We start from the raw sequence: 130,747 nt of genomic DNA, 5'->3' as shown, positions 1-130,747 counted from the left end.
ATTGCAGAAATGGAAATTCACAGGTACGGCCCCAGCACCTAAGGAATGAGAAACTCCAGACAGTCTCGGACTGGGGCCCAGCAGTCTAGATCTTCAAGCCCTCCAGGTGATTGTGATGTAGGCTAAGGGTTGAGACCACAGCTTATCCTGAATTCCTCTGCTGAGCTCAACATTAACTCCTTGCGTGAGCTGAGCGAGTTATTTCACCCCTTTGTACTTCAGTTTTCCCATTTGTAAAATGGTATAATTCTGGCACCTGATTGCATAGGGTTGTCACCAGGATTAGAGTTAATACAGGTGCAGTGCCTAGACCAATGTCTGGCACAAAGTAAGCACTCAAATCTGCCCTGGTACAGAGAGTAACCAGTTGCTTTGAGCAAAGATTCAGTCTTCTACTTTGCAGAATGGAGATACTGGTAGCACCTCCTACACGAGCTTGTAGGAATTAAATGAGATAATGTATGCAAAGTGCTTAGCACAGTGCCTGCCCCCTGGTAATGCCTAACCTGTCCTAAGGACCGACTGTCTCTGGGATACTCTTGTCCTGTGACCTGTAAATGTTTCCCAGCTGCAGGCCCAGGGCATTTCAGAGGTCCAGGCAAGGAGGGAGGCCTTTTCTGAGATTCTGTCCTGTACTCTGGCAAGTATGTTCCCTCTGAAAGACTGTCTGTTTTATTGAAATGAAGATGGAAACAGCAGTAGGGAGGAAACTATGGGAGATACTTGAGTAACCTGCAGTGATAATGGTTCAGACTGGACAGATCACTCCTAGCTCTGTGTCCCCTCCTGATCACTGCCTGGAACCTTGTTAGCCATTTGTGGTCCCCAACTCTGCAGATAGGATACGCCTTTAATCTAATTTGTATCTGGCCCTGTTCATAGTTACTGTCTTCTAAACTGGATGTTGAAATAGCACTGGCCCAAGACCTTCTGGAGCATTTCTGAAATTTACCCTTCAGGGGAATGCTGGAAAATGATCTGGCTTGTGGAGATTGGTAAAAATGAAAAGATCAGAAGCAAACAGGTTTCAGAAGCAAACAGAGCTGTCTTGAGTTCTGGTTCTAGCATTTACAAGTGTGGGCACTTTGGGCAAAGTCTCCTAACCTGACCCAGTTCCCACCTCTTCTGCCATATAATGAAGATAATAATATTCATTTAATTGTGTTTTTCATGGTGTTCTTGTGTCACAGATGTGTCATATAATAGGAGCATTTACTCAAATTTGACTTATAGGTATACTTTTTTTGCATAAGATAGAATAGTATAGAGTCATACTTTGCATTTGCATTCATCCTATGCTTATATACTTCAAGCTTTGTACTATTTTACAGGGTTATTTCCACTCTTCCAGAAAAAACATTTATATTGTATCTTACAAGTATCTTAAGAGGATTTTCCATGGATCATTTGTTTTCACCTGACCAAACCTTACCGCCTCCCCAGCGCCTCCCCTCCAACACATATAGAAGACTGAACTCCAAGCAGTCTATACAGATTGCTTAGTAGGACAGTGGTACCTGAAGCTTTGGTGTGCATGAGAATAACTCATGCAGCCCCCTCTGGGAATCACGGGGCAGTAAGAGTCAGGTGAACCCTGGGATCTATGTCTTTAACAAGTCCCTGGGTGAGTCTGTGGTACCCCAAATTTTGAGAACCACTGACTTGGTGTGTGGCAGGACCCCAACAAATACTGCGTACCTTGCCTCTCCCTTCACCCTTTTTGTGAAGTCATCCCCATTTTGTAAGACATGGTTTTGTTAACATTTGATAATCAATGCCACCCAAGGAAGGGAGGAAGCCTGGAGCTCGGAGCCCCGGATGCCATTCCCTGCTCTCTGCGATGGCGCCATCGGCCTTCAGTGCCTGGCTCCTCGTTTCAGGTTATCAGTTTCTCAGCTAGACTAGAAGATCATGTCTACCCATGAGCTGCTGAAATGCTCTTGGTAGACTGCCTGGAGTTCGTCAGACAACGTTCCACTAAAGTGAGGCAGGGCCACCCTTGCGGTGGCTTTAGACACAGTGACAAGGACGAGGACTCTCGCACAGAACACGCACATCCCCTCACTGCAGGCTACCTATCAGACCACCTGGGAGCCCATCTCCACACTGGGGCCAGATTGGTCTCACCCTGTAGAAAAAGGTCACAAGTAGTGTGACAATCTCTAGTCTCCGTCACTTGAAAAAAATAGGCAATAGGGAAACATAGGGTACCCTTGGCAAGGCAAGGACTTGGGTTATTTTTTAGGGCTCTATAACCTTGGTAAAAACTCAGGACAGTGGGTGAAAAGGCACAAGAATGAATAAAAACTCAGACAGCCAGAGAGGTAGCCACTCTGCACTGGGTCTAGAAATCATTTAGGTGAGTCTTCACAGGGCACTAAGCTAGAAGGAGCCTCTTGACACCATTTTGATGGTACAACTTATATACCATGGATTCACTAAGAATTCTGGCCACTAGGTGTTCTATTTGAATTGTTTCCTTGGTTTATTAAAAGATTTGCAAAAATAGCCTTACTAGATTTTATGTAAAAGAGTACTAATGATCACACAACTAATTTGACTGATATAGCATAGCTTCTATTATAATTTCTCTTAATTCTGATCATTTATGAGTTTTTCTGAAAAAAATTTTCTTCCAACTTAAAAGCACGTTCTATGACGACCTCAATGGGACCTTGAATGTCACCATCTATTCTGATGCCCAGATTTCACAGAGGAGATGGAATTTGCTGTCCCACTCCTGCAACCACATTTCTCCCGTCAAGATTGCAGTGACCTCTGTCTTGCTGAACCCAGAGAAGGGGACAACCTTCTCTGCCTCATCTTACTTTCTAAAGCAGTAGCCTCCACCAAATGTAACAGTGCCTGGGAACATTCTCTTCTTACGGTCTCTGTTGTCCCCTCTCCCCTTCTCTGGTTCCTCCCCCAAACCCTCTCACCAGGACTTAGCTCAGAGCTCATTCCTGGGCATTTATCTATGTACACTCTTTTCCTAGGTCATCTCGTCCAATCCCAAGGCTTAAATAACATCTCCAGCCCTGACCTTTCCCCCAAGCTACAATTCTTCATTTGTTTTCTCCAGTATTCTTGATTTTTGAAAACTGCTCCCCTCCCAGCCTTCTCCTTCTTAGCCAACAGCACCACCATTTGCCCTGGTGCTTGGCCCCAAACCTGAGTTCCCCTTCTCTAGACCCCACTTCATCCTCCATGCATTGTACATGCAAGCCAGCAGATTTAACAGCCCCATTTCAGAACATGCTGGATCTTGTCTCCCCGCTGCCAGCAGGTTTGGAATAAAATTCACACCCGCTCCTTGGCCCTGCACGGTCTGACTCCTGCCTGCTCCTCCAGCCGCACCTCCTATCAGTCCCTGGGCCAGCTCTGCTCCAGCTGCCTGAGTTTTTGTTCTGTGAATGCATCAGCCTGTTTCTGTCGCAGGGGTCCCATACTTGATGTTCCCTCTGCCTGGAATGCACCGCCCCCTAGTCTGCCAGCCGGGCCTTTCCTTGTCTTCTAGGTCTTTGCCCCACTACTACCTGCTCTCGTGACGTGCCGCGTCTCCCTCACAGCCTTTCTCCTGACTGGTCGCTCTCATAGCCCTCAGCCCTCTGTGTAGTCTTGCTTGTCTGCATCTGTGTTTTCTGTCTCCTCCACAAGAACTGAAGCTCCTGTCTGTCTGGTTCACTAATGGGCTCTCAGCAGCTGAGACGGTGCCTGGTCCCTAGCAGATGTTCCGTGAATACTTGTTGAGTAGATGAAGTGAGTGAACACTGCTAGTTCGTACCCAAGCCAGTGCACTCATGTTAGTTTTCCTTCTATATGCCTTACTGTTGTCCTCCAGATTGCTAACCATGGGGACACCTAACTTACCTAGATCCAAGCTGTATGCAACACCATTGAAAACCAGATGACAGAGAAAATAAGAAATGTGTAAAAAAAGTCTACTTACGGCCTTCGTAGGTTTCCCTTAATTCCAATTTTAGTTGGGATTTTAATAAGTTTGCTTAGCTCTTTTACCAGGATACAGCAGATTCGGAGGGAGGGTGCAAGGTACAAGCTGATGCCGTAACAACTGTGAGAAGCAGTGCTTGACAGCAAAGAGGCAGAATAATCAGAACAGACAGGAACTCAAAGTCCAGCCGGCTGGGTCCACACAGCCCGGGGAGAGCTGACTGCATATTCCACAGGAGCCCCCGAGGGCACAAAATAGAGCCCAGGGCATTGATAGCTGTTCATAATGACCACTTTCTCAGGAAAGGGGTTTATTTATGACTCCTCTATACTATCAGAAAGCATTTTTTTTTCAATTCAAAACAATTATAAAGTGTTTTAAATCTTCAGAAAATAATTCAATACACAACTCTGTACCCAGTATCCAAATTTAACATGGTAGTATTTTTTCATGTTCTCTTCAGATGAAAGAAAGAGAGACAGAAGAATGAGAGAGAGAGAGAGAAAGAAGAGAAAAGAAAGAAGAGAGAAAGAATAAAAGAAAGAAAGGAGAGAGAGAAAAGAGAAGAAAGGACGGGAGGAAGGGAGAGGCAAGGGGCAGGAAGGGTGGCAGGCAAGAGGGCAGGCAGGGAAGGAGCCGAGCCCCCCCACACCCTACCCCACCCCGCAGCCCTCCGCAGAGGGCACCGTCTGTTTCTGTGTCTCTTCTCTGCAAGGCTTAATGTTTTATATGAAAAAAAGTACACTCATGTGAAACAACCAACTCCTAATAAGTAAGTTAGATGTTATTAATTAGGTGTTTGGTTGAGGTATATAAACTATAAACATTTAAAATTCATTATGAATTTTTTCTTCTTGCTTGTCAAAAGCTAACTGAATAAAGCAGTTAAGATGCTAGAAAGGCCCAGCATGACACACCTGTCTTAGCAGCTGTGTGGACTGCCATCCACTCCAACTGAACTCCTTGACGGTAAGGACAGTGTCTTCTGTCCCAGGATCTCAAGTTCCTAGAAGGGACCTTGTGCAACATGCAAGCTTGGTGAATATTTATTGGGCTGAATCGAACACAGAGCCCTGTATGTTCTCTGTAGTGACTACAAGACCTCATTGAGCACTCAGAGGTCTGGATCCTAGAGATCTGACAAATAAAACTGCAGAATTGCCACTTAAAATTTAGAAAAAGAAAGAAAGAAAAGTGGTGTGCTAACAGGGCAAACAGATCCTGTAGCAGGTGATGAATGTTACCTGACAAGCTGGATCTTCCTGAGTATCTAAAGGACTCACTCTGGAATGAACTCATCTTTAGAACCTCTTGAGCAATGCTTTAGGCTGAAACCACAAACTTCATTTGACAAATATTTATTGAGCTCCTACACCTTATCGTGCAAGGGACTACAGTAGGGAGCAAGACAGATGAACCCCGTGAAGTTTACACTTCATAAAATTTGGCATTTGGTGGCTTCGGGTTTATCAGACTTCCCATGAGTTTCTATGAAATTCTCATTGTCACTAGGCTAATCCACGATTCCAAACCATCATCTCAGACTGGGTCCTCAAGTGACCCCCACCAAATTGGTTCAGGAACACATGGACAGCCGGGTGGTGCAGTCCAAAGCCAACTGGACAATCTGGAGCTGGGTCCAGCTCTGCCATCACCAGGAATGTCATCACATCCCTTGGACCACGCAGCAGTCACAAGTGTGAGCAGAACAGGTGGTTCGATTACAGGAGGGAAGCAGCCAGACTATAGGAGTGGGGTCCCAGGAGAGGCAGGGCAGTCCCGAGGGCCAGCAACCCCTCAGCTTCTGCTGATGGCTGTTGCCATGCTAGAACATGGGCCCTATTCTGCCACATGCCTAACTTTCAAGAAAAGCTTGAAACCCTGATTTTATCTGCAATTTCCCAATTCTTAAACATTGGCAATGATCTTAAAGCTTTTTCTGCTCACTCTGCCAGCCAGACAAAACATGTCTATGAGCTGGGCACAGACATCTGCTGCCTTGTTCTCTACAGACTGGTTTTATTATCTGTCATACACATGGGTTAAACCTGGTGCCGTGTGACACCCTCTCAGCTCTGAAGTGCTATCACTGCAGGCATGCCCTTGCACTGCAGGTGACCCTGTGACGGGCTGATCTCTGTGTGCCTGGATGCAGTAGAACACACAGGCTGGCCCCATGGACAGCTGGGTGGTGCAGTCCAAATTTTTTCCATTCCTTCCATTCTGCACACACACGGAGTCAGTTCTTGTGGTCACACTTTCTACTTTAAGAATTGTCACAGTTGGTACCAAGGTCTTACACTTAAGGAATGTTCTCGGAAGGGGTCCCTGCACCTGTGTGCTGCTCCTTCCCAGCAGGCCCTCTCGGTGCCGACCGCCCAACCCCTTGCTCTGCACATCCTTCCTCATGCACACTCACGTGACAGGACACGGGGCCTTCCGGTTTTCTGCACATTTCCTTGCCAGCAGAGCTGTGTTTTGCATGCAGACCAGCAGTGCCCCGCCACCTTGCCATGGGCCGACTCTTCTGACTGCTCATCACTGTTGCAGCGGGGCCTGTGCCGGGAGTCCACAGGGACCCCCCCGGAACACCACGTGGGTACTGGGCGCAGAGCCCTCTCTGCTCCGGGCAGCTTCCTTCTTCCGAGGACACCTGGTCATCCTTGAGCTCGGTTCTCCACCTGCCGCACACTTGGGGTGTTGGCACACATTTCCTGAGACTTACTTTCATTTTGAAATTATTTTTATGAAAGAAAAAGCAAAGCAGCCCACCCACAATCAAAAAGCTATTTGAGCCCCAGAGTGGAGTCTACAGTGGGGATTACAATAAAGCTTTCAAGTTTTTCTCAGTGGTTTCACAGCAGGCCCAGGAGAGGTGCATTGTTTTAGGCTCCTTCAAACTACAAGTGCCTCTCAGCTCCCTCCCCGAGGCTGTTCCATGCAAGTTGACAAAGAATGATCATGACTCAAGGGTTATTTCAGTGCCATAAATTTCCTGCTTATGTTCTCTGAATGCCTTCAGGAACAAGTGAAACTTTTTATTAAAGATTTTGAGGTGCTTTCAGCCAGTGAATCTTATCTCTCTGCCTTTGGTCCCTGCAGGGTCTGAAGAGGTCTGGTCTCTGTTCTGCCTGCGGTACCTTGCCCTCCCTCTACTCCCTCTGCCCCCCGAAACAGCCCCACTCTCTCCTGTCTTCTCTCACCATCCCCATCAGGAACACCTATCTTCAGCAACTACATCTTTCCCCTGTTTCAAAACACTACTCAGGAATCAAGATTTCCCCTAAATAGTGAACTGGATTCCATTCTCTCTAGATGCTGTACCAACTCTCAAAACATTTAATACTTAGGTGCTCCACATATTTATGTTTATAGTTAGTTCTATCAAAGAGAAATTTTCATTCGTAACAGTGTTTTAATTTCAGACCAGAACTTGGCTATGGCTCCCAGAAGACACTGTCCTTATACCCCGGTGTCTACGTCGAGTCTGACGCAGGGCAGGCCTCGATAGACATTTTTATTCCATCAACATAGTGGAATGAACCTTTGTGACTCCCCAAAGCTCTAAGAGTTCTTAGCAAACAGTGGCAACCAAGATGTAGCAATGGGTAGCTCACTGAACATTTATTGTCAGAGACCTCTTACAGAAGATTCTACCTATTATTATTGAGCCCAGATCTTGATATTGCAATTTTTCCTTTTTATTCCCATTTTCCATTTTCTTATCATCCAAATGTGTTTATTGAATATCTGTTTATATGTGTTTTCTGAAAAATGTGTAGTTTTGTGTACACATATTTTTAATTTTTATAAATGATATGTGTATCTCCATCTGATTCATTTGTTTTCTCCACCTGACACTGCTTTTATTATTCACCCATGTTGCTGTGGGTTCATCTAATCCCTTCCTCTTCACACCTGCATAACCCCTCTGTGGGTATCCGCCACCTGTCACCTGTCTGCCCTCCCAGGATGGACACTCAGTTTAGCTCCATAAATGCACTAATGTTGCACACAGGACACTGTGGACCTGAGAATTTCATTGGGACATACAACCATGAGGGAAATTGTTGGGTCCTAAGAAGGTGGCCATATAATTGATCATGCAAACAAGGGCACTTTAGAGAAGGAAAAGGAGCATGATTAATAATTATTAATATAATCAATTATAAATATTAACAATAAAAGGATAATAGGCATAAACCAAGACTGTCTCAGGCACACAGAGACATCTGGTCATCCTGGTCAGAGGGACTGAGTTCTGTGACCTCCCTGGTAGGGCATGGGCCCACAGCTCCACACCCCACTGCATTTATTTGGTACCATGGCAGTAACTACAACGTACCTCATTAATGATTTAATCTGTGTTCCTGTGGTTGCTAACATGTTTGAGTGTCTCTACTATGCTTGTTGGCCTTGCAGATTTCCTTATTTGGAGATGTTTCCTTTCCTTTGCTTATTTTTGCTGGGGTTTTCTTGCTGTTTGCAAGAGTTTTCCTGTTTTCTAGTTATTAATCCCCAGCTTTAGATATTGCAAATATGTTCTCCATCATCTAGATTAATTTTGTCCTCGGTGTTCTTTCTAATCAAATTCATCAATTTTTTTGCCTTATAGTTTTGAGTTCTTGACATTCAATTTTAGAAGTATTTTCTTTCGCCTATTTCAGAAAAATTCTTCTTCATTTTCTGTTTTGCCTTCCACGTGTAGATCTTTAATTCTCCTGAAGTGCTGTCCACCCTTAACATGGAATCCAGTAGGGAATGTTTGTTTTTTTTCCCTCCACGCAGAGCAGTTTCCCAGCTCATTCGTCTCACGATCCATCCTTTTCCCATTATCTGTGGTGTCCCCGTCGTTGTCCATGTCGTCCCCGTGTGCCCCTGGGTGTGCCTGCCTGTTCTGTTCTCCTCCACAGGCTTGTGTGTTCCGCTGTCTCACTGTAGTGTGGCTTTGCAGTAAGCGTATCTTAATATTCAATAGGGCACTTTTCCTCTCATTCCTCCTTTTCCAACATGAATCTTCATGAGATCCCATTGTAAACAAATGAATCTCCTAAAGGCCTCTGCTGCTCATGCCCAGAATAGGCTGAGCTGCTCCATTTAGATATTTTACCTTAACTTTTGTCTCTATCACGCTTGTTGTTTGAGCACCAAACGTGACAGGTTCCTTACAAATTTTAAATTAAGTTATTAGAATTCATGTTGGATTAAGGGCTCATTTCTACTCAGTTTTAATGGCTGAGAACATTTTCACATAAACCTCTGAAGAAGTGAATGCAGCGTGCTGTATCATCTGGGAAAGGTGCTTTGGCTGCTAAGGGACCTGGGCACACAGCCTGGACTGTGCCTGGCTTGCCATCGTGTGGATCTCTGGGAGAGCAGCCTAGCCTTCTCTAGAGCCAGTCACTCCGGGAGTGGTACAAAAATCCTTGCTTCCATTCCAAGCCCTCTGCCAGGCAGGCCACAGGTCAGATTTCCTCTGAGGGCACTCTGCCTGCCTGGCACTAATGCGGGTTGTAAATGGCTGAATCATCCTCAGCTACCTTCCTCTTCCCCCTCGCCCTCTGGTCTAATCCTTCACAACTCCACTCATATCCACATCTTCTTTTCCAGGCTGACGCCCAGTGCTATTTTCCCAGCCCAATTTCCAGCCTCCATAGTCCTGTCCCCCAGCTAGAGACACGTGGCCCCCACTCACCGTCTGCCAGTCCCAAGGGCCAGAGTGGACCCAACAACTCGGGATTTGGCACCACAGTATGCATGAGGGAGTCAGGCTGGCTTTGGGCTTCTACTTCCTGTTCGCACATTGTACCCAGATCTGGTCATTCATGTAACTGGTCTTTGTTTCCTCACATCTTTACTTAGTAAGTGCCAGTCCCATGCATTGGACTGGTCCTGATTATTGGAGACTTATTTTATTTCCTGAGCCTGCATGCCTACGAGGCAACCCCTTCTCCAGGCATCCCAACCTTTAAGAACCTGGGTGATACCTTATTCTTTAATTCTTTCCCCAAGGAATTAGGATCTGGGGGGTGAGGATCGTACCCCCCCATGGATCCATTTCCCAGATGCAGATTGCCACAAACGTGAAATCACCTGTTCCACATCCATTCCTCCCAGTCACTCTGAGGGTGAATGTTGATATCCCCATGCCATGGGGGAGGAGGCTGAGGCTCAAAGGCAGAGTCACTTACCCACAACCTAAGGCCAGAAGGTGCCAGAGCCAGGATTGAAGCCAGACCGTTGAACGGCAAAGCTCTCACTCTATCCTCTGCACCAGAGAGGCTGCGGCCCCAGCTCCCACCTCCCTCCCCTGTCCTGCTGTCTCTGTATCTGAAACAGGACAAGGTCACATCGAGGCGCTCAGTACCTCTGTCCTGGACAATCACAATAATTTTCACATTGTTGCCCCTTTATCTGTTCTTTAACCAATGAATATTCACTAAGCACCCTGGTCCTGGCAGACACAGCTTCCCCATGATCCACTTTTCAGCTTAGTATGGATACAGCAGCCAGAGCTATGGCTTGGATCATGTCATGCTCCTGCTTGTAAACCTTCAGTGCTCTAAGGGCGGGGCCTGCCGGCGCAGCCAGGAAAACCTGGGATCTGGAACCAGGCCATGCATGGGGCCAGACAGGCTGGGTTGCTGCGTGGATCCCAGGTGGGAGGGCACAGGTCCATGCAGGAGCTGACTGGACTCATGGAAGGTCCAGGGCCAGACGCCAGGTCAGAAGAAGGACTCAGGTCTCTCTGAGGAGACTGGCAAATGAATGAGGGCCCGGCCCCAGGCTTCGAGACCCTGCTGGGGAGACCTATCTAGGCTACTAGACCGACAGTACAATGGGGAGCAGGGTGGCACTATCATAAAGACAGGCAGAAGTGGGTAAATCTCAGCTGCTTAGTGTCCCGGCTTCACAGAAAGATGGATCCTGGGCTCAGAGGAGACAACTTGGGCCTCTCAGTAAGGGGGTATGAGGAAACACTGGGAGCAACACAGCCTGACAACTGCCCCCAGCCCCAGTCCCCACTCGTCTAGCCTGCAGCCCTGCTGCATGCACACAGGCCTCTTCCCTCCCAGACCCGCCAGGTGGCCGTTGCCCTGTGCCTGAACTCCCACGGCCCTGCGTGCCCCTCATTCCGTCTGCGCCCGCCCATCACTTCCTGAAGCTGACTTATCCTTTATAACTACATGCTAAGGCAGAAGTGGTCTTTTTCCTTTTCCAGGCTCTCCAGTATGTTTCCCTGAGTGACAGACACATTCCTATTATACTTGCTGTCTATCTCTACTAAAACACTCTTCATTTCACCTAGTCTATTATTTTCCTGGCACTGCCCTAACAAAGTAACACAGACTTGGTGGCTTGAAACAATAGAATTATACTGTTCCATGGCTCTGGAAGCCAGAAGGCTGAAAGCAAGGCCCCAGCAGAGCCGCCCCCAAGAGACTTTAGGGTGGGAACCTTCCTGGCCTCTTCCAGCTCCTGGTGGCCCCAGGCATTCCTTGGCTTGTGGCCACATCCCTGCAGGCTCTGCCTTGTCATCAGCTGGCTGCCTTCTCTGTCTCTGTTCTCCATACAGGACAGAGGGCTCATCCTACATCAATCTGACCTCATCTTACTTTATGTGATTGCATCTGCTATAACCCCATTTCCAGACAAAGTCACATTCTGAGGTATGAGGGATTAGGACTTCAATATATCTTTTTGGGGACACAACCAACCTGTCACAACTGGTGTGAGGTTAGCTGTATGCAGGCCAATATCCTTCACGGTGTCCTATGCTCCTTGCCTGCAGCTGGGCAGTTTTAGAGTGAAACAGAACAGGGTTTGTCACTCACCCTCTTGTCTAAACCTGAGCCAGACCCTTAAGCCAGCTGTCTTTTCTCATCTGTAAAATAACCATAGTACCTAGAGTAACTGTGATATTTATCAGAGTCAGTTCACACACATAGTGAGTGCCCAGGAAATTTTAATTATTATTGTGTTGAACGGAGAAGATATTCAATAAATAAATGTTAGTCACCACTTCCTCTAATAAATACTAAATTGGCAGGCCTGCAGAGTACCTGAACCGATGAGCTTTTCCAGAGGAAGGGAGAAGCAATGTCCAAGAAGCCCTGCAGACTCTGTCCCATCCCCTGGCATTGTGGGAATTGCTGAGGTGACCATGTGGCAGCTGCCATTCCTGCTCGAATGGCAGGGGGATTCTGGCTCCCAGCCCACCACACAAGTCCTGACTGGCTGTGCTGGGAATGCAAAGGCAGAGCAGCAAGGATTCCACACCCTGTTCCTGGTTCTCTGGGCTGTGCGTGTGTGTATGTATGCACGCACATGCATGAGGAAGGGCCTGGGAGATGGGGGCTGAGGAGCCAAGCATCTTTCTGAAAGAATTGTTCAGATTGGAGTGGAAGACGGTAACCACAACGTGACCTCCCGCTCTAAGGAGCTTCCTGATTTCCGTGAAGACCAGATTCTCCTCCAGGAGAGGGCGGGCAGTGGGCACAGCCACGGAGATGGAATCAGAAACTTGGGTCTGAACTAGAACTCTACCTTGGGGTAGCTGGGGTGACCTCAACAACCACCATTTTCTGTTCTACAAGTGGGGCTGATAAAATCTGCCCTATCAAATAAGAACAGAAGAGGGCAAGGATAAGATGCACATAGATAACCAGAACATAGCACAGATCGAGAGGACTGCTGAGAGGTAAAATGTGTGATGAGGTCACAAAATAAAGAGCTTATGTTTTCAGGGGGGCATAAAAGAGTACCTGGTGTCCTGTTTCTAACAGGGGGAGAGATTAAAGCTCGATAAAGAGAAGGGAGAAAACTATAGTAAGCAGGTAATCTTAGGTAGAAAAGCAAGTTCTAACTAGCATGACCTAGGTCCTAATTCATACGCTGACTGCCACATTTGGTTCCCATTCCAGTTCTGAATTTATTTATTGCATTTGCATTTGCCCAAGTAAGGCAGTACAGGGCATACAATTACCTTGTCTAGTGAACTATGTAATCTTAACAGAATGTTGTAAATATGCTGAATTCTAAGTTCAGAAGCCTGATAACTATTAGCAAAAGCTACCCAATAATTTCACCAATAAACCATATGACAAAGGTAGAGATGAGTGGAGAGCATTTAATCTGTACTAAAAAGTACCTAAAACTTCACCTGTAGCTTGGATGGCAGCCAGGAAATGGAACTACTGTTGGCAGGCCCTGGTACCCATGAAGTTCATTACACCACAGTGACATATTAGGTGAACATGGTAACATGTTTTGGAAAACCATTTCAATATAAATTCAGCATGGAACCTTTATGTTTGTTATTTATGACTTCGTGGTGTGAAATAAACTAAAATACAGCTTAGACTGATTAAATAATTTATTACCTGCATAATGTAAGTGTTTTAGGCTTTGAGCTACAGTAATCCAAGCATTATAGTACTGACACAAAGACAACATATAGACCAATGGTACACAATAGAAAGCCCAAAAATAAACTCTTCTGTATGGGGTCAAATGATCTTCCATAAGAGTGACAAGGCTACGCAATGGGAAAAGGATAGTCTCTCCAACAAATGATATTGGGAAAACTGGATATCCAGATGCAAAAGAATGAAAATAAGACTCCTACTTTATACCACATACAAAAATTAACTCAAAAGCTAACTCCTTAAACACTTAAATGTAAGACCTGAAACTATAAAACTCTTAGAAGAAAACATAGGGTAAATGCTTCATTACACTGGTCTTGACAATGATTTCTTAGACATGACACCAAAAGTATAAGCAACAAAAGCAGAAATAGACAAAGTGGACTACATCAAACTTAAAAATTTCTGCACAGCAAAGAATCAACATAGTGAAAAGGCAATCTGTGGAATGGAAGAAAACGTTTGCAGACCATATATCTGATAAGGGGTAAACACCCAGAATATATAAAGAACTCCTATAACTCAACAACAAAAACAACCTGAATAAAAAATAGGCAAAAGACCTGAATAGACATTTCTCCAAAGAAGACATACAAATGGCTAACAAACATGAAAAGATGCTCAAGATCATTAATCTTCAGGGAAATGGAAATCAAAACTACAATGGGATGTCACCTCATACCTGTTAGGATGGCCCCTATCATAAAACAAAACAGAACAAAACAAAACAAAAAACAGAAAATTACAAGTGTTGGTGAGGATTTAGAGAAAATGGAACCCTTGTGGGCTCTTGGTGGGAATGTAAAATGGTGCAACCACATGGAAAAAAGTATAGAGGTTCCTCAAAAAATTAAAAACATAATTATTATATGACTCTAATTCCACTCCATTATATATAACTAAAAGAGTTGAAAACAGGATCTTAAAGGATATTTGTACACAGATGTTCACAGCAGCGTTGTTTATGATAGCGAAGAGGCAGAAGCAACCTAAATGTATCTCAGTGGATGAATGGATAAAGAAAAATGTATATGGTATATACATACAATGCAATAGCATTCAACCTGAATATTATATTACTCAGAGAAGGAAATCCTGTCATATGTTACAACATGGATGAAACTTGAGGACATTATATGCCAAGTGAAATAAGCCATCCATAAAAAGACAAATACATATTAGTGATTCCACTTATATGTGGCATCTAAAGTAGTCAAAATCTTAGAAACAGAAAGTAGAACAGTGGTTGCCAGGGGCTGAGGGGAGGAAGGGTAGGAGGAGTTGTCCAATGAGTGTGAGTTTCAGTTTTGCAAGGTGAGATGTTCTAGAGATCTGTTGCACAGTCATGTGCATCTAGCTAATGTTATTGTATTGTACTCTTAAAAACGGTCAAGATGGTAAATTTTATATTGTGTGTTTTTTACTACCTCAATTTTAAAAACCTCAAAAAATTAAATAATTTGTAAAGTTATTCCCTAATAATAATGGTTGGACTTCTTGTCCTTGTCTATTTTTGGTCTGTCATTAAGTGCATATGTAGGTGTATTTAATTCTGTCCTATATTTGGGGAATGTTAACTGTCTGCAAACCTATAAAGAAATTCTGTAACTTATAAATGTTAGGTAATTTCACACTTAAGATACCCGATCTGACTCAGAGAGAACCAGGAAGTGGTGTGAATGGAAAGTAAGCAGGCGGTCATCTCATGGTTACATGCAAGAATAAGCCTAACAGTTCTGGCTGGTATCAACTGCTATTCACTTGTTCAAAAATTATTCAGTGAGGGCCAGCTAAATGCTAGGCATGGTCCAAAGTAGAGAAGCAGGAGGAAAGAGGTAGCCATATCAAATAATCATGTTCCCTTCTTTCAAGAACTTTACAATCTAATAGGGAATAGAAAAAAGAAAAGGACAAAACAGGACAATTAGAGGAGCTGGATACACAAAGTGCTGTTTGAGCCAATCACGTACATTCCTTGATTCTTAGTTACCCAACGTCCTTTCTCCCTTCGTCCAGTAACAGAACCAATACTTGCCCTGGAGACCTGCTCACTCCTCATTCTCGGTCCGTGTGGGACGGTGAACTGACGGGAGGCCCAGCTCTAAGCCTAGGCGTGTGGCCCAGACGTGGCCAATGAGACAGAGGAGTCCCCCTGTCCAGAGTGACTGGCTTCAGTGCTGATCCTTGACTTCTCCAGGGGGACGCAATTCTGGCTTGTTTTATTTTATTTTTTTTAACTCTTGGGAATCTCAGAAATGGACTTTCACCTATTAGGATGCAGCTTGGCCCAGTTGAAAAATAAGGGAAAAATAGAAGAAAGCACAACCAAGAGATGAAAGAGAGGCTGGGGGCCAGATGCCTTTGAGCTCCGGGGTCCAGCCTGGCCAAGCCCCTGAATCCTTCAGTTAAGCGAACTAAGAAATTCCCTCTTCTTGCCTACACCTATTTGAGTTGGGTTTTATCTCATTCACAGCCAAGAATCCAGAATACTACAATGCCTTTAAAATTCAGCTAATTATAGATCATTATGACTGATCTTAACCTGTAAGTAAATGGGATTATTTACACAACCACTGAAACATCAAGACAGAGTGAACATTTTTGTGACCCTTTTTAAAAATCCTAAACTGTGATAGTAAGTAATATAGCTTATAGGTTCTAAAAAAAGGACATATGAGTGCTTACAAGTGCTTTTGTTGACAGAAAAGAGCTTAGACAAATAAATGATTAATTTTAATAGACTCCTATTTTGCCAACACTCCTTCCATTGTTAGAGTATTTGAAGGATGAAAGTAAACCAATCCTTTCAAAAATATTCTAGCCTTGAATTTGCCACACCAACAATAAAAATAAACCTAAATCTGCATGGTACTTTGAACTTTCTTACATACTTCATACATATTATTTAAATGTGTGAATAGTACAAAGTTTAGTATTATCTGTGATGTACTTCAGATTTCATTGTGATTATTATTTTTTCTCTTAGCAAATAAGCTTCCTAATTTACAACGAGGCTCAGATTCCAATTATCTTGAATTCTTTGAGCAGACAATGACTGAGCAGTAGGAGGAACTTTTTAAAAAGGATATAACTCATTGGGTGTTGATCATGTTACCCAGAATTTCCAAGAATTTTCTAGAATATTATTCAGAATTTTCTCAAAGTGCTATGCTGGCATTTACAGCAAGTCTTCCATCTCACACACATGTGAGAACAGGCTTTAATTCCTGACTCTTTTGTCTGTGGAAAGTTGTGCAAAGGCAGCTTTAAGAATTAAACCTGATGAAAGTGTTAGGAGTATCTACAACTGTACATTCAGTTTTCTAACACTTGAATCACTAAGCCACTGAACTACACTTGGATACCTGAGAAATAAGGGTAGTGCTGGGCCTGAGTCATTTTCATTTGCAGGTGGTGAAACTAAACTCGAGAGTCCATGTCAGGGTTGTCATGCCCCAGGGCACCCTGCTCCCAACACAAATGACTGTTCCCTAGCCATTGTGTAAGTGAGAGCAAGAACTGGATTCTCTTTCAAGGACTTTTTCCTTGCTGACCTGCGTAGCAAATGGGTTTTGATTCAGGCTGTTTTTTGGTAATCCTCCTGCACCTTCTATTAATAATGAAGCCCATCTTCAAATCTGGAAGCATACATCCCTGTGTAATAGTGTTTCAATTGGTATCTCACGTGGCCATGAGTAACAGACACCAGATAGCCTGGCTTAGCCCTGCCAGAGTTTCTCTTGGTTTCTTTTCCACACAGGCACAGGAGAAGTCCGTGGATAGATTGTTCCAGTGGTGAGGGCAGCCCGCAGGGCCATCAGGGTCCTGAGCTGCTTCTAGCCTTCTGTTTAGCAATCCTTTGCATGTGGCTTTTGTCCCCCTGATCATTGCCAGGTGGCTGCAAGATAAAAGCTCTGCCTCCAGCATCATTTTTGTGTTCGGGACAGGAAGTGGGGAAGGGTGGAGGGCCAAAGGCACATGAAAAAGGCCAGGTGAATCTATCCTTTTTTAAAAGAGTTTCCTCAGAAGCTCCATCCAGAAAATTCCTCTCTTTGGTCTGAATTTCTCCCAATTCCCTGCCCTCCTCCACACATAAATACCAACTGCTGGAAGGTATAAATTACTAGAAAGTAAATCATTTTTGACATTTCCAGACTGTCAAACCGATATTGCCCTCCTCTCATAATTAATGAAACTCTGAGCAACTCCAAAGTTGAGAAACGCTTGGTGTCATTTGAAATGAACTTAGAATGTGTTGCTCCTGATTTGATTAAAAAAGGAGAAGTTTCTGCACTGCAGATCTTGGACTCACTCCATCCACCATGCAGGAAGGATGTTCTTCCTCCCGTATTTAATGTCACTTAATCGTCACTTCCTCAGAGAGCCTTCCTCATTCACCCTATTTAGGATATCACCTCTCACCCTCTCTGACACTCTTCTCTGCTTTCAATTCTTCATGACACTTAATTCTACTGGACATTAGAGTGTACAGTTATTTATGTTCATGGTCTGTTTCACTTGCTAGAATGTAAACGCCATGAAGACAAACACTTTGTTTGCTGTGTTCTCTGCCCTTTCCCCAGGGCCTAGGACAGTACCATGCATACAGAGGGCACTCAATAAATACTGGCTGAATGATCATTTGGCTTATCATATAACTCTCTAAAATCGGCTGGGGAGTCATTGCTGGGGTCCAAGGAAGCAGCCACCTCCTGAGCAAAAGCAGTGTCATCTGCCAGCAGGTTGCTTTCATATCTGCCTCTGCTCTCAGGAAGAGACATGTTTTGTTAAATAATTACCTAACAAGAAATTCTACTTTCTTGAATTTATGAATGCAAGAAATTATGAATGCAGATACTTTATAGCAGTTTTATTTGCTAATATTCTTAGAACTTAATTGGACCTGGCAAATTAAAAAATAAATCAGCAGAAAATGTTCTGACTCACCTGAACGATTTTACACAATGGGGTCAGAAGAAAAGAAGCTAGTAATGAATTGTGCTTAGAACTAAAAGAACCATCGGATGGTAAAATAGTTTAATTTCCTATCCCAATTTCCATGTTGTTTAGATAGTTGTGTTATATGTACTACAAACCTACTTGAAAGACTGAGCCTGTATCTTAGGATTCTGACTTCTCCATCCACTCCAAATTCTTAAATAGCTAGACAGGGAACTGGTTATTTGTATTTTTAAGAAAGCCAAAAATCAAGGATACGCTGAAAAGTCAGGTGATTTAAAGAATATTATTTTGTCTCCCTTACGGAACTCAGTGCCAAAGGACAAACTATAATGTGGAAAAATAACTACATACTGGAGGAAAGTGCTGGTACACAGAGGAAGGGGGATAAGAACAAAGAAATGTACAGAGAGGAAGTGATTTTCTCGTGAAAGCTGGTAAAATCAGGATGCATTAACTTACTTTTTCTAAGAGGTGAGAAAGAATGAATATCAAATTATTTGTTCTCCTAATGGTCAAACAGTGTAATTAAGTTTTGACCTATTCAGTAAATCTGCTCCGATCACGATACTTATTAAAATGTGGGGTGTGGGCTAATTGTGTAAGCCTTCCATTTGCATCTGCTGTGTGCCGACCATGGCAGTTTGTACACACCTCTGGCAGAACTCCCCTTGCTGCTCCGTAACACTTATTTACATTTATGTGTCCTGAGGTAGATCCCTGACTCCTCACGGCTGAGCCTCTAGTCTCATAATCTTCTTTCCACCAGCACAAACCAGTACATTTGGTAGATCAATCATGGAGCACATGCACCTTTGCCCTACCATCATTCAAACTCACGCAGCATTCAATTAATTTAAATTAAATCGGAAAAATCTCGGAAATCCTTGGCCCAGCAATGAAATCAAGTGACTTGGAGTCTGACTGTTTAAAAAAGAGAGGACTAGAATTACTTAAAAATTCTCTAAATGTGCATGAGAGATTTTTTTAGTGAATGGAATAATAAGTAAATATTCAGGAAATCATTCAAAGTGTAAAGGGAAGAAATTAATTTTGAGAAATAAGAAAAGCTTCTTAACAGTAAACAACTTCGCAAAAAGTTTCCATGATAATACTCAAATTTGTACTGACCTTGCCCATATTCCCTAATACTTAGCTGTCTTTCAAATACTATAGCTGGCTTCCCAAGGAAATCCTAGGCACCAGGATAGACTCAGTCACTCACTTATTGGTTCATTCAACCAGTATTTACTGAACCCCAACCAAGTGCCTGAGCACTAAGGATATCACAGCGAACAGATAAAGACACACCTTCATACAGCTTAGAGTAATCAAACAAAAATGTAAACAAATACAAAATCTCACTGCAGGGAAATAGATGTACCTGGTGCTAGGGGGATTTTCCCTGAGTGGATGCTCAAGGAAAGCTCTGTAAAAGAGATGAACTAACAGGATCTGAAGGGAGGTAGATGGACCAGGTCAGGAGAGGAGGGAAGAGGAATTCAGGCAGAAAGCAGGCAGGCCCAGGTTCTTACGGGGGAGTCAGGCCCATGCGGTGCAGCAGGAGATCGCACTAGGGCACAGGCCGTCTTAGGGAGTTACACCTGTCTTTGGGAAATGGGAAGTCACTCTTTTGAGCCAGAGGGGGGTGGGGTGGACTGAACTGCTCCCAAAGACCCTGGCCCTGTGTGGAGGAAGGATTGGGGGTGCCTAGACTGAATGGGGAGTCAGATGGCTAGGAGAGCAGGCAGCACACTTGAAGGAGGCCCTGCTCCACTGCAGAGAATGACTCCTTCTCAGTGAAAGGCAAGGTTTTGATACCAAATTAAAATAAAAGCTGAAAGCTTATTTCCTGGCCAACAAGGAACTGGAACCCCAGCCACACTGAACCCAAATTATTTTTTAATGTCATTGTTTCCCCTGAAAGCCTACAAGCTTCTTAAGGGTTGAAAATGTACCTGACTCATCACTGTATCTTCAGGCCTCACACATCACAACAACTGACGAAATGACTGTCCAGTAAGTGCAGCAAGTGTATCAGTTTGCTAGAGCTGCTGTAGCAAAGTACCACAACTGCTTAAACAGCAGTTTATTTTCTCACAATTCTGAGGATAGAAGTCCTAGATCAAGGTGTCAACAGGACTGGTTCCTTCTGAGGGCTGAGGGAAAGATCTGCTCCAGGCCTCACTTTTGGCCTGTCCTTACATGGTCTTCCTATGTGTGTCCCTGGATCCGAATTTCCCTCTTTTATGACACCAGTCATACTGGATTAGAGCCCACCCTAAGGACCTCATTTTAAACTTGATTGCCTCCATAAGGACCCTATCTCCAAATAAGATCACCTTCTGAGATACTGCAACATACGAATTTTGGGGAAACACAATTCAACCCATCGCAATGGGGCTGTGCATTTTGGTAACTGGTCAGTGAGAGAATTCCGCTTAGCAAGGCAGCTTCTGCTCATTCCACTGAACAACGGTGCCAGCGCCTTCATGTGCCACCACCCGGAGAGCGAGCACAGAGGAGGGAGAGCAGAGCAGAGCAATTCCCTTCCCTGCCCTCTTCAGAGCTTACCTCACTTCCCCGACAGAGCCGCCCAAAGCAGATTTTCCAGACTGTTATGGGATGAATTGCATCTCCCCCCAGATTCATATGTTGAAGTCCTAACTCCCCAGTTCTTCCGCATGTGACTGTTTGGAGACAGGACCTTTAAAGAGGTAATTAAGTTAAAATGGGCTCACTAGGGTGGGATCTAATACAATCTGGTTTTCTTATAAGAAGGGGAAATTTGGACACAGATTCACAGAGAAGGAAGACCACTTAAGACCCAGGGAGAAGCAGCCGTCTGCAGGCCAAGGAGAAAAGCTTCCAAAGGACCCGACTCTGCTGACACCTTGATCTTGGACTTCTAGCTTCCAGAATTGTGAGGAAATCAATTTCTGTTATATAAGCCACCTTGTCTCTAGTATTTTGTTAAGGCATTCCTAGCAAACTAATTTACAAACCACATCATCCAACATTCCTATTCTTACAACCCAGTTTCACTTGATAATACCATACAATGGTTCATTTCTTATTCATAACAAGTAATGTTTCTGAGCACTTACCCTAGCATCAGGCACTGTGCTAGAGCTTTCTCAATGTTATCTTAGTTAATTTGTACAAACCTCCGGACATAAGGACTATTAGGACTTAATTTTTATGGAAAAGAAACCTGACCATAAGACGTACAGTAACTTGCCAGAGGTCATCCAGTAGGAATGGTACAAAGTTGGGGTTCCTTAATGCTTATCCTCTGGGCCCGTTTCTGGTGGCAAGGACCATTCTGGAAGGGGGAGTATATTCTATGAGGTTTAGAGGCATAGCTGAAACATCTGGGTGTTTAGATGATGAAGAGACTAACTTAGCTCTCCTAACTACTTTACCTCAACAATGAGAAAACAAACAGCCTGATTAAAAAATCGGCTTTCACTTTAAGAGAGACCTCACCAAAGAACATAAACATATAGCAAATAAGCATATAAAAAGATGCTCCACATAGTAAGTCATCAGGAAAATGCAAATTATAATGTAATGAGATACAACTGTATATGTATGAAAATAGCCAAAGTCCAGAACATCAACACACCATTGCTGGCAAGGGTGAGGCAACAAGAACTCTCACTCAGCACAGGCTGAAATGCAAAAGGGTCCAACCAGTTTGGAAGACAGTTTGGCAGTTTCCTACAAAACTAAATATATTCTTACCTTATAATTCAGCAATCACACTCTTTGGCATTTACCCAAATGAGTTGAAAACATGTCAATACAAAACCCTATATATGACCATTTATAGCAGCTTTATTCATAATTGCCAAAACTTGGAAGCAACGAAGATGTCCTTCAGTAGGTGAATGAATAAATAAACTATGGTACATCCAGACAATGGAATATCATTCAGCACCAATAAGCAAGGAGCAATTAAACAATGGAAAGATGTGGAAGAAATGTAAATGCATATTACTAAGAGAAAGAAGCTAATCTGGAAAGGATTCCTACTGTATGATTCCAACTACGTGACATTCTGGAAAAGGCAAACTGTGGAGGCAGTAAAAAGATCAGCGGTTGCCAGGCTGGGGAGAGTCGATGAATAAGCAGAGCTAGAGGACTTTTAGGGCAGTGAAACTACTCTGTATGATAGTGTAATGGGGGATTCACGTCCTCGAACATTTGTCCAGACCCATAGAATGTACAGAACCAAGAGTGAACCCTAATGTAACTGTGGACTTTGGGTGGTGATTATGTATCCATGAAGATTCGTCAATGATAACAAATGTTCGTCTCTGGTGGGGAAGGTTTATAATGGGGAGGCTGTGCATGTGTCGTGGTGGGGAGTAAATGGTAAATCTCTCTACCTTTGCCTCAATTTTTCTGTGAGCTAAAACTGCTCTCAAAAATTATGTCTTAAAAAAACAAACTAAACTCATTTCCCAGCCTTTTGGATCAACTTCTAGATTCTTAATTCTTGCAGAAATCATCAGCCTTCCATTAGCACTATAAAGACTATACCAGTTTCAGAGCCTGGATTAAATATTTCACCTTTGCCATTATCACAAGTCATTGGATTCCTATTACAACTGATCTTAAGAAGAGAAAAGAAAATGGAAGAAAATGATAAATTATCAAATCGCAAAGAAATTGGGAGAATATGTCCTTAATGACTGAAGCTAAATATATTCATATTGATGCCATAGTGGTATCCTTGTTTATTTACACAAGAGAACAGTTACAAACATTTAGATGGGGCATACACAGGTAGGGTATTCAGACTTCTCCTTCCTGTTAGGCCTTCAGTTAGCACTAGAGGTTCAAGATCTTGGAATGCTGACAAGAAAAATACACTTTAAATGTCTGTTTCAAAATAGGTAATAAATGGAATGGGATAACATGTTTAATCTTGTGGAATATTGAACTCTTCTTGAATATAAAACTGCTTACACCACTATGCATGAAAGATACTTGTTATTCTTGTTTTTGTTTCTAATTGCCAAACTGCTGAAATTTGTATTTTCCCGTAGTTCATGCCCCTGTTGATAGCTGAAACATGTATCACACTCTGAGACTTATATTAGCTGAAATTAATCACCCTGTGAGAACAGGTAGCCCCCTTCTACAGCCATCTTCTTCAAGCAGCAGTTTCTGCCTCCCACAACACCCATGCCACCACTCAGAAGAGTCTGAGACTTGAAGGAGAGAGAGGAAGGGTGGAATTTCTCCATACCTGGAAGGGTTAAGCACTGAGTCAATCTACAGCAAATGGCACACCCAGTTTGAGGTCCATGAGGGTACTTTATCTATGAGTCATATCACTGAATACACTCTGTTCTATAGAAGGTTGGTTAGCAACCCTCTTTCAAACATTGCATCCAATGGTTCTGTTATACACAACATTTGGAAGTGAGATGAGTTGCTCATTTTGACTTAGCATTAGTCAGTGAAATGAGTTGGGCACTGAAACGGACTTGGGGCTTCACCAATGCATTTGGAGTCTGAAAAGAAATGCTATGTTGCATGATTCAATTTTCACACTAAGCATGACATCAGAGGAGAAGGACTGCCCCGGTGCCCCTGGCTAAGGGGCAAGAAAATGACACTCCTGAGACATGGTACAGGAGAAAAGAAACTAAAAGGAACCCAACCCAAAGGCCCTCTTGTTTTATTATGTCATGACTTTTTCACAGACTCTGACTATATGATTAAATTCTTAGCAACTGATAGGACTTCATACTACTGGTGTTTTAAACTGGGACGTTCAAACCCAGTTATCCCAACCACAGCTCCTATTAAAAGAACTCTGCACTTTGAGTCAGGAGAAATGAGCAGGTGAGAGGGTGAGGCTGTGTATATCTTTGGCTGGGAGAAAGGTGTGATGAGTCGCTGTTTTGTTGCTTGGCAATAGGTTTTATGTCAACAGTTTATGACAATTCCTTTTCTCTAAAGAACGAGACTGCTTTTTTTTGCTTCATGAAAGCAGTGCATTTTCTTGGTACAGGCAGTACACGGAGTTTACACAAATTCGTGATGTTACAGTAAACAGTGTTTATGAAAGGGAATGCAATTCTGTTTTTGAATTCTTTTGCCTGTTTTCCACTGCTGCCTGAGAAATTATTTGTCTAAGGAGACATGGTTAATTCTTTTTCTCAGCTGATCCTCCTCATGGTGTATGTGTGGCTGTGGCTTGTATGCCTACCATTCTCACTGACCCTCTAAACTCCTGGGTTGAGTAGGTGGACGTGCCTGGAGCTTCTCAACAGAGAACATGGTTACATTTTGAAATGTTGTTGGATTTGATTTTATAATTTATAAATAAGATTAGCTAACTAATTATAGTATCTTCTATATTTCTTCTTCTTCTAGTCATTCTATCTTAATACAGTATAGGCATGTACTGCTCATAGTCTCTCCAACTAGAGCCCAAGAGCTCTTGTATCTTTACAGCCTTACTACCATGTAATATAACTGTAGCAGATGCTTAATAAATGCTTTCTGGATAGCTGAATGAAGGGACACCCAAAGGTTAATAACAGTGGTGCATTTTCCAATTACACTAACTTTAAATAAACTTAAGGCAGGCTCTGAAAATGCTTAAGTAGTGATTAGTATTATAGGTATTATAAAAAGAGACAGAAATGTAAACACACTTTATTTAGAGACCTGTCCTTCCCCCATACAGATATGTTTTACATAGAAATAGCAATAGAAAGCTCTTGGGTATAGTTTCAGAATGCTGATCTTCTTTTAATTTTGGGAGTTAACTCTAAAAATAGAAAGTACATAAGCTTGAGAACCAGCCCATAGTTTTAAATTTTTTCCCTAAGATAATGTTTTCTTCTAAAGCAGAGGTAGGGCTTTGCTACCACCCTTGAACATAATCTGAAAATGCATCCCCAGGAACAAGAAGTGATGGGCACTCGTCTTTCTTTCCTTTGTGATAGTGTAGAAAAATCGCTGGATGAATTTTGTTGGGTTTCAGAAGATTAAAATGCTTTCCCTGTCTCATCCCTGCCACTCTCGGGGACATTGATTTTTGTTCCCGAAGAATAATGATTAATATTCATTGAGTGTTAGTTACTGTCTGAGCTCTTTCCACAAATTAATTCCTTTAATCCTCACAACAATCCTATGAGGTAGATACTATTACTGTCTATTTTATAGAGGAAGAAAATGAGGCACAGAGATGTTAAGGAACTTGCCTAGGGACACTGTATCTATTATGTGGCAGAGCTGAGTTCGGAACCCAGACAGGCTAGCTCTGAACGGCATTCTCCTAACACATTTATGACACTACCTCTGAAACAAAGAAGCGGCAGTCCTAACACATGACTCGAAGTGCCACCACGCCAGGTGTGCACACCCAGCTGTGCCTTCCACCCCGCACTCCCTGGCCTTGTTCCGGGCTGCTCAGGGACGGAGGGCTCACTAACATCAAGGTTCAAGGGTCTTGCAAATGTGAGGGAGTGCAAGGGCCGGCTCTGCCCAGAGCTCCCTTGGCCTTGAGCTGGGCCTACGCTGCAGCTGAGCTCAGCCTCTCTGGGCGTGACTTGGAGGTCACCTGTCCAGACCTGCACCCTGAAAGCCTGGGACTGGCCCTTGCAGTGAGCTGGGCCAGGTACTCTGCCTCCACTGCCTCCACCAGAGGAGGTGCATTCCCCACAAGGCAAGCCTGGGGCTTCCCCCCTGGAGAGGTGCTGTCAACTACAGAGAGGGCACTCCAGTGTGCCAGCCCTGGCAAAGGCTGCCAGGGCACACACCACCCTCTCCTTCAAGGGGATGGGTGTGGGGTCAGTCACACACACACACACACACACACACACACACACACACACGATGTGCTTTTATGTAACAGATTTGCCTTACCACAACTTTCTTTTATCAGCAAACACTCTGAAGGTACACCCATACCTGCATTCCAAAGACCACACAAATCACTCCCCTCCCTGCTGAAAGGCCCTCACTCCCTAAGTGAATCAGAGCAACTGCTGAAGAGCAGTCAGAGGCGGGCCCCACCCTGCCCACAGGAAGTGAGAAAGAGTAAATATATAGTTCTTTTCAAAGGGCTAGTGCCCATGTTTACTAGGTGATTTTAAAAGTGAGAGCTGTTTAAGTGCTAGTGACAGCCCGGGAGAAGAACAATGAGCCAGGGGCCTGGCAGTGGCCTGGCAGAGACCGCAGGATTCCTATCAACTCTTTCATGAACAGGCTCTGAAATTCCAGAGCCCGCAGGACGTGGCTCCCTCTTTGTCTCATTGGCTGTGCCACCAAGAAGCACAGAGGGTTTGGTGGAGGATACCTGTCGTGTAGGGCCAGAGAGGTAGCCTGAGGGGAGAATTCCAGGGATGGGGCCTAGTTTTCTTAGCATCAAAAAAAACAAAGGGTCATTTCTCTCCTGAACCTCTTTATGCACCTTTATGTGCACTTGTTTATGCAACTTGAGGACCCAAACAAAGGCTCAGGAGCGTTGTGTCTGGAGGCCATGGCACTGCTTGGGATGACACAGACCGGCAGGCTGCCATTCGGCAGGGCTCACCATGCAATCCCTCTGGGGACAAGGATCCCCAATTACCAGCTCTAACCTCAGTATGCAGTTTGGACGGTAGCCAGTCATTGCGGCAAACCAACATCCCACTTCTAATCTCTCCAACAAGACAAAGGGGCCACCTAACAAACAGCTCTAGAGCCAGGTAGAACCACTGATAAGTTAGGAAGCCACAGACTACAGAGGACCTGCATGCACTGGTGTCACCAGGGGTCTTGTTAAAATGTGGATTTGGATTTGGGGTAGGGTCTGAGATTCCAAATTCTCCCAGTCAGTGCCCAGGCTGCTGGCCCAGGCATTACATTTTGCGTGTGGGCGTACCAGAGAAGTCAACTCTGGGGGAGTCGGGGGATTCTTCCTGGAGCTTGGGGGGTTGAGATGGGTCCTGCTGGTGACACTAGATGGGGAGGAGAGTAAAGATTCCCCAGGAGGTGATATACCTGGTCTAGAGCCTGGCCCAGCATCAGCCAGCAGTAAACAGAGGTGTATTGATATTATGATGATGGGTATTATTAATAGCTGCAGCATAGGAGTGGCAGTGTGTCTCCTGGTTACCTCTCAGCTCTAGGCCAAAACATCCCAAAACAATATCCCAAAATGGACCTTCTCCTTGGGCTATATATGTATCTTAGAGGCTGCATTCATTGGTTCATTTAGCAAATAACCCTGGCTGAGGCAGGAACTCCCTTCTCCCCATTTGTGGCTTTCAGGTGCAGGGTGGCCCTTGCTGCTGGGATGGACAGAACTGGACAGCCTTGACAAGAGATGAAGGGCCTCATTCCCAGGGCCTGGGGAGGACCGAGACTCTCCTGCTTCTGGGCCCAGACAGAGGAAAGGATTCAGGGAGATCAGGACTAATTTGTTGGTGCAAAAATTTATTCCAAAATATTCTGAACAAGTTGGTCTTTGCACTGAAATGTCACTGTTTTGCAGACTGTCTCCATTTCGGCCACACTACACCAGGACGTGTTGTTAGCTGAGGTGCAAGCAGAGTCAGGATGGAGATTCACTAGGGCGGGTTTTCTGGGCAGGTAGCTAAGGGCCCGCTGAGCCGCACAGGCCCGCCCCCACTGACAGCCGAGAGCTGTGTTGAATGTAGGCATGAGGCACTTTCAGCAGAGGGTGGGGAGTTCACTTTTCCCAAATACTTCCCTCTGCAAGATAAACCAGGAGATAAACAGAAGGTATCAGGCAATGCCATGCTCCACTAGGCCTGACCTCTGGAGAGCAGCTGGGAATGTTGATGAAATGGGCAGTATCTAAACAGCAATGATTTATTTTCCAAAGTCTCTGGCATTTTCTAATCCTTAGTTTTCCTCTCCTCCCCTTCCCTTTCACAGGGCAGGGCAAGCAGTCTTAGGGCCAACTGGGCACACTTAGTGTTCTCCTCACATGGATTTGTCTGTGCAGTGATGAGGTGTTTCCCACGGCCAGTATTAGTGAACTGATGCTACGCCAGTTCTTCCTCTGCTCGTTCAAGCAGTTAGCCAACATGCAACAATGTTTCCCAGTTTTAGAGGTAAAGGGACACAAGGTCACCCCTCCTCACTAAGCTATGTCTCCTCTCCTCCCTGGCACTGGCTGGAGGAGCCCTATCACCTATAAGCGGCTCTCCCTGCCCCACACCTGCCCCCCTCCCCACGACTGGGGGCTCCCACGGTGGCCCCTGGCTATCCAAGTTTACCAGGTGTGAGCCCCCACCACTGTGGAGCTCCTCGTCCCAGGTCTCAGTCCAAGACGACAGTTAAGTCACCACACTCTCATTTACTAGAGGGGGGAGGCCTTCCAGAGACCCCCACCTTCTCCTTGGGCCATATATGTATCTTAGAGGCTGCATTCATTGGTTCATTTAGCAAATAACCCAGCAGAGGACCATCATTCAGTGAATAGCATACTTATTAATACTAGTATTAACAACTGCAGCTTACTGGAACAATTGAGTGCCAACCATATGCCAGGCACAGATATGGGTCTACAGACAGAGTTCAGCGAGATTTGGTCTCTGCCTCTGGCTTTTTCCAGGCCATCAAGGATGAAGCCGGTGAAGCGGGTAGAAGCAAGGACGGAGTGCTCCGTGCCCCAGAAGCACGTGAGGGATCGGCTGAGCCTCCCTCTGAGAGGTCAGGAAGACGCGCAGAGGAGCTGGCATCTGGGCTGGGCTGTGGTCTGAATGTGTCACCCCCAAATTCATATGCAGAAATCCCAACCCCCAAAGATAAAGGTGTTGGGAGATGAGGCCTTACAGGGCGACGCCTCCTGAATGACATCAGTGCCTCCTGAATGACATCAGTGCCTCATGAATGGGATCAGCACCTCCTGAATGGGATCAGCGCCTCCTGAATGGGGTCGGTGCCTCCTGAATGGGATAAGTGCCTAATGAATGGGATCGGCTCCCTCGCTCCTTTCACCACGTGAGGACAGGCAGCAGGCGCCTGCTGTGAAGCAGGAAGAGAGCCCTGGCCAGAATTCGAAGTGCTGGCACCTTGACCTTGGTCCTCCAGCCTCCAGAGCAGTGAGAAATAAATTCCTGTTGTTTACAAGCCACCCAGTGTATGATATTTTGTTACAGCAGCCTGAATGGACTAAGACAGGCTGTTTCTTTGGGGCCGGGTAGAAGTTTGCCACGAGAAGTGGGGAAAGGAGGTGTCAGGCAGTGAGAGAAGGACATGAAGACAAAGGTGGTCACGGCAGTGCAGGGCCTTTTAGGGGAGGGGAGTAGAGCGGTTCGGCTGGGTGAAGGTGGGCAGGGCTAGGAGCGCAGGAAAGGTAGGGCAGCTTGGGAGGGGGTCTGTGCACCCTGGGGGGCCGGAAGCTTGTCCTGTGGGCAGGAGGAGCTGAATGGGAGCGGGGACCTTTGAGGACCACTTGGCTCTAGTGGTGGGGCCCTAAGATGTGATAGGAGGTGGGGTGGTATGGGGGAGGGTCAGGTGAAGAGCAGGCCTAGGGGTTCCCTTTTGGGGAAGGTCTGCTGCAGGTAGCGTGGTACCACACACATCCTGATACTTCATGGATTTTGTGGTTTAGGTGATCCTCCCTACCTGGTATAGGTGAGCAAAGTTTTGCAGTAGGTAGTTACTATGCCTCACGACCTTGTAACATTGTCCAGAGTAGCTACACCAGTGTACTGTAAAGTCCACAGTTGTTCTGTATGACTTCATTATATGGTCTCTGTACAGGAAGCACGACCCCAAAATAAATGGGTTAACAAATCCATTAGTGTGCTGGCATCCCACTGAACATATTCTCCTCCAAAAGTGGGTATAGCATTCTGCCTGGACCAAGAAGGTGCCTGAAGGGATAGCCCAAACACGGCCTTAGGTTTGTCTTCATAAAAAGTCCTAGAAGAATCTTGATTCAAGCAGATTTAAAAGACATCACCATAAGGGGAGTTACTGGACTTCTTAACCCTCAAGAACAAATAGATGTGTCTGATTTGTGTAAAGTCGATGTGGATTTCCTGAGAGGGAAATGACTTGAGCTTCAGGGCCCTTCACTTGCATGGCCCCCTTCCAAGTTAATTCATAATTTTCTATTATTTTTCTTGGGGGATGGGGGAAGGCATAAATATAACCTGGATTTGGCCCTGGGTAATTTCTAATCTGAAAATGACAGAGCAGTAACCAATTTGGGCCTTGGCAATATTTAAGCATTTTATGACTCAACATGGCTCCTAATTGTAAGGCTGTTTCAAGGGAAAGAAAGTGGTTTGTGTTCATTGTGCTGCAGATACTGACTTCAACAGACACTAATTTCAAAAGTAAAGTTTTGATGTCAGGCCCAACCTTTCAGAATCTTGTTTTTCAGTGGGGCAGAAACTGTTTCAGTAAGGGTGACGGGACACATTGCCTTGCACCTAGTGGATGCCGACTACATGTTTCATGAACGAATGGTAGTAATTGTGGTTAAAAACTTAATAGCTCCATGCTTGAAGTCTTCAGGTTTTTGTTTTCTATTAATAATTTCAAAATTTAAAAATGTTCCAAGAATAAGTCAAAGAACTTTTTAGTTCTTGAACAATTTGGGAGTAAATTGCAAGCATGATTTTCCCTTACCCCTAAAGACTTCAGTGATTATGGCCTACTAATGAGGACAGTCTTCTGCATAACCACAATAGAGCCATCAAGACAGAAAATCGACATTGCAACATTACAACATGGAACTACCACCGACCCCACTCAAGGTTCACCAAGTGTCCAAACAATGTTCTTTACAGCTAAATGATCCAGTCCAGGTGTAGGCATTTCATTTAGACATGGAGCTTCTCCAACCTCCTTCAGTCTGGAACAGCTGCTCAGTCTTTTCTTGTCTTGCAAAACACTGACATTTTGAAGATTACAGTCAGGTTGATACGTAGCATGTTCCTCAATTTGGGTGTGTTCAATGTTTTCTCATAATTAGATTCAGTTTAGGCATTTTTGATGGAAATTTCATAGAAGTGATTCATGTTCTTACTGCATCCTATCAGGTGACACATGACTTCATTTGTCCCATTATCAATGATACTAATTTTTTTTTTTTGACAGCTCTTGCCTCAGGTTTAGTTGTACAAACAGCATGAGCAGACACCGGCCTGCTGCAGACAGCATGCCAGGGAAACACCAGCACTTTCCTCACATTGGACATGGAGGCTGCTACCTCGGGGCTTTCAGGGGCCTGAGCTCGAGCCAGAATGGGAGCCGGAGCTGGAGCCTGGTTTGAGCCTTGGCTTTGACCTTTGGCCAGCAGAACCTGAGACCCTTGATGCTGAGCACACCAGCACACTTCCTAACCTTGGGATAGGCAATGTAGACAAGTCAACTTAACTTGTAGCTGATGCACTTTGGTATCTTGGGCTTGGCGTTGGGCTTCACAAGAACTCTGATGGGTGGACGTGCACACTCATGGCCTTGGCATCCCTGACCTGCATCTTCTCTTGCTTCTTGGTGAAGCACATATTCCTCATGAATTTGGGGTCCACCCCACTAAGAAATTCATATTTTCATCGTTTCTTAATGCCAATTTCAGGACTAGCTGTGCATAGTGTGGTTCTTGGACTTGGCATGTCTGCTTATCAATGATGTTAACTTTGATCTCTTGATTTAGGTGGTATCTGTCAGGTTTTTCCACCATCAGCTTACTTCTTTTCTCTTTGTTTTTAATAAGGACTTATTTGAGATGATGCAAACATCTCATTCCTCATCAAGCTTTCATTCACTCGGTTTAGCATCCATTGAAGTCTCTTGTTTAAATTGATTATTATTATGATGGTTACTAAAAGGTGATTTTCTGATCCTATCATTCCATCTACATTTATTGGTTGGCATGTTACTATAAGATTAAACTGTCTCTTCTATCTATCTATTATCTATCTATCTGTCATCTGTCTATTTCAGTATGAACTCTTGGGTTCCTATTTTATTCAACAAGTTTGTAATCTCTTACTACCATTAGATATTTTCACGCTTGAATTGTCCCACATTTGGCTAGTGAAAGCCCATTCAGGTTAGCTTCTGTGTCCTTTTGACTTACCTCCATCATACTTTGAGTGCATCCTTATTTTCTAGATCAACAAGATGTTCTAGGTTCATCTTATACTTTCCCCAACTCAGCCCTGGAATCAGGGAGCCCTGGTTGATTTTAATGAAGAATGGGTTGTAGAAACCAAGATTTTGGTGCTAGGTGTGCTCATTGCTATTGGGGTCTCACTGCTTTAGACTCTCTCAATAATCAGAAGTAGAAAATACATGTATACATACACACTCATGTACACTGAAAACCAAGAGTACATATTCATCCTGCCAATTCTGATGCAATATTACATGGCTCATTCTGGCTCTCCCTTTTCCATATTTGTAACTCCTTGTTTCAACAGTAAGAAACCTGACTCCCATTATCCTCAACATACTTATTTGCTCAATGTCTTTGTATGAAACCAGTCTCCTAACTCTGACAGGCCACTGCCCTGCCTCAGCACCCCTGTGTGTGGGCCACTGATCCCAAGGGCTTTGGAACTGAATTAGTAAAGAAGGAAGGCCTTCCTTGGTTTTTAGAATAGGGGAATATGATGGATTGTATATACCTTATATTTGTAGATCAGCAACATCAGAAACATGGATCAGTTTAAGGAGACTTCAGAAGTTCTGGTTTTATGGTCTTTCACTTTTCACTGACAAACTTTATTTGTATGGATGATGTAGGTCTTCCTAATATCCCCAAGCCCTTAGGTTACTGAGACAATCAGGTCTTGCTAGTTAAAACATGCATTTAAAGAGAAATTAGTTGTATTTTATCCAGTATTTTTGGCTGTTTTGTAGTGAAAGTGTTTTCAAATTAGATTGTCCAACTTACTACCAGAAATTTCAGTCCTGAACACCTAGTTTGAAAATAGCTTAATTGAGTAATTACTCTGAAAGAACTATTCTACTGGCAAGTGAGTTGTGCTCAAGTCTAGAACAAATACCACTAACTCACCCTTGGAAAGTTTCCGCCTTTGGAGAATGCCTGTGTTACCTCTGGAAAATAGACAGATCTCAGGGTTTTTCAAGGTTGGCCAGTCAGGACAACCTATTCCTAGTGGTGTGAACCAGCTCCTTCCTAAAAGGCTTTTCATGTACCTGGTGAAGCTGCCCTATCTATCATCTATCTACCTTTAGCCAAGAGTCCCAGGACAATCACTACAATATTTTAGCCACTGACCTCTGCAATCTGAAGTGATATAAGGACTATGTGACCAAGGATTATGTGAATGTATCTAAGGATTGTTGAATTTAGCTGGAGAAGGGTTTATCTTGCATTCCAGGTATTTTTAGGATTCCTGCTGCAAAATATTACTGTCGTGAACCATCCTGCCCAGATCTATCTGATGTCATATAATTCCTTAGTTTATCATCAAGAGAATAACCAAGATTCGCCAATGCAAGGCACAGAGAATGGCTAGGAACACGTCTGTGTTCCATTCTGATGGGTTTTGAATAACATGGTCTTCGGACACAGCCATTCTTGCAGTATCAGTAACCAGCACCTTCCCTAACACAGATGTACCTCTGAACTGATCTTTAGGTGTTGATTCCATGGTGTGCATTTCTTGTACTCTACTGATTCTTTTAGCAGGAATACCCAGTCTTTGTCGTACAAATAGTGTGTCATTAGAATGTGCCCTTTGAGTGACTGCCGCATTCTGTAATGTAGGCTTGCTAGCCAGGGCCTTGAATGAGCTGTTACAAGATCCCAAGTAGGTGCCAGCAGACAGCCTTGTCATGGGTTTCCCTGTAATGTGAGCAATGTCAGTAAAAAATCCTCAAAATTGCAGTTTTTAGACAAAGAGCCAAGTCTAAAGGTATTATAAGATTTTATGTATTAAATGTGGTAATTATCCCCCAGGCTGCTGGAACCATTTGTTTACTACCAGAGAACAATGCCTGATGATATCTGGCAAAGTAATTACTCTAAAAACTCCACAAGTTCACCTGAAGTTCTAATCCTGGGTAAAGCAGAGACAGTAAAATCCCTTACGTGGTAAGTGTTAAGGTCAATACCGCTACTCAGGAGACTGTCATCTGAGTTCTACATTTTTCTTTTTTCAGTACAGCAGGGAAAGCCAGTCTGCAGACCAGAGGAAGAGGCTTCTGACATCCATTTAACTTCCTTTCGGCTCCACAGGACCTGCAAGAGGGTGGTCAAATGCTTTGGTGTGGCTCTCAGACTGCTGTGTTCTGACTGCCTTCATCTGCCAGCATCCCACATCCTGAGCCTTTGTGCTCAGTGTTGCCTACAATCTCCATAGCCTTCTCCATCCCTGCATCCTTGCACACAAACTTAACTTCCTCCATTGGAGTAATTAGTTCTCAGATGCATTATTTGTGTACTCATCTCTCACTCCCTCTAGACTGCAAGCCAGTCATAGCAGGTAGCACTTATTCATATTTTTTTGTATGCTTGGGACACAGGAAGAGATGGGGATTTGTTGAATGAGTGGATGAATGAATGAACATGTGCATGCTTCAAAGAGGCCATTTAAAATGTAGATTCTCATCAGCTCAGGTTCCAGACTGGAGACTGTGTTCACTTTTTAGCAAGAGTAGAGATAGAGAGCACATTCATTGTCTGCTACTGTTTGGTTCCTCCGTTTTGTCAACAGAAGATTGGGGCAATAGTAAAGAGTTAGGGGACAGGCAAGTTTTCAAAGGCAGCCCTTTATTGGAGCAAAAATAATCTGAGTGCATCACACCCTAAATCACTCTAGCTGGCAACGAAAGGAGTTAAAAGAATGAATTGAAACCACTGTATTGGACCACATTCTCATCCGGCATCTCTTATATTATGCCCTCAGTTCATATTACTATTTTTGTAGCTAATAGCTTATCAGTTATTTGCAGTAATGGATCTGGTACATTATATGTTATATTTTAATTTATCATATTATATTACATATAATTGTATGTTAATTCTCATCCCTGATACAAATTCTGTTAAAGACTGCTAAGTCTGAAATTATAGTTTTATATGGTCTAAAAAAAGTGGGTTTGTCTAATTTCTTTTCTATTGAATTGCCTACTCTTTTGACTCAACCAAATAATCCAAGCAGGTATTTGGGTGACAAATACCTGTTGCCCAAGTCACGCGCTTTCGCGTTAGGAAAAAACAGCTCCACTTAAATTCAAACTATTTAGTTAAACTCTTTGCCAGTTTCTGGAAACTCAGTTCACTTAAAACATATTTGGATGTGTAATGGTTTGCAAAGTTTGCATTTTTGTAATAATATCCAGTAATACCTCACATGTGCAACATGCACAAGCAGGTAGCACATTTTATAACTTTATACTTGAGGAGAGGACTTAAAAGTCTCCCTTTGAGTAGCAGCGATGAAAACAATCTCTTAGTTGATTATGCAAGATCAATTAACAAAATGAATGCTTTTAAAAGGTAACAGCATCCTCTAAATTATATTTTAAAAGAAATGCCTTTAATTTTTGTTAACACCTGGTTCTGGTCTTAGTTTTGTGTGTTTTCCTTTTTTTTTCTTGCCGGATCAAATCATTTTTATTAATTACGGTCAAAGTTAGAACTTTTGATCAGTAAGAAAGAACAAATTATTATTGCCATGAAAGTACAATCGGTTTCCCTAGTGCCTATTTATGAACCAAACTATTTTGCTGAAATGTTTTCAGAAAGCTCTGTTACAGAAGAACCTAATAGTTTCAATATCTGTTAAATGAATGATAGACACAATTAAAACTGTAGCTGATATTTGGAAAGGATATCGCTGAAGTTTCAATATGGACGCTTAAAGTTATAGATGATGATAAATGGTCTTAATGTAAATTACTACGTGACTACGAAATTCAGTATGGTCAATGCAGCTCTGTAAAGGGAACAATAAAAGTAAAATCACTGCAGCCAAATGCTTTACTTCTTAGACATTAAAGGGAAGGGGCAAAAAAGAGAACTAACATTTTTGAATATTTATACACTATAAACTAATGCAGGAACTTCATATATTTTACTTGGTTACAGCAAAATAGGTTAAAGATATGGAAAACAAGATTCAGAGAAGTCTGGAAACTCACATACCATTAAATGGAAAGAGAGAGTGGTAGGCTTGGGATTACACCCAGGCCTGCCTGGATCAAGGCAGTCCCCACTGCTGTGCCTATTGTATTTGGAACTTCCATCAATCAGGCAGTTCTGGTAGCTCTGTGGAGGAAAGTGTAGAAAAATGTTTGAAAGTCATTCTTTTGACCAAGCTTCTTCCTATTTCCTAACTTTACCAAGTTAGGCCATTTTGTAAACAGTCTAGTCTCCATATCGAGCAGAGCAGAATCCAAAATCTTTTCAAAAACTTTGTACTGCAGTTTAATATAGTCTGTTTTCCAGGGGATGTAGAAACCAAGACCCCTGGCACATTATTTTCCTTTAGTGGCAATCCTTTTCTTAAACCACAGCAGAACAAACATCTTCCTGGGAGATTTATAACACTTATTGACTGATTTCAACTTCTTTTGTGCCAGCCTAAGACTGAATTTCCAATTAGGTAAGACAAGGAGACAAGAAACTATACAGCTTAATAGTTAAGGTCAGAAATGTCAGCGTCACACAAACTTGGGTATGAATCCTGGCACTGCTATTATACTAACACATGACTTCAGTCAAGTTATTTCATCTCTCTGGACCTTAGTTTCTTTTTCTGTCAAATGAGTATAATGATGGTATCTGAGTCATGTGGATTTTGAGTCATGTGGATTTTGAAAGGATTAAATGAAACCCTCTTAAGCCTTGATGCCTGACACATTGAGTACTTAGTAAAGGACAGTTTTTATTTATGTTCACATTTAATAGTTACCAAATTATGTTCTTTCTACATTCCACCTGCAAATGATCTTCAATACTGAGCTCAGAAAATCTCAGAAGCATTTACAGGCTTTGCAACCAGAGGTTACTTTTGTGAATGCGAAGAAACAAAACTCATAACAGCTAAGTTCCCACACACAGGCAGTGACAGCTTCAAACGGCCTTTCTTGCTTATCTTTTTATGTATGATCAGGATGTTTGGTGAATCACACTTGGTAATTTAGTTGGTAACTTTCACCAAAGAAACTAAAAAACAGTTTTATCACCAAAAGAAATTGAAGAACCTTGTAACTCAGAGAAGTAATGCCGCCTTTTTGATGGGCACCCAGGATGCAGAAAAGGCCAGACGATCACGATACGGGAATGCTGTGAAAACGACATCCTATTAAGATGTCTAAAGGGTGTTTTTTTGCCTTTGGCTTCAAAGAAGGGTGGGTGATAGCACTGAGGGCAGAGAGGCAAAAAGGCCGGCAGGGAGAAGCACGGAGGCTTAGCAAAATGCGAGGCACGGATGGCAGAAAGGCAGGTCTGCAGAGGAGGGCTGACAAGCGTTCTAAGCAGGGAATGGCACTTCAGCAGGGTCGGGCTGGCATGACAAAGTTCGCACTGCGTCCGCCGTGAATGCCAGGCTCGAATCCTCAGAAGCCTGAGTTATTTCGGTTCTTGCAGCCCCTTTGGGCCACATGGACTCTTTCATTAAAATATAACCCAACCGACAGATTGCTGAGCGGGCATAGAGGCCGCCCAGGGCATCCATAGAAGCGTCGGGGATGGGGACTCGGCAGAACACGACAGCCCAGGCCTGGGGTCGCGCTCTCTCGCCCGGCGCCCATCCTCCCGACCTCGTTACGGCCCTGCGGCGTGAGGGCGTGTCGTCACTAGCGATCGGCCAATCAGGGAACGCGACCAAAATAGCGCCATATAAATGTGTTCGGGCCGGCGCAGAGCCGCCGGCTGGGCGCGGTTGCGCGCGCAGGTGAGCGGGGCGGGGCGGGACAGGCCCTCGCGCACCTGCTTCCGCCAACGTGGGCGGGCATGTCGCACGCCGCCGCCCCCAAACTCTGGCTGGGCTTGGAGTTTCATTGTGAGTTGGGGCGACGCGGCTGGGCTCAGTTCAAAAGAAGTCATCGGTGCACTCGTCCAACTGGCTTCCTGTTCGGAAGGAAGCGCCGACCGCATCCTGCGGCTGGCGCAATCACAGGGCTTGTTCAAAGCGCAGACCGCGGCGGGCGACATGGCGGCCGGCTCCAGCAAGCGTTCCTGTGCCCGCCGCCAGGCCCAGCGGAAGTCCGAAGTGAACGTCTCACCCTGTGGGAGCAGGCTTGCAGTCGTGGGTGGGAAACAAGGGCCTACGCGCCACTGAGGCCAACGATGATAAGACGGCCTTTCCCGGGGGAAGAGGTCAATTCAGGGTGGGAGGCATTTCTCCCGGTCACCTTTCTAGGGGGAGGTGACTCGAGCTAGCAGGTGGAAACACGAAGGCTTTGACGTCGTGCACATCGGGGTTCTAGCCTCAGGTCACACACCCGCTCTGACACTGAGCACGGGAGCAAACCTCGAAGTGCTTCCATCTTTAAGATGTGGACAACAGTACCTGCCAGCTAATGTATTTTGAGAAGCGCGCCCTGGGTAATCGTACTCATTTCTTCATTTCCCTCCCTCACTTCCTTGCTGCCTCCCGTTTTCTTCTTTTCCTGTATAACACGCAATAAAAGGACACTTAATATTCCTTTTAAGACAATAGCTGGGTGAAATGCTACGTGTTTATACACATGTAATCAGCTGCTAAAAGGAGATAGAGGACATTTCTATTCAGGTTTCCACCTGCTCCTTCCCAGTCAATAATCACCGCAGAGACAACCGCTATTGTAACTTCCATTACAATTGTTAAAAAGAAATACACAGGCCCAACAGGATGTCACTTCTAGGCCAAGTCACCACACTGGGGCTTAATACCTAAACCTAATTGCAGTTTCAACCTTCCTCAGAAATGTAGTCAGTCAGGAATTTTCTTGGCATTGATAAGCTAATGTCATGTCCTCCATCCCCCAAAGGAATCCGCCTAATGAGACCCTTTTGTTCAAAGATGAAGGTGACCTCACCTGCAATAATTCTTTTTTCTCTTTATAACTTCCTTGTCCTGCCTTTAAAAATCTCTCCTTTTCTGTAGCCCTCCAGAGCGTCTATACTTGTTAGAAGGGATGCTGCCAGATTCACGAATTGCTTAATAAAGCCAACCAGATCTTCAAATTTACTGGGATGGATTTAGTTTTTTAACACTATATATTAATTTTGCTTGTTCTTGAACTTCATGTAACTGCAGTCAAGCAGTGTGCTTGTTCGTTTATTTTGCTTTGTTTTGTTTTTCCTGCCTGGTTTCTTTCACCCAATCTCGTTCTGCAAGATTCATCCATGGTATTGCATACATCAGTTGTTTGTTTATTGCTGACTAGTATTCTATTGTATGAATATACTACAGTTAATTTATCCATTCTACCATTTATGGGCATTTTGGTTGTTTTCAGTTTTTGGCTATTATGAATGCACCTGCTGTAAACATTCATACCATCTTCTGTTGAATAAAGGCAGTCACTTTTATTGGGTATGTTAGTAGATTTTTTTGGGTCATAGGATAGGTGAATGTTTAGTTTTAATAGACACTGCCTAGCAGTTTCCCAAAAAAGGTTGAGTCAATTTATGAAAGTTACTTCACATCCTCACCAACCGTTGGCATAAGCTGGCAGGTCTTGTTATCTGTATCTTACAGATGGAAACACAGACTTTTTAATTCTTGGCAAGTATGTAGCAGTATTTTCTTGTGGTTTTCACTTGTATTTTCCTAATCAATGATGTTGAGCCCTTTAAAAAACTTATTAGCCGTTGGGTAACTTTTTGTGAACTGATTGTCCCAAGTCTTCTGTTTTTTAATGGGCTCACCTGTCTCTTCCCTGCAATTTCTAGGAGCACTTTGTATCTTCTGTATCTGAGTCTTTTGCTAGGCGTATGTATCATGAATATATTCTCCCTGTCTGTGCCTTGCCTAATTAGTTTATTATGATGTCTTTCTTTTGTTTTTAAAATGAACATATGATAACAGAGTTGTTCAAAAGTTTATAGTTCTATGAGATGTGACACATTGTAAACAGTGTAGCCACCACTGGAACAGTTCTGTCACCTCCATATCTCCCTGCGCCGTCTTTTAGGTCAAGTCCTTTCCCCGCCTGTAACCTCTGGGAACCACTAATCTATTCTTTGTAGCCATAGTTTTGTTTTCCAGAATGTTATAGAAATGGAATGATACACTGGTAGCCTTTGGGGTCTGGCTTCTTTCACTCAGCTTAATGAAAGAAAGCCTGTACAATTCATCCACATTGTTGCTTCTTTCAATAGCCCATTCCTTTTTGTCACTTAGAATTCCATTGTATAGATGTACCACCTTCATCTACTTTTTGAAGGAAATTTGGTGGTCTCCACTTTTTGACAATTACAAGTGCACTGCTATAAATATTTGTGTGCAGGTTTGTGTGGGAACATTCATTTGAATTCTCCAGTCTAAATACCTAGGAGAGGGTTGCTGGTAAGGGTATGTTTAACCTTATACAAATCTCAAAACTGTTTCCCAGAGAGGACCATTTTGTGTTCCTGTCAGCAGAGTGCTAGAATTCCTGTTGCTCTGTATCCTCACCAGCACTGGTTATTATCATTGTTTTTATTTTAGTGGTTCTAATAGGCGATAGTGGTATCTCTTTGTAGTTTTAGTGTGCATTTCCCTAAGGACTAATGATGTTGAGTATCATTTTATGGCTTATTTGCCATACATTTTTCTCATTGATTAAAGATCTGTTCAAGCCTTATGCCCATTAAAAAAAAATCAGGTTGTATTCTTAGTGTTGAGTATTGAGAGTACTTTCTGTATTCTGGATACAAGTCCTTTGTTAAAAAGACTGCCTTTTTTCCACTGATTTGACTTTGCACCTTTGTGAAAAATCAATTTGCCATATTATGTGTTTTTTACTTATCTGTTCTTGCATGTCTACTTTTTCTTTGAAGCCCCAACTTATTAATCATAGTTACTTTAAATTCCCTATCTGGTCATTCCTAACTCTGAGTCAGGTTCTGATACCAGCTTTGTCTCTTCAGACTGTGTTTTTTCTTGCCTTTCAACATGCTTTGTAATTTTTTTGAAACTCAGACATGATGTATCAGGTAATAGGAATTGGGGTGATTAGGCTGTTAGTGTGTCAAGTTTTTGTTAGAGTTAGCCAGTGTTTAATGTTTGCGGTAGCTGTAGGTGCCAGTGGCTTCTTCTAATTTTCTTGTTTGTTATGCTTCTCTCCTATCTCTGGGTTGTCCTAGGAACTCCTTAAACAGGGTCTGTGTTTCACGGCTAGCTTTCTCATTTGCAATCTCCTGTTAGTATATGCTGGGGCCCTGTTGATGTGGTGGTGAAGCTGTGAGGGAAAGGAGATGGTCTCTATTCATATAATTAAATTTCAAATAATTAAATTTCAGTATTTTCCATAGTCCTTGGGCTATGACTTTCAGAAGGAGTTCTTAGTCAGTTTTTAATTAGTAAATTTTTAATTTAAGGGGTTGGAGTTGGCTAATTGCCACTTCTCCAAATGAGATTAGACTCTGGTAGTTTCCTTTAGAGGGTAGGCCTTTGTTATGGAGAGCTCTCTGATGTTTTTCAAAATGGTTATTTTTCTTCTTCTCTTGCCTGAAACCATGATGGGGCCCCTGGAGATAAAACCCGTGAAAGTGTGGGAGGAGCCCCTGTAAGACTGGCCTCCCAGGAGAGCTGAAGTCAGAAGTTGTGTTGATTAATTTTTAAGTTTGAAGATTTTCCAGTTTTCTTTCTCTTACTGACTTCTGATATCCACTGTGGCCATAGAACATATTTTGTATGATTTCAGTTCTTTTGAATTTATCAAGGTTTGTTTTATGACCCTAGATACAGTCTGTTTTGGTGAATGTTCCTCAGAAAGAATGTATTAAGTGAAATATTCTACAAATATCTATCAGCTTAGTTGGTTGATGGTGTTTTGTAGTTCCATGTCCTTGCTGATTATCTATTGCTGATTATGAGAGAGGAGTGTTAAACCCCCCACCTGTAACTGTGGATTTGTCCATTTCTCCTTTTAGTTTTGTCAGGGTTTACTGCCGGTATTTTGAAGCTCTGTTGTCAGGTGCATACACGTCTAGAATGGCTGTGTTATCTTGATGACCCTTTTATCATTTGCAAGGACAGTGAAGCGCCCCAGGTTTTACCCTACTGGGAAGTTACAAGTTAGGCTGCCACAGTGTCATGGATGCTGACAGAAGAGACAGATCCTCATGGGCCAATCACATAGGACTTTATTAGAGCAGTAGCCATACTGTCAGCATCTGCACTGGTTCCTTGAGTCCATTTCTCCTGAATGATGCACCTGTTCATGCAGTGAGTTGCATCATAGCAGAGGATCTGTGAGGCTAGGGAACCCGAATCTTTCATCACGGGCAGGAAGCTTTCTTGACCTTTGCTCCAAAGAGAGATGTTTTCATTATTATACCAGAGAAGAAACAAACCAGCCCCTTGCTTGGAAGGGAAGCCCTGTTTCTATTTCTAGTGCTGTGGACTATACAAATGTCCTTGAAAAGATACTCCACGTCCAAGACTGTCATTGACTTCACTCACAAGATGTTCAGAAATGTGAGAACCTTTGGGGAACTGTCTTTCAACATGAATGTCTTCTTTATCCCTGGTAATTTTTCTTGCTCTAAGGTCTACTTTGATATTAATCTAGCTGCTCCAGCCTTCTCTTGGTTAGTGTTTGCATGGTACACTGGTTTTTATCCTTTTATTTTTAAACTACCTATATTGTAATATTTAGGATGATGTGTGTGTTGCGTGTGTGTGTGTTTGGTAGACAGCATATAGTTTGGTCTTGAATTTTAAAAAAAAATCTACTCCAAATATCTCATCTTTTCATTGGTGTGTTTAGACCAGAGGCCAGCAAATTATGCCCAAGGACTAAATCTGGCTCGCTGCCTGTTTTTATAAATAAAGTCTTGTTGATACACAGCCATGCTCATTTGTTTCTATCTTTTCTATGGCTGCTTTTCTCCCATGAAAGTCAAGTTGAATAGTTGCAATGGAGACCATATGGCTGAGAAACCCAAAGTGTTTAGTCTCTGGCATTTTATAGAAAACATTTGGTGACCCCCTCATGTAGATCATTTACATTCAATAGAGTCATTGATATATCTGGATTTAGGTGATTTTTTTTAAAATTTTACATTTCTTTTCCATTCATTCCCTCTGTTTTTCATTCCTGTATTTTCTCCTTTTCTGCCCTGTTTTGTATTTGAATATTTTTTTAGCAGTCCTTTTTAATTTTTGGTTAAGTTTTTCATCAGATCTCTTTGTATGTGTTTTTAATGCTTGCACTAAAGATTATAATGTATATACTTAACATTTTACAGTCTAATTAGAACTAATATTTCATCACTTAAAGTGAAATGTGTAAATATTACCACCATAAAGATCTTTCTACCTTTCCTTCTCTATGTTGGCATATGATTTATGTCTTCTTAATTTCTCTCAGAAATGTTTTGCAATTATTAGCATAGAGATTGGGCACTTTTTGTTGTTAGACTTATTGCTGGGTGTTTATATTTGTGATGCTATCATAAATAATATTAGAATTTTTTTCATTTTCAAAATTTTTGTCCTTAATATAGGGAAATATGATTTGATTTTTGTATATTGTCCTTAAAGCCAGTGACTTTTTATTTACTCTAACACTTTGTTGGTTAGCTTATTTTTTCTATATTTATAATCATGTCATTTACCAATAAATATAGTTTTACTCCTCTCTCTCCAATATTTATATTTTTATTTCTTTTTCTTAACTTCTTGCATTATCTGATGCCTCCAATACAATGTTGAATATAAGTGGTATAGTGGATACTCTTCAAGGGATTTGGAAGGATGAGAAAGATTCCTCTCTACTATGTTCTTTTAAATTCAGTACTATGTTTTATCTGTCATGGTCTGACAAAATTGGAAGGAATGAGGGTACCATATTTATTTCCAAAGCATCCAGCAGTCTCTTATCTACCAGGGAGACAAGAGGTGGATAGGTGCCCCTAATCTATCTATCTTTTTGTTTGTTTGTCTATCTACCTATCTATATCTTTGTTCAAATTAGAAACAGACACTTCAGACCATTAAAAAAAGGTGCTTTTTTTCTTGTTGGTGTAGACCTGGCCATGACTCAGGACTTGGTGAGCTGAGCATGAGCTGATTTCAGCCTTGCTGTCCTGTTGGCTGGGCCTCTGTGCAGTGCACACACTGTACACTGTCTGGAGAGGAAGTCAGGTCAGAGGACCAGAAAACAGTGAACTTGCCCTGGGGACGTGGGTCGCAGTTCATCTGTGTCAGCGCTGAGGAACAGGGGGCCCATCTTTTGACACTTCCTAGGGTTTCTGAACTCAAATCACCCTTCCTCGGGTTTTGGATCTAAACCTGTGATACACAGCTGACATTATGTACCATATTGCATTTGTGAAATACTGTAAGCCAATCCCATTATTAGGAAGGAGAAGTGGAGGACATCACCCCATCTTGTGTTTCTTTGTTGTCCTCTTGCCTTCCCTGTCCTTTTCTCCTAATTATTTCATACACCCATCAGCGTGGTTCATGTGAGAAGAATTTGAATGTTTAGGGCCAGCCAGGTTCAGAGAAAGCCCAGGAGGCAGCAGCCTGACTTTGGAGGGTTAAATTGGAGAAGCTCTCACTCCCCTCTGAAGATGGCTCACTTGCTTTCTGCTTTTATCTGGTACTATCCACCTGGGGGCATGCATTCCTTCACCCGGAATTCTTGTTAAGGGTGTTTAAGAACTTTCTACTGTAAAATGTAAATGACCCCAGAAGGAAAAGCACATTAAGTTATTACCAGCTCTTAACACTATTCTGTGACTTCATTAACACATTATTATGTTTTCACTTAGCTTTCTAATGACCCAACAGAGTTAGGTTTTGCTGATAAGAGCAAGTGGAAACGTGAAGAACAAGGAACATTGCCAGGGGAGTTTCTTCATCTACAAAATAAAGTTACATATAGTAAATTTTCTTTTCCAACTCTAACATCCAGGATTCTCAGTGTTATCTGAAGAATAGTGGGAGGAAGGGTGGTGAGAAGCTAAGCAGGGATCTAACCACATGTGCAGTGACTCGGTACTGCTGGGATCCACCCACCACACCTTGTGCTCAGGAAAGGGAGACAGGCTTCTTGGGGTTCCTTCCCATGCACAATCCTCTCCTTCCCACAGCCCCCAGAGAGTCCACCCTCCACCCCTGGGAACTTTCTTCTTTGTCTCCATTTTAAAGCCATGACAGAGTGAGCCAGCGTGGGGGAGATGTTGACGGTGGTAAGGGATTAAACACCCTTCTCCATGCTCTGCAATATTCTAAGCAAAGTGCCTGCATGTCCACATCATTATATAGCTGTTGATTCTATCTTCTTTTGCACCAGGCTGAGCTTCTTGAGCAGATACCTTCTTTCTTGCCCATCTTTTTCATCTCCAGCTCTTTGCACAGGGCCTGCCACCTAGTAAGGGCTCAGTTGAAGTGCAATGAATGAAAGAATGGGAAGTGGGCAGGGGGGTGAATCCAGCTTCCCAGGATTATACTCAGCACTTTCTTTGATTCTTTCCTCATTTGAACCTTTCATGTTCAATCAGGCACTAACTTCCAATGACTGATATTTCACAATGTCTGATTCGGCGGCTGCCCCACTAGTCCTTTCTCTCCTGGGGAGTAGCCTACAGCCTCTTCCTGGTCACCACTTCTCCTTCCTTATCTGTCCTGCACAGATCCAGCATTCTAAAGTATACTTTCAACTTATCACGGTGCTGCTCAGAGCATTTATTTGGCTCATTATCACTTATAAGATAAAATCCAATGAATGAGTTCATTCTTCTGTATCCTACCATCCCATCCATCCTATCAATAAACATGTCTTGAACTTCTATCAAGCCTCTGGGGAGAAGGAGCTCCACCTAGATTCTCTGCTCCAGCCAGATGGGTTTCATCACTGTCCTGCCTCTGAGCCCCTGCAAACTGACTCTGCCTGTCCTGACTACTTGCATCTTTCCAGGACTTAGTAAGCCCACCTCCCTCAGAGAGGCCCTTGGGCATCCCAGGCCACCTCAAACTTCCTTTTCAGTAGCACTTGGTCACCCAACTCAGTGTATAATGGGTTCGAATAAATGTTGACATGGTTTTCAATTGTGGCAATAACCATGAGCCATTCCAAGCAGAAAGAGGGAAATGAGAGCAGTGGCTGGGGTGGGAAATGGGCTCAATCGGGATCCTAGAGTGGCTGAGCAGGTGGGAGCTTTGCCCAGTGGTGTTAAAGGCCTTACACAGGCTTCCTACCTTGTCATTAGAACACCTGTTTACACTGGCTTCCTAGCCTATCAATAGAACACCTGTGCAGCAGTTGTTTTTGTGGAAATCTACAATGAGAGAATATTTCCTTAGACTCTGAGCCTCCTGAAGGCTCTGATCTTAAGTGCTTTTCAACTTAGAGGGAAAGAATCTACAGTCTTTTCCTGGGAGCAAGTACTGAAAGGGAGGAGGAGCAGGGAAAGCTGAGGCCATAGTGGTCTCAGGTGACCCACCACTCTGCAGCTCCGTGCCCAGGACCCACTGTCCTGTTGTATGTGTTAGAAGAGAGAATCCAGCACACTGTGCTCATATGTGCGCCAGGGCACATTTTTTCTTGATTATGTCTTATCAAGAAAAGAGACTTCCAACAAAATCCTGTTTCTTGCACAATCCTGAAGGTGATAAATTATCCAAGATGATCATAGACCAGGTGGTTGACCCATGGTCACCTAAGGCCAGGGCGGATTGACCTAAGAATAAAACTGAGCAGGGCCTGTTGGAACTGATGAGAATTGCGCACTTCTTATTATGGTGTGTAGTTGAAGTACTGTAAGCACAAACAAAACATCCTCTTTTTCCATACTGCAATACGCATTTGTTGTAAAAAAGTTAGAAAATACAGATAAGCAAAAAATAAAAATCATCCAAAACCTTGTCATGGTTTCGTTTACTTCTTGTAAGTCTTTTATGCTCCTTCCTTCCTTTATAACCTTTACAGTGGAAGGTACCTAACTGCTGTCCCTGCAGAGGAATTCCGTGAACTAGATCCTTTCAGTGCGAGGGCTCCCCACCCCTCACCCTCATCCCCCACCTCTCCTAGGGCATATCGTGCTCCCTGCCTTTTTATTGCCCTGGGATGATTTAAGATGGGGTCACCTACATGCGTAGGGACAGAGACCAAGTCCAGCCCCAGTTTGAAGGTGGCCATTGCTGTTGTCCTAAGGTGCGGCTCTCCCTGGACTCTAAGGGCAGGGTCCTGGTACAGCCCTGGACGCAGCTCAGGAAGGAACGTGGACGGGAAGAAGCTGGAGCCCCTGGTGTTAGCTCTGCTGCCACTCAGACCACCGCTCTGTTACACCGCTTCCGGACAACACGTGGCTGCCTGTCTGCTCCAGTGTGACGGTGGTGGTGCTGGGGGGCAAGGGAGGGCATACACTGGCAGAAAGATTTTACTTTTTTATTGCGGTTTAACAGACAGACAATAAAGTGAATGAAGAACACTCATCTTAAGTGCACAGCTAAATAAATTTTACGCTCGTGAGCACCTACGTGACTGCATCCCAGCTCAACATGTAAACCATTTCCAGGATCCTGGAAGTTTTTCCATGTTCCTTCGCAGTCAATATCCATTCTCACTGAATCTGCCCTTTCCCCCTACCCTGCCCCCAAAAAGGTAAGCACCATTTTGGCTTCTTTTAGCATCCCGTTTTGTATATCTGGCTTCTTTTGCTCAAAATAATGTCTAAAAGATTCATCCATATTGTTTGTTAATATTTTGAAATTTTTAAATCAACTTTAAAGTTTATCAAAAATGGAATCCTCCTGTGCACATTGTTTGTAAGTCTCATTTAATATGTTGGTAACAGTTTCCCTTGTTATTAGCATTCCTCTACTGCAGATTATTAAAAGGCTGGTTAGTGTTTTATATTATGTATGTGCTATAATTTATTTGACCAGCCCTCAATTGTTCAACATGAGGTAATTTCCTTTTTAAAAAATTACAGACAATAATTCATTGAACATTCTTGCAATTAAATCTTTATGCATATCCTCAGTTATTCCTTTAGGATAAACTCTCAGAAGTAGAATCACTGGTCAAAGGTCTTACGCATTTTTAAAGCTTTGTTATCCAGAAGGGTTGTACTAATTTTATATTAGCAGCAGCCATGAATCTCTGCTTCCTCAAATCTTTACTATTACCAAGCATTATATTTTGAATGTTTGCCTATGTAATAGGTGAACTATATTAAAATTTTTAAAACACATCTTGTTTTAATTTGCATTTCTTCAGTTACACATATGGTTAAACTCTCCTACGTTTGTCTTAGACTCTTAATGTCTGTGTTGGAGAGTTCGGTAGCTAACAGAAACTACTCTTCCTATTTTAAGGAGAAATGAACTTTGACAAAGGAAATTAGCTTCTTACAAAATCACTGAAAGGCCTGGAAGAGCAGGACCTCTGCTGGGTTTCCAGGAACGACTGCTGAGAACAACATCCCAGCACCGGCACCTTCAGAGCGGCTGCTCTTGCTCCCATCAACTTCACTCTACATACTGGGCAAGTGCTGCCACAGTGCTGACCCTTAGAGCCATGCTTGGTCTGCTAGAGCTTCACCAGCAAAAACTAGTGCCCTGTGCCCTGCTCTGAAGACACATCATGCTATACCCAGGCTGGGCATCTCCTTCCAGCACCAGAACAAACAACAGAGTGAAAACAACCCCAGTGCAAAAGACCTAGAGATGCTGGGTTAAATGTAACAAATGCCTTTTAAAATACTTATTTCAGGTCAGAAGAAGGTCAAGAAATGTATTTTACCCACAAATATTAATAGCAGCTTAGAGAAAGTTAATACACAAACTATATGAAGAACTAATCTTAATAGAAAAGACAACCCACTAGAAAAGACAGGTGATTCACTGAAGGAGAAAACAAAATGTAAATTAACATAGAAGAGTTCCTAGTAATCAGGAAAATGAACACAAACACCACACTGACATATCTCATGCCCTTCGGATTGGTGAAAATTCAAAATCTGATGATACTAACTATTGGTGTGGAAAAGAAGCAATTTACACCATTAAGAGTGTAATTTGGTAGCCACTTGGTAGAATAATTTGAAAATACCTAACAAAATGGAAAATACACATATGATAAGATATGGGTATGTACCCTAGACAAACCCTTGCATGTGACAAGGAGACATGTACATGAGTATCTGAAGTATCCTTTTATAGTGGGACATTGGAAACAAATGAAATGTCCATCATCAGGAGAATGGGTGAATAGTCTATTCACAAAATGGAATACTAAACAGCAATGGAAATAACAAGCTAGAGTTATGGTAGTCAACATGGATGGATCTCACCAGGCTGAGTCAAAAACATGAATGGCAGAAGTACATACTCAGTACACCAGTACCAGTCCTGGACGTGGGCGAGCAGGGCCCCTGTCTGGGTCCTCCTGTCTGGGAGTCCCTGCACTTCAGAGCATCTTACATCCTCCTCCAGTGCCTGGGACCAACTGGGCCGGCTGCTCTCTGGACAGGGTGCTCTGAGCTTGGATAAAGACCCCCGTGGACCTGACCCCTGGGTCTCCTGCAGGACAGATTGGCTTGACCAGAAGCCCTGAGAGCTTCATGTGCCAGGCCTCGACGGCAGGAAGCAATCTGTCAGTGCATTGCTTCTGCCGGCTGGTGCGGGTTTTCCTCTGTGGAAGACTGGGCTGCCAGCGGGGTGCTGACACACTATTTTCAGCAACTCAAATTGTTTAGATAAACAGAGACTCTGCAAAAAATATTTGCCCAGGACACCACACCTTTGGACAGCCCTGAAGTATATCGCATTCATGGGAAGCTTTAAAATGCACAAAATAATCCCTACATAGTGTTTAGTAATACGTACAGATTTAGCAAAAGAAGTCTCTGGAAGTGAGGACCCTCCATTCAAGATAGAATTTGCTTCTTAAAGGAAGAGAGGAAGTTAGGTTAGGATTGGGTTATTCTGGGAAGCATTTTGAAAATGCTTTACTTGTTAAACTGGGTCGCGAGGACTTAAAGTATTCGTTTGTGTGCCTTTATGTTTGTAATATTTCATTAAACACAAAAAAGGAAGAAAGAAAAGCCACTCAGGCCCCTCCCTCTCTCTCTAGTGCCCGATGGGTGGGGTGACCTGCGGGGACATAGTGGTGCCCCCACCCTCTCTCCGGGGCAGATCTCCTGCTCCAGCCCAGCAGTTTCGTGTGCAGATGCTAGTGTGACTCATCAGTGCTTCTGTTAGTCCTTCCACCAGCAAAGACTTGTTGAACACTTAAATCTTGCAAATGAAAAGAAAATTCCACAGTAAAATATAAGTCATCCAAAATCCTGAGTCTTGGGCAAGACTGGTGAAAACAGTTCTTCATTGAAACAGTATGTTGAATTCAATCATAGGCTACTTTCACTGCTTTGATACGCATCTTAAATGTTTAAGTGTAGGTGTTTTCATTTGGCTATTCTTTCCAGTCTCCTATGATACTGATATGTGTACAGGGAAGAAATCCCCCGCGATAAATGAGCCGTGCTGGGAAATGGGCCCCTTACCAAGGTCCTCCTGGAAGTGACGCCTCCCGATATTGCAAACATTTCTCTTGTGCGTGGTTTCAGGTCCAGGCCAAACCAGTTCTGCCGCATAGCTGGCTTTTGTACCTTTCCAGAGACTGATCTGAATCAGCTTGCCAGGGCTTTAAAATCCATTTCTTTCATTACCTAAAAGCCTCTTTCTTTTGAAAGCCTTTGAGTGAATCATATAATTAACATCTAAAAAGACTCAGCAGCAACAGAACCCGGGAAGGCTGGGGGCTTTTGGACCAACCCCACCATAACTGACCTTCCTAAGGACGTTGGACTGGGCAGCGGCTTTGCCGATAGAAAAGGGTGGGTCCTGAGAGGTGGTAACCAGGCGGGGCAGCGGTACCCCTGGCCTGAGCCCCACAGTCCCGCCCCCGGCCCCTTCTCAGGACAGCTGATCCCAGAGCAACGCTCCCTCCTTTGTGCTTAATCCTTTCTCTGGCTAGGTTTTAAGCAGACATCAGCAAACGTTGAAGAAAAGAGTGAGGAAAGCCTATTTGAGTTACTCTCCCTTCTCCCAGGTTTTGATTGCTTCAGTTAGGTGTGCAGTATTTTGAATTTACATTTTCAATTCTTTTTTACTCTTGTTCTGTAAAATCTTAGGCTGTAGACTTTTCAATGAAAAAAGCAAAGATTGATTTTAGGATTTACATTCAAAGTATTTGGTCAATCAGGACTTAGTTTAGATTCCAGAACATTCCCATAAGGTTTTTTTCCACCTTGTTTTTGCCTTAGGTTTTTCTTTACCTCTTTGTCTCCTGAATCTTCCTAGCTCTGTGGAGAAGGGGCTACAAGGACTTTAGAAAGAAAGAAAACTTCTTCTCTGGTCATTTACCACTATTGGGACTTCTGATTATTGCGTTTCTTGTGTGATTAACCCCTCAGGAAAAACCTGAGCATACCTCTACCCTAATAAATTCTGGTGACCCGGTGGGGGTTGGAGGGGTGGTAAAAAAAAAGTCCTGTTTCTCCTTCCCCTGGCTTTGTTATGCATCGTGGTCTGTAGAATGCTTGTGCCCAAACTGCAGCCTGCAGTTTAGAAGGGGGGCAGTTGTACCGGGAAGCTGCTAGCCTCGGTGGGGCTCTAGCAGGTGAGTGGCTGTCAATCTATGTGGGTGCATTTTGTCAAGGATGTCTGCTTTCTAAAGACTAACACACTTCAGCTCGAGGGTCTGGGAGATTAGATTTGTAAATGTGAAAGATGTTTCAAAGGCACAAATGCTGCTTACATGGCGCATTTATAGAAAAGGTCTTCAGTGGACACATGAAGTCTGAGAAGCAGCGCAGAGCGCCGGTTACTACAGTGAGTGGCACGCTTCTTCCACACTGCCCACTAACAGGAACAACGCTGGGTATGGTCGGGCACAGTGCGGAGGCACTGGGGGGAGCTCCCTTGCTGGGTATGCATCTGGTGGCCTGGGTACCCAGGGAGGGAGGCTGTTTCCATTTCAAGTCTTCAGATACATTGGAAATCCAGATACATTGGAAATCTCACTCCCTAGACCTAGGCCTGTGTTGTTCTGGTGAAAGTAATGAGATGGATATTGGATGGTTACCCGAAACCTTTTAACTGTATGCATTCTAATATTTTCAGGTGATGTGTGATACAACCTCCCACCTTCAGCTGTCGTGTAACACCTGTGTGGGCTGTGTGTCCACTGTGGACAGTGCTAGTGCTGAGCTCCTGCCCCTGTCAGCTCAAGGCTGGCCCTCTCCTTCCCATAGTGAGATGAACCCTCCCGATCACTTTTGCTCCCAGGGCTGCCTTTTGCAACGCCTGCTCCCTGATGTTTTGGGAATTTTCACATTCTCCCTTCTCTTCAGTCTTAGCTCCTTGAATTGCAGGAGAAAAGGTTGGCATTTTATAGATGTTGCCAGTCAGTGACAGTCCTGGCCTTCCAGGGAGAGAGCCGTCTATGCGGAGGGTAAGTGTGTGACAAAGATTCTTTCCCTGACCACATTCTAGTCAGGCTTCTCTGAGCACTCTTTCAACTAGGCCTGGGCTTTGGGCATATCTGATCACCCTGGATATCTGACCAAATTCCTCATTCTCCCAGCCAGCAGGTGATTGGTGGCTGGTCTCCTGGGCCTGCCTTTAGCCAGACTCCTGTTAGGTCCGTTTAGTTGGCAGCCACCCACCCCTGATGTTTCCTCTTAGTAATTTCTGACAGACCTACTCCCATTCTGCTCCTTGACTATAAATTCCCTTTTCCTTACTGTATCTGGAGTGGAACCCAGTCTCCTCTGTACTGCAAAACCCCCCTGCTGTGGTTCCCCTACCTATTGTCCCGACTAAAGCCTGCCTTACCATTTGAACGAGTATCAAGTGATTTTTTTCTTTAACACGTGGATGAATGAGTTGCTGCATGTCAGGTTGCTGCATGACTGGAAAGGTTGTGGTTGCTGATGTTCAGCCTCTCCTGTGCTTTGCCATCAAAGGACTTATATTTGTATGTGAGTGATACGATAAGCTATTCAAACATTATGTTTTGTTTTCTTCTTTGGGAAATCTGAAAGAATTCCTTCTCCTGTTCCTAGATAGGAATAAGTAAATGTTCCTTTTCCTATTCCCGGAAAGGCAACCAAACACTTCTGTCCTAAGGCCTAGATCAAAGATTGCAAACTTCGATTCTCACAGAATGGGAATGTAAGTTTGTGAAGTGGCCTTTGTGCAACAATAGGGAGTAGTGGAGACTGTGGCAAGGCAGGAAACACACGTCCCATCAAAAGCCATTAGTCAGCTCCAACCAGTTTTGACATGTGGGAATGTAGGCCCGCTATTTCCAGAGCACTTGATTTAATGGAAGGTAAGAAGCTGGGTTTTTACATGAAAATTCTAGATGTTTTTAAGTATTAGCTAGACACAAAAATACACAGAGTGGGGACAAAAGAACTCAAGAGTTTTACCTTCAGGCATCTGGTTTGTAGTATCTGGGTTAGAGTCTTGTTAGCCCTTTAGTTGGGGGAAGGTGGTTATGAGGCTGAAATTGCCCGTGTACCTCCGCCCACACCGGTGGAGGGAAGGAGGCTGTGGCTGGGACAGAGAGGAGTGGTACGACCTGGACAGGGGTGGAGAGCTTGAGTTCAGGCCTTTGGGGTTTTCCATCAAGGGGCAGAACTGTGCCCTGCAGATCCACAATATCTTCCATGACTCACCTGTGTTGTGGGGTCCTGGGCAGTAGCCAGCCCAGCCCAGAAGCCTTGGCTCAGCTCTTCATGCCAGGAAGGAGTGTGCAACCCACCTTGCTGAGGACCCCATGGGTCACTGGCCGATCCCCACAGCCACAGGCCTTTCCTCCTGTTCTCTGGATACTCAGGCCCAGGAGTTCCTGTGAGAACCCAGGGGGAGGAATTCCCAAAGTCCAGCTCAGGCTGGATTTTCTGCCAGATTGGTGGCTCAAAGCCAGGACATATTTAACTGGTTTAGGAAATAGAGATATATGCTGGGTATCTCTGTATGCCAGCACGTGTGTGCTTAATATCTTTTATTTGGGACCCAGTTTGGAATCTCGAGAGCTATGAAGACATGGATGCCTGAGAGTTAGGGTTTCACCATGCAGATTTTCTCCTCTTTAAACTACCTGTAGTTGTTATATATTCTAGGGACTGGGTTCCATGTCACTTTCTTCAGTGAAGGCAGAATTTAGGAAACGGCGTGCGCGTTGGTTCTCTGTGCAAGCATGTGCTGGCTTTCTCGCCCTCTGCTCATTGAGCCACGGAGTTTTTATTGCTCTGTCATTTATCTTAACTCTTCCTCTTCCCTTGACTGAATCTTTTTTTTTTTAATGATTAATGTTATTTTATTCAGATATTTTGTCTTCTAATTTAGAGACTTATTTTGAGAATTAACTTTAAAAAATTCTTGTTTATTTTCATACAGTTATCTGTTTGAACTTTTAGCTTTGACTGAGTCTTTTCTCATGAACTTAGGATGTTTAAAGTGGAATTTAGAAAGGTTTTCACACAACCTTATTTGGAATTTAGAACTTTGGAAGCCAAGGTTTTTAAAATAAGGATTTTATGCTTCTCAGCCTTCTCTGCACACTTGGAACCTTTCATGACAGAAATGAATTTGCTGTAACCTGTCAGTAGAAAATGCTAAACACATCATCCTCAAAAAAGGCTGTTTATATGGAGAATAAATGAGGCCCGGAACACTGTGTCCGTCTTGTGACAAAATGCACATTTCACATCAGGAGGCAAATCTTGCATTTTCAAAGGCTGAGTGGATGGTTCTTGAATGGTAATTCCAGCTGTTTGAATTTAGGGCCCTGGAAAGATTCTTTGGAAAGGAAGTCAAGGGTGTTGCCTCCTAATGGTCGGGTTGTGCGCCTCAGATGAAGCAGTTAAATAAGGGCCAAGAATGCCCTACTTTTCTTGAATTCTGAATGTCAAAGGTTACCTCCATGTCTTATGTTTGTTACTGCACTTTGGTAATTGATCATGCCAGGGATGTAATGGTATACTAAACTGTGCCCTCGGCCCTTCCATTTGGCTTTCCTTTCTTGATCACCCCATTGCAATCTTGCCTTTTCAGCTCAATTTATAACTTATTGGACATAAAATATGGTCAGTGAGTTAAAGGAAAATTCCACTAATGGAGGAAAAACCATCTCCAATATGGAACGGTTGGCTATTAATTAAAGCTGGCACATGCCCTCAGAGCTCTTCCTTCAATAACGCCTATAACACATCCGGGCCAGCCTCACACACCCAGCGCAGTGGCTTTTCCAGGCATTCTCACTTGCTTTTGGGCACAGGCTGTTCCTTCCTTCTCAGTGTCCGTATTGAGTGTCCTCCCAATGAATCACTTTTGTCTCTTTTATGTGTATTTTTTACAGGGTGTTACCTCTTAGGAGTCTGAGCATCAGGGGGCTGCTGCACACAGAGGCCAGTGTGACCTCCAAGGCGACCCCTGGGACTCTAGGCCGGGACATGGCGGCCGTGCGTCTCACCACGACGCCACCTGGACCCTGACCGTGTGAATGGGGGAGGGAGGGAGGTGCGATGCGATAGCGGGGAGTCCGAGAAGACAACCCCCTCAAAAAGTACGGGTTTTCTGTCTTGAAATTCCTCTATCAGAAACTGATTCCTTTATCCCAGCTTTCTATCTTTGGAAGTTTTGTGGTTTTGATTATTTTTAACAATTTTTTCTTTCTTTGAAAGTGTTACATATTCATTGCAAAAATAATTTTAAAAATTCATAGAGGTACTATGAATAAGCCACTGAAATAATTAATAAAGTACTATATACATATAATTACTATTTAATCCAAGATAAATATATACATACATACATACATATATATATATAGAGAGAGAGAGAGAGAGAGAGAGAGGGAAAGTTTTATTTCATCTTTATAAAGTAGTATTGCACAATACCCACATTTTCACAACTTTAACAAAATTTACCATGGAGTGAACACTTTTTCAATAAATATCAATCTATATCATCATTTTATGGGCCTGTCAAAAGGTATTTAAACAACGAAGTTTTTTAGAGAGTTCCCAGTTTATGCTGGGGTGCACATCTTTTTGTTTTTATGGCCTTATATAAGCTTTATAAAGTATAGGCATATAAAGCTAATTTCTTTTAGAATAAGCTGAGTATTCTTGCAGAAGAAGTGGAATACCACAGGTCTGGGGACTGCCGATGGCCACTGGGGCTAAACCAGACCGAGGCCCCCTGCTCTGGGATTAGTACCTGGGCGTCCCCACCCCACCACTTACTGCCTGGGGGCCTGTTAGGATTCCGTGTTCTGTCCCTCCAATTCCCTGATAGGGCAACCCTGATGATAAGCACTGTTTCCTGTGTAGGAATGTTGGGTGGGACAAGTCTGGTTGGGATAAGGACCCCCCTACCCCTGCTTAGTGGCTGCAGAGGGCGAGGTGGAGAACAGATCAGTTCTGGAGGACAGGGTCCCTGTCTCCATGGTATCATTACATAAGAAACAGCCAGAAAACAACAATGGAATTTAACAACACACACACAATTTTGGTTCCTGCAATAGGGACTCAATCTCTGAACCTAGGGGAGCCGCTGCCTGGGGCAGTGATGGTGTATATTGGGGCTGGGAGAACATCTTACCTCATGCAGAGTAAATATTTGACCCAAATTTACCTGTTCGGTGAGAATTTCTTTGGGAATCCTTGGCCATATTTTAACTTGCATTAAGACAGTGCCAAGATTATAACTTGACAGATGCATTTGATTCAGCTCCACGGTGCCGACTTCTGCAGAAAGGGTAGTAACTGCAAACACTTGCAAGTCATTGGGGTTCTGACCCTTTGGGGCTCTGCAGAAGTAAAGCCATTTGGGTGATTACTCAGGGCGTTAGCCTGCCTGGTCCATATTGCTAAAGGAATTCAGTACTCTTCTTTTAACTAACAATTGTATACAATTTCAGCAAAGTTAGGGATCCATAAAAACATGAATAAACACAGCGTGTGTATTACTTAGTAGGATGTATCAGGCTCCTCTCTAAGTGCTTTTTGCCTATTGACTTAATCCTCATAAAAACCCCCGAGAGGAAGGTGATGTTATTAACTTTATGCTGTAGTTAACATTATGCACCCAGAGGTCCGTGAGCACACGGCTCGGCTCCTAATGGGCAGAGTTGGGCCTGCTGCCGAGGCAGCTGGTCTAACCGCTCCATTGTTTTTCTCTGTGCACCCTTTTGCAGTCACTAATTCACCTAAGTAAACTAAAGCCTTGTGTTTTAAAAAACTTGCATCCACTTTGCACCACAAAAGTGATTGGGTTGGTCACATAGTAATGGCTCTTCCTTCAGACTCAGAGAGAATCTTCTCATTCTGAATTGATTCATGTATTCAGTAAATAGTCAATGGGTATTTGTTACATGTCAGGCAGTTCTAGACACTTGAAATACATTGTTTTCATATTAAATATATGGACAGTACATAGAAGCTACTCAAAACAGCAATGATACCTGCCCTCTTAGAGCTTAGTTCCTGGAGAATAATTTATCTGACAGTTGAAAGGTGGAAGCACAGAGGATCCCTCAAAGCAGCCAGTAATAGACCGCTGCATAAGAAACCAAGAGCCTTAGGGGGGCCCCACCCAGCAGTCCCCTGAGTAACTGCGATGGAGAACTTGCACTTCAGTCCCTCTGCCAACTCTCTTTAATTTTTGTTTGATTCCACAAGTCCTTGTTTCCTGTTTCCCATAGGCCATGCTGTCTTCCTGACTTATCCCACCTCTTGATGCCAGCACCAGACACTTCCTTCCTTCCTTCCTTCCTTCCTTCCTTCCTTCCTTCCTTCCTCCCTCCCTCCCTCCCTCCCTCCCTTCCATCTATCCATTCATCCAGTGAATTTCTTTACTCACTCGTTCAATAACCTTTGCCTGAGTTCCTGCTTGGTGCCAGGTGTTGTACTGCATTCCAGAGACAGATAGATAAGCAAGAGAGCCCATGACCCTCAGAAAGCAGGCAGTAGGACATTCAGATGGCCACACCATGCATGTACAAAGCAGTGATGAAAGTGTAATGACGAATGGTGATAAAAATGGAACAGTTGTTGAGAAACATGATTAAAAACAAGGTCCTTGCAGAATTGTTTCTCATTTTTCCAAGTCTCTTCCTTGTCACATTGTAGAATGTTAGAGCAGGAAGGGGATTTGCTAGGTCATCCAGCCCACCCCCTGGCTGTTTTACAGAAACTTGAAGATGGTATGAGATTGAGAACCTCTCCTGAGATGTTTCAGAGGTACAGTCTACCCAGGGAGAAGGCTGCTCTTGTCCAAATGGATGTTGACAATGGGTGGGCTCCACCGTTATGTCTGACCAGCTGTTTCCAATCACTTTCATGTAGGAAAACGGTAGGATCTCTGAAATATACACTTACCAACTTACAATTCTTTTTCAATTAAATTTGTGGTCCAAAGAAAGGAACAGGGGTAGAAGATGATAAGGGGTGCACTGAAGATCATTTGAAGCTCCTGCTCCTCCCCCTCCCCGTTTCCCCTTTGTTCTCTCTCCCCCTCCCCCAGGGCAGAGCATGGCGAGAAGGTCTGGGTAGTGAGAGTGCCCCTGACTTAGAGGCTCTGTTATTGTCCAGGGAAAGGAGAGCTCCCCTCAGCCTGCCTGCCAGACATCCCATAAGTAGATTAATCTTAAATCAGAGGTAAAAACAAATGGAGAGACTCCTCTTCTAATATTGCTTTTCCTTAGGAAACATGTGGGAGTGGCTGGCTATGACTACTTGGGTAAGGATCAATGCTAAAAATCGCTTTAGTGTTAGAATTGCTCTTTTATTGCGGTAGACCATTAAACAGCTGTATCAACTTTCCCATTTGAATTATGCACTGATCCTGGGCTTATTATTTGGGGCCTGGTGGCTACTGCAAGACGGACTGTACAAAATCAAGTAAGGGTGTTTTCATGTGAACTTTGCCAGCCGTTTCTTGGTAAGAATCTCATAAAGCAAGAACTTATATTTCTGTGAGACACACACACACACACACACACACACACACACACACTCTCTCTTTCTCTCTTTTTCCCTTAAGCATATAAAGACGTTTTAGAAAAAATAATAGCTCACCTTCACAGAGGAACAGAGAAATTTACACCTGAGCTTGGGGATCAGAGACAAGCACAGATGGCGCATCTCTTCCCGGGCAGCGCTCTTCTCCTGAGGGAACCTCCAGGCTGCTCGGTCCTGTTCTCGCTGGAGTGCGAGCCTGCGGAATATCATGCCGACCTTGACGTCGGGGAAAAGTACCGGCCGTCTCCCACCCCGCATCCGGGATACGGGTGTTGTCCCCATGAGTTACAGGAAATGTTATCATTCCCATCTTGGCGGACTTATTCATCAGGAAGCGGAAGCTCACATCTCAGCTAAGGACTGGACCGGGAGGCCATGGTCCATCAGCTGGTGACTGGATAAATGAATGGAGGGGTAACCATGTATGGGGCCACCTCACCAAGAAAACAGCAGCTACGGCACATACAACATGGATGAATCCTGAAATAATTACATTGGGTAAAAGAAGCCAATGTAAGACAAACAACATATACTGTGTGGCTCAATTCTATAAGATTTTAGACAATGCAGATATATCTACAGTGAACAAAAAAACAGACCAGTGGTTGCCTGGGGCTGGTGCACGTGGATTACAAAGGGGCAGGAGAAAAGTTTGGAAGGTGATAGACGTGTTCATTATTTTGATTGTGGTGATGATCACGTGGGCATATACATATGTCTCAGCTCATCATATTGTACACCTTAATTACGACGTGCTGTTTATTGTATGTCAATTACACCTCAATAAAGATGTATAAGCAGAAAAATATCTTCATGAGGATAATCTGCAAAACTTTTTAAAGAGATAGGAAATGTCTATGAAAATCTTTTGTACTATATAGATAGATGCTTACTAGTTCTCTTAGAAAATCCATTAAAAAAGGTTTTGGAAATTAAAGATGAGTTTACACAATTTTCTTATGTAAAAAGACAGTGACCCAAATTTGCTAATGTTTTCTGACATGGAAATTGTTTCCAGAGATACAATTCTTTATGGTTATTTTTGAAAACAAAACAAAAAATGCATAATCTGATTCTTCATGGTTAAAGGAGATATTTTAACAGTGAGTATGTCAGTAATTGCTTTTTAAAAGAAACTTTAGACAGAGCATTTTAAAACAGATGTTTGTAACTTTTTCTATCATTATGTGATTTTGTTCTGAAAATGATGTAACTTTTTAAAATTTTCATATTTTCCTGCTTCTAACAGAAACAGAAATTTCTAACCTGCTTAAAATGTTCCAAATGAAATTTTTAGACTTTCAAACCATTTATTAAAATTATTAAAACAGAATATCCTTTGATTAGTTTGTTAGAATGACTGATGGGTGTCAGAGAGGATTTAAATTTACTACCTGAATTTCACCAAAAACTTTTGTGTAATTGGTGAATGGGATTGATAAAGAGTACTGTATTGAATCAACACAGTCAATGCTATCTTTCTTCAATTTGGCTCTACTCATCTTTGTAAGACACCTTTTTCAGCTAAAGGCACCATCAAATGTCAGTAAGGAAATAAAATGAACTTAAAATCAGACTTTCAAATTGCTCTATCATAAAGAATTAAATCAATATTTTAAAAAACTATGCAAAACTTTAAATCACATTGTCTTTCTAAAATATCATTAGTATTATATATTATATGAATATTTTTAGTGAGGATAAACCATTTTTTGGTAACATTAGCAAGTAAAATGAAACATTATTTTAGAAAACCCACTAACAGGGATGTGAGATTAAAAAAAAAATGTGGTGACCTCTACTCTAGGGATGTTTCCTAAGATGCTCTCATTCCTGACACTTTTGTCATCCTCTGGGTGCTACTCTCCTCCCACAGCTAATGACTAGGATTCATAGGAACTGGCCTGGCTTACTGCTCAAACCCAGTTTTGTTCTAAGGATAGTTACAGGGTTTCTAATACGTAACTTCAAGGTGCTTTCTTGGTTCTGTTGGAGCAGTTTTAGACCTAAAGAATCTCCAAAGCAATCAGTAATCACACGTTCATGTTGTGTTAAAACATGTGGTTATGGTATAGTTTAATCAAATGACCTTCAAAAACAGAGAAACACTCATGATGACTGTAAATTATTAATCAAGTCAATGTGGACTGGGAAGCACAGGTCCCAGAAGCAGCTGACCAAGCAAGTACTATTACAGGAAATAGTGCTCTAGCTGTCCTTGTGCCATAAAAAAAGCTATGAGTACCCTCTTCACAGGCTGATTCAAGAAAGCCAGAGTAATTGAGGGGATTAATTTGCATCAAGGAAGAACAAGAAGCCTAAAATTTATGAAAGGGAAAAGTCAGAGGAGAAACACTGTGATGTGCTTCAGGATGTTTCTCAGCCTTGGCTGCACTTCAGGGAAACTAGAGAACTTGTAAAATATCCTCTGGGGCACCAGTATTGAAAAAAAATCCTTAGGGTATTCTATTGTGCAGCCACGGTAGGACCACTGTTTTAGAACCATAATAATCATTGCATCTGCTGGACTTCTGATTCTGGTCATTATAGAGAAGCTTGCAGTAAACTTGTCCTTCTGCTGAGAACAACTATAAAAATGGACAATATATGAGTCAACTGTTTTGAGTCATTGACCAATAGGCTGTGTAGGACTGTGTGCAATCTTGAGATATGGGAAACAGACAAAGACAAATGATGACTCTTGCTTTCAGCCTGCTGCTCTGCAAGCAGGTGGAATTCAAGCTGAGCAGTGACCTTACTGAGATGAGGAGACAGAGACTGGGGTTCTTGGCTGCTGAAGCAGCTGAAGTTTACAGAAGAAGAAAACAGAAAAGGAGGCTGTGCAGGGTACTGGGGACAGAAGTTTGTATGGGGATTCATTGTGTGAATCCTTAATCAAGGACTAGGCTGTGTTTGTCCAATGTTAAGATTTCAAAGGACCTAAGAGATTGTCTGTTGTGGAGCTGAGAGCAGAATAGTAATACTAGAGCTGTGCCTTATGGGAGATGTTTGAATTGTGGCCTGAAATTTACTAAATACCTTAACCACTCAGGTGAGACCTAGGAAGTCTAGGCGTAGGGAGTAAGGACTATGCCAAAGAGTAAGGGTGACACTTCAGTGCTAAGTTCAAAACGAAATTAGATTCCTCCCTAACAAGGAATAATATTAGCCTATCATGATCAAAAAGATACATGCCTATCAAAACAAAAACTCAACATCTTATAAAGGAAGATGACATAATCCAGACTCCCTATAACATATCATTTACAATGTTCCCCATACAATAAAAAATTTATAGATATGTGAAGAAACAGAAAAATGTGATCCATGATTAAGAAAAAAAATAGTCAATAAAAACAAATTGATATAGATGTTGACATTGAATGTTGACATTAGGTGTTTCAGACAAGGCTTTTGAGCAACTAATATAAAATATCCAAAGACTTAAAGAAAGATATGGTCCAAATGAGTGGTCATAAAAGGAATCTCAGCAGAGAAATGAGACTATAAAAAAGAGCCAAGTGAAAATCTTAGAACTAAAAGTTACAATATGTAAAGTGAGAATTTAACTACTTGATGGAGAATACAGAAGAGGGGATTAGTAAATCTGAAAGTAGATCAATAGAAATGATCAAATCTAAAAAATAAAGAGAGAAAAGATTTAAGAAAATCAAGCAGACACTTAGTGACCTGTAGGGCAGTTTCAAGCAGTCTAAAATACAAGTAATTAGAATGCCAGTGGAAGAGGAGTGAAAATAGCAGGAAAATTATTCAAAGAAATGGCACCAATGTTCCTAATTTGATGATAAAAATCTCTATAGATCCAGGAAGCTCAGGGAACCTGAAACAGGAATGAAATTGAACCATGAGGCCTATCATAATCAAACTGTTGAAAACCAGAGATAAAGAGAAAACTTTAAAATCAGCCAGAGAAAAAAGAAGTATTACACATAGCGAAATAATGCAAATACGTGTTGATTTGTGAGAAACAACAGAGGCCAAAAGATAATGGACTTAAATGAAAGAAAAAAGTTGTTAACTCAGAATCCCATCTCCAGTAAAAACATTCTTCAAAAATGAAAGTCGGGAAAAAAAGGCATTTATTCAGATAAGTAAAAGATGAGAGGATTTATCACCAGCAGATCTACACTTTGAGAAATCCTACAGCATGTTCATTAGGCTGAAGGGAAAGATATCAGAAGGAAACTCAGATCTACTGGAACAAAAAGCTCTGGAAATAGCAAATATGTAGGTCAGTATAAAACACTTTTTTTCTTCCTTTAATCATTGAGAAACAACAGACTTTTGATCACAGTGGTTAGCAAACTTTTCCTTCAAGGGCCATATAATAAATATTTTGGGCTTGTAGGTCATATAGTTTCAACTCTGCCATTGTAGCAATAAAGCAGCCATAGACAATATATCAACTTTATTTACAAAAATGAGTGCTGGTTCATGGGCTATGGTCTGGTAACCTCTGGTTAAAGCAAAAGTAGTAACATTGTATGGTGGGGTTTACATACACAGATGTAAAATATATATATGAAAATAATAGCATAAGAACTGACACAGGGAATGGAATTTTACTTTTATAAGTTTCTAGATTTATGTGAGTTGGCAATATTAACTCTAAGTGGACTGTAATAAGTATACATATTGTAATCTCAGAATAACCACTAAGAGGTATAGTTAAAAAGGCAAGAAAAGACTTAAAATGGAATATTAAAAAGATATTTTATTAACCCAAAAGAAGGCTGGAAAGGAAGAACCAAGGTACAAAAAAACCAGATGGCACAACCAGAAACAAATAGGAAGATGATTAGGCTTAAATCCAGTCACATCAATAATTACATAGATGTACACTCATCAACACAATAAACTACATTAACTATAAAAGGAAAAAAAAAGGATTAAAACCTTCAATTAAAATCTACAGATAGATTGGATAAAAGGAAGACTCAGCTATATGCTGTACTTGAGACATACTTTAAATACAGAGATAGGTTGAAAGAAAAAGGATGGAAAAGTTATACTATGCTATCAGTAAGTGTAAGAAAGCTGGTATTTTATTAATATCACATGAAGATGACTTCAAGGCAAAACGTATTACCAAATAAAAAGTCAGAAGTTTTATGATAATAAAGGATCAATTAATCAAAAGAGATCTAACAATCGTAAATGTATATATGCCTAATGATAAACTTTCAAAATGCATGAAGCAAAACCTGACAGACTAAAGAGAGAGCTAGAACAATCCACAGTTATAATTGGAGATTTCTAACACTCCTCCCTTGGTAACTGATAAAATAGGTAATCAACATGTTACAGAAGATTTGACCAACACTGTCAACCAACGTGACTGATACTTAAAGGACACAACATCCAACTGCTACAGAATCACAATTGTCAACCTCAGCAGCTTCAGCAGCAACAGAGAAATAAAACAACTATGATCAATTCCAGTTTTTCTGCTAACAACTGCTCAGGTAGTTGTTAAACTCTCTGGGCTCCACCCCAGACCCACTAAGTCAGAATCACTTGGGGAGCTGTGTGACTAACAAGCAACCAGATAATGCTCAATATGGGGAAGTTTGGAAAGTTCTAGAAATCCCTTTACTGAGGAGTGGCCCACCATGGTTATCTTGGAAAATAAGAGTGGCTGTATTTTTCTCAATGTGACAAATCTTAAAATATCCTGTTAAAACAAATGATATTTGCTTTATTTAAAAAAATATTTCAGAACTTGAGGTGGCTGAATTAGGCAGAAGGATTGATCTAGTACAACTTTATTTAGTAGGTGGTATACATAAAGTGATCATTTAGCCATATTTTACAAAAATTCAATACGCTAAAATTAATATATTTTGGATGGAGTGTTCTAATTCATGCATCTTACCCAGGAAATATAGCCAAGCATTTTAATAGTGTGTAAACGTTTCCTTTTACCAGAAGTGGAGAGAGGCACATAGCAAGATTTTGTGACCAGCTAAACAACATAATAAGGGCTATATCTTTTTGTTCTTATTTATGTGAAACCATAGAAGCCAGACCTATTGTTACTAAGAAACAATTCCTTTACAAATATAACCAGATTGTGTTAACACACAAACAATGAAAGTATGACCAGTATGGGAGAACACATTTGAGCCACGTCTATAGTACTGGGTTCAATTCTCCAAAGGGGATTAGAAAACTATTTCTGTTTGAGAAGATAATGGCAGGAGGTAGAGGGATAATTAAATGACTATTTAAACCATTATTACAACCAACGAAGATGTCACTCTCCCCCAGTAATTTCTGCATTCATTGCATTTCATGTTTTTAAGTCTTGGAGTAATCTGCTTGGAATTGCTAAGGTAGTCTGGGTTTCAAGTATCAGAAACCAACTCTCTAATTTTTTGAATGAAAAGAGAATTTGTTGGAAGGAGGCCAGGGGATTTCAGGGAATCTGAACAACTGTACTTTGGAAAAGGCAGGGCCAAGCAAGGCTCTAGATACCCAGAAAACTGGAGTCCCTCTCTTCAGTGCACTGCCTTTAAAGTGACTTATACTAGCAATTGCCAGTCTCCATTTCTATCTCTTTCTTCAAAATTTCAACTTGTGTGAGAAGTGACGACCCTGGGTCATTGTTTTCTAATGGATAGGCAGCAGTGGTGGGGGGTAGGGCACCCGGGATCACACAGCAGTAACATGGTTGTTGAAGACACCTGATCTCTGTTTCCTGTTCAAGTCCCCAAGTAGGCGTATATGGCAGGAAAAGGGCACATTGATGGAAACTCTCAACTTCTACAAAATGTTCTTGCTCTTTTCGGCCTTGACACCTGGTAGGAATTTTGTCCTATGAATAATCTTTATTACGGAGTTGGTAATACTGACATGCCATTGAAATAAACTAATATTAGATTATTATTATTCTCAAAATCTTGCAATATTTCTCTGCATTTCACCAAAGGAAAACCAGTGGAGTCCTTCCAATAACCGGCAAGACTGAACATGATTTGGTCCCATTACCACTTTGACCTCCTTTCTTCCTACTCTTCTCACTTCATTTCAGTCTCATTGACCTTTTTATTCCTGAAATGTCAAATTCTTCACTTGACAAACGTCTGTTCAGATTTTTAAATTTCTTCTTGAATTTTGTTAAGTTGTGCCTTTCAAGGAATTTCTTCATTCCATCTAACTTACTAAACTTGTTGAAAAACTTTTCATAACTTTTCCTTTTTATAATTTTAAGTTCATTAATATTCTTGATTATCTTTTTAGTGATGTCCCTTCTTCCCTTCTTTTTTCTTGACCAGTCTAAAGATTTTTTTTTCTTTTTTTCTCTTCAGAGAACCAACTTTCTGTCTTTCGTTGTTTGTTTTCTTTCTCATTAATTTTGGCTCTGATCTTATTTTATCCTTTCTTTTACTTTGAGTTTAATTTGCTCGTTTTCTAATTTTTTAAGGTATACGCTTAAATAATTGGTTTTAGATCTTTTTCTATTATAAGAGTTTAAAGCCACAAATGTTTCTATAAATGGTAGGTAGAGTGTACATACTTTGATATGTTGTTTTCAGTTTAGTTTAGTTCAAGATATTTTTTAAGTTCCATTGTGGTTTATTCTTTGATCCATGGGTATTTAAGTTATATTTAGTTTTCACTAAACAGTTTTGAAACAGTTAGCTTACTTTAAAGCTTTTATGTTGAAAAATTTCAGGTCTGTAAGAAAGCTGAAAGAATAACAGAAAATAAGCCCTTTATCTAATTTTGCTATTAATGTTTTACCACTTCTCTCCCTCTCCATTCTATTGTTGGTATTGCTTTCTTCACACCCATATGATTAGTATATTTGAAAATATGTTTTTCATATCCTATAACCTACTTTTAGGTTAACATCATAACAATTTTACCCCTAAATACTTCAACATACATGTCTTAAGAATGTTCTTAAGACATATAGAACTTATATAACTACAACACAATGATCAAATTCAAGACATTTAATACAAATATTATACTTTTATCTAAAATACAATTTATATTAAAATTTTCCCAGTTTTCCCAATGATCTTTTTGTTACAATCTTTTGTATTTTTTTCCTCACCCCAGCTCCATTCAAGGTCATGTCTTGCATTTAGTTGTCACGTCTCTTTAATTTTCTTTAATTTGAGACATTTCCTCATCCTTTCTTTGTTTTCATAACATTGACAATTTTGATGAGGATGGGTCAGTTGTTTTATAGAAGGTTTCTCAGTTTTGGTTTGTTTGTTTGATTAGAATCAGGTTATGCTTATTTGGCAGAAATACTGTATAACTGATGTTGTGTCCTCCTTAGTGAAGCACTAAAGAGGCACATGATCTCAGTCCCATCTTTAGTGATGTTTATTTTGATCATGTGGTTAAAGGATAATTCGCCAGATTTCTCCTATGCCCTGGTTATTTTTGAATGAGTGCCAAATGTTATATACGACTCTTTCAGTGATAATTTGAGGGTCTGCATGATGTTATTTTCCTCCAAAGATTTAACTTTGTTTCTGGCAGATAGCTGGGCTAGGACAGATCGCCTGATTTTTGCCAGAGGTTGAGATGATTCATAGCTGGACTCCACTCTTTTTAGAACTTGTCTACTTTTGGTTTACTCTTCTAAGGATTTAGGACTTAGGGATCCCCACCAAATACTTAGGGTATTTACAGGGGCCCTTCCTCCTGGGTAGACTCAGAAGTCCAAGCTTAATTCTCCTAAACCTTTAAGTGATCAAAAGCTCTGCTCAGCTTCTTAACTTGTAGGCTAATGCTTTTGCTTTCTGACTTTACGGTGGCCTTAAGGGGAGAAGGGGCCCTGATGTTGGGCTTCCTTCTCTGGACTTCCTACCTCTCTTGTATCTTAGCTTTGAGGATACTCACTGCCTTGGGAGATCTCTGATACCTTCAAACCCATTTTTGTTATAGTCTGCCTGGGTTTTCTGATTGTTCTTGGTAGGAGTGCTGGTCCAAAAATACCTCAGTTTTGCCACAAGTGGAACCTTTACCACCATTTTTAATGATTATTGATTTCACCTAAATCCCTTAGGCTGTGTGGGAATTCCAAGGTAAGTTCACCTTATATAACAAATGCAATTAGAAAAGTAATAGTGTATTCAAAAACAATAAAAAAAACTACTGTTATATGAAAACTGAGATTCTGAAGCTTAAAATTCAAGTGAAATCTTCTTCAGGGATAGCAAGCTCATTTAACCTGACTACCACCACCTAGTTAATAAATGTACATAAATCAATGGCTTTGTCTGCATTCTGGAATTGCATTTCACAAGTGTTGACTGTTACACTTTTCTCAAAAGCAGAAACTCCACCATGAATTTGTTGCCAGATAAGGGTATTTTCTTTCTTTAGTAGCATTAAATTAATTGCAAGGTAGGAGAGAAAAAAATATTCAGTTTTGTGTGTTCTTTTACAAGCACAGTGTCTCTACAGTATAAAATGCATGTAAGTTTAATTTGTATGTATAGTAAAGCTGTTGGATTTTCCAGGAAAATCCTCGTTTAAAATACTTTGTCATACATTGTCTGATCACACAATGGAGAGTGTGGTTATGCAATGCACATAATCATTTTATTAGTTTTCCTTCATCTGTTATGGCTGATTATAGTTGATGTTTTGCATTATCTATTCAGAATGACAAAATAAGATTGTCCTTGAAGCATTCAAAGTCCTTCAGCACTCCTCTTAAATCAGTCCCTCAGAATACACATCGCCACTCATGAGAGAGGAAGGATAGGAGGTTGGGAGTGTTCAAACCTTGTCTAAGGAATGGACTGAAAACCTCATTTATGTTTTTGCAATTTACTATTGGTTTCAGTTGAGATGCTAGACCAACAACTTTTTTAGTAAAATCTATTAACTATTTTTATTTAGTACCAGGAAGAGTAAGTACTCAAACTTAAAAAAAATGGTACTTTACAAAATTGCTATAAAACAAGTTGTGGATTAGGCTGTCTTGTTAGTAAATCTAAAATTGATTCTATTATTTTTACATCTGTAGAGACTCAAAGTATTTATCAGAGCATTATTACATAATTTCAGAATCTTTAGCCTCAGGGGTTTCAATGGCAGCGGCAGGAGGCTGTTATCCGTGTGCTGGTATTTCAGCGTCCTGGGACTCGGGCTGACTAGTCCTCCATCCACGTTTTCTGTGAGGAAGCAGGTAACTTAAGCTGGTTCTTTTGTTAACCTTGCTCTGAAGATGACATTGAATTCAATTAAATAAACTGTCTGAGGCCTCTTTTCCCAGAATGTCCCAGCACTCAGTCCTCAGTGCTGGATATTGGCTAAATGCCCACCTGTGCCCCTGGTTATGGGGTGTGTTCACACCCTGGGCAGGTTTTACTCTGCAGGAAAACATACTGAAGTTTGAGGCACAACTCTAGCAGTCTCAGCTTTGGAAAGGTGGGGTCCTGTTTGCCCTGGTCATCCTTGTATCTTGAAAGCCTAGGAGCCTAATAAAGTTTGTTGAAGGAAAGAATGAATGAGTGGAGAAAAGGAACTCAACTCACTACTGGTCTCTGGGAAATTCCAAACAAATTATGGAGACACAAATGGTTTTTATTGACTTGTATCCTCCTTTGTTCTCCCAGACAGCAATAAAAAATATATACTCTGTTTTGCTTAATGTGGAAGGTCTTGAAGGATAGAGATCCTATCTTTAAAATTACTATATTCTGCATTGAGTGACTTGTAAAATAGTTCTAAGAGAATATGATACAAGGTTTTCAGTGGATAAGCTAAATGTCAGGATTGGTCAGACCACACTGTGAGGTTTTCCACCCTATGAGCTTTATGCAACTTATGGTACATTATCAATATCAACTTAGAAGCTCATAAAGTACCTTTTATTAAAATTGCATTTTCAAAGAAACCAAGTTATGGGACATAAAAAGCATTGTAAATAAATGATAAATGTGTGAGAGACACAACGAAAAAACTGATTAGAACAGATATCTCTTACTTAAACTTGAAGCTTTAAATACTTCATTGCTTTTTATTACATAATACTTTTGTAATATTTGCTTTGGCCAATATTACCTGACAATAAATCCATGACTATTTCCTAAAGTCTAGAGCTCATCTAAATTTCTGAATAAAAAGGGATACATTTTTGTTTGGTGGTAGTCATTTTAATTACAAAGATGACACATTTTTGCCATTTTCCCCAATGGGTATGGACCCTCACCCATGCTTCTAGCTGAACCCTTTGGCTAGAGAAGGCGGAGGGGCACTGTCTCCTGAGTACTGTGTATATGGCCTATGCCCACACCAACCCCTGTACTTTGGGGGTTGAGAGATGCAGGGATTCTAGGGTCTGGTGGCAGGATCTATGGTCTAATTCACTGTGTCCAATTCCACTTTTTCTGGAACACTGGGAACTATATTTTGGGTCATATGAGAATAAAGAAACCACCATTTATGAAAGAACCCAGAGAAGAAACAATACCCAGAGATTTTTCAACTTCTCAACTGTGTGTGTGGCTGGTTGCATATTCCACTGACTTGGGGAGCTTTAAAAAAATGGTATGTTGGCCCTGCCCCTGACTGGCTGAATCACAATTTGTATTCACTGAAAAATGCATTGTTATAAAAAGAACTTTTTAAAACAGGTGTATCTCATAATAATCATAATGGGGATGATGCAGTTTGCTAATGGAAAGGAGGGCAGGCTTTCATTTGTTTCCTGGAGATGCAAAAGTCAGGGCAGCAACTTTAATCTGTTTGTTCACAAATGTGCTCCTAGTCACAAAACAGAGCCTGATACACAGTAGATACTAAATAAATACTTACTGAACAAATAAGTGGCAAAGTATAAAGACCTGTTTCCTCCCCATGGTAGGGATGTGCATTCCAGGCTCTTCCTTCAAAAGTTCAGCAGACTCCTCCCCAACTACTCCGCTAATAAACTGCCCTCTGTGTGACAGGCCATGTCCTGAAGTCTTTTTGTGCTGAATGCTATCTGATTATGTTGTTTTTTATTTTGGAAGGAGTAGATAATGAGTGATGTATGTTTTTTCTGACACAAATGAAAACAACAGTGTTAAAAAAAGGGGTTTATGAATAACCTATAAATTGAATAGATAAATTAACCACAGAATAGAAATCCTCACATTTTTGTTTATCGCTTATGCCCCCATCCAAAAAATAAACAGATGATTCAAAATGTTGTGGCCACAATCTTCTTGATAAAAGAATGAAGAATGATCTTGGACAAAGTAGGTTCCCTGTGAAGATACACATACACGATATATAAAAATCACATTTAATATATGGCACTTATCTAATTAAAAAATTTTAGAACACTGACTAAACAATATGATTTTCCAGGGACCCACTTTTCAGATACAGGAAAAATGTGCCATCTGACAGAGTCCAATGGATATATGTTGGCTGATGTGCCCCCAATAGAAAGAAATGCATGATGTTTTAAGAACTGATTGAACATTAATGACCAATGCTTTATACATGAATAATATTATAATACTGTAATCTCTAGATCTACAAAAATTATTTTATAACTTACAATAGGTATACCATATACATATATTTCACTTATTTGTGATTTGTTAGGAATAATTTTAGCAGGTACTACACAAAAATTGAAAAGTATTAGAAGTAACAAATTTATGTATCTATGAGTCTTTTATATAGTTTGTACATAAGGCACTAGAGATAGCTTTTATTTACTATTAAACTAAAAAATTTTTTTTCTAAATGGAGGAAATAAGACTTAAAAAAAATGATCCGGAGTATGTGAGTCATTTCAGGGATAGTTTATTGTCTTTATTAATTGAAGAATGGGAACCTGAACCTTAAGACAATTTTAAGTGATAAATTTTCATTGGAATTAGGGACATATTTGTTTATAATGCCTCTAGGAAAAAATGCAAGCATAGCCATGTATTGGATACTACTAAAATAAATAAATAAAAGGAAACATACATTACATACACGTAAACCAAACTATTCTCTCCTGACATTCTGGGAAGACTACAATATTCCAGTGTTCAGAGTCTCTGTCTTAAACCCACTTACTACCTGCCACACCTGACGAAGCCTCGCACACGTCTGACTGCATTTCCCTGGGCCCCTGGCTCCTTCAGGTAAGTGTCTGGGACAGACATCTATGACTGCAGCAGCCAGGATGGAGCCCCAGTGCACTGCCTGTCCGGGCCTGCCAGGAAGGCTCCTGCCAACAGGGTGTTCAGGAGGCTTGAAGCAGATGACATTTACATGGACTTAAAACGTGGGTATTTGAGGGAGGGTCACAGATGAAAATGGTGCAGGAGTTGTGACACTACCTTTTACATCCATCACTGACTGTGAGAAGTAAACAACAGTGAGCACGATGCTGTCATTCTCAACAATCAGATATTTGGAAGGCTTTAAATGGATCAGTGGAGAGAACTGACAGGCTTTCCCCTCCCATAGCAGCCGAGCAGGGGCCAGGACAGAGCCCAGGGCTCCTTACTGGGCCTTACACTGCTCTTCAACTCAATAGACATTATTGAGCACCCACTGTGTGCAAGGCTGTGCTGACAACTTGGTACAGCAGAGGGAGCAATCACAGACACGGTGCTCACATCCAGTGCATTCTGCATTGAAATGGGTCAAGTTCTTGCATAATACTTGGACTTGGAGGAAGAAAGGCATCATATGAATCTGAACAGATATGAAAGGTAAAGCAAATGCCAACACCTGAGGGTTTCTAAGGCCACACATGCACAAAATTCTCCTGGAATAGGCTTGATGGTGGCAATCAGAATGCCACTAACAGCATAGCAGGCATAACAATAACACTGACAGGCATGTCAATTATCAGTGTGCCCCAGAGCATAGGTTTGTGATTTATGTTTTTAGACAGTCTATGCAAGAAATCCCTGAAGTTTGAGGAATTTTGACAATTCACTAATCTGACTTTAAAGGACTCTCTTCCTCTCTGTTTATTGAGTGTATTAGTTTCCTATTGCTGCTGTAACAAATCACCACAAACCTAGCAACTTTGAACAGCACACATTTATTATTTTAAAGTTCCAGAGGTCAGAAGCCCAAAATGAGTTTCTAAAATCAAGCTGTCAGCAGGGCCTGTCCCTCCTGGAGGCTTTAGAGAGAATGTATTTCCTTGCTTCTTCCATCTAGAGGCTGCCCACATTCCTCGGCTTGTAGTTACATGCCCACTACAACCTTTGCTTCCATTGCCACTTACCCTCCTTGGACTCTGACCCTCCTGCTTTCCTCTTATAAGGACCCCTGTGATTACACTGGACCCCCCTGGATAATGCAGGACAATCTCCCCATTTCAACATCCTTAGCTTAATTGCATCTACAAAGTCTCCTTTGCCACAAAAGGTAACATCTTTACAGGTTCTGGGGATTAGAAAGTGAGCACCTTTGAGGAACCATTATTCAGCCTGCAACTTCCAGCATTTCTTTTTTTGGGGAACGTGTGGTAGGAAAATTCTGATAGACTACTATGCCCTGAATGACGGAAGGCAGCGCTCTGTTAAATATATCACAGAACTGCTGACAACTGCTTCCAGAAACCATTTATTCAGGTTTTGCTATCGTTTGAGACTCTGATATTCTTTTAATATTCTATTCTGACTTTATTTTGATCCAAAAATATGAAAAATTCAGGTATGATTCTCTTAGATGAAGCTTATCTATATCTAGAGTCTGTATCAAATTTGATTTTTACAAGTATAATTTTAAATTAAGAAGAAAAGATGCCTAAAGGAATCCTACAATGATTTCTTAAAAAGTAAGTCTACTCTCCTATTCTCCCATCCTGTTTCTTTGGTGGTCCTCCCGTTTTTCTGCCTGTCATCTGTTCCCTTCCCTGTTTCCCCTCCCTTCCTCCTGTCTATTAACTGCATACTGTACAACTACCCGCCCATGGATTTCTCTCATCCTTCAACCTCTGAGGCCTTGTTCATGTTTTTGCTTTCAGTTCTCCCCTTTATGAGCTGGTGCCCCCAAACCACCCAGTTTCTCTGGCCCAAACCATGTCACCTCAATAGCTTTTTTGCTTCTCTGAGAGTGTTTCCCCACAACTCCACTGAACAGCTTCCAGACCGTAGCCGCCCTGTGCCTTCCCTGCAAACCAGCAGCCCCACTTTTTGCCTGTTCGTGTCACAAGTGCCATCATTCTTCCAGTCTCCCGTGACTCTACTCAGAAACAGGATAGGTTCCCAAAGGCTGTCCCTGTGTCTCTCAATACTTACTACATGAGGGCAGGGCTCTCGTCTGTTTTGACACCGCTGTATCTAGTAAGAGCAAGATGACTAGAAATAGCTCTTTGAAGATAAATATTGAGAACTCTCTTATCTAAATTAACCCACTCCAGCATTATGCAAAATGCTATGGATTTCTGTCATTTTGGGAAGCTTTTAAACTTCTAAGGACACTTTCTAAAAGATATCAGAATAAAAGATGTGAAGTCACTACCTTGTATTTTCTATTGATTACAGTAGTTTCACTTGCAGTTCAGGGACCTGCTGAGACCCTGCTGGCTGCCAAAGTACTAAAATTACCATGGCAAGGAGGCAACCAGGTCGTCTGTCTGTCCAGAAACTCAATGTTCTATAAACGTGTATGTTTGCATTCCTTTTGTGTTATGTTTAGAGAAAGATAAACAACTGTGAAATGGAAAAGAAACTACAGGATGGCATGTCTGAGAAGTTCACCTTCATAGCATTTCATGAATACGGTTTCCCCCTGCACAGCAGAACCCGATTACTGAGCAGGCTGGACTGGAGCCGGGGCAGGAAGAACACAACTTCATACTTCCTCCACTGAGGACTGGTTTCTCCTTGCTTTGTGGATGAACTCTTGGGCAGACTCAATAGCTTTCCTAGTCATTCTTAAGGAAATTAAACCTGCAATCTAATAATCGAGTGAGTCTAATGCAATGCAAGAGTCAGAACTCCAGACTCACACGCACTGGAAGCTTCGCCCCTTTGTGGCTTGGCCAGCCTCAGCTGTGGTGGTCTGCGGTGGGATGGCAGAGGGCTGTGTGTGTGTGTGATGGTACGTGTGTGCGTGGGAGAGACTGGCTCCTCCTCTTTTCTCTCAATTTCCCCACTGCTGCAAACACCTGTTTCTGGCCTCCTGGAGGCCAGGCCTGGGAGAGGGAGAATCCGTGAAGGCCTGCGTTGTGGTCTGCCGTCAAGACCCTCTGATGGTGGGTGTAAGTCTCGGCCGTTCCTCTCTAAGAGAACTTTGGGAGCTCCTCACAGACCCAAGAAGGGACTGACTGCGGTGGTCCCTCTGAAGCCACACAATGACTAAAGACATGTACTCAGACATTAGTGGCCAAGTGCTCTTGGGGCCGCTGGACACGTACTTGGTGCTGTGCCTCTGAGGGCTGCCCAGCACACCAGCTGGCTTTCATCTGCTGGCGTCCCGAGTCTCTGGGCTGCCGGTGGGTGGGGTCAGTGGGAGCAGGGGAAATGGTAGGTCTTGTCCTGGAATGTCCCGATGGGAGTCCAGATGCTCTTGTTAGTGTCTTGTCATGGATGACCTGCTATCACTAAGCTACTTCTTTAAGGTTGCCTTTGAAGGCAATTAACTTTAGTCCAGGGAACACAGGTCAACCCCCTGGAAGCCTCTTTCCTGCCTAGACACTGCATAGCACCCCAGTAACTCCCAGACAAGCCCCCAGTAGAACACTGCAGCCCCGACAGCTTGGAGGGCGAGGGCTGGCAGCCTCCCTTGGGCCTGCTTGTGAGCACCTTTCCGCGCAGGGCACTACTGTGCTCTTCTCAGCTGTGCAGCCTTGGCCTGACCTCTGAGAACGGACTCCTGTTTACCATCCTGCCAGACTCTACACAAAACAAAGAAACTAACCCAAGTAGCAGTTTATAAGTCTACCTGTAAAGCACTGAGTAACTCCATTTTATCTAACAAGATAACTAATGAAGGAGGCACTGGTTAACTTAATTGATATAATTACCTTTGAAAGGAACCTTTCTAGTTAATGTTAGCAACAGCATCTGAAACAATTTATCTTACAAATCCATTGTATAAAACAAGTGACTGAATACTAGAAATTCAGGAAAAAACAAAATTATGGGAAAGGCGTGGGAACCAGTGTTGACTGGCTGCCAACCACGTGATCCCTGTGACTATGCATGGCACTGTCCACATAGCCATCCCCTGACCTCTGCATGAACGAGCAACCTTCCGGCATGGAATATGGTGGACTATTTTCATGGAATATAGGAGACAACGAGAATTTCTCAAGTACCTTCATTCCTGGACGGGAGTCTCATGGAGCTGTTGCTGTTATGAGTCTGTTAGTTACATCTGGCCAAAGGGCCAGGGAGACCTCTCATGTTACGGAGATCCCCCAGATTGCCTGCCTCTTTGACCAGGGTGGTTCTAGATAACAGGATCACTCCTGGCTTTATGATGGCCAGCTAAGGGTGCAACTGCCTGCTGGCCAATATATTGTGTTGAATATGGATCAACACCAGTAATGAGGTAGAAAATCAGTCTCCCACGTACCAGAATGAGAAGGGCTTCAAAAGCCCTTGTTGAAAACGTATTAAAAATTTCAAGATGGTGAATGCTCAGCAGAGCATTAAGTCCAGCTCAGAGGCCCTGTAAGAAGTGGAACCTGTGTAGCTGCACAGGCTCCACAACCACAATGCCAGCTCTGAGCTTGAGGCCTCTCTTTTTTGGCTGGATCTGGATCCTATGGCCTTTGGTCTGTTCTGCAAAGCCTCTTGAGCTATGTGAGGACTGGCCTCTTAATCCTTGTAGTTGACATGGATGAGATGCTGATGGAACAAAGGGATGAGGCACCCTTGAATTCAGGGAGGTGAACTGAGAGGTAAAGGCCAACTTGTCCAGGGCTTATCCTCCCAGGTTGGCCTTCCAGAGATGGACGTGGCCTCCTGTGGGACAGCATCACTCGGATCTGGACTCTACCCATGGAAACCGGCTGTGGCCGAATGCTTAAGGCAGCACAGTCAGACCTGACAGCACACTGAGTGGCAGATCAGGGCAGGAAGTCACTGGTCCACACATTTGATGGCTGCAACTACAAGGCTTGGGTCCAAGACCCTAAGCATGCCAGGGGAGGACCTGGTACTTATCTTACTATGCAGTTGCTTGGATACAGGACTAATGTAGGGCTGAGGATCCCCCCCTTTACTCTCATGTCAGCTCTGCTCCATCTGTCAGCCACCACAGGCGGTGATGGGGAATGGGGAAACTGCACTGGTAACTACCCCATCTCTAAGTTTTCCTCCCACAGGTACTAATCGGGTCTGCCACGTGTGCTGCTAGAGCCCTGGAGCCCTGAAGAAGGGCTCATAAAGTGTGGACACTTAAGCTGAGTATTAAGGATGAGAAGTTTGCCAAAGAGACAAATATTGTGTGTGTGTGTCAGGGGATGGGAGAAGACTATAGGCAAGAAGAATATCAGGTGTAAAAGCAGGGAAAATAAGAAAATAAAAATCAGGAAACTGTTGGGGATTTGATATGGTAGGAATAAAGGGGGTGTGTGGGACAGTCAGAGCAGATAAGGCTCAGAAGATAAGAAGGGACCAGAACATAGAGGGCCTCCTTTTATTAAGGAGTTTGGACTTTCTACTTTGTATATAATGGTAAGACAATGAAGGACTTTGAGGGGAATGTGACACAATCAGATTTAAACGTCTGGATTGTTGGCAGAGGTAAGAGGATGTAAGACTGGGGGCAGGCGGTGCAATGGTCTAGAGGAAGATGGTGAGAGGGAACCCTGTCAAGCTGAATGACTGCACACGGGGTTATGCCAGAGAGACCCTGAAGCCACAGGCTGGGGGAGCCACCAGGCAGCAGCGGCCTGGATACTTGATTTATTTTTCAGAAGGGAGCTGCTCAGGAGGGTCACCCTCCCAGGAACATCTGAACTGGGTTTTGCACAAGAGTAATATAAAGTTCTGTCATGTTTAAGCCATTGAGATTTTGGGATTTATCCTGTAAGTATTTCTTCAGCCTTTAGCCTATACTGATATATAGAAGTAAGGAAATCAGTGGTAGTACCATTAATCCAATACAGTGAAGATAGAAAGGAACAAACTCAGAAGATGATAAATTTGGTTTATGTACTGAATTTAAGAAGCTAGTGGCATAGCAAAATGGAACTTGTCGAGAAACTGTTATCCACAAGTCTTTTGAGTTTCTGCACATCTTGAGAGCGAGGCACTAACAGCCCTGCGTTCTGAACTATCTTTTCAGGGATATATGTATAGCAAACCACCTTTGAAGGAAACATGAACAACTTTTGAAGAAAAAGATAATGTCTCCCTCTGGGGCAAAAAGCAGGTATGCTTGCTGTCCACTATAAGAGATGTGAGTCTTCTAAGCTCCGGGTTCTTCCCCTATAAGGCAACCCATAGCATGTGTGTTTCATCTGGGCTTCTTCATTTTGCCTGGTGGCAGTTAGAGCTCTGAGAACCAGCACAAGAATGCTGCCTTCCAGGGACCGCTACTGCTGTGAGTAATGCGCTGGTCTTTAATCTCTGACCCAGGAGTTTCATGTCTTTTGTCAGCATGTGTGAAACTCTGGCAGGCTGACTTGTGAACCTGGAAGGAGATAAAATCTCAGATTCTTCACAGTTCTGGACAGAGCTGTGCAGACATGGTTAGAGATTTAGGTTTGGAACCCAGGACTGAGGTCCCTCCTGGTGCAGGTGGGTTGGAGTCATGGAGCTGATGAGGTTAGCTAGGGCTGGGGGAGCAGTCATGCTGAGTGAGGCGAGGAAGCAGAGATCCTAGAAACACCCTGCCTGCTGAGAGAGAGAGAGAGAGGAAGAGGAGCATATGAGCAGAGCAAGACAGGGCATCTGAGAAATAAGAACTCCAGCTTCAGACAGTAGATAGGAATGTTAATTACTGTGGAAGTCAATCACTCTGTTTTCCACAAATATTTTGTTGTTTTAGACTTATCCTGAGTTAGAAATGTTTTTAGGAGCAATGATTGAAAAGACTGAGAATATGGTGCTCTTTTTTTGTGGGATAGCAAAAACTGGTTTATTTATATAAAAGTGTCAGTGAATGAACGTTGGAACATTTTTTGGGCAGAAAAATAGTGACATTTCATCTATCTAGAAAGACTGAAGAATGAATTATTGTGGATGGCAAAATTGTCCAGATGTTTGACCCCCTTATACATATTTTTCTATAGAGCATTATGCAGTTAGAGTCTTAAAATGCACTGAACATAATTTCACTAATTTCTTGATGATTCAAGGTCATCTTTACAAACATAACTTTTTTATGAGAGCTTTATGAAGACATAATCTATAAGAATAAAATTCCCCCTTTTAAAGTGTACAATTTAGTGGTTTTTAGTGTATTTGCAGAATTGTGCAATTACTACTACTTAATTTTAGGACATTACTTAAAAAATTGATTCCGTACCCATTAGCAGCATTTCCAGTTTTAATGCGACCTTTATAACTGGCTTCTTTTACATAGTACAGTTTTCAAGGTTCATCTGTGACAGAATATAGTACCTCATTCTTTTTATTGCCAAATAATACTGCACTGTTTGGATATACTACATTTAGTTTATCCATTCATCAGTCAATAGACAGTTCATTTATTTCCATTTTTTGGCTTTTATGAATAAAAACGTACAAGTTTTTGTACGGACATGTTTTCATTTCTCTTGTGTATGAATTGCAGGGTCATAACTGGGTTTAACATTTTAAGAAATGGTCAAACTATTTTCCACAGTGGTTGTACCATTTCACAATCCCCATCAGCAATGGATGAGCTTTCCAGTATTTCCTCATCCTCACCAACTCTTGCTATTGTCTTTTTGATTTTAGCCATCTTAGTTGGTATGATATAGTATAATAATGTGATTTTGATTTGCATTTCCTGGATGACTGATATCGAACACTTACCATGTGCTTATTGGCCATTGTTTAAATTCTTTGGAGAAATGTCTATTCAAATCCTCTGCCCATTTTTAAATTGTGTTGTAATTTTATTGTTGAGTGTGAGTTCTTTGTATATTCTGGATATAAGTCCCTTATTAGATACATGGTTTGAAAATATTTTCTCCCACTCTCTGGTTTGTCTTTTCACCTTCTTGATGGTATCCTTTGAAGCACACTTAAAATTTTTGTCATTTGTGCTTTTGGTGTCATCCCTAAGAAACCATTTTTCTAACCCATGGTCACACAGTCATACTCTTACATTTTCTTATAGGAGTTTTAAAGTTTTAGCTCTTACATTAGGTTAATGATCTGAATCCATTTTGATCTAACATTTGTATATGATATGAAGTGGTGTCCAACTTCATTCTTTTGCATGTGGATATCCAGTTGTCCCAGCACCATTTATTGTTCTTTCCCCATTGAAGTCTGGAAAACTTGTTAAAATCAACTGTCCACGGATGTATGAGTTTATTTCCAGACTCTCAATTCTACTCCATTGATCTCTATGTCTATCCTTATCCCATACCACACAGTTTTGATTACTGTTAGCTCTGTAGTAAGTTTTGAAATTGTAAGTGTGTGTCCTACAACTTTTTTCTTCTTTTTCAAGATTGTTTAACTTTTTGGGTTCTCCTGCAATTTCATATGAACTGTAGGATTGGCTTTTTCATTTCTCCAAAACAGATTGTTGGGATTTTGACTGGTATTGTATTGAATATGTAGATCACTTTTGGGGAATATTACCTTCTGCCCAATATTAAGTCTTCGAACATGAACATGCTATGTCTTTCTATTTATTTAGGTCTTTAATCTTTCATCAGAGTTTTATAGTTTTCAGTGTGTTAAGTTTTGCACCCCTTTGGTTACATTTATACTTAAGTATTTTATTCCCTTGATGCTACTATAAATGAATTGTTCTCTTAATTTCCTTTCAGATCATTCATTGCTAAATCACAGAAATATGATCTTTGTATACTATTAATTTTTTTGCCTGAAAACTTGCTGAACTCCTTAGTTCTAATAGTCTTTTTGTAGATTCCTTAAAGTTTCTGTATACAGGAGCACATGTTCTGCAATTAGAGGTAGTTTTACTTTCCCTTTCCAATCTGGATGCCTTGCCTGTCTTTGCCCTTTCCCTTCCTTTTTACCTTAATTGCATGACTACAGCTTCTGGTACATGTTGAATAGAAGTGGCAAGAGTGCACATTTCTGTCTTATTCCTGATCTTAGGGGGATATAGTCAATTTTTTGCATTAAGTATGACATTAGCTGTGGGGTTTTCCTAAGTGCTTATTATAGGGCTAAGGAACTTCCTTTCTATTCCTAGTGTTGTTGACTGTTTAAATTATGAATGTGTATTGAATTTTGTCAAATGCTGTTTCTGCAACTATTGAGATGATCTTGTGGTTTTGTCCTTTATTCTATTAATATGGTGTGTTACATTGAGTGATTTTCAGCTTTTACAACCTTGCATCCTGGGATAAATCCGATTTGGTCATGATATATAATCCTTTTTATATGTTGCTGGATTCAACTTCCTAGTATTTGTTGTGGATTTTTGCATCTGTTTTTAAGGGCTGTTGGGGTGTAGTTTTCTTCTGATGTCTTTGGTTTGGTATCAAGATAAACTAGTCTCATACAATGAATAGCGAAGTGTCCTCTCCTGTTTTGAAGAGTTTATGGTTTGGTATTGATTTTTCCTTAAGTGTTTGTTAGAATTCACTAGTGAAGCCATCTGAGTGTCGGGTTTCCTTGTGGTAAATTTTTAAAAATTAATAATACAATTTCTCTATTTGTTGTAGGTCTATTTAGGTTTTCTTTCTTCTTGAGTCAGTTTTGGTAATATGTGCCTTTTAAGAATTTGTTCATTTAATCTAGTTTACTTAATTTGGTGGTATAGAGTTGTTCATAATATTCCCATAGTAATCCTTTTTGTTACTATAATGTTGGTAGTGATAGCCTCTCTTTCATTCCTAATTTTAGTAATTTGAATCTTCTTTCTTTTTTTTTCTTGGTCAGTCTAGCTTAGGGTTTGTCAATTTTGTTGATCTTTGCAAAGAACCAACTTGTGGTTTCATTGATTCTATTGTTTTCTGTTGTTTATTCCATTTATTTCTGCTCTAACCTTTATTATTTTCTTCCTTCTGCTTGCTTTGGGCTTATTTACTCTTCAGTTAGTTTCTTAGGGTGGAAGTTTAGATTATTGACTTAAGAGCCCTCTTCTTTTTAAATGTAGGTGCATCCCATAAATTTTTGTATTTATATTTTTATCATTCATCTCAAATCACTAATTCTCTGTAATTTCTTCTTTGACCTATTTATAAAGGAGTGTGTTTAATTTCTACATCTTTGTGAATTTCTCAAAGTTCCTTCTGTTGTTGATTTCTAATTTAAGTGTATTATGGTTTAGAGAACATACTTTACATGGCTTTAATATTTTAAATTCATTAATGCTTTATAGTCTAACATCATCTATCCTTGAGAATGTTCCATGTGCACTTAAGAAATGAGTATTGTGTTGCTGGGTGGAATGTTCTATAGATGTGTAAGGCTAGTTAGTTCCTAATGTAGTTCACATCTATTTTTTTTGTTGATCTGCTGCCTAACTGTTCTATATATAATTGAAAGTGGGGTTTTGAAGTCTCCAACTATTGTTTTTGAACTGTCTATTTCTCCCTTCAGTTCTGTCAGTTTTTGCTTCATGTATTTTGGGGCCCTGTTGTTAAATTCACATGTGTTTATATGTCTTCCTGATGACTGATTTTTGTCATCATAAAATACTCATTTTTTACCTCCTGGAATTATTTCTGTCTTAAATTGTATTTGTCTGATAGTAGTGTAGCCACTTCAGCTCTCCTTTGGTTACTGTTTGTGTGTCGTATCTTTTTCTGTCCTTTTACTTTCCACTCACTTGTGTCTTTGAATCTCAGTTATGTCCCTTGTAGAAAGTATAGTTGGATTATGTTTTTTTTTTAAGTTCATTTTGCTTCCTTGCTTTTTGATTGCACTGTTTAAACCATTTAATCTGATGTAATGACAGACCAGTTAGTATTTCCTTGTGCTACTTCATCCTTTGTTTTACATGTCTTATGTCTTTTTTGTGCCTGTGTTCCTGTTAGTGCTTTATTTTGCATTAAATGGATATATTTTAGTGTATCATTTTGATTTCCTCTTGTTTCTTCTACTATTTTTAAAAAAGTTATTTTCTTAGTGGTTGTTCTGGGGATTATAACTAAAATCTTCATGTAACACAGTCTAGTACAGACTAATACTGTTTAATTTCAAAAGTATATAAACTTTTTCATCAATATAATTCTGTTCCCTAACTCTCCTTTGTAATATTATTGTCCTACAATTTGCACCTTTATACATTAGAAGCCTATCAACACAGTTTTATGATTGCTTTATGCAGTTGATGATTAAATGATAAAAGAATGACAAAGAAACATACATTTGTATTGTCTTTTATATACATATGTAGTGTCTTTATTGCTGTTCATTATTTCTTCAAGTGGATTTAAGTTACTGTCTAGTGTCTTATTTCAGCCTGAAGAACTCCGTTAATATTTCTTGAAAGGCAGGTCTGCTAGTAACAAGTTCTCAGAGTTTTTGTTTATCTGGGGATGTCTTCTCATTTTTTTGATGTCAAAAAACTATAAAAAATAGATTTTTTGAGTTTTACATTCTCAGCAAAATTGAGGGGAAGGTACAGGGACTTCCTGCACATCTACCCTGCCACCACACAAGCAGAGCCTCCCCCATTAACAACTTTCCCCACCACAGCATTATATTTGTTACAACTGATGAATTTACTTTGACACATCATCACCCAAAGTCCACAGTTTACATAATGGTTTACTTTTGGTGTCATATATTTTATAGATTTAGACAAATGTATAATGACATGTATCCATCATTATTGTATCATATAGAGTGTTTTCCAAAAATCCCTAAAAATCCCTAAAATGCCCTAAAATCCACTGTGCTTCCTACTCACTCCTCCCCTCCAACCCCTGGTAACCAGTTTTTTTTACTCCAGTCTCCACAGTTTTGCCTTTTCCAGAATGTCACAGTTAGAATCACACAGTATGTAGCCTTTTCAGATTGGTTTTTCACTTAGTAATAATGCACTTAAGGTTCCTCCATGTCTATTCATGGCTTCACAGCTCATTTCTTTTTAGCACTGAATAGTATTCCATTATCTTGATGTACCGCAGTTTATTTAACCATTCGCCACCCCAAGGAGTGTGATTACTGTGTCATATGGTAAGAGTATGTTTAGTTTTTGAAATAAGCTGCCAAACTGTTTCCCAGAGTTGCTATACCAGTTGCATTCCCCCCAGCAATGAATGAGAATTCTTGTTGCTCCACATCGTCTTCAGCATTTGCTGTTGTTAGAGTTTTGGATCTGGCCATTCTGTTAGGTTGTAGTGGTGTCTCCTTGTTTAGTTTCCATTTCCCTGATGACATATGATGTGGAGCATCTCTTCAGATGTTTGTTTGCCATCTGTATGTCTTCCTTGGTGAGGTATCTATTAAGGTCTTTAGCCTATGTCTTAATTGGGCTATTTTCATATTGTTGAATTTTAAGAGTTCTTTCTTTGTATATTTTGGATAACAGTTCTTTATCAGATGTGTCTTTTGCAAATCTTTCTCCCAGCCTGTGGCTTGTTTTCTCATTTTCTTGATACTGCCTTTTATAGGGCAGAAATGTTTAACTCCAAAGAAGTCTAGCTTATCAATTCTTTCTTTCATGGATTGTGCCTTTGTTGTTATATTAAAAAGTTATCACCAAACTAAGGTCAAATACATTTTTTCATGTTATAGGGAAGTTTTATAGTTTTGCATTTTATGTTTAGATCTGGATCCATTTTGAGTTTGTTCTGTGAAGGGCGTAAAGCCTACATGCAGATTCATCTTTTGCATGTGGGTGCTCGGTTGTTCCAGTACCATTTGCAAAAAGGGCTATACTTTCTCCATTATATTTTACTGCCTTTGTTCTTTCTGTCAGCATCAGTTAACCATATTCACATGGGTTTATTTCTGAGCTCTCTATTCTGCTCCACTGAACTATTAGTCTATTCTGTCATCAGTACCACATTATCTTGATTATTGTAGCTTTTTAAGTCTTGAAGTTGGGAAGTGTCAACTTTGTTCTCAGCCTTCAATATTTTGCTGGCTCTTCTTGGTCTTTTGTCTGTCCCCTTTAGAGTCAGTTTGTGGATATCTAGAAAATAATTTACTGGGATTTTAATTGGGATTACACTGACTCTATAGATCAAGTTGGGAAGAACTGACATTTTGACAATATTGAGTCTTCCTATCCATTAACATGAATGTTTCCCCATTTATTTAGTTCTTTGAGTTCATTTATAAGAGTTTTGTAGTTTTCCTCATGTAGCTCTTGTACCTATTTTGTTAGATTTATACCTAAGTGTTTCATTTTAGGGGTGCTAACGTAAATGGTGTTATGTTTTTAATTTCAAATTCTCCTTGTTAATTGCTGGCATAGATGAAAGTGATTGACTTTTCTTGCTAACCTTGAATCCTGCAACCTTACTCTAAACACATTAGATTCAGATTTTATACATAGATAATCATTGGCCTCCATGGTGTTTGATGAGAAGTGAGCTGTTTATCTTATTGAGGAGTCCTTTGTACATGATGAGTTATTTTTATCTTGCTGCTCTCAAGATTCTTTTTGTCTCTACTGACAGTTTGGCTATGATGTGCGCAGTTGTGGATCTCTTCAGTTTAACCTACAGCATTCACTGAGGTTCTTAGATGTAAATATTAACATTTTTTACCAAAGTAAAGAAGTTTTCAGTCACGGTTTCTTTGAACGTTTTTTCTGCTCTTTCTTTCCTCTCCTGAGATTTCCATTATTTGTCTGTTGGTATCCTTATAGTGTCTCACACGTCTCTGAGGCTCTGCTCATTTTTCTTCAAATTCATTTTTCTTTCTGATCCTGAATGGATAATCTCAATCGACTCAACTTCAATTTCATGGATTCTTTTTTCTACCAGTTGAAATCTGCTATGGAATCCCTGTAGTGAATTTTAAATTTTGGTTATTATACTTCTCAACACCAGAGTTTCCATGTGGTTCTTTTTTGTGATTTCTATCTCTTGATATTCACTATTTAGAGAGACATCATTCTCATACTTTAATTCTTTAGACACGGTTTCCTTTAGTTCTCTGAATATATTTATAATAGCTGACTAATATCTTTGTCTGTTCAGCTCAAGAACAGTTTCTATTGACTGCTTTTTTCTTCTGCATGGTCCATACTTTCCGTTTTTTTTGCATGTTTTACTTTTTTTTTTTTTTTTTTGGTTGACAATTGGACATTAAAGAATTAAAATTGTAAGTCTGGCCATCAGATTCTTGCTCTGTTCCCCCAACCTGGGTTTTTGTTGCTTTTGCTGTTTGTCTGCTTAATGACCTTCCTGCACAAATTCTGTAAAGTCTGTATTTATTCTCTGTTGCGTGCTGAAACTTCAGTCTCTGCTCAAGCAGCTTGGTGGTCAGCTAATGACTACACGATTTCCTTAAATGTCCTGAACCACTAAGTTCTTCAGCCTTTGCTGAGGGGCTCCATGTGCTCTGGGACATGCCTTCAGTACTTCAGCAGTTCACAACTCTGACTTAGCTTTGAATTACTGTTTGTGTGGATCTTCAAGGTCAGCCAGAGTTGAGAGATTAGGGCCTTTTCAGTTCTCTCCTGGGCATGCACATAGCCCTACAAAGCATTCTGTGTATAGATTCCTAGGAATATGTTGAAGCTTTTCAAAGCCTCTTATGAACATCTCATTCCCCAGATTTCCCTTTCAAATTTTAGCCAACATCCTGTTTGCTCCAACTGGTATTTCTGCCTCGGGCAGTTCTAATGTTAAACAACTGCTACTGAATATATTCTTCTCTTTTTTTTATAAATGCCCTGGTGTTAGGACTTTCCTCACTGAGCCAGCTCTGAGTCAGGTCAAAAAAGATAAGCCCTGCAAATCAACTTTTCAAGGGAGCTGCCAGGTAGGTCAAATAGTGACAATTTTCTTGGGATGTGGCTTTTTGGGGAGATCTAAGCCTGATTTGCTTGCTTCAGTGGCTGATAGGCTGCTGGTTTTCTAGTTACTGTAGTCCTGAGCCTGCTGGTTTTCAAGGCTACTGAGCTGGGAAGAATGAGATGGTAACAGGGCAAGTTAAAGTACCATTAAGCTTACTGTTCTGAGATTCAGTCATTTTTCTTGACTAACTGCTCTTCATTGTTGCAAGCCTTTGGTTTATTTCCTGAGTTCTGAAATTGTTGGTTTTGACACTTTTTGTGTGTGTTCTCATTGCTTTTATGGGGAAACAGATTTTCAGAGGTCCTTACTCCATAATTCTAGAAGTGCTTCCTCATAAACATTAATTTCTGTACTAAGCTGTAATACAATGATGTATTCAGGACTTGCTGAGGAATATTCAATTTTGTTCCAGACTGCTGTCTGTCCTCTTTGAGTTATTTATTTTTTTGTCCTGCCTTTTTTACGCTTTTCTTACAAATGTTAGCCTATGGGTTTTTGCACAGCAGTCTCTCTCTTCTTGTTAATATGCTACATCTACTATGCTGCAGAATTAATAATCAAATAGCCAAACTGGTTAGCAGTCTGCTGGAATAGCTTTGGATGGTCCACTGCAAAGCGGGTGCTCTTTGAGACACTGTGACCGCTCAGAAGTCATTTTGGCTTTTTCTCTCTTATGTTCTAAAAGTGAAGTTTCCAGATACCTGAATTTAGAGGAAGTGGGTTGGTAATATTCAAATCATGGAAAATAATAATCCCATAATACTCCTTGCTGAGTCAGATTATATCTATAGTAGTATACCTAATTCTGGGGAACATGTTTTAAGATGACTCTGAACAAATAGGAGTTTTAAGGTAACAGTAACCAGGATGGAAAGTAAAGAAGTTCTGAAACTATGTCCTATGAAGAATAATTAAGAAGAGTGGTGATACTTCATTGAGAGAAAGAAAAACTTATTGGAGTATAGGATAGGACTGATGTGATAATAAAACTATTCTGTCTCCGTGATTATGACCAAAAGGACTAGGTTGTAGTGTGACAGATTTTGGCTCAGTATAAAAGAAATTTCTAATGATGAGAAATGTCCAACAATGTAATTGACTAAGCATTTAACACAGCTTGGACTTGGGGAGACAAAACAAAGTAAGACAGAGTTGCTATTCTAGAGCAGCCCATAAAGTGAAAGCCCTGTCCTTAGTGATTAAACACAGACTGATGGATCACCTGTTAAGGATACCATATTGGATAGAACACTGGAGTATATGACTGCTAAGGTCCACCTAAAACTATCATTTTAAGGGTCTGAGACAGAGGTTGAACTTCACTGGTACCCTACTGGCAGATGACTTTAGAGCAAGTTAAAATATTCAGTGTGAATCTAGAGTCTCCAAGGAGTGTAACCTATTTTTGAATTCTTTGTCTACCAAGATGAAGATGAGTTAACTTTACCTCAGGGTTTTAGTGACACCTACTGGCAAATATGGATATCAATACAGTCTAAAATGTCAGAAGATAATATGCACAATTACTATCACAAATAAAAATGTTTAATTTTTGCAAAAAAACTTTAAGATTTACAAACACTATAAATGCGTATAGTCATAAAACTTTATTAATCTCTTGATTTCTATTTTCAAAAAGGATTTAAAATTGTTTAAACATTTTTTAAGCTATTTTTATCCTGAAATTTCAAACTCTTCAGTATCTTGATGGTATTATTTATAATCAAACCTATAATGCCATTACTGTATCTTTTAACTCACATATATCAGTTATTCTATTTTCATGATTTATTATAACAGAGAAGTGTCATCTAAACTATCAACTTATTACATTTTAGTTTGTATGTTGATATCACTAAAACACAAAGATAAATACACTCCAATTCAAAGGGAGAATTATAGACACCAATTCAATACCATTAAAAGCACCTTTTCACAATAATGACATCTGATTTGTAACATTCTTGTTCAGGTTTCTCAGTGCAACAACAAGCTTGGAAATGGTTGGTTCTGGTCAGAACTAGGATAGACATCACTAGACCTGGTTAGCCCTGAGATAGACCTGTATAGACCTAGTTAGACCTAGTAACTATGGCAAAGAAACAATAGGTGTCAACTGGTCTGTGGGGAAATTAAACCCATGTTTGGGCTTCTTTATAATGCCTTTATGCTAAATAAATTGAGATACATGGCCATGGCCATTGAGCTACAGAATACATATGAAAACTTTCTGTGATTTACCTATAAACCAGAGAAAAGCAGAATGTGTAAAATTTTCCATAGTAAGTAAAGCATATGAAAATTAAGATTAAAGATGAATAATTACATGGTTGATAGGTTTAATCAACATGATAAGAAAAGTTTTCTAGGATAGAAGAAGTGGAATGGGTACCATTAACATTTTGATGGTCATGGTACCATAATATTTTGATATGATATATAAAATGCTACTTCTCCCATTCCCATTATAATAGGATTATAATCTCCAAATACTTTTTTCTATGTTGGTCCTCTACCTTTCCATGTTTTAAAAATAAAACACAAGAGTGATAAGCCAGCTCATTTTCCTAATTAAAGAGTCAAACTACCTAATGTGTGGTGAAGACTATATCCTTGTAGATGAACACTCACACCAGGTGGATTGGTCCCGTGCTTCCCATCACCAACTTGTGCTGCTCTGACTTCCCAGGCCATACCTATCTCTCTCCCCTCAACAGAAATCAGGATGGCTTAAATGCCATGATGCCAACACTGGAGAAAATGACTTCAGACTCTCTAATCTAATCTAGTGGTATGGGAATTCCTGTCAGGGATGATGATGTCTATAAATTACATATCATCCCTTTTATTACTACTTAGCTTCTGTTAGTTTAGCGCTAGGTGAAACAATAGAAAGGAATAGAATTCATAAAGTATTAGCAAATATGGGCAAAGCCAATTTTAAGTTTCCATTCAATAGTTTTTTCTCCAGATAACATGTAACCTATTTCTTTGTTTTCTCACAGGGACAGTGTCCCAATCTCCCAACTATTTTGTTTCTCTGTAGGATGGAAAAGGATGGCAGTTAAGGTTAACCAGTTTCAGCATGTCATCTATGGGTTTCCATATATTTAATAAGTTGAAGTAGTCTGTGGAATTATGGAGCACAGGTCTGGATGTTTAGCAAAGTATCTGCAAAGTGTTTAATGGGCTGGATTATATAAAGGGGAATTAGAATTATAGGATGTAGGTAACCTCAAATCCATTTAGAAAATATTCTTAAAATTGTAGGTATTTAAAAATCAGAAATAATAATAATCCACACCAACCTCAGTTTAAAAAACTTCTTGATCTTCTTGCTAAAATTAATTATCTTTTAAATTTTAGGATAATCATAAAGACTGTTTAATAAGATGGAACTAACCTAACAAAGGATAACAGGTGTGACTCCATTTTTTAAGATGCTGGTAAAGCAATAATTTGTTTAAAGTTATTCTTTGTACCTCACAAAGGCTTCATGTTGTTTAGAAGGAAGTACAGCAGGTGAGAAGGAAGAAAACTTGGGTTCTAGCTTTCGTCACATTACTTAGAAGGCTTGTCACCTATGGCAAATCACTTCCAATCCCTGGGCTGTGGTTTCCTCATTTACACCCCTCTTCACTTAGCCCCACGGCCAGGCTGCCAGCTAGGGATCTGTCTCCTCTGGCGTGGTACCCAACACACACCAGGCACCCAGTTAATGTTTGCTGACTGACTGAACTAATGACTGACTAAAAATGAAAATAAAAATATTGTCATGCATACCTTGGAAGGGTTGCTATGAGGTTTAAAATTATTAAGTAACATATGGGAAAATGGTTGGAGAACCAAAGAATGCTATACTGATAAATAGAGCAGTTCTTTTTACAAATGTAGAAAGACATTCTTTCTTGATTTTTAAAATATGGAAATATTTTTGGTACCTAACTAAAAAGAAATTAAGGTAAATGTGTTAATAACTGCAAGTTATTTCAAACTACCACAGCTTATATATCTACAAATATTCTGAGAAAAATAGGCTATATCTACCTAAGCCTCAGAAGATTTCAATGATTGCTTAAGATTAACATGACTTGAGAGATAAAGTATCTGTGATTTTTAATAGAGTAGGTAAATTACACAAATTCAGATTAAAAAGTCAATGTGAATTCCCTGTAACACAGTCATAATATATAATACCTTACCATATTTTAAAATGATATTTATGTGTACTAACATTGAAAAGTCTAAGATATACTGTTAGGTAGAAAATGCACATAATACATTTATATTTATATAAAGAAACATCAACCCATCAACCCATATATTGCTAAGTGTTCTATATGTATATTAAAAAAACTTGAAAAAGGCCCAGAAATACACAACTTATCGATAATAGTGGTTATCTTTGAGGAGGGGAGTGCAATGAGTAAAGACAAGTTAGGGACTTCAGTTTTATTGACACTGCTTGAAAATTTTTTAATTGAAGTATAATTGAAGTATAAAATTTTTTAATTGAAGTATGATATGTTAGTTTCAGGCCTGAATATTTTCAATAACAGGAATGCAAAAAAATAGATGAGAGTACATTACTAATTCTCAGAATCCTTTGAGCCTTACTTGAATTTTGATGATGAAAGGGGTAACTATTTAATCTCACACAAATGAGGGTGTAATTCCTGGTCTGGCAATAAGGGAGCTCTATAGCTCTCAGTGACACACATCTAGGTAGGTATTCTTTCAGAGAGTAACTGAGACAGTTTTCCTGTGAAGAAGAAAGTCTCAATGGCTGACAAAACCAATAGCTAACAATAAGTATCATACTTACTAAAAGAAGAACTAATCTTGAAATTATGAAGAATAAGGAAAAATATATTTGTTAGTTATATTGAGTGGTAATGGGAAGCCTGCAATTAATAATTCTCATTAGAGTTACATAGTAGCTTTTAGATATTCTACTATTAAATAAATGAATTAAATAGGTTTCATTTTTAAATTGTATTATGTCAACATATTTGATTTGCCCAGTCTGTAAGACTAAATCTAACATAATTTCCATCACCTTAGGGGACTCACCTGTCATTACCTGATTGCTTGCAATGCTGATTGCCTGTTGACTGGTTTCATGGCCTCAAGGTCCCCTCTGCTGTGACATTTCTTCTCTCCCAAAGGATTTCCTCATTTCTATGGGTTCCTCCTCTCCTTCTTCCATAAGCTTCCTTTCTTGGGAAGACACGTTCCCCATGTACCTTCCGTCAGATGGGGTTCCTTGCAGGAAGTCCCTGCCTGGAACTGGCCTCTGTGACTGTGATACACCTTGTTCCTGGAAGTCGTCACCCATGAATGGCTCTCTCATTGCTCCAGGACCACTGAGCCTGTCCCCTGGGTGCTTGTCCTCGTTCTGCTCATACATAGTCAGTCTCTTCTCCACCACCTCACGAATCAACACTGAAAAATTACATGTACAGAAATCACTGATTTTTCATATTTTAGTAGTTATAATGCTGATTTGCAGAGAGTATAGAATATTTACCAGGCCTCATCCCTTCCCTAGATCATAATCTTTTCTACAAAGTCAGCACACTTAACTTCTGTGTCACTTAATGCATTGAAAATGAATTATATTCAATGCCTGTTTTAATATCATTTATAAAGTCATGACAGAAGATATTCTGACCAAATTATAGAAGAATCAAAAATAATATTGAGAGTAAAAATTTGTACCTTTTTAATATAATTGAGGAAATGAAAATTTAAGACCTAAAACTGTAAAATTAACATCTTCTATTTATTCTTTCTACTGAAATATTTCAGAGATGACTTATAAATAAAATAAAAGAACTTACTGTCAAGCACTGTTCTTCCCACCATGTTGTATTCCATGGTTTTGTCAACTTCATTCATTAGCCATGGAAGGAATCCTATCTCAATGTCTGTAATACAAAAAGTTAGTTTCTAAGTGATTTTTCTGAATCATTACAGATAGGAAGAATCTGTGCTTTTCCCTTAATGTTAGAGACTCACCAACATTTTTTTCTTAATACAAAATGTCAAACAGACTCATACAGGATTACTTTTGCCATATCCTCTGTATATGTTCTGGTTCATTTCCTTTTTATTGCAGAAGGAATAGTATTTTCAGAACTATGAGGCCTTCCTTGGAGTCAAAGCCTTTAGAGCTGACTTTATGGATGTAATCCAAGATGGATCAAGTAGGCATGGGGTAGGGAGGAGTGGCTGGTGCGGGCATGTGGCTCTGGGAGCAGAATTGTATCCAAATGCAATGCAAATCCGGGATGGAGTGATGCTAAGTAAAAAGGATGTCCCCACCTGAAGACTAGGGCCTTGTAACAGCTGATCAAAATTAGAGGCTAAAAGTCAGAGAGCATCTGGAAGACCATCTAGAAATGGGTCATAAACTAGGTGTTTCTATTAGTGATAAATTGGTTCAAATCAAAATGGAAATCTTCTCTAATGTGTGAACCTTTAAAAGATATGATCCATTTCAATATACACTTTAACATTTCAAATGACTTTTTGGGGGGGTCAAACAAAGTTATTTTTCAATGAGTGACAACAGGGAATGTGATAGAATATTATATTCACTACTATAAATACTTTTAATCTGAGGCATGAAACTCATTTTCAAGCTGATCTGTAACTGACTTTTTCTCCAGTTCCTAAGAGGAAAAAGGTTTCCAGCCTGTGTGGCCAGCAGCAGGAAGCCTAGCTAGACTCCAGGAAGGGGGCCAGGCAGCAGGCAAAGAGTGCGACCTGGAGTCAGAGTCCAGTCAGTCCAAGGCCTAAACACTTCCCTGCATTTCATGAGTAAGATGTGTTTACGGAAGTCCCTGACGTGTGTTCCCTGACATGCTCATGAACAAGGCATATAACCTCTCAGCTCCAGTTTCTACCTCTTAAAAATGGTAATTGATCTGCTCTACCTACCCCACAGGATTATTGGGAGGGTCAGATAGTATCATGTATGGAAAACATGGGAAAATTGGAAAGCACAATATAAATGTACTGTAACCTGACCTCTATGTATTGAATTGAATACGTAATCAGTGAAAATTAACATTACTAACGTCTGCCCCAAAATACTATTAGCCATTTGAAATAGGACTTGTATACAAAACAATGTGGACTAAAGTGTTTTTGAACTTGAGGAAGGAGGGTGGCAGTGAGAAAATGGGAATTTTTACCCTTCATTTGGTCAGACAGGCTACTGAGAGGTGGCCCTAAGGGGACATGAACAGAAGCTAACAGGTATGGGGCCTACAAAGGCAGACATCAGGCCTCCTTTTTATCTCCAACACCTAATACAGTTGCTGGGGTGGTGGCAACAGCTAAATAAATGAATACATGACCTCAGGACTGCTCCCAGAGGGTTTCTGATTAGACTAGGAAGTCAGCTGAGAAAAAGTTAGTAACTACTTACATATATAAATTACATGTACTATGTTTCATACATAGTGACATTTAATTCCTAAATAATCCTCATTTCACATGTGAGGAAACTGAAGGTCATAAAGCTAGTTAATGATGAAACTGGAACCCAAACTCAAGTTTTGACATCAAGTCCCTATGTGTTTCTACTATCCAATGCCGTTTCTCAATAGAGACAAACTAATATACTAAAATCAAGATCTTTATAATACACCTCTCATTATAATACACCTCAATTACAACACTGTAATTGTGTTTGTTTCAGATAGAAAAATTCCAATTCAAAATAAAAATGGGCACGAGATAAATCTGAACCATTTACAGGATGCTTATTGTAACAGAGTTAATCTAACAAAAACTTCCAGTAACCTCTTTCAATGGGATCATAAAAGTAGCCACCATCCCTGAGACTGCCAAAAACAGAGGGGAGAAGGTCGGCCAGGTAACGCTGTGCAAATGCTCGGGCGGCAATTTTCTCTGCAGTCTCCTTGTGCTTGTGGGTCACTTGCCACTGCTGTTGTCTACGACGTTCCTGTCCAGAGAAAAGCACCATCATAAATGCTTAGTTATTACATTCTTTCTGGATACTCTATCTGGTGAGCGGAAGAATCTGGGCTTATATTTGTATCAAAACATGGGCAGTAAGGTATCTATAAACAATTGGCATTTTTCAACAAGATTTTAATGAATTTAAACAATTAGCAGGTACTGATTCAGAAAAGGGATAGAGCTTAAGTAAATTTCATCTCCTGATCCATTTTCAAATAAAATAATCTCAAGTTATACATGCTCGACTGCATGGTTGGTATCAAAGAATAATAACAGTTACATGTAGTTTAAATTGGTATTCTCATAAGGTATTGCTGATATGAAAAATTATTGTTGCTTAGACATCTTCAATTAAGAACTTGGGCCAATGAATTATATCATTTGTAATGATTCTTTGAACTCATGAAGTTCTGAAAATTATAAAACCCGTTTTTTGTTGTTGTTTCTTGTAGACTATATATCAATAAAGCTAATGAACCATTTTCTTTACCTTCATGTGCAAGTGGGGGCATTAATATATTTTCTAAGTAAGTCTATTTTCAAAGTTTAAGCAAATATAAATCTAGATGATTTGTATTCCCTATTTTCTCACAATATATTTCCTAATAGTAAATGAACAAATAAATACTCTTTGATAAAGAGTTCTTATCAACAAAACTAATTGTGTCAATGTTCATTTTATATTTGTAAACAGTCTTACATTTGCAAAATCTTTACCATAAGAACTATTCTCTTTACACAATTATTCATTTTGGAGGAAAACTGAAAGTCCATTTGATTAGGCATTGGGTAGAATATCCCAACCACTAAGCTAGTCTGTGTAGTAATCTAGACTCTATGGGAAATTATTTGAACCCTCTTAAATATTCGGCCCTCCTTTATGGTCTGTCCACTTAGTATACGGCATAGGGTGGCAGTTATTGCCAGACCCAGAAAGACTCTTAAAGTGTACTGAGCCCAGTGTTTCCTAACTGGAGGCAATTGACATATTTTAAAAACTGGATTCTAAAACTTTTCTTATTAAAGGTTCTAAAAACCTATAATCGAAAAAAATATTCTATAAAGATCCAAGAAATTCTGGGGTGTAAAGAAGGTCCTGATCACTAAGGAAAAGATCTCGAATTCCATCCAGACCCTCTGCTTCTTATCCCTCTCCAGTTCCCAGTATACCACACCTTTTCCAGTTACCTTTTCTGCCACTGACTTATGGCACGTTGATGCATTTCTTTCTCTAAGACTCTTGGTAGTTAAGAATGCCTTTCAACTGGGACATATGCAATTAAAATTATTACATTTAGGAACTTTAGGGAACTCTACTTAGGTAGATTTACATAAGGTGGAATTTTAAAAAGGAGGTTTGGTCCATGAAAGATCTATAGATGAGGGGAGACCTGAGAACCAAATATATATGGGCCTTTTCCAACATATTTCCAAAGATCTTGAGCTCTACAATGTACCACATGTGACTTTGAACATAATCTGTCAAACAGCAAAAGACTAAGAAAGAAATCTAGATTTCCATACTTTTTCCTCTCGGTGTCGTCTCTCTTGCTCTTCAAGTCGTTGAACTTCAGCAAGTTCAACGTTGCGTAGCTCTTCATATGCATGCTGACTGGCCTTCAGGTTAGCCAACTCTTCTTCTTCTGTTACTTCCAGAAGCGCCTGTTCAATGGTCTTTCCCACCAGAACTTCTAACATTGGTTTAACTTCAAGATCAAAGTCAAAGAGCTTAAACACACAAAACAAAGCAAATTAGAATTTTTAATCACGAACCAAATGCTCAATGAGAAAATATCCAGAAGAGCAGCAATAACGTGAAACTATTTATTGAGTGTCTTCTGTGTCCCAGACACTGTGCTGCTGCTTATTTACGGTCTCCAGTCCTCAAAAAAGAATAGCCTTTTGTTTATAGGCAAAAAATGTTTCTGTCAAAGTTATAAAAAGACCTATGCAGTTATCAAAATGAACCCTGACACTCAACAATTTTAAGATCCAACTAACCCAAAGGCAATATCCTTATCTTTTTTATTTTCTCTACTTAACTGCTTGATTTTTACTTTTTGTTTCTAATAGCAGTTTGAAGAAGTGAGGAAAAAGAAAAATGGTATTTTGGTGATTCACCTCTAGGCTTTAGAGGCAAATATGCCCTGCTGTGTAGTTTATGAAGACTTACTTTATTTCTCAATTTCAACGACAGTTCTTTTAAATTCCTTCAAGTCTTAAATTTCACCTAAGTTGTAATGCATATAAGCATTGCCTTCTCTTCTTCAATTTCATAAACTGGCCTATTGATTCATTCCACACTGATAAGAAATATAATTATTTTAGGATTTTTTTCTAACAGATTATCTTCATAACAGTTATGTAGTCTACAGTGAACTAACAGTAAAACTTTTTATACCAGAGATGTTATTTTTCCTAATTTGGTACAAATCTACCATGTAGTTTTTCATACATTAAGCAAGGAATGCAAACACAAAATTCAAATCGGTAAATATTCTAAAAACATTTCTAATGATTTTTATTTCTGATCAGCAAAGAGGATAAATCAGAACATGATATTTTAAAACATTTCTTAGTACTTCAGAATAATTACAGATAAATTTTGGAAGAAATCCAGTAAGTAGAATCTTTCTGATTGTGAATTAATTTATACTCATATTTCACTTACAACTAACCCTAACTTAGTTATTTATAAAGTTGGAGGGGAATCCAAATAATGTACCATACCTCTCCTTCTAGTATTTGGGTGGCCACATCTTTGCCAGTTTTGGCAGGAATAAAGAGTGGTGTTGGTGGTTTGTCCAAAAATGCATCTGTTTGGCATTCCATATCAACTTCTATTACACGGTCAGCAATTTCTTCAAGATATAATTCTAAGAGAATATCATTTACACGGAGTTTGAAATTTTGGTGTATTTAAAGCATACATGTGTATCTGAAACTTCAGCTCCATTAAAACAGAATTAAATTAATCAGAAAATAAATCTTAGAATGAAGGTGCTCAAATGTGGGATGCAATTCACATACTGTATAAAGCATTTTTGTATATTTGGAAGACCAAAGAATCAGTCAGGCTACAACATTTGTTGAATGTCAGGAAAGCACTATGTTTTGTTTTGAAAATGGAACTAAAAAACAATATGAAACCACAGAAGTATATAACAGGAGATGGAAAGTTAATAATCTATCCGTATAACTAAGGGCCTAGTCAAGTTACAGCCTCTTTAGGCCTCCGTTTATCTGTAACAGGGATCATAATTAATGGTCACATGGAATCTTTGTAGTAACAAAGGAGAAATATAGGTAAAGGACCTAGTATAGTTCCTGAGATACAGGAAATACTCAACAAAAGGTGGCTGCTATTGTATCACTTAATATTCTGCTGGCATAAGTAAACACTAAAATCTAGCTGTTACACAATTACAATATACTGGCTAATTGTGGACATACATTCATTCATGAGGTGGCCTCAAGGCAGGGGGAAAATACAGAATGGTTTTCTTCCTTTTCCTCTACTACCCAGAAATGACTGATGAAGCCACTCACCATCTTGGCTGGGTGTGAGGTAAATCTTGAGTGGTTACATTGGTCCAAGGAAAACACCAAGAATTGTGTGATTATCAAGACTCTGTCAACCACATAGCTAGACCCTATAGGTCCAGGAAGCCTTCATAGCTGAGAACAGACAAGTAGGAAAAGCCTGGCACTGGCCTAGGGAGCTTGTGTGGCCCTGGGGACATTTCCTACCATGTGACTGGGGAAGCACTGGATTGCATAACAGATACATAAATAATACAAAGGCCAAATAAAGATGAACTGACTTAGAAAACTGAGCCACCACGCCACAGTCACATACCTGTCTGCACGTCCACATGCTTTCTGCCTTCCACGGGTTCAGGCGTTTGTGGTCTGAGTTGTTCTTGGGCTCGTTTTCTGGCAAGAGCCTTCTTCCTAGCCTGCTGCTGTCTCTGAATCTCTAGAGGATCAGGCTGCCCAGGCTGAGTGACAGAAAATGCTTTAAAAATTTAGAAAATGTTTCTCCAAGTACATTGAGCTACCATTCCAAAAATGATTCCTGGATAGTCTGAAAGCATCTGTCACATAGTGATTATCAGTGACTTGATGACTACAATTTTATTTGAACTTTGTCTGGAAATTATATAAAATTATCTGACAAAGCATAAAAGTAGCTTCAGAGTATGACTGTTAACTGGAATAAATGGGTTCAGAATCCTCTCTGATGGTTCTTGGTGTCAATTTCTTTGGGTTTATCAGGCTTGGGTTCAGCAGACTTTTTGGATCTGTAGGTTTAAGCCTTTTGCCAAATTGTGGAATTTTCAGGAACTATTTCTTTGAGTATTTTTTCAGTCCTGGCTTTTTCTCCTCTCCTGAGACTTGGGTAACATGAACATCAGATATTTTGTAATTGTTCCTCAGCTCTGTGAGGTGCGTGTGTGTGTGTGTGTGTGTGTGTGTGTGTGTGTGTGTGTGTGTCTGGCAGGATGCGGTGGTGGGGGTGGCACACTATTTTATAACTGTCGTTCAGACTGGGCAATTTCCATTGATTTGTCTTTGAATTCAGTGATTGTTTCCTATGTTATTGCCAGGGAGTCTCTACTGTGAGCTTTTTATTTTGGTTATTGTCTTTTACAGTTCTATATTTTCCAGTATTTTTTTGCTGAGATTTTCTATTTTTTCATTTGTTTCAAGAATGTTCATAATGATTCACTTTTGATTGAGGCATTTTTTATGATTGCTGCTTTAAAAATCTTTGTAAGGTAAATTCCTACATCTGAATAATTTTGGTGTTGTCATTTCTTGATTGATTTTTCTCATTCAAGCTGTGATTGCCCTGGTTCTCAGTACGATCGACTTTGTATTGTTTTCTAGACATTTTGGGTATTATGTTGAGACTCTGGATCTTATTTAGTCTTTTCAGCAGTAAGTTACTTTTTTGGTTTTAGCATGCAGACAGATGCAAGCTCAGCCCCCTGCTGGGCCCGATGGACACCACTCCAGTGAAAGCAGAGGGTCAACTTGTATCACCTTATTGGTGCCTAGCAGGGAGGGTACTTGAGGTCCTTGCTGTGCTCTGCTCACAGTAGTGCTGGAGTCCAGGGGAGCAGAACTCTGACTGGAAATACCTTCTACCATCTTGTTCCTCCTTGATGCTGCCAGACAGCGTTGAACATTCAGCTCCCTCTTGGCTCTGCTGACACCAATCCAGCAAAAGTAGGGCACCAACTTGTACTGTCTCTTACCACCTCACTCCTCCTAGATGAGAGTGGAAGTCCAGATTCCTGCTCCATCCTTACTGACACCACCTCAGGGGGTGAATCAGAGCACTGATTAGTACTGCAGCGTTGCTGCCAGGTGAGGACAAAGCCCTGCTTCCTACCTCAGTCATACTGATACCATGGGGTGGGATCAGGGCAGTTTTCCATCGGCGCTTGGCTGGAAGAGGGGTAGTATAAAAGACTGCTGCTCTGCCAGGCTGCCCCTTTCCCAGTCTTTTGGATAGATGTAGCAGGCTTTTCTTAGGGTGTGCCTGTTGGTGGTTCATGGCAGATTGAAGGCTTCTCCAGCACTCTGAATGGGGTATGTGGGGGGCAAAAGAAACTCCAGGGAACTCACTCAAGTCCTGAGGTCCCTAGTCAGACCACTTTATTCTTTCTACTTTTAGAGTCTTCTTATGTTTGTTGTGCTATGTCCAGGGTTTTTTGTTGTAAAAAGGAGTAATGGGAAGGAATTGGTGAATTCCTGTTGGTCTGGAAGTAGAAGTCTCAGTGTAGACTTTTAAGGCAAGGTGTTGAATAATTGACTTAAGACTAAAAAAAAACTGTATCAAATGTCACAATATGAACTTTTAAAAAAAAGAACTGAAAAGATAGTGAATGTCCTTTCTACTTTTGTTCTAGGCAAGGCAGTGTTCCTTGCTACTGCCACAATAAAATGCTGAAACACATGCTGTATCACATATTTGAGCTGTTGTTTCCAAATGCTGTCTCTGAACTGGCTGTACCAGAATTGCCTAAAGAAGTTGATTAACAATGCTAATAAATGCTAATCATGTTAATAAGCTAATAGTGCTAATAAAAGAATTCCTGTTTAACCCTTGGTGGTTCTAATGTAGTAGATCTAGGATATGACTGAAGCAAACATATTTTGAATGAGTTTTCTAGGTGGTTTTGATGTTTACTGCTTCGGAATGTCTAATATTCCAGTTGGTGTTAGGCACTTAAACATCATATAGTGTTTGCAGATTAACTAGGTATCATTTTTGTGCCAAGATATCACTACTCTTAATATCATGCCACATTTTACTCATCTCTGGATCCTAGGTACCCAGCATAGGACCTAAAATTCAATAAATATTTGTTGAGTGAATTAGAGTAAAGAAGTATAACCAGAATTTCTGATTAAATAATTATAATAGTATTAGAGTTTGACATAGTTTAAATACATCTAAATATATAAGACCAGTGCTACTCAAAGTGTGGTCCTCAGACTAGTGCTGTCTGTGAACTGTTTGAGCTGGTCTGAAATAGTTCAATTACAAATTAATTATTGAGAGCAAAAGCTTAGAAACTTTTAGAGCAGTTTTCCAGAGTTCTGTTAATCTAATAAAAAACTGGGGCTTGTATTTTTTTAATCATTATTTTTAATTACGGTCAAACACACAACATAAACTTTATCACTGCAATCATTTTTAAGTGTTCAGTTCAGTGGCATTAAATAACCATTTGTAAGTGTACAGATCAGTGGCATTACGTACACTCACACTGCTGTGCCACCTCATCACCCTCCAACTCCAGGACTCTTTTCATTTTGGAAAACTGAAACTGCAGCCATTAAACAATAACTCCTTATTCCCCCATCCCCACAGCTCCTGGCAACCACACTTGGGTTTGAACTTTGCACGTCTTTTTAAAATTTTTCATTTTTTTAGTAACGCACCTTCTATTTTATAAATGTTTTAGTCTGCAACAGGTTAGAAATTAAAAGAAACAAACAAACTTGTCCTTCACCACAGGTGCTTGAAAAGCTCTGGGTTAGACTATTCAAATTACACTTACCAGCAGTACTGTTTGTAAAGCGTAAGTGTTGCCTCGGATCACCCTTCTGTCATACATTATGTTTCCATAATGCATAGGCTCTTCAGCTCTGTAAAGTAACAAATTGTAAACAACTATTACAATAGCATATTGGTATCTATGACGTCAAGTCATTCTTAATGGCATTTAGACTAAGATGAAAATATTTTAAGAAAATTGATTTTTGTTTAGCGCAGTCCATAAAATAAGAAGACAAATGGTTACTATTTATAGAATGCTTATTATATGCCAGGTCCACGCATATGATTTTATTTATTGCTCACAATAAGCTTCAAGCTGGGAACTACAATTCCCATTTGACAGAAGAATAAGTAGGCTCAGAAACGAATCTGCCCAAGGTCTCCTAATTAGTAAGTGGCAGAGTGAGATTTATGCTGTAAATCTGTAGCTAGTGTAGCTAACAAAATGGCTCATCCAAAAAGGAGCCTGTCCTAAAGGGTTGACAAAAATTTGATTCAAGGATTGAAAAGTTATAAAACAATCAGCCTTAAAAAATAAAGTAAGTAAAATTTCTCATTGTTCTTTAACCTCAAAGATTTTAAAAAATAATACTGTTTTAAATTATTAAAATTAATAAAATTCTAATTTCATACATCAGTGTGCTCAGTAATGAAAAATACATAGTTATTTTCATTCAAAGTTCTTTAAATGCTATCTTGTTTATGCTTATGAAACCAAGTATCAACCAACACCAATAACAATACTCGATCTGAAATGATCTTGAGAGGGGTGGTAAGTTGCTTATTTATCATATACTGAAACGACTACCTGATCTCATGTTACTTAAAACCCAGGCGAGCTGCACTGCTTATCTTACTTTGCCTCAGGGCCATGTCCAGTTCAGCTGGCCATTCCTTCACTGAAGCATTCGTGTTTGCAGGCCTCTGTGACTACCCACTGTATTCTTCTGACTGTTCTTCTGAACCTCGCTGGCTGCTTTCTCAGCCTGTGTTTGTTAGCTTCTCGCTGTACTGGAAGATATTCTCATGGCCCAGCCTTTCTTAATTGACCTTACCCATTCATTCTCAAGGCTTCAACTTCCGATCCATATGCCTCAAATTCCCAATTTTATTTCATCTTTAGGTCAGAACTCTCCTCTGAGTTCCAGGCATGTAAATCTAATTGATATGCTTATGACATCTAAGATGTCTCAAAGGCAACCTCAAAATTGGATTGATTCTCATTTTCCCACTCTAACTTGTTACTAATTTTTAATGAAATATCAGGTACTACCATTAATCACCCAATTGGCTTAATCTAGAAACCTGGGAGTCATCCATGATTCTTCCCTCTTCCCTAGTCCCTACATCCAGTAAGTCCTACTGGTTCTACCCTGCATTTTTTTCACATGTATCCATGGCTCACTGCCAGCACTATCTTTTCCCTGCACTATTACAAAAGGCTTTTAATCTCTTAGCTCTCTGGAACAATATTTCTCCCTCAATCTGTTCTGAATATTGTAGGCTTTTAGGATGGAAAATCCAAACATAATGCTTACTTGATTAAAGTTTCCTTGTGCTAATTAATGTAATAATGAGGAAAATGCTTGGTTTTGTTCTTATACTATCAAAAGTCAAAAAGAAAAAACTATCTGTAATACCAATTGCTGGTGAGGGTGTGGGACAAAGGATAAGCTTAAACATTCCTGGAGGAAAAGCATATTGTTCCATCTGTTCATATTAAAAGTGTACAAGACCTAACAACCCCACCCTGGATATCTGCTTCATGGAAATAAAAAGGTCAGTAAAGTTGTTTATTGAAACCTCCTTCTTTGTGGTAAAAACTTGAAGCAAACTGAGTATCTAATAGTGGAAAATTTTAACAACTTACGGTACATCCATATCACAGGATATGCTGCTATTAAAAATAATTATATGGATTTCCACAAAGAATTAGTGAAAAAGGAAGATGTTGAGAATTGTGTATGTTACCAGTGCTATGAAGTAGACAAAGACCTTATGTGTGTATATCTGTATGTATGTATTTATATATTTTTACATAAACATGAGTGTGGGAAAAAAATACAAAAGCATTCATGCAAGGTCATTAACATGGTTTGCCTTGGGGGCAGGAGAGAAGGGCAGGTTTGCAAGGAAAGGCAGTGGGGCACTAAGAATGTACCCAAGCATGAATGACAGGAGTCCATTTATGTAAATTAAATATGTATGTGTATGTATACATAGAGAAATTAGGAAAAAAAAGGAATTAGAGCTTGTGATAAAGAGGAAAAAGCCAATTTCAGATTAATATATGTAGTATGATTCTATTTTGGAAATAAACCTACATAAAAGTACATATGCTCATGTATGTGTGTAAAGCAAAAAGGTGTAGAAAAATAATAAAAACTTGTTAAATTTGGTTACAGCAGGGAAGTGGGAGTAGAGACAGGTGGGCAGGAAATAATTAACTTTGCCTTTATTCATCCTGATTTTTTATTTTTCATTTGCTTTAACAAGCTTATATTACTTTTATAACCTGAAAATCACCAGTAAGGATAATTATAAACTGAAAAATCAAATACACACCCTCCTACCAATGGCTTGAATCAAGGGATTACTTTAATTATAAGCAAGGTTCTCTTGCAACTTGCTTATCAACTAACTATAAAAAAAATCGTTCTTAATGAGCCAACATTGATTCTTATTTCATCTATTGGTCTGATTTTTGTAGTAGTGATTTGTAAGCAACCACATAAAGGCACCAGAAAGTGTTTCTGAAAGGAGTCCCTTTTTAAATCGAATTCTTTTATAATATAAATAATCCCTCTTTAAATTTTCCATTTTTGGTTTTTTTTAAGTGATAGGTCTAAAAAGACTGTCAGAACAAGACAACTATGAATTTAGACTCAGTGTTTGAAATAAGCATCAAGATTTACACTGTTAATATTCAACTATCAGTTCAGCAACTGTGTTGAGTGCTGACTATGTGTTAGGAATGGTGCTGGGTGGACAAAAGACAAGGATTTCTGCTTCCATGGAGCCTCTACTCTTGGGAAGTTCTGGTTCCAAAATTTGAGGCATATGTAAAGAACTTCAAGACAGCCATAATGCCTATGGTCCTTTCTAGATATGGGCATTTAAATATTTGCAAATACTTATTAATATAAAAATACAATTTGGGGTTCAGCATGGAAGGATAACCTGATTCTTGACCAAAGACGTGTGGACAGAGCTTTACTTGGCTCTCACTTTGGACATGCTATTGTGTGTGATACCTTTGTACCTCAGTTTCCTCATTTGCAAAATGGAGTTATAAAAACAACTTCACAGCACTGTCCATTAAGAAAAATGTAAATGTCCCTAGAAAGGTACTTGGCACACAGTTGGTCAACAATAAACATTAGCTGACTCCAACCTCGTGAAGGATGTCGGTTCCCTGTACATGTTATCTATCAAGTCAGCAACTCTTCAACACTAAATGTTAACAAAGGGAGGCCACCCGTGCCCCTTCCTGCTTCATTCCTCCACACCACGGGGGATTCTTTGGGGAAGACATTTTTGTCGGCAGTGTGTGGAGAAGGGAAAGCAGCACGCACGGCCTCTGCCAGGGCTAAGGGGCCAGGACCCGCGCCTCGGGCTGGGAGGCAGGCGGAGCGCACACAGGGGCTGCTTTGCTCACTCACGGTTGCATCGGGTTGTCCCGGTAACGGCGGCGCTGGCAGGGCAAGGCCCGGGGCCGGCTGGTGTAGGTGTAGGTGTAGGTGCCCATAGCCGGGGAGGTGTGGTCGGTCAACGTGGAAGTCACGTCGGATGTCGGACCGCTTCGCTTTTGGTGGAGCTTGGCTTTGAGGCAGGTGGGCGCTAAGGTGTCGTGGGAACCGGAAAGGTGCAGGTGGTGCCAAGGGCAGGGATTCCGCGACGCAAGGAGAGGCGGAAAGCAGCGAGGCGGGCGGGATGGGAGGTTGCCGGGGCAGGAGGTGGGCGCTACGCGGGTCTTGCTCCTGGGAGCGCGGAGCTCTCCCGCAGCGCCAGTGCCGGTTGCCCAGCAACCCAGAGTTCCGTCCGGGGGCGGGACCTCCGAGCAGTTCCGGCGGGCGGGTGTCGCTGCAAGGCGCCGAGGAACTTCCGGCCTTTGGTCCCGCCCCCCCGTCCCTCTCGGGCCGGCGCTGAGGCGTGTTAGGCGCGGTCTCGCCAAGGTGGCGGTCGTGGCGGCCTCCGCGGAGGCCATCTGGGGCGAGGCAGCGGTCCCCGTCCCCACTCTGCAGTGCGCCCTTGCGGGGCTGGTGTCGGCGCCATTCTCCCAGGCCCACGTGCTCCCGCTTCTTAGGGGTCCGCGGGTCCTCCTTCGGTGGCCGTCGCCGCGCCGCTTTCCCGGGCTGCCCGCCTGCGGTGGGCTCCCAGCTCTGTCAGCGTGCCAGCGCCGGGCAGGGGCTTCCGGGCCTCCCAGCAGCTCCCCTTGTGCCGGCCCAGGGGCGCTGCCGCCGCGCTCGCTCCGTGCCCGCCTTCCTTCTCTGCCTGACGCTCGGCGTCTAGAGCCTCAGGGGACCCTTGCGCGCACTGAGAGACAAGGGCAGCGCCACAGACGTGTCATTTTGGGAAAGGAGTAGGCGCTTTGTGAAGTGCTTATTTTAGGCCCTGAAGGAGAGAGCATAAGGGGGTCGGTCTGGGCTTAGATGCTTTGGGTTTTGTATTAGAAATGTTAGAAATCTTGTAGTTTGTGCAAGTATTTCTGAGTGATCAATTATTTGCATTTGCATTCCTTCAGTTCAGCGAAGGGCTGTCTCGATTTGAATCCAGGTTCTGCAATAACCTCCCCCAAATTAATGCTTTTGTGCTTAAACTACTTTGCATATTTTAGGGTTTGTCATGAGGATTAAAAGCATTAGTAAATGTAAACTACTTAGAACTGTGTCCGTCTTGCCTGAAGGTTTCAGCCCTGGGCAAATTCACTATGTATTGAGTGAGACGGAGAAATTACAGTGGCATATTCTTGGGGTGAAAGGGTTTATACCTGGCTTTATTCTCCCAGCGGAAGGTTGAACACTAGAATCATGTCTGCATCCAGCGGTCCGCAGATCCATAATCCACCTCCATTCCTGCCTTTTCCCAGGGCACTGGGCAGAGCTCTGTATACAGTGACTCAGTTAGTAGTAGCTTATTGCCTGTGGGTGTGGAAGCATTAGCCTAGCGGTAGGCCAATTACGTAATCAAGTAGTTTAGGGTCAGGTGAGCATCCTGGCCTTAGGAACTTCCATTTTCCCCACAGTCTCCTAAATGATAAACTATTGTTTTAAAACCTAGACCCCTCCTGTGCTTTGAAGATTATGGTCTAAAGCAGGTGTAGGCATTGTATAAATACCACTAAGATAAAGGTGTATGGTAAATGCTAGAGCTAAAAACACTGCATGAAGATTTTCCATCTGATCACTTAATTTTGAGGCAATTCTTGAAAGGGCTAGAGGAGAAAGTGACATTTAAATTGCCTTTGATGCATGATAGTGTTTTGACTGGTGAGGATCTTGGCTGAAGAGCATTTAGAATGGCTTGATCAAAGGCCAAAAGCCCAAAGTGTACTTAGAGAATTCTAAGTGAATAAAATAAATATATATGTTAGAAATTATGAGGACTAAGGAGAAAAATTAGAGTAGGGAAAAAGGCTAGCAAGTGTCAGAGGTGGAGCGGGACCTAGAAATTTTAGATTGGTTAGGGACCTTCACTGAGGAGGTGACATTTGAGTAAAGATGTGAAGGCGGTGAAGCAGTGAACCCTGACACTAACATTCCAAGAAGCAGTCAGTGCAAAGTTGTAAGACAGGTACAAACCAGGTGTGTTCAAGGATAAAAGTAAGGCTAGGGTGGGTGGAGCAGAATGAACAAAGAGGAGAGCGGTAGGAGATGAAATCAGAGAGATGAGTTCAGATTATTGTGCGCATAGGTCAGTGTAAAGACTAACGTACTCTGAGGTTAAAAACTCAAGATGATTTTGAATAGAAGCTTGACATAATGATTTCTAAAAAAAGTATTTCTAGTCTACGGGCTGCATTGAGAATTTACTGAAGTGAGGCAAAGGAAGAAATGTGGAGACCAAATAGAAACTGTAAGCCTGGCTAAGCGAGTGACTCGGACCAAGAACTATGCAGTGGAGGGGCGAGAAGTGGCCAGAGAGATCCTGGATCTACTTTGAAGATAGAAACAGATGGATTAGAAGTGAGGCACTAAAGAAAGAAAGTCAAACATCATTCTGAGGTTTTTGATGAAATGTTGGACATTGTATAGAAAAAGTTGCAGAGAGGCTCTGGCTGATGTTATCTTTCTCCAGAAGATTTAAATTTACTCCAGCTGCCAGAGTAGGAGAAGAAGATGACCTTTAATAAGGATTAGGCTTTGGGATGGCTGGTTGCTTTCTGTTTTGCCCTCATTCCAGAGCATAGGCCTTTAGGAATCTCAACAGAAAGCATGGACTGTTTAATGGGTTCCTTAGATGTGTTCCTTAGATCTTTGAGGGATCTTGAACTCCAGTTTTTATATTCCCATCTCTGAGATTTTTGAAAGGTCTGCTTGGCTTTTTAGCCACTTAATAGCTGCTTGATTCCTTGATTTCTAGTGCTCTTGCAGCTTAGAATTCCACAAATGCCAAGCAAATTGTCAGGCTTACTTCTCTGTGATTCCCCTTTGGGGTGTTGTTCTTTTAAGTCCTGTCTGCAATTCTCAGCTCTGAATTTTATCTCGCCAATATCTGAAAGACTTCAGATACTGCTAGGTCACTACTTTCTGCTTGCCTTTAGTGCCTTGCTCAGAAACTCAGCCAACGCCCAGGAGGAAAAGCAATGGAGAATCTCTGTATCACCGGGTGTTTTCCTTCTCCCTGGCAACCTAGCCCCTCGTGTCCTCACTAGTTGCATTGCTCTCTACTACCTGCAAACAGCCTGTGTGGTTTTACTCTTGTTTTTATTTTTCTTTTCAGCTTTTACAGTTATTCCTGTAAGAGGGTTGCTCTGATTCAAGCTACTCTGTCATAGTTAGAAGCTACACCGAGAATGGAGTTTCCATTTACTGATACAGGGAACATGGGGAGGAGCAGATTGTGGGGAATGTTAGAAGCTCAGTTTGGGGCACATTAAGTTTGAGAGACATGTTAGTCATTCACATGGAGATGTGGAGTGGACAGGTGGATACAGGAGTCTAGGGCTTCAGGGGTGGATAGACAGATTTTTTATTTTTTTATTTTTTTTTTTAGATAATTATTTTTTATTGAAGGGTAGTTGACACACAGTATTACATTACATTAGTTTCAGGTATACAACACAGTGATTCAACATTTATATACATGATAATTCTAAGTACCAGCTATCACCATACCAAGTTGTTACAATATCTTGACTATATTCCTTATGCTATACATTACATCCCGGTTACTTATTTATTTTACAATTGGAAGTGTGTACTTTTTCTTGGTTGTTGTTGTTAGGGCATCTCTCATATTTATTGATCAAATGGTTGTTAACAACAATAAAATTCTGTATAGGGGAGTCAATGCTCAATGCACAATCATTAATCCACCCCAAGCCTAATTTTCGTCAGTCTCCAATCTTCTGAAGCATAACGAACAAGTTCTTACATGGAGAACAAATTCTTACATAGTGAATAAGTTACATGGTGAACAGTACAAGGGCAGTCATCACAGAAACTTTTGGTTTTGCTCATGCATTATGAACTATAAACAGTCAGTTCAAATATGAATACACATTTGATTTTTATACTTGATTTATATGTGGATACCACATTTCTCTCTTTATTATTTTTAATAAGATGCTGAAGTGGTAGGTAGATACAACATAAAGGTAGAAAACATAGTTTAGTGTTGTAAGAGAGCAAATGTAGATGATCAGGTGTGTGCCTGTAGACTATGTGTTAATCCAAGCTAGACAAGGGCAATAAAACATCCACATATGCAGAAGATTTCTCTCAGAACAGGGGGGGTGAGGTTCTAAGCCTCACCTCTGTTGATCCCCAATTTCTCACCTGATGACCCCCCTGCGACTGTGCCTGTCTTAGGTTGTTCCTCCCTTGAGGAATCTTACCCGAGAGAGACAGATTTTTGAGTCAATGGCATAAAGATGGTATTTAAAGCTATGAGACTTGGTGTGATAACTAAGGGAGTTTGAAGAGAAGAGAGTTGAACCCTTGAGCTTAGTTAGAGGTTAGAAAGATGAGGAATAACCAATGAACGAGACTGAAACAGAAAGACCAGAGAAATGGAAGAAAATGCAGCAAGTATGGTCACCAGGAATCAAGTGATAAAAGTGTTTTAAGGAGAAGGGAGTAATCAACAGTGGTGAGTACTACTCATGGACCAAGCAAGATGTGAACATTTGATCTAGCCACAGAGAGGTCACTGATGATCTAGAAAAGGGTGCCCCGTGGAGTTTTGGAGGAGAAAGATCAGTTATGAACTCAGAAGAGAATGAGAGGACAGAGATTTGTGACTCATCACAAAGGAAAAGAAAGAAAAAGGGTGGTAGCTAGAGAGAAATTGGGTAAAGAGAAGATTTTGTGTTTCTTAATGGGAGAATGTATGTGTATGTGTCTGTTTCTAGGAGTGATTCAGTGGAGAGGGCAGAATTGATGAGGCAGGAGAGAGGGAAGGATTGATGGGGCGATGCAGCAAGGAGGGGCGGGCTCCTATGCGCAAGAAGAGGGGTTGGCCTTGCCCGAAAGCAGAGCAGCTCCTCTGGAGTAGTAGGAGGAAAGGTAAATAGAAATTTGACCAGATGCAGGTAGAGTGAAATAATTTTTAAATTCCTTAATAATTAATGGATGTTTCTGATATATCAGACAATATGCTAAGCACTTTGCATACATGATTTCATTAGTTCTTACAGTGACCCTGTGAGGTAGGTTCTTAGATTAATTCTATTTTAACTTACAAGGGAACTGAAGCTTACCAAAGTCATATGGCAAGTGTCAAAACCAAAATCTGAACCCTTATTCTCCTGATTTTAGAATCTGTGTACTGAAGTATCAGCTCATGGTGCTCATTATCTTCCCACTCCTACACCTCTTTTGCTGTTTCTCTTTCCTCTCTCTGCCTCTGTCCTCTCTCTCTCTCATTCTCCAAATGCTAAATAATCACCAAATCCTGCCCATTTTACCTCCTAAATATTTCTTGATTCTGAGTCCTCTTCTTTTGCATCCTTATATTTTTACCAGCCTTTGACCCGACCCATACAGCTAAATTGATCTGTGCAACCCCAGGATGGTCTAACTGAAGGGCAACTTTGATCATGCCAGCTCCCTTCCCAAGTATTTCTAGAACCACTTTGCCCTATGACTTCAAGCTCCTTAAACATGCTGTAAGCCTTTCACTATCTAGTTACCGTCCATTTTTCCAGTCTCAAGTTTGTTAGTTTCTTCCTGAATTGTTTTTTCCCAGTAAAGCTGAACCCTTGCAGTTCCACTGCACTAAGTGTCATGTTCTCTACCTCTGTGTCTATGATCTATGCTTTCCCCTCACCCCATTTCTTGGCTGTTTTTCTGCTCGTCTTTTAAGCCACAGCTCCTGTTGTTTACTCCAGGAACACATTTCTGATGCCTCTAACTTGAGCTTCCATTGTCCTCAACCATATTTCCATCTTTTACTTACCATATAGCATTTATAATGACCTGTTAACATGTTTGCTTTTACAACTAGACCACAAGTCCCTTGAGCATAGGGATTGTGTCCTATTCATGTTTGTAGCCCTACCACATAGCTTAATGTTTGGCTATAATCATTTGTTGAGTGAATGACCAGCACAGGTGTACATTTTATCCAAGAAAAAGAAAAGGGAGCATCTTTTCCTTTTATAGTATGAAAGAAGTAAGTGAGTGGCTGTGATTTCTGAAGTATTTCTAAGCATAGCAAAGAGAATGCAAGAGAAAACTTGCAACAATTCTTTATTCAACAAACATCATGCATCTTCCTTTTACCAGGTGCTTTAGTAAGAGCTACGTGTGATGGAGCTTTCATTCTAGTGAAGGGAGGCTGATAATAGGCAAATAAAAGAGAAAGAAGAAAACTTCAGGGAACAGTAGAGTGGCGGTGCAAACCCAGCAGGTGTTCTGATGGGGAGCGCCTGAGACCGCTGCCCAGAGTAGCTACAGAAGAGGCCTTAGGAGGTAATCTTCAACTGGAGATCTGAAGGACATAAGAAGGAACAAAGCACATCATGTTCTGGGGGAACAGCACAGGCAGCTGGCAGAGGGGGTCCCCAAGGCAGGAGTAAGCAACAGAAGGGAGGCCAGTGTGGGTAGGACCTGGAGAGCAAAGGGAGAGGGGCTGGAAGTGAGTTTTTAAGGAGAGTTAGGGGTCCAATCATGGAGCATCTTGTAGGATGGGGAGGAATTTGGATTATGGGGAGCCACTCATAGGTTTTAAGGTGGGGGGAATGATACTGTCTGAGGAATGCCTTGCAAAGATAGATCGCTGTGTGAAAAATGGGTTGTAAGAGGTGAAGAGTAAGAAACTAGTCAGGAAGGTGTTGCAGCTTGGCGAGGGGATGTGGTCTGAGTCCGGGTGGTTGTAGGGAAGACGGAGAGGAATGCCTGTGGGATATTTTGGAGAATGAGTGTGGACAACTTACTGGCTGATTAGATGGCAGCAGAGGAGTAGAGGAATGAAGGTGACCAGGAGGTTTTTGGCTGGAGCAAAAATGCCATGGTAGTCCTGTCATATACAGAGCGGCAGTGGGCTGGGTGGAAGAAGCAGCCAATCCAGGACTCTGGGTTGCACAGGTTAAGTTTGAGATGCAATTGGACATCAAATGGATGTGTCAGGTTGGCAGGCCAGAGATGATAGTCTGGAGTTCAGTGGGAACGTTGGGGTAGAGATATACATTGGGACTGGTGAGCATTCAGAGGGCTTTAAAAACTTTAGTAGTAGAAAGGAAACTGCCGTCTTGCTGAAACCGAGAATTTCAGGAGCAGTGGGGTCAACAGGGTCGTATGAGGGGTTAAGTAAGATGAGAGCTGCGAAGGCACTACTAGGTACCAACATGGCACTGGGTGCCAACATCTGGGAACTTGACAAAAATGGCAGTTTCTGTGAAGTGCTGGGACTGACACCCAAGTGGACTGATTTGAGGAGAGATCTAGTTATGAGAAGTGGAGTCTGTAACCTTAGATTATTCTTTCCGGAAGTTTTGCTGTTGTTTTACCAACTTGGTGAAGTGCATAAGGCCTTTGGACAAGTCTCTCAACTGAAAGTGGGTGGTGGTAGCACACGAATTAAGTTTTTACCACAAGGTGTCACTAATTCTTTGTTAGCTTTCAGTGAGGAAAGTGACTACAGCCCAAGTGAATCTTGCACTAAGGAAATACTATTACTGTAAAAATCATATTACAAAATAGACCAGTCAGAAGGAAGGTATTCTACACCGTGGAAGGGTTTCCTTTCCAGAGCCGGTCTCCGGCACATCTGAGGTGCGTGCGTGGATGCAAAGTATCCCAGGAGCAGCAGGCAGGAGTCTGCAGACCAGGGCTGTGGACCCAGAGCACAGGGTCTGGAGACTGGAGTTCAACCCCAGTTTTGACTCCCTAGCAGTGTGGCCTCAAGCACCATTTAAGTGATTCTTTGGCTGATTGACAAAGACAACATTTTTTTTTGTTGTTATTTTAAAATAGCAGAGATAGCAGATGCTCCTGTACCCACCTCACCCAATTATTTGAATAAATGAGAAAAAATAATGTGCTTAACAGTGTTTAGAAAATCATGAAGTGCTCTGTAAATAGAAACATTATTTATAAAAATTATTTATGCCCAACTTTATAGTAATATAGGTATTACATAAAGCAGTTATATTAGTAAGACTCTTGGTTGCAAATGGTGTAAGCCCAATTTGAACTTGCTCGGCAAAAAGGGAATGTGTTAAAGTTTATAAGGATAGTTCAGTGACTCCAGAGATGGTGGTAGCAGGGGGCTGGGGTGTGGGTTGGGAGAGGGGGTTTGGGGGAAGGGGAGCTTCTAGAATCACTGGAATCAGGGATTTGAATGACAGCAATGTGTGCACCCCCTTCTTTCCTCTTTGCTACTGTCTGATGTCTTTGTTCTCTTTGACTCCAACTTACTTTCACCACCTAAGAGGAAACATTTGATATTATGAAGGTTATAGGGCTTCCACATGACAACATCTTACAGGTCGAGAAGATGAGAAGCCAGAGCAGGAGAAGTAGATGCTGTAGAAATACCTTGATTTTGGTGAAGAGAATATGCATTTCAAATTTATGAAAGCCACTATCAGTTATACTGATCTTCAAATTTAAAAAAATAAAATGTTCTGGAGTGTCTAATATCCATGGGTCTGCATGTCTTTATTTCTTAAAAATATGACAGTGTTGCATTATAATCCATTTCTTCACTAACTTGACATTGTAAAAGGGTAAGATAAAAGGGTAGATGTACCTAACTTAAATCAAAGATTTAAAAGAATGAAAATTTACCAAAATAAAAAGGTTTAATTTCTTTGCAACAGAAATCTTCATTTAAAACATTTCACAATGGAATTCTTTTTAAAGACATTCTGATCTGAAGTACATGTTCATTTAAAAACCTATGTTTACATAACTCTTCAGGAGCGTACGTATCACAATATTATGAGGTGGTCTTGCTGTTATATATCTACCTTTTTAGAATCCCAACAAAGATGCTAATTGTTTTAACAAAATAAAAGTTAATTAGAACCATTACTAATGTTTTTTTCTGCATATGCATTAATTAATCACATCACATTAGTTATTTGTGAGATTTTATCTGAAAATAAATTCTCCTAACCTGTATTCCCTTAGTAGGAAGCAGAAGCAAGTTTTTGTAAAGGTTCTTATATCGAATGGAATTTCTCTTCCGAGCCCTGTGGTTATATTGAAATCAGGAGCTGGAGACACCGACAGTTAAGTCCCCTGCCTGCCGAAAAGGCAACATCTCGAAAATAGAAATGGAGACCATTGCCTTCCCTGGGAGGCCATGTTTCCCTCCTCTCCATACAGCTGAAGTGTGGTGTCTGAAAATACTAATAACAATTGTAGAATTGAGCTTTATTGTGTATATGCCTCAGCATATGTGAGCATTATGTATTTAGATCTTTTTGATAGGAAACTCTAATATACAGGATATAACTGGGGCTTCTAAAGTGTGTTCAAGGATACTTCCCCAAATTAATAATGTCCTCATCCTTGAGATTTGTTTAAAAAGACAGGGTCAGGGACTCCTGGTTTAAAACAGCACTGACTGAAGTAGGGCTTTCTTCCCCCTCTTAACTACCCAAGGCAGCAAGGATAAGATCTGTCCCATTTCTGTCTAGAAGGACATGGCAGACTTAAACAAGGGCAGGGGACAGGAATTGTGCAAAGCAGCCTGTGTTCTTGCTTGAGAAGGGGATTTAAATGCACTCAGCAGACATCCAGAGGCAATTATGATTAAGTGTGGCAATTGTGCCACACTTGGCAAACACCAGCTATGGATTTATTTCCCTTAGTGGAAGATAAGAGTGAGGAGAAAGAGGAGGAAGAGAAGAAATATAAATCAATGAAAAAATGCTGCCAAACAGAACAAAGGGACATGCACTTCACCAGTCAGAGGAAGATAGATCTCTAGAAGGGAAGCTGTTCGGCATCCCTAAAGACATGTACCACCCATGGGTAGGAGCAGAAAGTCAGAAAGGAAAGAATTCTGGAGAGTGAAAAACACAATTTGATGTGATTGAAAGGCAGTGATTTTGGGGCAGAAATGTTTTTGGAGTGTCAGGGATTGTGCAAGGGGCTGAGAAGATAATGATGAATGAATTGCCGTGGTTCTTGCCTTTATGAGTCTGGGGCAGCCCGACAAGGGAGCAGGCCCTTCCGATACCATGTGATGTGTGCTAAGAGGGCGGGATGGGGCACGCTAGAAGCGCCAGTGCACCCAGTCCATCCTGGGGAGTCATGGCAAGCCTCCTGTGTGAAAGAACACTGAGGCTCAGACCATATGAAATTGCCGGAGTTTGCCAGATGGAATGATGGGGACAGTGTTCTGGAGAAAAGAATCACCTGTGTGAAGCCCTGGAGGTGAGACAATGCCTGGAATTTTGAGGAACTGAGAGTTCCATGTGTCTGAATCAGAGTAGGAGGCAGGGAGTGTCAAGAAATAAAGGATTAATTATAAGGATGTTAAAGATGTAGTGGCACAACTCAAATCCACATTCTAGAGGATGTTGTTGAATGTCCAATGATTTAAAGAAATGTTCCCAGAATCTATAGGAAAGAATTAAAAATCTTGACCCAGCATGGAAGATGATAGATACATGGGAGAGGGGCTAACAATCCAAGCTAAGGTTTGTATTCCTATGGGCAAATAGAGGCAACTATGAAAGACTTAATTCATCAAGTGCTTCCAGAGTTGAAAAGTACTTGAATACACACATCAGAAGGGTTCCCCACATTCCAAGAAAAAGTAATGGCAACATGTTTATATTACCAGGATATAGGAAACAGATTTTATAAGCATTCAGGCAAAAAGAAGCAAGAATAAAAATCCCACTGGCCTTAGGCTTTCTTGCAACACCCAAGATCAAAAGATAAACATCTAATAGAGTTTTTAGGAGAAAATGTTGGGAAAAACCTCATACCCAAATGGCATATGCTTTCAGATTTGCAAGGCCTTGCACTATAGACCATCCTGTCCCTTCAATAATGAAAATTTGAAAACTTCTGCTACCTGAAAGAGCAGTCAAAATGAAAAGCTCAGGGGAATGAGGAGATTATAAGACCAACTTTATTTACTCCGGACCAATATGCAGCTCTTTGATCCGCCTTGGTATGTTCTGGTATGTTCTGTGGTTGGAGGGTGAAGCTTGGCCTGAGGAACTTCCCTGAGCTGCTCTCCGGAGGCTGCTCCCATTTCCCAGAAAATGTATTTCTTGTGCCACATGCTACTGCATGTTTCAGGAGAAATGTCATGTTGGATGACCACTTAGAACTGACTCGGTTCTGTTGTATGTTAATATTGGCTTCACTATTTACCTGGTCGAGATACGATGTCCAGAAGAATTAAGCACTCCCTCTTTCTCGAAATGAGGGCTTAACTAATAGTACAGCATATCAGCCATTCCTGTCTTCAGGAGACTCATGTATTTTATGCATCTTTAAAATTCTTATGTTTACCTGAATTGTGATACTTTTAACTGGGCAAGACTAGTAAACCATGTATCAGCAGCCACTGAGTTATGAAGCTTCACTCTACCTCCTCTTCCTCCTGGGATTTGTGAATGTCTCGTTGTTACCTACGATTTGGAATCAGTATATTCATTATGTACATATGATGCTATTGTTAGAAATGTGGCTTATCTGGTTTGCTATTTCTTAAAGAAAATCTCAGGATCAGATCAATGATTTTGTATTTTCTTTTGATCTAAGAAGTTAATGACTCACTTCATTAAGAGATGTATTTTAAAGGCATAGGAAAAAAGATTAAAAATCATAAAATTTCTACTCACTACTGCTGTATATCTGGTTCCTCCCAAAATGAGTGGCTTAAACAATAACCATTTTCTTACGCCCTCAGGTTCTGTGGGTCAGGAATTGGACAGGATCCATTAGGGCAGTTTGTCTTTAGAGACCTCAGCTAGTAAGGCTCAAAGTAGGGATGACTTGATGGCTGCAGACTGGAAACTTCTGGAAGCTCTTTCTCTCCCTTATCTGGTGCCTGGGCTGTGATGACTTGAATACTAGGACCACTGAACAGAGTGGTTGCCACTTGCCCAGACACAAGGAAAGGGGACATAGATCTTATTTTCACTGGGGGGTGTGTCCAAAGAATTTGTGGCCGTATTTTTTTTTTTTGTAGATAATTATTTTTTTATTGAAGGGTAGTTGACACACAGTATTACATTACATTAGTTTCAGGTGTACAACATAGTGATTCAACATTTATATACATGACAATTCTAGGTACCAGCTATCACCATACCAAGCTGTTACAATATCTTGACTATATTCATTACATCCCGGTTACTTATTATTTTACCATTGGAAGTGTATACTTTTTTTTTTTTGTGAGGGCATCTCTCATATTTATTGATCAAATGGTTGTTAACAACAATAAAATTCTGTATAGGGGAGTCAGTGCTCAATGCACAATCATTAATCCACCCCAAGCCTAATTTTCGTCAGTCTCCAATCTTCTGAGGCATAACAAACAAGTTCTTACATGGAGAACAAATTCTTACATAATGAATAAGTTCCATGGTGAACAGTACATGGGCAGCCATCACAGAAACCTTCGGTTTTGCTCATGCATTATGGACTATAAACAGTCAGTTCAAATATGAATACTCATTTGATTTTTATACTTGATTTATATGTGGATACCACATTTCTCTCTTTATTATTATTATTGTTAATAAAATGCTGAGGTGGTAGGTAGATACAAGATAAAGGTAGAAAACATAGTTTAGTGTTGTAAGAGAGCAAATGTAGATGATCAAGTGTGTGCCTGTAGACTATGTGTTAATCCAAGCTAGACAAGGGCAATAAAACATCAGTGGCCGTATTTTTTAACCTACCTAATAATACATTTCTAACCTTGGTTTTCTTTGGCTCATAGGTTTTGGGATGGTGCTGTGGGCTAAAATAGTGCTCCCTGCAAATTCATATATTGAAGTCCTAACCCTCAGTACCTCAGAATGTGACCTTTTGGGAAATAGGTCTTTGGAGTTGTATTTAGTTAAATCAGAATGAGGTCATACTGGAGAGAGGTGGGCCCCTCATCCAGTCTGACTGATGTCCTTTTAAGAAGGGGAAAATAGGGACACAGACCTGCACACAGGGAGATCACATGAAGACAAAGATTAATGTGTGATTCTGCCAGACAAGGGGTGCCCAAGACCACCAGCGAGGCGCCAGAGGCCGGGAGAGCAGGCAGGGGACAGTGTCCCTCCAGCCTCAGAGAGGCTGACTGACCAACACCTTTATGTTGGATTTCTAGCCCTCACAACTGTGAGACAGTAAATTTCTGTTGTCTAAGGGTGTTTTGTTACCACAGTCCTAGAAAACTAATACAGTTGGTGTTTAGTATTTTCATTCTTTTCAATATTTTTCTTGTTTTTGATAAGGAACACGTGTTTCTTTAAAAATGAAGGAAAATAAGTTATTTAATGTAATAATTTTAATTTCTATGCTCCATAAAACATGGAAATGTGCAAAAATCTTACTGTGCTTGTGTCTGGGTAATGTGACTATGGGCAGCTTTTTAAATTCATTCTTTTATTTTATTTTTATTTATTTATTTATTTTGATATTGTTAATGTACAATTACTTGAACTACATTATGATTACTAGACTCCCCCTATTATCAAGTCCCCCCCACAGACCCCATTACAGTCACTGTCCGTCAGCGTAGTAAGATGCTATAGAATCATTGCTTGTCTTCTCTGTATATACTGCCTTTCCAGTGTCCCCCCACCCCCGCTACATTATGTGTGCTAATCATAATGCCCCTTTTCCCCCCTTATCCCTCCCTACCCACCCATCCTCCCCAGTCCCTTTCCCTTTGGTAACTGTTAATCCATTCTTGGGTTCTGTGATTCTGCTGCTGTTTTGTTCCCTCAGTTTTTTCTTTGTTCTTATACTCCACATATGAGTGAAATCATTTGGTACTTGTCTTTCTCTGCCTGGCTTATTTCACTGAGTATAATACCCTCTAGCTCCATCCTTAAATTCATTCTTCATCTCTATACTTAAGATACTTTCTATAATGAGTGTGTGTTACTTTGATTATGGTAGGAAAGCCTGGAGGAAACAGGTGCCCTGGGTCCTTTTCTGCTGCTCAGTGGCTCTGCGCCTGTTTCCCAATCTGAATGCAGGGTAAACATTATTCAGTACTCCTATGGACATAAGTGAACAAATACACGTGAAGCCACTAACCTGGTGCCTGATATCTGTGCCTAATAAACAGTACTCCACCTCCACCCTCCACAATTTGTTTGACAACCTCTGTGACTGATTTTGGAAGTAGGTGGGAGATTGCCATTCTTTAAGAGCTCATGCATGTTTATTAGTGGGGACTAAGGGCATAAAGCACTAGTGGCTTATGCTGTGAACCAAAGGCAGCCTGAGCTAAGGGCCTCTCACCCAGACTGCAATCTCTTTAGGCTCTGACCATCCTCTTCCCCTCTTTGGGCTAAGGGAAAGTTAACTTATGGATACTTTTAACTGGGGTCCAGTGAGATTTATTTATATGGTTTGCAGTCATTTCCTTGAATAGGTTAAGTTAGTCATAGTTGTGTTGAGGCAGGAGAAGCTTCCAGAAATATTCCCCCTGGCGACTGTGCCTACGCACCCAGCCTACGACTCACACAAGAACACATGTAAGAATGCTTTTACAGAACATAACTCTGAAAGTCTGTGGATGGAGGAGGAGAAACAAGATTTGCCATGTATGAAGCCAGAAGGTAGACTGTGGAAATTTTTTCCAGATTTTACAACTCCTATATGAAAGAAACTTGGTAGAGATTTCTCCAGATTTGACAATAATCTTAAAAATGTACACAACGTTAACAGTAATGAGTTGAGAAGCTGAAATGTTATTCTAAACTATTAATGTTGAAGAGAACTCCAAATTCTAATCAAGTAAGCTAAAAAAAAGCCACAACAGAACTTTTATTCTCTTCTCAGAAAATATTACAAATTCTTTATTTACAGGCAGAAGTGAGTAAAAAGGTTATGCAGCCAAAAACTGAAGAAAAAAGGAGCATTAGTGAAATTACAGGAGGTTGTTAATGAAAATATTACGTAATTTTGAGGGGCGGTTTTGTTTGTTGTCAAACAAACCACAGTTTACATAAATGTAAATTATCATTATATTTATAATTTATTTAATGTCAGCTTCATTAAATTTATAATTTGTGGTTTTGTTTCTTCTGTATAAATTTTGTGTTCATTCTTAAATTTGTATTTGTAAGTTTGCATTCTTTTTCTTACATAAGGCCTTCAACATTATATAAGCATCAGGACCCTGAAAACCTGGGACTGACTTGAAGGAGCACAAGTTTCAGATCAATCCTTGTTCTTCCACTAAGTTGTTATTTGACTCTGATGCTAATATTTAGGACTGTAACTTTTCTGTTTTTCCATTTCCTACAGAAGAACTCGGAATCAGAGAAGTATTTACGGATCATTTCCTTTTGATCTACAAAGTTTCAGCGGTTCTTTCTAGTAAGAGTTTAAGGATGCGTGCTGTTTGCTTAGAGTAAAACCATGACTCAGAGTGTGAGAAACCGGCTCTCAGCTTCCTAGGAAGTTTTCAATATAAAAACATGCCGTGTACTGTTGAATGAAAAGTAAAATTTAAAACCAGTGGATGGAAATTTCTTGTAATTTGATATAAAACCCCCCGAACTCTTCCTATTCTTGAAAATAAGAGTTGTTTTGTTAAAGGTTCTGAGACTTGAACACATTTTTTGAAATGAAGTTGGCAGATTGTGGTAAGGCCAGAGTCTGTGGTTTCATTTCTTGGGGCAGCCCCTCCACCACCCTCCTTCTACACCACTGTGCCTGGGTGTCTGGTGGTTTAAAAACACAGGAAACAATGGATTTGGGTAATATAATTACTTTTGCATATATGCGGTTTTACTTTAAAGCCAGAAGATTTTTTTGTCTTTGTCTCTTATCAAAGATAAGCTTCACCCATTTTGCTGGAACTACTGTGGTTTCAAAATATTTCAAGCCTGTGAAATATAGCAGATTTATTACAGAAAGAACGTAAACGTTCTAGTATCCAGCCTAGAATATTTGCCCCTTATCCCCCATGCTGGGATAGAGAAGAAGGGTGTGTTTTTAGAATATGGTAGATTTATGTTCCAATGTTGACTTCCTCTCTCATTAGTTGTGTGACCTTGGGAAAGTTACTTAATTTTCTTACCTATAAAAAATGGATATTAATATTTACTTCATGAAATTATGAGAATTAAATGAGATAGCAGTACATTTAAAAAACCTCCCCATCCATTTATAGCACCTAGCACAAAGAAGGAACTAAGTAAATGTTTGAAGTAAAAGAGAATAAAACCTTAGATCTCTCAAGGAGTTTGGAATCTGGAATATAGCAGAAAAGAAGGATCACAGGGGGAGCATTAAATCATAGCACTTTTGAAATTAATGAATATTGAAGGAAGTGGCGGAAAGATGAGTGATTGCAGTTTGGAAATTCTAGGTCAGAGAAGATTTTATATAAAGTTGGAGTTTTTATATTTAAGCAGACAAATTATGTGCAGGGAACCAATGTCATATTTTCCTGGTTGAATGAAAGAGTACATGTTCATTTATTTGTTTTTTTGTTCATTAACTCAACAAACACGATACAAACATTTAAGATGTGTAAGAAAGTATTTAAGGCTCTGGAATACAAGGAAAAATGCAACCCATTTTTGCCCTCAAAGAGGTTATAATCTATGGGGGCAGAGAAGCATGAAAAAAATAAGGATATTAAAATGTGGGGTACAGAACAGGGCAGGTCAGTTTTACATTAGAGTGGAGGTGGGCTCAATGAGTGCTTGATGGAAGAGAGAAGCTGTCTCCACAGCAGCAGAGGTAGTGGGGTGTGGGCTGTGTCCATAGTCCAGGTAGATGAACTAGAATGTGCAAAGGCACAGGTGTGGACCAGCTTCGCATGTGTGTGTGAGCTGAAAGTAGGTAAGGGTGTGGGGTGTAGGTGGCACTGGGCTAGAGAAGTAGGCAGGGTCAGGTGATGGAGGTCCTGGCCTGCCACACTTCGTTGGCAAGGCTAGGAGGGGCCACATCCAGGAGCAAGGACAAGGCTGTGGAGGGGACTCAAAGAGCAAATAGACATCCTCTAGTGGGTCAGCAAGAAAGTGGTATTTGAGGGTTTTGGAAAACATGATGAAGTGGAGTTTGGAAGATGAGGCTTCAAATCACTGTATGCTGCATACCCGCAAGAGGAAGTCAATCGAGGCAAAGTTATTAAATGAGGGCATTTGATGTTATGGGCTTGGACCAGAAGATTGCAGTTTTAATTTTGCCTTTCTGTTACCTAACTCTAATCTCTAGTAATGGCTAGACATTTTGAAAAACTACTATCTCTGCTGTGGGGAGGGACAGTCACCAGTGCTCACAAATTATACACTTGAAACCTGATTTAACAACTTGTTTAAAAACTGATGTAACAAGAGGAATTTTACACATGCAAATGAACACCTGTGAGCATTGTTAGGCAAGAACTGCTAGATTTAGCAACACCAGTTTAGCAGTTTGAGAAGGGATCTCTTTTGGGGCTAAATGACCAGTTTTACAGACTGTTTTGCTGCTTGGATCTGCTACAATGATCACTGAATAGACAAATAATCCCTACCTTTAATGGAGTTGTTGAACTTTACAATTAAAAATCCTGAAAGAAATGAATTTAGATTATATTCCTTTCAATTTGCTCTGAGGCCTGTGGATGTTTGCTGTCTCTTAAAGATTTAGATTTAAACATCTAAGTCTTAAAATCTATAAAAAATATAAAATTTTTCTTAGGAATTCAGCGCATGAAACTCAAGCATCATACCACCACAAATTCACCAGGAACCAAACTACACCTTTTTTCATTTCCAATCACAATGAAAATATCATCAATTTTTGCTACAGATGTGTATTTAAAACTAATTAGGGTCATGAATGAAATGACCAAATGGCTTCCCTATCATCCTACAGTGAGAACCACCCACTCCCCAACTTGACATATTTCTGGTTCCTTAAGACTTTAATATATATGTATTTTAAATTCTGCTTGGGCCATAATTGCATCTTTGAAACTAGTCAATTTTTATATATGTCTAAATGCCTCTTTATTCTTGCCAGTACATTTAACATGACAAAATAATTTGCCAAAACATTTTATCCTTTTAAAAAGCTTACTGGTGGTCAGCATCACCAGTCCATGGCTAAAAGCTCTTTTCTAAGTATTGCATATAGCATGTATAGTATTGAAAAAGAAGCATCCCTACTGTTATAGTGAAATAGGCTCCTAACAGACCAACCTTATCACAAATTGCAATGATAAACTCTACACAAACCACAAAAAACAACTATCTAAGGGATGCAAAGAATGAACAAAAGCAGGCAGAGGGTAGTTGAATCTTGGAGAAGGGTGTAGTTTCCTGGTATTTGTTTTGGCTCGAGGACAGGCCATGGTTGCAAAGTGTATGTGTATGGCTAAAACTCCAATAGAAAGCCTGACATATTACTGACCTGAGGAATCATGACCATGACAGACTGCAGGATCTCTCCGAGAATGAGTGACCTAAATTCTGTGTTTGAACTCTGCCTGTTTCTAGCTGACCCAAAAATCACATATGCACAAGGCAGACTCAAAGCATCTTGCAGCTAAGGTTTGGTGTAGTGAACTGACATTTGAATTGCCACCTACTACAAGTGAGACAGAGTTTGCAATTTGCATTTAACAAAGTCAATGGCCTCTTAAAAAAGTAATTCCGACAATGGGATTAATACAAAAGAATTCAGAGTCTTGACTACAGAACAGTCACAATGTCCAGGATACAACCCAAAAATATTCAAAATATGAAGAACCAGGAAAATGTGACCTATTTTGAAGACAATCAAAAAAGATCAGCCTGAGATGACTGAAATGTTGAAATTATCAGGAAAGATTTTTAAAGTAGCTATTATACTCACTGGGGTAAAAAGAGAGAAGTGCTCCTAGTAAATAAAAGACAGGAAACCTCATAAGAGAAACTGAAAATATATGAAAATAAAGGGGAAACTTTAGGACTCAAAAATGTAATATATAAAATAAAATACTAAATAGACCTTAATATCAAAATGGAGACAACAGAGGAAAGAACCAGTGAACTTGAAGGTAGTGCAATAGAAATTATCCAATCCAATCCAATTTTCCAAAAAGAAGGAAGAGAAGGAAGAGGACAAAGAAGAGGAAGAGGAGGAGGAAGAGAAGAATAAAAATAAGGAGAAGAAAGAGTGAAACACATTCTAGAGAGCTTCAGGGATGAGGGATGTGTGGGGCAATATCAAAAAGGCTGACATAGTTGAAAGTCCAGAAAGCAAGGAAAAAGAGAATGGGATGGAAAATATTTGAAGAAACAATGGCTAAGAACTTCCCAAATTTAATGAAATATTTAAGTTTACTGATTTTAAATTTAATTACTTCAGTGAATCCCAGACAGGATGAATATAAAGAAAAACACATTTAGACATGTCATAGCCAAACAGCTGAAAAACAAGAGAAAATCTTGAAAGCAGCCAGAGAAAAATACCATGTATATATAGGGAACAATGATTTGAATAACAGTGGGCTTCTTATTGGAAACTATGGAACCCAGGTAACAGTGGAATAAAATCTTTGAAGTGTTTAAAGAAAAATTGTCAACTTAGAATTCTGTATCTAGCAAAAATAGCCTGCAATAACTGAAGCAAGATGAAGACATTTTAAGATAAAAGAAAGCAAGAGAATATACAAGAAAGAAATAAAACCGATTTTACATATATTTTTAAAAAAATATAATAGAAGACAATTGAAACCTTCACAACTCTCTTTTGTCTTTATGCTGGGCTGCTGAGGCTTGTGGGGTGGAGATAGGAGTAATATGAAACTGTCTTTCCTTACCCTCTTCAATGTATCTTTCCTTATTTCTGGCCCCATCCTGCTGTAATCCCTCATTTGGAGTCCTAAGCTCTTGTGAGGTATTTTTGTGAATGGATAGTTATTCTAATTGAATTTCTGTGAGGGAACACATGTTGGCAACTCCTATTCCACCATGTTGCTGATGTCATTCCTCTCTAAAAGTTTGTTTGATATTATAAAATTAATGTAATTAAACATACAGAATAAAGGAAAAAAATCATATGATCATTTTAATACAAAAAGGGGGAAAAATGACAAAATTCAATACCCATTCCTGAGAAAAATTCTTACTGAACTAAGAATATAAGGGTACTTCTTCAAACTTAAAAAGAGCATCTATGAAAAATCTCAGCCAACATCATACTTTAATGGTGGAATATTAAATTATTTTCTATTAGAATCAGGAAGAAGGCAAATATGCTCATTTTTGCCACTTCACTGAACACTGAATTGGAGGTCCTAGCCATTGCAATAAAGGAAGAAAAAGAAACAAAATGACAAATACTGGAAAGGAGAAGCAAAACTGTCTTTACTTGCAGTGTAAAATAATAGAAAAAACTATTTTGGTCTCTGTCCCCATTTCCTGGCACAGAGCTCCTAAAACCTTTACAACTTCCTAAGTAATAACAGCACTAAGATTACCTTTTGTTGTAATATTTGGTCTTTGACCCCAGTTCCTGACACAGGGCTCTTGAAACCTTTGTGATCTTCTGGATGAAAGGAGTATCTTTTGCTCAAATTAGGCAACTCTCAGTGGGCTTCTGGATGACTTCTGGAAGTTCCTGGAGAGGGCTTCTCTCCCTATGAAGAGATGAGAAGGGCTAGAAATGAAGGTAATGATCAATTATGCCTTCACGATGAAGCCTCCATAAAATCCCCAGTGTATGGGGTTCAGGGTGCTTCCGCGTTGGTGAACACATCCATGTACTGGGAAGGTGATGCACTGCAGTTCCACAGGGACAGAAGTTCCTTGCTTGGGACCCTCCTACACCTCTTCCTATATATCCCTTCATCTAGTTATTCATCTGAATCCTTTATCCTATCTTTTAATAAACTGGTAAACATAAGTAAATGTTTCCCTGAGTTCTGTGAGCCATTAGAGCAAATAATCAAATCTAAGGGGGAGGAGGTCATGGGAATGTGGAGATCTACTACTGGTGACTGATATCTGAAGTGGGGGCAGTCTCGTGGGACTGAGCCCTTAACCTGTGGGACTAATCTGATGCTATCTTCAGGTATATAATGTCAGAATTGAGTTACATTGTAGGACATCCAGCTGGTGTCACAGGGAATTGCTCGTTGTGGGGAAAAACCCCCAACACATTTGGTGTCAGAAATGTTGTGAGTGTGTTAGTAGTGTGAGAGCAAAGTAGAAACACAGGAGGAAAACTGAGTTTTTCCTAAACAGCAACTAATATGGTTGTTTGCACAGAAAATCTTGAGGATCTACAGAACAACTAAGTAATATATGATTATACAAACTCATAGTATTTAAGACTAAAACTTAAAGGAATAACTCTTACAATAGTCTATCAGCAAACAATTGTGAAATGAAATGAAAAAACAATTCCACTTTCAAAATTTACTCTAAAGTTCCAAAAATCAAGATAGTGTACCATAAACAAAAGGACAGGTAGATAGATCAATAAAACAGAACAGAGGGTCCAAAAGAAATCTATGCATGTATAATCAGTGGATTTTTGATAAAAGCACCAGGGCAATTCAGTGCAGAAAGGAAAATCTTTACATTTATTTGAAATTTGCGAAGAAAGTAGATCTTAAAAGTTCTCATCATAAGAAAAAAATTTTCTAACTATGTAGGTGATGGATGTTAACTAGATTTGTTGTGCTGATCACTTCACAATATATATAAATATTGAATTGTTATGTTGTGCACCTGAAACAAATATAATATTGTACGTCAAATATATATCAGTTAAAAACAGAAGAGTTCTTTTCATATGGAAAAAAGAAAGTACATTGAATTTTATTTCATATCCACACAGAAATTAACTTGTAATGGGTCATAATCCTAAACGTAAAATCTCAAACTATAAATCTTGTAACAGAAAACAGAAAAAAAAAATCTTTTTGAAACTGGGTGGAGAAAAGTTTATTAAACAGAAGACAAAAAGCACAAAGAAAAGAAATACTAGAATGGACTTCATCAAAAACAAAAAACATTTGCTTTCCAAAAGACATAGGTAAGAAAACAAAAATGCCACAGATTGGGAGAAAATATTTCCAAGATGTATATTTGTCAAAGGGTTTATATCTAGAATTATAAAGTACTCTTTTTTTTTTTTTTTTTTTTTTTAATAATTATTTTTTATTGAAGGGTAGTTGACACACAGTATTACATTACATGAGTTTCAAGTGTACAACACAGTGGTAGAACATTTATATACATAATTCTAGGTTCCAGCTATCACCCTACCAGGCTGTTACAATATCTTGACTATATTCCTTATGCTCTACATTACATCCCGGTTACTAATTTATTTTACCATTGGAAGTCTGTCCTTTTTTTTTTTTTTTTTTTGTGAGGGCATCTCTCATATTTATTGATCAAATGGTTGTTAACAACAATAAAATTCTGTATAGGGGAGTCAATTCTCAATGCACAATCATTATTCCACCCCAAGCCTAATTTTTGTCAGTCTCCAATCTTCTGAGGCATAACAAACAAGTTCTTACATGTAGAACAAATTCTTACATAATGAATAAGTTACATAGTGAACAGTACAAGGGCAGTCATCACAGAAACTTTCGGTTTTGCTCATGCATTATGAACTATAAACAGTCAGTTCAAATATGAATACTCATTTGGTTTTTATACTTGATTTATATGTGGATACCACATTTCTCTCTTTATTATTATTATTTTTAATAAAATGCTGAAGTGGTAGGTAGATACAAGATAAAGGTAGAAAACATAGTTTAGTGTTGTAAGAGAGCACATGTAGATGATCAGGTGTGTGCCTGTAGACTATGTGTTAATCCAAGCTAGACCAGGGCAATAAAACATCCACGTATGCAGAAGATTTCTCTCAGAGCGGGGGGGTGAGGTTCTAAGCCTCACCTCTGTTGATCCCCAATTTCTCACCTGATGGCCCCCCTGCGACTGTGCCTGTCTTAGGTTGTTCCTCCCTTGAGGAATCTTACCCGTCTCTGGCTAACCAGTCATCTTCCGGGGCCATACAGGGAAATGTGAAGTTGGTAAGTGAGAGAGAAGCCTTATTGTTTGAAAAAGTTAGCTTTTTACTTCTTTGCAGATTTATGCCCTGTGGCTTCTATGCCCAGCATTTGTCTTGAGGTATCTTTACCACTTGGAAGAATTATGATACTCGGTAAATTTGATATGAGGCACGAATTCTATTTAAGGGTTGTAATTAGGAAGGAAGAAGAAAAGCTATAGAAGTAGCAGGAGGAAGAAAACATGGGAAGATTGATTATTTCTTTGATATATCTTCTTGTAGAGTAACTTCAGCATGTATAGGTTTTAAGCTACTACTTAAATTGCACACACACATTAACATAATAGGAGTATAGTTACATAACCAAAGCATATCTGTAATTACCAGCCATCTGCAGTGAAACCAAGAAAACCAGTTAGGCACCTTAGGCATTTGTGAAAACTTATCTATGATATGGTGGATATTGTCCAACTGAACTAGAACAGTCTGAGAGAAATCAGACAAATTAAAACAACCCATTCCTGGGGACTGTTCACATGCCATATGTTCTTTTAACAGTAAATAGTTTTTAGTTGTAAGACTTTGGAGCGCTACAATTTGCACTTCTCCAAATTCTTGGTTGAGTTCCAACAGTATAGATCCAGTCCAATTTTGTTGTTTTACTGTATGCACAGGCCAGCTTAGATATCTCCTTCCTCATTCCCATGGCAAGTCCAGGAACTGGTGGGATGAGTGCATCTACAGCTGTAGCAGTGCGTGGATCTTTGTTGGGGTTTTTTGATGATCATCTTCTGGCATGAGTCTTCCAGAGAGTGCAGATGTTGGAAGTTCTTTTTCATATCGTATCTTAGTTCATTTTCGGGGTAGCCCAATTAGGCTTTGATCCTCTGTATAAACACAAACAGACCCTTTGCCTACACTTTTATATGCCCTTTATACCCTTGTGTAGAACTCGTTGGAGGTTACCACACAGGAACTGCCCTTTTTTTTTTTTTTTTTTGCTATCACTAATCTACACTTACATGACGAATATTATGTTTACTAGGCTCTCCCCTATACCAGGTCTCCCCTATAAACCCCTTTACAGTCACTGTCCATCAGCATAGCAAAATGTTGTAGAATCACTACTTGCCTTCTCTGTGTTGTACAGCCCTCCCTTTTCTCCTACCCCCCCATGCATGTTAATCTTAATACCCCCCTACTTCTCCCCCCCTTATCCCTCCCTACCCATCCTCCCCAGTCCCTTTCCTTTTGGTACCTGTTAGTCCATTCTTGAGTTCTGTGATTCTGCTGCTGTT

The 130,747-nt window shown here is 40.6% G+C and overlaps 1 protein-coding gene and 1 long non-coding RNA gene across 10 annotated transcripts; one reads left to right on the top strand and one right to left on the bottom strand.

Moving 5' to 3' along the window:
• Positions 1-51,033: 51,033 nt before the first annotated feature.
• Positions 51,034-52,928, top strand: LOC118913101 (uncharacterized). Its single transcript, XR_005025081.2, has 3 exons — positions 51,034-51,307; positions 52,596-52,725; positions 52,826-52,928. It is a non-coding gene; the product is annotated as an uncharacterized LOC118913101 (long non-coding RNA).
• A 3,959-nt stretch (positions 52,929-56,887) lies between these two features.
• Positions 56,888-107,111, bottom strand: RSPH3 (radial spoke head 3). 9 transcript variants are annotated; one of them, XR_005025057.2, is made up of 10 exons: positions 106,272-107,111; positions 102,611-102,698; positions 99,391-99,532; positions 98,262-98,407; positions 97,056-97,259; positions 95,352-95,514; positions 93,380-93,466; positions 92,620-92,981; positions 59,567-59,705; positions 56,888-57,297 (listed from the first exon to the last, which is right to left on the bottom strand). XR_005025057.2 is itself a non-coding variant. In XM_036886725.2 (9 exons), the coding sequence occupies exons 1-8, from the start codon at positions 106,814-106,816 to the stop codon at positions 92,665-92,667; spliced, it is 1,692 nt and encodes a 563-aa protein (XP_036742620.2). In that variant the 5' UTR covers positions 106,817-107,111; the 3' UTR covers positions 67,229-71,757; positions 92,620-92,664. The 9 variants fall into 9 exon arrangements, 5 of the variants coding, with proteins under 5 accessions (XP_036742620.2, XP_036742619.2, XP_057345049.1 ...); XR_005025053.2 differs by lacking the exons at positions 56,888-57,297; positions 59,567-59,705 and adding exons at positions 66,542-67,221; positions 71,324-71,757; XR_005025056.2 differs by lacking the exons at positions 56,888-57,297; positions 59,567-59,705 and adding exons at positions 67,229-71,549; positions 71,644-71,757.
• Positions 107,112-130,747: the final 23,636 nt, after the last annotated feature.

The sequence above is a fragment of the Manis pentadactyla genome, chromosome 12 (genome assembly GCF_030020395.1).
Source record: "Manis pentadactyla isolate mManPen7 chromosome 12, mManPen7.hap1, whole genome shotgun sequence".
NCBI classification, from domain to species: domain Eukaryota; kingdom Metazoa; phylum Chordata; class Mammalia; order Pholidota; family Manidae; genus Manis; species Manis pentadactyla.
This window is presented reverse-complemented; position numbering and strand designations above follow the sequence as displayed.

What these genes read in the sequence shown, in the direction of transcription:
- RSPH3 (XM_036886725.2), bottom strand. Translation starts at nt 106,816, where the DNA reads ATGGCCTCCGCGGAGGCCGCCACGACCGCCACCTTGGCGAGACCGCGC. An exon ending in GCATGTGGACGTGCAGACAG is followed by an intron (nt 98,408 to 99,390) that starts GTATGTGACTGT and finishes ATATTCTCTTAG; the next exon opens with AATTATATCTTGAAGAAATT. An exon ending in GACGACACCGAGAGGAAAAA is followed by an intron (nt 95,515 to 97,055) that starts GTATGGAAATCT and finishes TTCTCTGGACAG; the next exon opens with GAACGTCGTAGACAACAGCA.